We start from the raw sequence: 143,116 nt of genomic DNA on the forward strand, positions 1-143,116 counted from the left end.
GGCTGAGTGATTGGGAGGATGGGGGTATCAATGGCAACCAAGAAAAAGGGAAGAGGACAGGGCTTTGGGAGGGGAGATGAGGAGCCAACTGTGGATTTGGTTTGGTTTTTTTTAAGATGGGGGAGTCTGAGCTTGTATTGTGAGGTGAATGAAATTGGGTATGATGGAAGGTTTTTCTTACTAAGGAAGTGCAGTCAGTCTTCCTTTGGCAGCAATGGCAGATTTCACTTTGTTGGCAAACTGGATGGCATCTTTCCCCTCCTCCACAGGATACAAATTAAGTGCTTTACAACTAATGCATGTTATCCTTTTTTCATTTTAAGAGCTGCTGCTTGCTAGAGAATGTCTGATGACAGCCTCTTTAGACACACATGAAGGCTTTTATTATTTCCAGTGAAGGTCTATTCTGAAAAGTCAGTCTATAAAAACGTTTATGATCTCTCAGTGATTCCATATCAGATTTGCTCCATTTACAAGAAAGGATTGTTTTCCAGGATAGGTTTCTTCAGGCAAATGCATCATTACTACAAAGAGCAAAGTCTATAGAGCATATTCTGTCCCTAGTACAATTGCCTTATTTTCTTCAGATGATGTCTTTGGTTGCCTTTGTGCCACCTTGTTGCTTTTAGAGAATGCTCTCAACTACAATTGTGCCACCCATTGTCTTCAATAGGATTGCCTAGGTGTAAATAAGGGCCAAATTAAATCTTATATTTGGGGCCTGATTCTTATTTACATTAAGGTCCACTTACACTGCTGTAGCAATGTAAAGGGGCCTTAAAGTCAGGTGTGTATCTATGTTTCTCCCTTTCCCCAGGAATGTTGCATGCATGACTCTTCCTAGTAAATGTAGACTCTGTGGCCATACATTGAAAGACACATGTCCAATGCAAACTCAGACAAGAATAACTGGAATTAATGTAACAGAAAAAATAGAAGTAGAAAAACATTTTCTACTCCAGTGTTCAAAATATGTGTGATTGTGAGAAGGGTTTTTCATCAAATTATCAGTAACAATAAAAGCTTTCATCCAAAAGGAACAAGGGAACTTTAGGCATAAACCTGTGAGAAACGAAAGAAATGGCAGAAAGAGCACACTAGCAATCTATCACAGAATAAGGAACGGCTACCCATGACAAATGGACCGGGGGTACACCGTGCCCGCTCCACCCACCCCAAAGCCTGGTGATCCCTTATCCTGGGAACATTGTATTTACCTCTGACCAATACCAGAGCCATCCATCCCTCCTTCGCACTTGACAACACTCCCATGCCTTATGACAATGCATTATTGATGCAAATTTTATTTCTCCCGTTTCTCCACAAGACAGTGTGTGTTTCTCCTGCAAATAAGTGTGTTTGTGCACAGCAGAAGACTGTATCTTTCCTCGTGGGGGCAGAGAAGAGGGAGTTCCCAAGAAAGATCTGTAACCGCCTTTCATGACCAGCAGGGGGCATGTGTGTGTGCCCCCCCACACTTTCCCAAGCAGAATATATGTACCCCCTAATTTTTTTCTTCAGCTGTAGGAGGTGTGGGTGTGTGTTTCCCCATCCTCTTCCCCCAGTAGAGAGGGGTACGTTTCACGTATATATGATACATGGTAGGTTTCAGGTCAGGCTTCTGAACCATACATGGACCTACTACAGAGTTTCCTTCCCAGAGAGATACACCAGAGATGTGTTAACTATAAGATCCTTTTCAGGTACTGCCAGGTAGGGCTGAGGTTAGCTTAAAATTAAATAAGGGTATGTCTACATTACCCGCCAGATTGGCGGTCAGCAATCGATCCAGCGGGGACTGATTTATCGCATCTAGTCTAGACGCGATAAATCGAGCCCCGAGTGCTCTCCCATGGACTCCTGTACTCCAGTGCTGCGAGAGGCGCAGACAGAGTCGACGGGGGAGCGGCAGCAATTGACTCACTGCGGTGAAGACACCACGGTAAGTCTATCTAAGTACATCAACTTCAGTTACGTTATTCACATAAAGTTGCGTAACTTAGATCGATTCCCCCGCCCCGTGTAGACCAGGGCTAAGGTATGTTACACACCGTGCTAACTAGTAGCGGAATGGTATAATACAGTTTAGCATTCCCTACAGTACTTACAGTATATGTGTGAGGTGTGTGTGTCCCCACCCCACTTCCCCAGCAGTATGTGTATGCGTGCATGCGCAAGCACCCCCCACAGGGGGATTATGTGTGTGTGTGTGTGTGTGTGCGCGCCCCCGGAGGGCAGTATGTGGGTGTGCCCCCAGCAGAGAACTGGGGGTATGGTGTTTGGATATGTGGGGGGGTGCCCCCGGTACAGGTTTCTGTGTGTGTTTGGGGGTGTGCCCCCCCGCAAAGGGCTTGTGTGGAGGGGTGCCCCTAGCAGGGGGCTGCGTGCAAAAGTGTTAGAATTAGGGGTGCTGTGGGTGCTTGAAGTGGTTTCCATTATACACAGCGAGTGATTAGAGTTTGGTTCAATGGCTCTCAGCATCCACACTATACACATTGTTCCAAGGCCAATGGTTGTGTGTGGGGATGCCCAAGAGCTGTGCCTGTGTGTGTGTCTACATGTCCCCCAGCACGTCGGTATGTACATGTGCCCCCAGCAGAGCACTGTGTGTATCTGTGTGTACGTGTGCCCCTGGCAGAACGCGGTGTGGGTGTTTATGTGTGCCTCGGGCAGAGTGCTGTGTGTGTACGTGTGCCCCTGGCAGAACGCGGTGTGGGTGTTTATGTGTGCCTCGGGCAGAGTGCTGTGTGTGTGTACGTGTGCCCCTGGCAGAACGCGGTGTGGGTGTTTGTGTGCCTCGGGCAGAGGGCTCTGTGTGTGCGTGTGTACGTGTGCCCCTGGCAGAACGCGGTGTGGGTGTTTACGTGTGCCCCCGGCAGAGTGCTGTGTGTGTATGAGTGCCCCTGGCAGAACACGGACTGAGTGTGTATGTGTGCCCCCGGCAAAGCACTGTGTGTGTGTGTGTGTGTGTGTGTGTGTGTACATGTGCCGCTGGCAGAACACGGTGTGGGTATGGGTATGTATGTGTGCCCCTGGCAGAGCGCTCTGTGTGTGTGTGTGTGTGTACATGTGCCCCCAGCAGAGCACTGTGTGTGTGTGTACGTGTCCCCAGCAGAGTGCTGTATGTGTGTACGTGTGCCCCCAGCAGAGCGCTCTGTGTGTGTGTGTGTGTACGTATGTACCCCCAGCAGAGGGGTGTGTGTTTACATGTGCTCCCAGCAGAGCAGTGTGTGTGTGTACGTCTGTCCCCAGCAGAGCACTGTGTGTGTACGTATGTGCCCCCAGTAGAGCGCTGTGTGTACGTGTGCCCCCAGCAGAGCGGGGTGTGTGTGTGTACGTGTGTCCCCAGCAGAGCGCTGTGTGTACGTGTGCCCCCAGCAGAGCGCTCTCTGCGTGTGTATGCCCCCCTTTCCCCCCGCCAGCCCGCGGGTGCCATTTCCCCTCTGGGCACTAGGGGTCTCTCACGCGGCGGCCCAGCGCTGCCATTGTTGCTCCGGCCCGCGGCCACTCAGGCCCAGGCGGCAGGCGCCGCCGTGGGGAGCATGGAGGGGGAGAGCACCTCGGCCCTGCTCTCCGGCTTCGTCTTTGGCGCCCTCGCCTTCCAGCACCTCAACACCGACTCGGACACTGTGAGCCGCCAGCACCGCCCCGGCCCCCGCCGCCTCGGCCCGGCCGCGGCCCCCGCCCCAGCGGGGACAATGGCACATGGGGGTGGCCCGGGGGAGCGCCTGGGGCCCGGAGGAGAGGGGAGGCGGGGGCCGGGGTGGGATGGGGGGTCTGCCTCGGCGGGATTGGGTGGGAGATTATTTGAGGTTGAGAAGCGGGTTTTCATCCCCTCCCCTCACACACGCGGCTCCCGAGTTTCCCTTGGGCGGGGGAGCCGCCGCTGGGTGTCAGTGACTTCCCCTGGTTTCACTTTCACTACATGCTGCCTGGCTTACTCCAGCCCCTCTCTTGCTGGCTACAGTTTAACAGCCACAGCCCCCTCCCTATGGATGTAAATAACTGTGTGTAAAGTGTGTCTGTCCAGACCTACTGCCTCCCCCTGCTGGCCCCCCGGGGCAGGGGTCTGCGAGGGGGGCAGAAATCCTTTGGGGATTGATTTCAAGGCACAGTTTAAAATACAGTAAAGCACTTTGCTTTGTGAAAGGGAAGGGTTTTACTCCCTGTGTTTCAATGAGGTATTTACAACAGCCCTCTTTTTTTTAAAATCTCCCTCACTTCAGATGTCACCACAATTTGAAAGCAGCCCCTGCTTACGTAGGTAGTAGCAATGATGTGGTTATAATGATGATAGAGAGGTAGGCTTCCATCCTGTACATTGATCAGTATAGGCAGACTCTTGTGCCCATGCAGAAGGCTGAAGATCTAAGTACATGGATGTGATTGCAGGATCAGGGTTTAAGTTATTTCCAGAAGTGCAACATTCTGCCCCCCCCCCCCCAAAATTACACATTTGTGCTGAAATGTATTTTATTTCTGGGGAAAAAGACATGTGAAATGCTTTTCTGCCCAGGTTGTAGGAAATTTTCTGGGCTCTTAGTTTAGTGTTTGGATAAACTTGATTGATTTTTTTTTTAATATCAGAGTTTGAATTATCTTGGTCCTAAGTGAAGATAAGTGTATTTTACCTTGTTTAACAAAAAGTTTGGTCCTTGATCCTGCAAGCTCCTTCTTGCTGGCAGACCACTCTCCCCATATGGAGCTCCATTGATTTCCATGGGGCTCTACTCAAATGCAGGGATCTGGCCAGGCAGATCTAGTTTCAGATCAGGGCATTAGTTTGGAAATGAAATTATAGCTACTGGAAAATTGCTTACAGACCTGATGCAATTTATGATTTTCACTACATTTTAAACTAGAGTCATAGATATCAAGATCCACACCCCCTTTTATCTTGGCAATATACATTTGATCTAGTTTTTAACTTTTTTTTAGAAACAAAGAATCTTTTGTATTAAAACCTCTTTTATTACATTAGTGTTTAGAATTTAAGTACACTAATGTCAGGAAGTTTATGGCTTTCAGAACTGTAACTCAGCTACACTGTGGTGTGTGGTGTAAAAGTAGTATTTTCTACTTCTGTATAGTATGTTATGGAATAGTTGTTAAGAGCTGGCCAAACTTTTAGGTCCAAGTCTGACAGGTGGTCATTAAAACTAAGTCCGCATCCCATTCCAACTATTTAAAAAAGGAAGCATAACAAAAGTAAAAAGCAAGCAACAACGAATACATAGATCCCCCAATTTTTTTCTTTACTCATATTTGTGTATTTTAAAACAAAAGGCATCCATCCCACACCTTTATAGCTTTTTATTCTTGTGAAATGTTTCCTTTTTTGCTATTTTATCTTTTATTCCTGCTGTCTCTCCTTCCTATATGCTTTTGCTGAACTTAGGGAGAAGTAGCGTAAGCATTTTGGGAGAGTCATTTTGCTCCACCACTTGTGGTCTTTTCTGTTGTGCCTTGACTGCACTACTGTTTGTGTCAGTAAATCATATGGGGAAATGATTGCAGGCCACACAAAATAAAGGACAGTGCTAAAAGTTCAAGAGAGAGTTAACAAAGATGCTTGCTATGGTAAATTATTTTTGTAAATTTAAGAACTTCTGTCTCCCACAGCTCGTTGTCCAGATGATGGAGTGTAGATTTTTTTAAACATTGTCAATAAAAGCATTATTTCTAGGGCAGTCAAGCGATTAAAAAAATTAATTGTGATTAATCACACAATTTAAAAAATTGTGATTAATCACGTGATTAACAATACTAGAACACTATTTATTTAAATATTTGTGGATGTTTTCTACATTTTCATATATATTGATTTTAATTACAACACAGAATACAGAGTGTACAGTGCTCACTTTATATGTATTTTTGATTAAAAGTATTTGCACTATAAAAAAAACAAAAGAAATAGTATTTTTCAATTCACCTAATATAAGTACTGTAGTGCAATCTCTTTAACATGAAAGTTGAACTTACAAATCTAGAATTATGTACCAAAAAACTGCATTCAAAAATAAAACAATGGAAAACTTTAGAGTCTGCAAGTCCACTCAGTCCTACTTCTTGTTCAGCCAATCGCTCAGACAAACAAGTTTGTTTACATATGCCGGAGATAATGCTGCCCGCTTCTTGTTTATGTCATCTGAAAGTGAGAACAGACGTTCTGATGGCACTGTTGTAGCAGATGTCGCAAGATATTTACATGCCAGATGTGCTAAAGATTCATATGTCCCTTCATGCTTCAACCACCATTCCAGGGGACATGCGTCCATGCTGATGACGGGTTCTGCTCAATAACAATCCACAGCAATGCGGACCGATGCAAGTTCATTTTCATTATCTGAGTCAGATGCCACCAGCAGAAGGTTGATTTTCTTTTTTTGGTGGTTCGGGTTCTGTAGTTTCCGCAGCAGAGTGTTGCTCTTTTAAGCCTTCTGAAAGCATGCTCCACACCTCATCCATCTCAGATTTTGGAAGGCACTTTAGGTTCTTAAACCTTGGATCCAGTGCTGTGGCTATCTTTAGAAATCTCACATTGGTACCTTCTTTGCGTTTTGTGAATCTGCAGTGAAAGTGTTCTTAAAATGAACGACGTGTGCTGGGTCATCATCCGAGACTGCTATAACATGAAATAGATGGCAGAATGTGGGTAAAACAGAGCAGGGGATGTACAATTCTCCCTGAAGGAGTTCAGTCACAAATTTAATTAATGCACTGCTTTTTTAACGAGTGTCATCAGCATGGAAGCATATCCCCTGGAATGGTGGCTGAAGCATGAAGGGGCATACGAATGTTTAGCGTATCTGGCACGTAAATACCTTACAATGCCAGCTACAAAAGTGCCATGCAAATTCCTGTTCTCACGTTCTGGTGACATTGTAAATAAGAAGAGGGCAGCATTATCTCCTGTAAATGTAAACAAACTTGTTTGTTTTAGCAATTGGCTGAACAAGAAGTAGGACTGAGTGGACTTGTAGGCTCTGAAGTTTTACGTTGTTTTGTTTTTGAGTGCAGTTATGTAACAAAAAAACTACATTTGTAAATTGCACTTTCACGACAAAGAAATTGCACTACAGTACTTGTATGAGGTGAATTGAAAAATACTATTTTTTGTTTATCATTTTACAGTGCAAATATTTGTAATAAAAATAATATACACTGATTTCAATTACAACACAGAATACAATATATATGAAAATGTAGAAAAACATCCAAAATATTTAATACATTTTAATTGGTATTCTATTGTTTAACAGTGCAATTAAAACTGCGATTAATCGTGATTAATTTGTTTTAGTTAATCGTGTGCGTTGACTGCGATTAATCAAGAGCCCTAATTATTTCTAATATGTTTTTCCTCTGTTTGCTCCCCCTACAAAGGAAGGCTTCCTCCTTGGAGAAGTGAAAGGTGAAGCCAAGAACAGCATTACTGACTCTCAGATGGATGATGTTGAAGTTGTTTATACAATCGGTGAGTCTACGCTTGATTTCATTAGGACAGTGCATATGCTTAAGTACCTTACTGAATCTGAGCCCCAGACTGGCAACAAAGACCACTGAATCTTGTCATAATGCTGTATTTAAATGTGGTATTTATCATTTTGTAAGATAATCTTTCATATTTCATCTTCTTTAACTTTTTGAAAATTTTACAAAAATATTAATGTAACAAAATCTTTTATCTAATAGTTCTAGATATATGGAAACGAAAGTATGAGTTTATATTTTCTTGAATACATCTTCTATCCCAAGAAGTGACGTTAAAAACATTCTGCCTCTGACTCCTTCTGTTCCCTTGAGTAAGTCACCTAACCTCTTTTGGACCAAATTCAGTCCTGGTGATATCTGGCATGACTTTGAATTCCATGAAGTTCAGCTCATTTAGACCAGGTTGACTTTGGGCCCTTTTTTCCAATCTGTAAAATAGGTATGCTATTTGCTTTTCTCAGAAGGTGCTATGAGGATTAATTCATTAATATTTAGGTGCCTTGAAGATGAAAAGTGCTTACGTGTCAAAGACTGTTTTATTATCAGAGAGACCAGGTGGGTGAGATAATATCTTTTATTGGAGCAACTTCTGTTGGTGAGAGAGACAAGCTTTCGAGCTTACACAGAGCTCTTCTTCAGGTTTTATTATCAAGCAGGCTTTCAGATATTTCCAACTTGAAGTTTATTTAAAAACAAATTTCTGTAGAGGTATTACATGCTGGGAAGTCTTATATTTTATATGAACCTTTGAGAAGAAAAAATGAACATAATAGAAGCTAACCCTGTGAAAAACATCACTTGAACATAATGTTATAAAAGTGAGTGCTATTGTAAGACTTAATACTCCCCTCTGCAATGAGTATTACTGTGGGAGAATTTGGGCAAAGAAGAGGGTTTTGCATTTAGCTCTGAATGTTAAGAGGTTAGTTCTCCTTATTTCTTCTAGTAGTGAGTTCCATATTCTTGATCCCGCTCCTGTGCAAGGTTCTGCATCCTATAGTAATGAACCTACCCCAGTGGCCAACAGCTCTAGTGCTTCACTGGAACACAGTTCTTGTGTTAGGTTGTAGTCAGAGGGCATGGCTACACTCGAAACTTCAAAGCGCTGCCGCAGGAGTGCTCCCGTGGCAGCGCTTTGGAGTGCAAGTGTGGTCGCGCGCCAGCGCTGGGACAGAGCCCTCCCAGGTACTCCACCTCCGTGAGGGGATTAGCTGGGGCACTGTTTACACTGGCGCTTTACAGCGCTGTAACGTGCTGCGCTCAGGGGGGTGGTTTTTTTCACACCCCTTAGCGAGAAAGTTGCAGCGCTCTAAAGCGCCAGTGTAGCCATAGCCAGAGAGAGAGAGACTCTCTTACATAACCAGGATCAATTCCATGCAGGATGTTGAAAATCAGGAGAGTCACTTTGGGCTGAATTATATATTTGGAAAACATCTAGATTATTGTGAGCACTACAGTAATACAAACAATAACTTTTCGTTTATGAAACAACTATATTCTTGCATAAAAGTTTAACTGTAAGAATAATTCTGATGCTGAGTGCAAAACTAGAAAGAACATTACAATTAATTGGTATTAGGTACATATTCTTATGCCCTGATGGATCTGGGCCTTAACTGAAAAATACAAGGCAGTTTGATTAAGTGTATTTTTTATCTTTACTCTTGTTCTCAAAAAATGAAGAGAACAAAATGGGGAAAACCGGCCACGATTCTTGCTTGGCAAAGCACCAGGGGAAAAAAATAGTTTATTGAAAAAACACACCTAAACATGTAGATGGTTTCCCTTTACTCTTGAAAAACCATAGGATTATTTTTAAAAAGACTTATTATTTTATTTCCTGACCCAGTGTCAGTAGATATTGGAGTTTAGTGTTTGTTTTAAGTTTTAAAGGTCCCTTGATAACATTTTTACTTCTCAGGAGGGTATGGCTATGAATATAGTCGGCAGAAGAATGAGTGCTGAGTATGTGGAGCCAGAGTAATATGTTGTTTTTCTTTCAGATATACAAAAACATATTCCATGCTATCAGCTTTTCAGGTTAGTATCATTAACTAAACATGTACAAAATTAAATGACTGGTTTCTACATCAGTTAATCTCACGTCCTATGGGTGAAAAAATAACGTAGCTAGTGGTGAATGACATATCAGCTTCTCCGAATGACACAGATATGAAATCCCTATGTATCCATTTGATACAATATTGTATTAGTTTTAAGTACTTTTTATTAGCTGTATACTGTGTGCATATATCTGTGTGCATGTATAAATACATATACTATATACCACCCGTGTTATGAACTGTAGAACCATGGTCTGCACTGTGTGCACTTCGTAATCTTCCTGAGACTCACTCTAACATTAAAAATGGCTTCATTTAAAAAAAAAAAAAAAAATCTTCTTCCCATAGGTGTAGAATTTCCCCCCCAGAATTACACTGGCTCGAGGTAGTAACAGTTTTAAGGTTGGATATCTTATGACCCATCAGGGATAGAAGTGAAAGTATTAAAGCTTTATACCACAGGAAAGGGGAGAATGTCAACTTATCAATGAGCTACGCTTCACTTGCTTCTAGTTGTAGAAGATTCTTAGATAACTGGCATTAAATGTGATGTATATAAAAATCTATTTTAGGTCATTTTTAGAGGTTTTAAAAATAGTCATTTTTCTCGTTTCTCCATGGCATGTACAGTTGAACTCGCAGTAGCAAGGTTCACAGGCAAAAGGATATGAAAAATAGTCCCAATAAACAATTTTTATAACTCTCAAAACCTTAAAATGTTTTATAATAAAAATGATGTGGCCAATACAGAATACATCGCAATGTAGTATAAAGGTTTTATTGGCATTCATTTGGGATTACTACATATTCGTATACCACGATGGATGCTGTAGAAAAATGTAGACGACCCCACATCACTCAATACAGCCAGTCCAAACTGATGTTGCTAAAACCTACAAGCCATGCCACAACACATCATTACTGACTTTATGTGGCCATGGTTCAGGAAAGCCCTTAAGCATGTAATAAATCCATCCTTAGTCCATTAAAATATTTAAACTCGTGTGTCACATTCCAGGTGCAGTCCAGACCGGTGAGAGGTTGTGTCACCACCTACCCTGTAACGCTGGGTGCCTCACAATGCTTTGCTGTTGTAGCTCCCAACCCATGATGCTTACAAACAGCCTAATGGCATGCAGGTCACACCCTGAGCGTCTGTGTGTAGCTATAGCTCTGTTGCAGCAGCCTGTCAGGAACATTCAAGTCACACTCTGGCTTCCACCAACTGTGCTTACTACTTTTATGGTGACCTCAACACACTCCCAGGCCCAAACTTCCCCCAAAACATGTGTTCTGCACTATCCAGCCCTCTCCTGGGCAGTTCAGATATTAGAGGTCCATTGCCACTGTAAGGAGTCAATATGCAACAGTTTATTTTAACTGGAGTTACCAAAACAGTTCAGTTTAAACACAACCCTGGGTTAGTATTGATTAAAAAATAAAACAAGTTTATTTAACTACCAAGAGAGAGATTTTAAGTGAGTACAAGTATAAGTAGTCCGAAATGGTCACAAGAGAAATAAAGATAAAACATGTCCTAGTAGCTAAAGCTTAGTCAGCTAGCCTTGGTTCAAGGTAAAATCCTCACCACGTGTTCCCAGCAACATTGCTGACCAAATTCTCAGGTCAGGAACTCCCCCAAAGTCAAAGGACTGGTTCCTTTGTCTTCTTAGGTGAAAGAGAGAAAGGGAGAGAACCCTTTCTGTGTTTTTGCCTCTCTTATAGTCCACTCACCCTTTGAAATGCATTTCCCTGAGGGTTACCCCTAGATAAAGTTCATTCCAGCTGTAAGGATGGAGCTATGGGGTCTCATTGTGAAAGAGATTCCATGCTGCTGTTTGCTAAAATTCAGATCCATCTGTTCCCGCCCCCATTCTTTGCCACTTGACAGGTGATTGCCAATCAACTTTGATGATACCTGGCTAGAAGCATCAGCTTGTCCTTTGTCTTTGAGAAACTAGTTTACCCATTTCCCAGATTTGTCTGGTAAACACATTATAGTTCATAATTGTTAATACGCATTTCATATAAACATTACACAAGAATATTGATCAGTGTGGTGTTCGTTTTTAAATGATACCTCAATAAGGAATATTTTGCACTGGTGTGTGGGGTGAATATGGGGCACTTTTGGTCACACTGTTCTTAAATGCTTTGCTAAATCGGGGCCTATATCTGTATTGGAATGTGAATAACGGATGCCATTATTTCAATATCACTTTAAGACAGGCCTAATTTTTTGGATTATTGTTAAGTGTAAACAAGAAAATCAGGATGTACGGGCAAGGTGTTTCCCACTAGACCTTGTTTTAATAACATTTGATCAGATTGAAATGAGGTGGCTGCTAGATTATTTTAAGAAGTATTTACTTTGGAACTGTAACCTTTTATTCTCTGATCCTTCTAATGATCTCTTCTAGCTTTTATAACTCTGCGGGTGAACTGAATGAGCCTGAACTGAAGAAAATATTATCAGGTTGCAAAAAGGTATTTTATTTTTAAAAATAGTCCATACTCTGGGGTTTTATGCAGGACATTGTGCTGACTCTGTGTAATTGCTATGTTGATTCATATTTTAGTTATCTGTTTCATTCCATAATCTCACTTTAGGTGTTTATTCCCTTTTTTTGGTCTTTTCAGCCCATGACAAAAGTCCAAACTGTACTGAAATTTGGTCCTCACAAAGCAATCCTTTTTTTATTTATTTTTTATTTAGGGTTGGGGAATACTTATTCCCTCTTCTGTGCTGCTGTTGGATTTTTTTTTTCTCATTGCCCAAGTGAACCATTTAAACGCTGCAGTGAGATCATATGGCCTCTTCTGTATTTGGATCAGAGAAACGTTTTTCATTTCAAACAGTTCACTTGAAACACAGAGAGTTGGATTTCAGTTTATTGGAATTTTAGTATATGCATTGGAAGAGTTTGCCCTTTCATTTACTGAATCAGATTGGCATCCTCTTGTCTGACTTAAAATACAAATACTGTATATACTCATTCAGAAGCCGAATTTTTATAGTAAAAAAGGGAAGCATCAGAGAAGGGGGTCGGCTTATGAACGGGTATAGAGAGGGAGAGGTGGGAAAAGAGAGGCAGCAGAGCTGCTTCTGGCCATGCTGCTGTCCCCCCCAGTCTCTGAAGCAGCTGCAGCTCTGGGGCTGGCAGGCTGCCGCTGCACCACCTGCTGGAGCACACTGTGGCCACGCCGCCCGGTCATGCTGTCCGGAGCACGCTGCGGCCGTGCCGATCGGCCATGCTGTCTGGAGCACGCTGCGGCCGTGCCGATCGGCCATGCTGTCCGGAGCACGCTGCGGCCGTGCCGATCGGCCATGCTGTCCGGAGCACGCTGCGGCCGTGCCGATCGGCCATGCTGTCCGGAGCACGCTGCGGCCGTGCCGATCGGCCATGCTGTCCGGAGCACGCTGCGGCCGTGCCGATCGGCCATGCTGTCCGGAGCACGCTGCGGCCGTGCCGATCGGCCATGCTGTCCGGAGCACGCTGTGGCTGTGCCACCTGGCCCGCTGGAGCACGCTGCGGCCGCACTTCCCACCCTGCTGGAGCAGCTCCGTCCAGGCCGGAGACATCCTCCCCCAGCCCGCGCCAGCTAAGGTGGGAAGGGATGGGATGGGGAGACTGGGTTCCCGAGCTAGGGGTGGGGGATGGTCACAGGGGTTACTCCCTGACCCCCAGCTTCTTCCCCCCCCCCCCCCCAAATTTCCCCACCAGTTGCTGTCCCGGCCCATCAGGGTAAGCAGCTGGCGCACCGGGACACTTTGTTTACCTAGGTTTACCTCCGTGCCTGCGGACGCTCAAGGTAAACAAACCGTCTCAGCCCACCAGCAACTTATCCTGATGGCCCGGGAGCCAAAGTTTGCTTATGATAAACGAACCAGCTTACGAACGAGTATATATGCTAGTTTATTTTTCATCAAACACCCTTGCTTCAGAATATTTAAACAAGATGACACTGCAGTCTGATGGAGAGGTGTACTGGTACATGGCCAAGTTCGGAGTAAGCTTAATGGTTTGGGCACAAGCTTTGAAAGCGAACCAGTTTTGATAGATTTATATTCTCAGCACGTGAGGGGTATGAAATGTTTTCAGTAAGGCCTCAATTCAGTAGAATGTAATGGAACTACTTGTGTTGAAGTGATTTGCTGAATAGGGATGGTACTACTTGTGTGTTTAAAGTCAAGCCTGTACTTATATGTTTGCTGAATCAGGGTCTACGATCTTAAAGAATTCCAATTCAGTTCAGGGCTGACCTCTCTTCTGACTTTTTCACACATGTGTGTTTTGTTATGTGGTTGTGTAATGCTAGGGAATGGTAACACTGATTAGATAAATCTTTTTTTTTTCCTACCCAGAATGTGATAGGCTGGTACAAATTCAGACGTAATACAGACCAGACAATGACATTCCGAGAAAGACTTCTTCACAGGAATTTACAATCATACTTATCAAATCAGGGTCTTGTCTTTCTGTTACTAACTTCCAGTGTAACTACAGAAAGCTGTTCCACTTACAGATTGGAACATGCTTTGCATAGACCACAAGAGGGGTAAGTACCTCTCAGTTGTTGTTCTCTCTAATTCTAGTAGGACACAGGGATGTATGTATGATATGCTGGGACTTTCCTTATGTTGTTCATTTTTCTAGTACTGCTGACCAAAATTACTATTTTTAATGCCAACATTGACTGATTCACTTAGGAAACCTGTTGATTTTCTTCATGAAAACAATCTTCAAGTAAACTAGACAAAGTTAGCAAAACAGATTTAGAAATGATTCTTTATACTGGTAGATCCTCCCCTCTCCTTTGTAATTTGGATGGACATCTTTCTGTACATTTTTCTCTCTCTAGTTTCTTTCATTTAAACACTCTGCCCCCAACCCTTTGTTTTCTCAGCTTCAAGTTTTCCAAGCAGTATTTGCAGCCCAAGATATAATTAAGTGATCGTGCAATTCTTTATGTTCTGTCATCATGTGGGGTTTTTTTTGAGGAACCTTATAGCAGATGTAGAGAAATGTTTAGCAATGACCGTTCTTAGTCTCTGACAAAGTTCCCCTGCCACAGGCAAAGAACAATGTATGCAAGTTCCTGTATTAGATTTCATCACTCTTAATTTGTATCAAATTAACCACCAAGCTATTTAAATTATTGGCAATTCTTTTTAAACAATCTGGGAACTCAAGTCCTTGCAAGCAGCGAACCATCTATGTTAGAGTGGGTTATAAGTTTTCTGACAGAACATTTTTCCATTGGAAAATGCCAGTTAGTTGTTCTGTGGGAATACCCTTGTCCGTGTTTGTTGACCATCTCAAAGAATTCTAATATATGGGTGAGGCATGATTTCCCTTTTCAAGAGCCATATTGACTCTTCCCCCACCATTTTGTGTTCATCTCTGTGTCTGATAATTCTGTTCTTTACTGTAGTTTCAACCAATTCATCTTGTACTGAAGTTTATTCCTCTATGAGAATTAATAAAATGAAATTCTGTATCAGACATTTTTATGATAAAGAATATCTTTCACAGAGACACCACTACTTCTAAAACTTACAATGATAAATTTTTATGTTCTTGCATTTTTTAAAAAGTCTTTTCCAGAAAGTTCCTCTGGTAGTTGCCAACTTGGGTATGGCAGAACAGCAAGGTTACAGAACTGTGTCTGGCTCCTGTATTTCTGATGGCTTTGGCAGAGCAGTAATAAAACACAGGTAGGAATGATGCATTTTTTTCATATTGAGCTTGTTTCTTCTAACGATATTTTGTAGATTCCAAAAACTGACATACTGGGAAGGAACCAGCAGTTTGACACTTTCCAAACCATAAAGAGTGGGAAAAAATATTTATATTAAATTTTACCTACAGTATCTCATCTGATACACCCCACAGGTAACCTTCATAACTGAATGGTTTTGTATTAAATAATATGTGCCAAAGAAGATTTGTAGGGTAATTGAACTCTTCTTCTCTAAATGCAAATCAATGACCAGTTCATAATTTTGGGTCTGTGCTTCTTTGTATCCAGATGTAGAATGCTTCATAGGTAAAATTCTAACCCATTAAACCTCTTCAGCAAGTGATGCAACTCTAATTTGCTAGTCAGGTATAACAATCACCTCAACTTTTGTTTTGTAATTCATTGCTTTTCCAAGCTTTTGGCCAAGCTCAATTGTCATATCAAATTGAATGAACACTGTCAGCTTCAAAATAATGTTATATACAAAATGTCTTCACCTACATTACTAATAATATCTTAAATTATTTAAATTAAATCCAATTTACTTTTCTGTAATGCTGTTTGTTCTTTGCATTTCTATAGCTTGGTCAATGAAGTTGAGGTCACTTTTATTTAGTTGATTTTTCATATTCTTGGTGCTGCTGGATTTTTGTTTTAAGAACAGTTTATTTAAAAAATAAATCTATAAGCAATCAATTGAAACATTTCTAATGGAATTTTAAAAAGTCCATGAAAATAATTCTATTAGGTTTGTAACATCTTGCTTTTACAAAATCTAAATGTGGGGCCAGATAAGAGTTTTTCCTTAACTATAATATTACTTTGCCCTCTCTCACCTTCTGAGGATCTGACAATGATTATACTTAATAACAAATTAAGCATCTTGACACCCTGGAAAGATAGAGACTATCCCCATATCACCGTTGGGGAAACAGACACAGAAGTTAAATGACTTGCCCAAAGTCACTCAAGAGTCTTTAGAAGAGCTGGGAATACAACCCATAGGTCATGAGCCTGTGTTTTAATCGCTTGCTAGATTATTCTTTACTATGAAATATTCTGTAGTATGGAGATTACATCCTGCACTTAGAGGGACACTCAAATCTTTCTCTATAATGTTTGAGTCTGCAACTGGCTGGTGAGATGTTTCATACAACAACTTGGCATTGTGCTCCTGTACACCCTAATAGTTCCATCAATGGCTGTTAGCCAGGATGGACTGGGGTGGTGTCCCTAGGCTCTGTTTGCCAGAAGCTGGGAATGGGCAACGGGTGATGGATCACTTGGTGATTACCTGTTATGTTCATTCCCTCTGGGGCACCTGGCATTGGCCACTGTTGGAGACAGGATACTGGGCTAGATGGACCTTTGGTCTGACTCAGTATGGCCGTTTTTATGTTCTACCATGCCCCTATATAAGGGTCTCTCAGCAGCTTTCCTCTGGGCACTGTCCCCTACCCTGCTTTATCCCCACATCTGCCACTCTGCCCAGCTCCTTCCTGTGGGCTTTGATACCTGCTTGGCCTATTCTTCCAATAGGTTCAATTCTGCACTGCTCTCTCCTTCCCCAGGATGCTGTCCCTGACTTCTCCCGGCTCTCTCTCCAGAAGACTGTTTTTGTCTGGCTGCCTGAGACCCTGACCCTACCTAAGCAATGCAGTTGGCTGGAGAAGAGGGGCACACATTCTCTTGGCTTGCAGCCTCTTGCCCCCACACGTAGCTCACTGCTGCGTGAGAATGAAAGGAACAGATCCCTGTTGCTACCAAGCTGCCTCCAGTCCCCTATGCTACACCTGCCCACATAGAGTGCAGTATTCCTGCTCGGCCTATGAAGGGAGCAGCCTCTCTGCAGGAGTCAGTAGGCCCTGCAGCTGCTTCTGTTGTGGACACCCAGAACTGCAGTCCAATCCTAACAGCTAAGGTTACCATCAGTGGCAGCAGCAGCTATAGCTCAGCTAGAAGGCCTACGCTACCAGGAAAAAATGTGTAGAACCACTAGTATATTCCCTGCTGCATGCCTGTTTCCCTTACTCTGAGAACCTCTGCTATAGACCGCTGTACAGAGATGTATTTAGATTGACTTGTATATATGTTATCTAACCCTTTTACCACAGATTCTGGATCCGAGGAGAGGATAAAATCACAAAACATCTTATTTAATAAAAGTTTTAAGAAACAAGTATCTCCCAGTGCAAGGTGTACTGTTAATCAGCAGTTAATACTGGGATGGTACATACTAAGTAAAAACATACACCTGAATATCTGTAAAGTATGCAACCTCCCTCTTCCCCCCCCCCCATTGTATATTTACATGGGACTTTACAATACATAGTCAGAATCCTTGCATAAAGAGCTTACAATATAAGACTAGACTAAAACACTGGGAGGGGTTTAAATGGGAGTGAAGACTAATTATTATCTCCCTTTGAAGGCTGAACAACTGCATTATCCTGCTTATTTTTCACCCCACACCTGCTGGTATTTTTGCTTTCTGCTAACCATTTTAGTCTTGGAGTCCAGAGACCTACAGTTTATATTCTAACACAAAAGTAAAAGCCAAAAGTCCACTATTCCTCCTCTTTGAAAACCCGTTATGCTTAGGGAATTACTGCTGAGGTAGACATCTAAGTTAGACTTCAGTGAACAAAAGCATCACTCAGTACACAAGCATAGTTAAGTTTAATTCTACATTGGGCTTCTTTTTGTGTCTAAAGGTCAGAATTTTTTTATGAAGATGGATCACTAAAAGAGGTTCATAAGATTAATGAAATGTATGCCACCTTGCAGGAGGAATTGAAGGTAGGTCATTAACTTTCAGAAAAGCACAGCTTGTTAAATCGTAGATGTTTAAGGTAGCACTGCAAACAAGTCAGATAATCACACAGTAGGTCCTGACTCTCATTTACACGAAGGCAACCTAACATAACACAAAGAAGCCTTAAAGTGACTGTAAATATAATTTGCGCCCACTTCAAGGCCCTTTTGTACTGCCAACATGATGTAAAGTAGCATTACTGTACATAAGAATTAGAGACAAGGTATCTTGTGCAGAAATATGCAAATATAAAGGAGGTGGAAGAAAGACTTGGTACAGGACAGTAAATCATACAAAATCTAGCATTTCCATTAACTCCTTGGATGATTACAAATAATGACCCAAAACAAGAAGAACTTGAGTTATTTGCTGGGATCTCAAGGCAGGGCTTGAAAAATATACCTGATACAAAAGATGAAGAGCTGTTGCAGAAGGGACAACCCACTAAATACCAGCATAATACCAAAGAAGGCAAGTTCCTTCCCTCCATCTGCTGAAAAGGGGCAAGGTGCTGTTATTCCTAGTAGGATGCTCTGCCTGAGTCTGCTATATCGGTCAGTAATTCTTGTGAATAGCGGTCTCCCTCCCCAGACAGCTAGAAATTTAGATCTCTTCTACAAAACCCTCCTTTTTTGTGTGGGGAGAGGTTCACTGGTTCCTGTAAGAGATTGGAATGAGGCGAATGGTGCCCTCTGCTACTCTACTCCCAATCTTGTCTTTTAGTTTCTCTTCCCCATAAATATCTATGCCTTCCACACCTTTCTTTCCAAAAGGAAATCTGGATTAAGAAGTAAAACGGGTGAAAACATTAATCTGCCAGATTACATAAGTGTTAACATCTCTGAGGAAACTGAGCAGTGAATGAAATGCTTGGACTGAGATTGTGAACTCTTCAAGGGTGTGTCACCTTCAAACTAGCATATAGGTCTGCTCTTAAGTGCTGAAAATTCTATGTAGGAAACTTTCTGGCTGGCAGGGCATAAACTATGAATTTCAGTACAACATAACTTTCTTTTTTTTTTTTTAAGTTTCTAATCCCTGGGGTTGTGAAGATTACATCCAGTTCATATTTGAAAAGTTAACTGATAACTTATTGAATGATAGCTGTACTATCTTTGCTGCAGTTCATATATTTTCCAATGAGCAAAAAGAGTGATAGACAGACTAGTTATGATTTCATGTTACTGTCCAATGGAATTTTGAGGTTCAACAAGGACAAGTGCAGAGTCCTGCACTTAGGACAGAAGAATCCCATGCACTGCTACAGACTAGGGACCGAATGGCTAGGTAGCAGTTCTGCAGAAAAGGACCTAGGGGTCACAGTGGACGAGAAGCTGGATATGAGTCAACAGTGTGCTCTTGTTGCCAAAAAGGCTAACGGCATTTTGGGCTGTATAAGTAGGGGTATTGCCAGCAGATCAAGGAACGTGATCGTTCCCCTTTATTCGACATTGGTGAGGCCTCATCTGGAATACTGTGTCCAGTTTTGGGCCCCACACTACAAGAAGGATGTGGAAAAATTGGAGAGAGTCCAGTGGAGGGCAACAAAAATGATTAGGGGTCTGGAGCACATGACTTATGAGGAGAGGCTGAGGGAACTGGGATTGTTTAGTCTCCAGAAGAGAAGAATGAGGGGGGATTTGATAGCAGCCTTCAACTACCTCAAGGGGGGTTCCAAAGAGGATGGAGCTCGGCTGTTCTCAGTGGTGGCAGATGACAGAACAAGGAGCAATGGTCTCAAGTTGCAGTGGGGGAGGTCCAGGTTGGATATTAGGAAACACTATTTCACTAGGAGGGTGGTGAAGCACTGGAATGCATTACCTAGGGAGGTGGTGGAGTCTCCTTCCTTGGAGGTTTTTAAGGCCTGGCTTGACAAAGCCCTGCCTGGGATGATTTAGTTGGGAATTGGTCCTGCTTTGAGCAGGGGGTTGGACTAGATGACCTCTTGAGGTCCCTTCCAACCCTGATAGTCTATGATTCTATGAAGCTTACAGCAAAGTTTTCAGACTTTTCCCTAATTCAGGATACATTTAGATCGTGCTTGCTCAAAAAAGATCTTTCAGGCACTTAGTCCTAAGGGAAACCAGAGATATTTTAACAGTGCTTCGAAGTTCCATGAGGAAGCACAGCAGTTTTCCATTCCCCACAAGGGTGTGTTCCCAAGCACAGATCGCTGGACTGCAATGTAGACTATCAGTCCTTCCACAGAGTTTTATTAGTGACTGCTACTAGACCATATGGAAGACTTGGATTTTGGCTACTGTGTTAGAGAAATTATTAAGTTTTTTGTAGCACAACTAGCTTTAGTTAAACTTAGTGTGTTCAGTCTTCTAAGAGGAGTTCCGCACATGATTATGGTCATGGAAGTCTTGGATTTGTCCAATAAGACTTTTGCAAACATCAGGAAAGAAAGTTGGCTCCTTATCTGGTAATGAGCCTGCAATCACAGTTTTTAAAATTAATGAATTATTGCATTACTTTTTGAAAATTGGTCATAAGAAAAATAAGTAGGTAGTATGGCTATTTGGAAATAATAAGGATTGTAAATACTGTTTTTAAAAACAGGAGAAATTAAATGTGAATCATCCAGAGTTGCTAAGTAGTATGCAACTCAGAGTCCGATGGGAACAAGGTAGTTTACTAAGCTGCTGGAAATTTGAAAGTAGTATCATGATCTTAGACATCCGAATGGAAGGGGCTAGGGGAAGAATTTTCTTTTAAATACTGAGTAAAGACAACTTTACCATTACTAAGGTCGCATCCAGGAGATAGGTTCCGAGCACAAAGGAAACAGCTGAATCATAAGCACTATATACACAAGATTAGAGAGAAACTTGGCTGTCCTTTTAAATTAAGATGAAAAATAATGAAAGAAGGAACACCATTCATGTAACTTTTATAGACTTCAGTAAAGCACATGATACAGTACCTTACTTTCTTGAAATAGTTATTTGGATATGAGGAATACCTGTCAGCCTGAGGAGTGTCACAAATCAATTAGACTCATTTTTTTAAAACCAAGTGAATTCAGTTGTTAAAAGTGGTGGAAGTAGGAGTAGTAACATGAAATTAAACAAAGGAAAACGTGGGAAATTTCAAGTGGTATTTGGAATAACCCTGATGGGAGAATGTAAATTGGCCTCCAAAAGGAAAGAAATAAGTCTCATTTCTTGACTTTAAAAGGAGACTGCATAAAATACTAAAATATATTGTAGCAAGCCTTCTAGGAGTATAGGTAGAATGGATTAGAAGATTTTCTAAGTGTGTGCCAGTTAGTTGCTGATTCAGTAATCTTGCTGTTCACTATACCCTCAATGTTGCTTTGTATGCTTTGTTTAGTCGTATTGGATCTTGTTTTTAAAAGACATTGTACAATGTGTTAACTTTTTTTTTTAAGGATGCCTTGAAATTTATCTGGAACACTTAAATAAATAAATCCAATATAAGACTTAATGACTACAATTGAATGTTCAGTAGAATTGACTTCTCTTGCAGAAGATATGTTCTAAAGTAGAGGGCAGCGAACGATCAGTAGAGAAACTTCTAGCAGAAGTGGACCAACTAAAACAAGCAATAAAAAGAAAAAAGGAGCAGACACAAACTTCAGGTAATGTAGAAAGATTATCAAGCCTCTCCATGGAAATATGAGTTATGTGGCAAAACTGGACCTGTAAACAATACTTAATATAACTATTCAAGAATGACATTAAGGTAAACCTGATATTTCAGCTATACTTATCACACTAAGTTCAGTCTGGTCTAAAAACCCCACAGTATGGAATTAATTCTAGAGTCTACATTAGTGAGTAATCTCTACAGTTGCAATTTCAGAAGTTTGCCACTAGATATTAAACTACATATGAAACGCCACTCATTACTAGCACTCATCTTTATTCTCAGTGTATCAAAAAAATGATTTGCTAACCATTGAATTTTTTACAAATGGAGTCTGAAAACAGTTTGAATATTTGGGTTTAGCCAGCATCACTTTCTAACTACCAGTCAAAAGGGAAACTTAATACCTTTTCTTGAAAGAATAATAGTCATAGTACTAATCATAGTAAGGTAATTGATGTATATGAACATAATTCAGTAGAGAGGTCTACGTTGGTAATGTATAAAAATGAAAAGGACTATTCTGCACATTAAGCAACTACAAAACTTTAAAACAAAAAGGCTACTGAACACTAATGATGGGAATACTAGAAAATGCTATTTTGAAATTCTTATTTTTTCTATTATTCAGGAGAGAACACGTGTGTTTCAGATGAACCAAAGGAGAATGTTTTCCTTTGTCAAGCTTTACAAACATTTTTCCCAAATTCTGGACTTCAGACTTCCCTTATTTCCTTAAAAGGCAGGCACATTTCTAAACACTGCTGTAACACTGACCACAAAATAAATGTAATGGACAAACTGACTCTAATGCAAGAAGACAGTGACTTTTCTGAAGCTGGAACAAGGCAGATAACCAAGCGTAAAGCTAGTGTGACCACAGCTGGACGAAAACCATTCAAGAAATCACGCTCATTACAACTTCACCATAAGTTACTTAAAGGGGACCAAGACAACAGAGACCAAGAAGGAAAGCTTGCAATGAGTGGTACTGAAACAGATGAGGAAACTTTGGAGAAACTTAAGGACACTAATGAATATCCACAATCGCCAACTTTTTAATCCTTTTGGGCCAGGTGTAGGATTTTCCTCAGGGTGACCACTGCTGCACCAAAAAAATGCTGCCAACACATTTACTAAGTTCCATCAATTGACAGTAGGGCTAAACTAATGTATTTAAGTATCATTTTGTAAAAATTTTTAAATGTAAAACAGTTTTTTTTAAATGCAGGTATCTTATTTGGAAAATATAGAGAAGAGTCCAGATTACATTCCCTCACTCAGCATTCCCTTTCTTGCAGGGCTCACAGTAGGAATAGCAGTAGAGTACAGACATTGAAACTGAAGAGCTGCTGCAACTGTCAGAGTTGGGATGTACTGTACCTTGCCTTTTTAAGTGATGCTCTGTACTTATTGCTAAACTATTGTTAAAGGAGGCTACCACCACATTTAGGCTTTGCTCAGCAGCAGCTGACGTATACAGTGCCAAAGCAGCTTGGGATCTGGGTCTGCCACAATGTTAAGAGCAAAAGTTGCTGTCTTACTCTAATCACTTGCTCTCTTGCATTCTGACCATTTATATTTTGGGTTTTATTTGCAAATGGCTCCTATGATGAGCAAGTTTAATTCCATGTTTCCTGTACTTCAAACTCAGAAAGGTATGGAGGAGGGTCCTGCTGCATTTTAAGATCAGATGATAATGCAGGAAAACAGCACACAAGTGTTTTGAGAAGTTTCCTACAGGCTTTAAGTTTTCTCTATTGCAAACATGGAGAACTTTCTCTCCTTATGAGTGCTCAATTCTGTTATTTGTTATGGTGTGTAATATGTCATAACTTCTTTCAGGCAATTATGTAAAGGAATGCCAAGCATTTTGGGTAAGAGTATAACTGACCTGAGCATCCATTCTAAAATTGTTAGTATTGTGTTACAGAAGTAAAGGTTCTGGTAGTAATGAGCACAAACATTATAAATAACTTTATTGTTTTATGCACAATTTACATAATTTACTCCGGATGCCTGATATCACAAATTTTGGGGTCATTAAGAAATGTTGGATCCTTGTACATAACTGGCATAAATCCTGCAAGAAATTAATACTGGTAAGTGTTTAAATAAAAAATAATTTTGTCTACAAAAACTAGTTTACAGCTATGCTTACCAATTACATGAGCTCTTTTAATGGCTTTTGAAATCTCTTTCTGTTTCTTCCCACACAAACCTGTAAAGACAGTTTTTTAGCATCTTATTTCAGGTATCCAAACAATAGACTCAGTGATGAGGTCAGCTATTAGGGATTCCCTTGGGCCTTTTTTAAAGGCCTTTTTTCTTACTAGAAAATAGATAAATCAGATTACAGACACTATTAGTATGTAGAAAGTGTACAATTCAAATGTTTGAATTCCTAATCATGAAAATACCCAGTTATGTCATGTTACTCGGTGGTTTCACAATGGATAGTAATTGTTACCACTAAGATGGTTAAATACAAAATGCTAAATTTTAATATTAGCCCAAAGTAAACACTTGTAATAAGATAAACAAAGATTACTTGTTAAATTGACATTAGACTACAGCTTACATACCTGTTATATGTCTGCCATAAATGCGACCAGTATATGGAGAGACAAACTGGGACAGAAGCTATTGAAGAACCAAAAAGTTTAATAAATATTCTTGCAAACCAGTAACTTTAAACACTATTTTTTTTTAAAAAGTTGTATTCTGACACTAGTCTATGCTCCCTATGTTGTGGCACTTGGCATTATTTGCCTTAAAGAACTTACCACAAGAATAACCTGCTGGCTTTTAAACTAGAATTTAAAACCCCTGTATATTAATGTTCTAAATAGGATCACCTTTTCTGTGGCGCTCATCTTAGTTCTTTACAAATATTAAGAAATTAATTAGCCAGATAAATGAATACTAACTTCCCCTACAAGCTAGTACATTAAGCTCTTCACTCTTCTGAATGTCATGCCTCACCCACACAACCCTGTTGGGAATGTCTCCTCCAATAAGGCTAGAAGACCCAAACTAGTCTGTAAATAAGATTTCAGTCTTCTAGTCACTCAAAGCAAATGATAGTTCAACTGATTATTGTCCTAACCTCCTGCCCCTTGTGGAGAGCCCTACAGCATCAGTCTAGGTTTGCATGCCGTGCTCATCACCATAAAAATCATACCTGTGCCCCAAATACATCCCCCAGCAGTGCCATTAAAAGCCACAAAATGAAATTGACTGTCAATTTACCTCTGCTTCTGCAGTTGCAGCATTTCTTCCAGCTAGTACAAAGAGAACAAGCTAGTGGGGAGTATTGCTCACACTCTCCCCCAACTTCATACCCTTCATTTCTACAATTGAACCCCTCTAGTCCCATTTTTCCCTGGTTCCTCCTGCCTAAATAGCAACTACCCCATAAAGGCAATTGTTTGGTCAATTGTATAAGACAATCACTGCACAAATTCATATTGTAAAGAATCTCACCTGTACATTCTTGTAGTCTACATTTATTCCACACAAGACACATCTTTTAGGAGGATCCTTATAGGGGTTTTCCATTTCAACTGGCTGAAATAAGAAGTAGTTTTTGTCTTTTTTAATCCCCCCCCCAATGGGACAAAAAATAAAGTGGCTATACACAAAAGAGGATATTCTACTTCTTGATTTCATTGGAACACAAATAAAAACATTCCGTAAAATTGAAATGAAGGCTGATTTTAAGACTTAGCAATAGCACGTCATTAGAGGTGGTTTCATATGGCAAACCTGGACCTTTGCTTCCCAGGCTACCATAGGTTAAAAGTAGGGCTGTTGATTAATCAAAATTAACTCACGCTATTAACTCAAAAAAATTAATCGCAATTAAAAAAAACTGTGGTTAATTGCAGTTTTATTCACATTGTTAAACAATAGACTACCAATTTAAATTAATTAAATATTATTGGATGTTTTTCTACACTTTCAAATATATTGATTTCAATTACAACACAGAATACAAAGTGTACAGTGCTCACTTTATTTCTATTCCAAATATTTGCACTGTAAAAATGATAAATTCAACTCACCTCATTCAAGTACTATATTGCAATCTCTTTATCGTGAAAGGGCAACTGCACTCAAAATAAAACAATGTAAAACTTTAGAGCCTACAAGCCCACTCAGTCCTGCTTTTCGTTCAGCCAATCGCTAAGACAAACAAGTTTGTTTACATTTATGTGAGATGCTGCCCACTTCTTATTTACAACGTCACCAGAAAGTGAGAAGAGGCGTTCGTATGGGACATTTGTAGCTGGCATTGCAAGGTATTTACTTGCCAGATGCGCTAACCATTCGTATGCCCCTTCATGCTTCGGCCACCATTCCAGAGGACATGCTTCCATGCTGATGATGCTTGTTAAAAAAAATAATGCATTAATTAAATTTGTGACTGAACTCCTTGGGGGAGGAGAATTGTATGTCTCCAGCTCTATTTTACCTGCATTCTGCCATATGTTTCATATTATAGTAGTCTCGGATGATGACTCAGCACATGTTGTTCATTTTAAGAACACTTTTGCTGCAGATCTGACAAAATGCAAAGAAGGTACCAGTGTGAGATTTCTAAAGATAGCTACAGCACTCGACCCAAGGTTTAAGAATCTGAAGTGCCTTCCAAAATCTGAGAGGGATGAGGTGTGGAGCATATTTTCAGAAGTCTTAGAAGAGCAACACTCTGCTGCGGAATCTACAGAACCTGAACCACCAAAAAAGAAAATCAACCTTCTGCTGGTGGCATCTGACTCAGATGATGAAAATAAACATGCATCTGTCCACACTGCTTTAGATTGTGATCAAGTAGAACCTGTCATCAGCATGGACGCATGTCCCCTGGAATGGTGGTTGAAGCATGAAAGGACATAAATCTTTAGCACATCTAACATGTAAATATCTTACGAAGCTGGCTACAACAGTGCCATGAGAATGCCTGTTCTCACTTTCAGGTGACATTGTAAATAAGAAGTGGGCAGCATTATTTCCCATAAACGTAAACAAACTTGTTTGTCTTAGCAATTGGCTATTTTTGAATGCAGTAATTTTTTGTACATGATTTTACATTTGTAAGCTCAACTTCCATGATAAAGAGACTGCACTACAGTACTTGGATTAGGTTAATTGAAAAATACTATTTCTTTTATTATTTACAATGCAAATATTTGTAATCAAAATAAATATGAAGTGAGCACTGTTCACTTTGTATTCTGTGTTATAATTGAAATCAATATATTTGAAAATGTAGAAAACATCCAAAATATTTAAATAAATGGTATTCTATTATTAACAGCGCGATTAATTGTGATTAATATTTTGAATCGCTTAACAGCCCTAGTTAAATGTAGAGATACTGATCTTGTCTGTAAGGCACTTTTCTACTTGTATGTATAGAGGCCATCATCTTAGTATTGAGCAGTTAACTCTTCCCTCCTCCCCACGTTACAAAAGAAATGGCTTTTAGTTTGTTCTATGTAGCACCACCATGACAACTGCTGGAACTCAATAGGTGGAAGCAGTAGGTTTCCTGGTCCCCTTCCTTGCTTGAAGGATGCTCCTCTAGGAATAATTTAGGGATGAATGTGACTATATTAAGGCAAGAGGAGGAGGAGGGGTGGCTGAGTGGGGGATGCAGGGACACATGGGGACAGGGTCAGATGTGGGGTCTGCATGGCGGAGACTCCCTAACTATCGTCCCACCCCAAAAAAATACTGTTCCATACTTCTCACACCCACACCCAACAGCCCTCCAGGTTCACCTCCAGGATTCTTTGCAGCAATTACTTCCTTCTTCCTCAGCTCCTCCATTACCCCTGACTCCCCCAAGCCTTTCCACTCCTTCTGAGGGGTGCAGGAAATAAGTTTCTGTATTGTAGTTTAAATGCATTATTACTCAAATTTATATATTAATATGCCTACTAAGGAATCTATTTATCAAAAAACATTTCCTGAATCATTGTTTTTGTCTGTAACAATACAGACAAAAACATACTTGTTGACAGGTATTTTGAAATCAATTACTAAAATTGAAATTGGCATGATTATGTTATGTTGAAAATTAAAATATGCAGATTTTTTTATTTTTTGGCACAGAATTCCCCCATGAGTAAACTCATACTTTTAAGAGCTGTTTTTCGCAGCACTGTAAGCTTAGTTAACGACAAAATGTGTCAAATTAATGCCTCTTACCAGATCCACTTTGTGTTCCACCAGTTCCTGCTGTGAACTATATCCCCTTCTCCACAACACTGTTGCCAGAACAAAATAAAAGCGACTGTTAAATCTCTTTAAAAATACTGCCTCTAAACAACAACAACAAAAAACAATTTCCTGCCTAAACTGAAAGTTGTGCATCTTCCAAGGAGAGAAGTGGGTTGCTTGCATAAGGAGTTTTTCCATTAAGAGATTATGCACAGGGTCGGGAAGACCTTCTCTGAAAGCTCAACGTCTTCACCTGCTGTTTGTTTCCCTATTTTAAAATACTCTTACAGGTGCATTAATGTAACATTTCTGAAGTAGGCAGGAGACCTACTGGCAGCAGGGATCCTGCAAACACCAACCTCTGGCTCCATCCGTGGGCAGGGAACCCTCCCTCCCTATACTAGACCAGGGCAGGGGTGATGACAGCCCGGCGTGGCTCCCCGAGCTCTGGCGAGGCCATCCGCGCCTGCCTCCTGCGGGGGACAACCCCAGAGGCCCTCGTTTGTGGCGGTACCAACCCAGCCGGGTCGGTGCTCTGCGGCCCCGGCACGCTGAGGGTGGAAGCTGGAGGCGGGCGCTGCCGAGGCTGCGGCCCGGCCCTGCGGAGCCGCGGCTCCCAAGCCGCAGACAGAGCGCGGACACCGGCCAGGTATTGCACGTACAGTCCCTCCCGCCCCCGAGGCCTCTCACCCGCACAGAAGGCGCTGGCGCCTTTACCGGCTCCCAGGATCTGCTGGAGCCTCCCCCAGCCCCGGAATGAAACCACTCGGGTGGCGGTGACCGCCGCCATCTTCCTCCTGCTTGGCCCTTCGCGGCACCCGTCCGGCTGTTTCTACACTGTGCCGCGGCCAACGGGGCTTGGCGTCCTTGCCCCGCAAGTAAAAATGCTACCCAATCAGAGCGCAGCTAGCCACAAGGCAACCAATGGGAACACGAGCACCGCGTGACGACTTCGCTCTTCTGTCTTTTCTTTTTACTGGTTGGTTGAAGGACGGAAATGACGTTTGGGGCGGGGAGGGGCGTCCTGCTGGCTGACAGTTGGGAAGCGGGAGGCTGTTTCCTATAGGAGGCCCCGCTCGCGCGGGGCAGAGGGGAGCCCACCCGCCCCCGGAACCCGTCTAGCGATGGCGTCGCCGTTGCTCCCCGCGCCGCTGGAGGCATTTCCCTGCTCCAGAGGCCTGGCGGCCCCCGCCCGGATCTGACCGCCCCGGTCCGGGGCCCGAGGATGGAGGGGGGCGGTCCCGCGGTGCGCAGGAGGAGCCGGTCCGCCTCTGCCCGTAAGAGGAGCCGGGACCGAGCCCAGTCCCGCAGCGCCTGCTCCCCTCCAGCCCGGAAGAGACCGAGCTCTGGGGCCGGGGAGGAGCCGCAGCCCGCCCCCTCCAGCCCCGAGGTACGCGGGGAGCAGGCAGGACGCCTGGGTTCACTCCCCATCTCCCCCTAATGGGAGCGAATGAGGATAAGCGGTTGGGGACCGGTAAACCGGGCGGCCCTGCTCAGGGGAGGGGCCCTGCTGCTGCTTTCTCAAGCCAGTCGTTCCCGCCACGCAGTGTTGTGGGGAGCTGGGTCCCAGGCCACAGTGTGGGGCAGCTGCGGGGGGTCAGAGCATTGGTTCCTCTAGCTCAGCGTCCTGCCCGTGGCCAACGCTAGATATTTCAAAGGGAATGAGCAGGGCAACTCTCAAAAGGTCTCTTCTCATCCAGTCCTAGGGTGACCAGATGTCCCGATTTTAGGGTCTTTTTCTTATATAGGCTCCTATTACCCCCCACCCCCATCCCGATTTTTCACATTTGCTGTCTGGTCACCCTATCCAGTCCCATCCTTCAACAGTCAGAGGTTTAGGGACACCCAGAGCATCGGGTTGTGTCCCTGACCACCTTGACTAATAGCCAGTAATAGAGCTATCCTCCCTGATATTTCTGGCCTTTCAAGTTCCACAGGTTGATTGTGCGTTGTGTGAAGAAGTACTTTCTTATGTTTGTTTTAAATCATTATTAATTTCATTGGGTGATCCTGGTTCTTGTGTTAAGTGGAGGGATTAATAACACTTCACTATTCATTTCCTTCACACTATTAATGATTTTATAGACCTCTGTCATGTCCCCTCTTAACTGCTTATTTTCTAAGCTGACAAGTCCCAGCCTTTTTAATTTCTCCTCCTACGGAAGCTGTTCCATATGATTAATTGTTTTAGTTGCCCGTCTCTGCTCCTTTTCAAATTCTAATACATCTTTTTTGAGATGGGGCTACCAGAACTGCAAACAGAATTCAAGTTGTGGGCATATCATAGATTTATATACTGGTTATTATGGTATTTGTTGTTTTATTATCTATCTCATTTGTTTTCAGAGACCTGTCCACAATAAGGCCGATATCCCCTTTTTAAGTGGTAACAACTAATTTAGACCCATCATTTTGTACATGTGATTTTTTTTTTCAGTGCATGTTACTTTCCACCTGTCAGCATTAAATTTCATCTGCCATTTTGTCATCTAGTCACCCAATTTAGTGAGATCTCTTTGTAGACTCTTTGCAGTCAGCTTTGGACTTGACTATCTTGATTAATTTTGTATCATCTTCAAATTTTGCTACCTTCTTGTTCATCCCCTTATCCAGATCATTTATGAATATGTTGAACAGCCTTGTTCCCAGTACAGATTATTGGGGGACCCCACTATTTACCTTTATCCATTGTGAAAGCTGACCATTTATTCCTACCCTTTGTTTCCTGTCTTTTAACCACTCCACGAGAGGACTGTCCCTCTTATCCCATGTCTGCTTACTTTGCTTAAGAGCCTTTGGTGAGGGACTTTGTCAAAGACTTTCTGAAAGTCAAAGTACACCATATCCTCTGGATCACCCTTGTCCACATGTTTGTTTGACACCCTCAAAGAATTCTAATAGATTGGTGAGGCATGATTTCCCTTTACAAAAGCTGTGTTGACTCTTCCCCAACATAATGTGTTTATCTCTGTGTCTGATAATTCTGTTCTTTACTCTGGTTTCAACCAGTTTTCCTGATACTGAAGTGAGACTTACTGGCCTGTAATTGCTAGGATTGCTTCTGCAGTCTTTTTAAAAATTGGCACTACATTAGCTACCATCCAGTCATCTGGTACAGAGGCTGATTTACATGCCATGGTTAGTAGATTGGCAATTTCATGTTTGCATTCCTTCAGAACTTTTGGGTGAATACCATCTAGTCCTGGTGACTTAATTTATCAATTTGTTCCAAAACCTCTTGTATTGACATCTCAATCTGGGACAGATTTTTAGGTGACAGATCTAAAGAAAATGGCTCAGGTGTGGAAATCTCCCTCACATCCTCTGCAGTGAAGACTCATGCAAAGAATTCATGTAGCTTCTCCACAATGTGGAGACAATGCCTTATCTTCCTTGACTGCTCCTTTAGCACCTTGTTCATCCAGTGGACCCACTGACTGTTTGGCAGGCTTCCTGCTTCTGATGTACTGAAAAAAAAATCGCTGTAAGTTTGTATCTTTAGCTACTTGTTCTTCAAATTCTTTCTTGGTCTGCCTTATTATACTTTTATATTTGACTTACCAGAGCTTTTGACTTCCAGTTTTTAAAGGATGCCTTTTGCCTCTAACCACTTCTTCCACTCTGTTGTTTAGCTATGGTGGCATTTTTTTTTTTGGTACTCTTACTGTTTCATTTTGTTTTTTATTTAGGGGCATACATTTAATTTGAGCCTTATTATGGTGCAGCACTTTTCCAACCCCCTTACCTTTGTAGTCCAGGTTTATATGCACTTACCCCTGTCCCCAAACATATGACAACTCCCTGGTAGAAAGCATTAGTGATCCTGTGTTAATTCAAGTTAATTGGCTAATTTAATTGAGGTAACATGCATTTTTGTATGTGCTAATCTAGACTCTTTGCCAGGGTATGCAGATTTATGCTTCACCCTGGTCTGACCCTTACTCACTTCCCCTCCCAGCTTTGTTACTTACCCTTCACTCCATACCTCATTGCATCTATCTGTAAAGCATCTGTCTTTGTAAAGCACTTAAAGATCTTTTCATTTTAAGTTCTTTTGGAAAAAATGCCACCAAATGTGACTGAGGGCTTGTCTAAACACAAGAGTTGGCCCACTTCAACTATATTAGTATAGATAAAGCACCCCTTGAGTGAACAGTTGCACTGGTGAACAAGTGGCTGATATCAGTATAGTTTATTTCTGAATGGGAAGGGGGAGGGGGAATAAGGTATGCCAATATAAGGCATCTTTATGCAGCTTGTCGACGCTGTGTTGTACCAGTATAACTAGCACTGAAATAGTTGTACCAATATGAAATCTGAGTGTAGACCAAGTCTCAGTGATTTAGGACCACAAGTCACTTTAGTGCTTTTGAAAATCCCACCCATTATCTTTCACAAATAGAATGAAATGCACACTTAAATTACTCATGAAATTGAAATCTGGTTTAATTTTGGTTTTGAGTCAGGTGTTTCAGATATAAACCTGTCAGCATGTGAGTCAGCCTCCCATTTGCTGTTGAATATTCATAAATATACTTTTTCTTTTTTTTTTCCAGTATAATAATGACAGTGAAGAAGACATGTTTGGTGACTATGACAGCTTTTCTGGAAATGATTCTTTGTTAGCTCAAGTTGATAATATGGAGCAGGAATGTATTCAATCTATTGACTTGACTTCATGTACTAAAAACATGGAAGACAAAGCTACTGTAGAGCCTGCATTTGGGTATCTTCAATTACAAAATGCCAAAAGCAAGGAACTAATTTTTTCTGCTGCAGGAAACATTACTGGTTTCAGAACTGAAGAAGAGAATCATTTGAGGATCACAAGTGAACAAGAGAACAGGACTCTAGAACCTGGAGACTGTTTTTTAGATGACTTGCCATCTTCACAGCTTCTATGTTTTGAGGAAATGAATAAGACCTCAGTTGATTCTAGAAAATCATCAGGTACAAAAGAGAGTGCTAATGACATGAATTCTTGCCTTGATAAAATGTTGAATCAGTCGTCTTGTCACCATAATGCAGAGCACACCAAAATAAATAATGAATTGTCCCTAAGCACCTCGTCCAACTTGAGTAAAAGAAAGAGTCTCAAAGATCACCTCAAAAATACTATGACTGGAAATGCCAAGGCTCAGACTCCACAGGTTTCTAGAACTAAACAGCTCAAAGAAGCTGTTCTGTCTGAAGAAATTTGTGTTGCCAAGAAAACCATTGAAACTTCTTCTGTTGATATTGGCCCTTTTTATGGGTTACCCAGTAAAGTTAAAGATCTCTTAGTACAGTTCCGAGGGATTGAAAAACTTTATGGTAATATCCATTAAATTTTTGTTTAAAAAATCAGTTGTTTGCTTTTGTGTTACAGTGAGTATAATATTTCCAGCAGATTGATGCAACCTTTTCATCATGTATTTGTGGACAGTAAGTTTGTTGAGGTGGAATTAGTTAAAATTAAGTACCTATAAATTCTAAGGAAAAACCTTTCAAAGAATGCTGTAGCTCAAAAAGTGGAAAGCAAGGAAACTTAAGGTTACTCTTAACTTTTTTTTTAAACATTAAAATATGGAAACTGTAACTCTGTCCCCCATCCACACTAGGCATTCTTTGTGTAACCTAACTCTCTTTTGAGAACTTAAAAGCATGATAAGGTCGTCTTAAAACTGTAGCTGAGGCAGGGTGCAGGGAAGAGATGGTTGCTATTTACCACTTTTGCTAAGAAATTCTGAAAGTTTATTTTTTTCATTGTATTTGCCTATGTTTTGTAAATAGGCTGGAGTTACATTGTTGTAGCTACTTAAAGTAGTATGTTCCTGTGTTTACGTTTTATGGTAAGATTGAGTTACTGGATCAACAGAAAGAATAGTGGCTAAGAAGTTCTTATCCAAAGGCACCTCAACTTCTGTGGCCCCTAAAGGATAGAAACATTCTTAATTTCTCAGTTTATGGTAGAATGTCTTCTCTTGGAAAGCTGAGATAGGCTTTGCCAACTACTTTGGGGTTGTATTTGTGTCTAGATAATGTCACATTGAGTATTTCCATTGAGACGTTGTGCTGTTGGTTTTATGACTCCTATTTTTGAAGATACAGGAACTCCTCACTTAACGTTGTAGTTATGTTCCTAAAAAATGCGACTTAAAGCGAAATGATGTTAAGCGAATCCTATTTCCCCATAAGAATTAATGTAAATGAGGGGGTTAGGTTCCAGGGAAATTTTTTTCACCAGACAAAAGACTATATAATATATAAATACACACACACACAGAGTATAAGTTTTAAACAAACAATTTAATATTAGTACACAGTGATGATGATTGTGAAGCTTGGTTGAGGTGGAGGAGTCAGAGGGTGGGATATTTCCCAGGGAATGCCTTACTGCTAAATGAACTAGCAATTGACTGAGCCCTCAAGGGTTAACTCTCACACTCTACAAGGCAGCAAGAAAGGAGGGAGGGCAGACAGAGACACACCCTGTGTGTGAGAGAAAAAATGTGTATTTCCCCTTTAAGTAGCTGACCCCAGGCTTAAGTACACTGCCCTGTTAATTAAATCAGCTTGCTGAGACCGCAGCTACTGCCTAGAAGCCCCCTCCATTGTGTGTCCCCCCTGCTCTATGGAAGATGGGGTAAGCGGGGTGCAGAGGGGAGGGGGAGACACCCTGACATTAGCCCTCCTCTTACCCCTTCCCCCCGTACAGCAAGCAGGAGTCTCTGGGAGCAGCTCCAAGACAGAGGGCAGGAGCAGCACATGGCAGTGCGGGGAGGGACAGCTGCTGCACAGGGAATTTAGGGGAGTGGGGAGTTGATGGGGAGCTGGTCCACCCTGGTTCCAACCACCCACCAGCTAGCTGCAACCGGCTGCTCTTCCTGCAAGCAGTGGATAAAACAGGTGGCTGCCAAACCATGTTAGAAGGGAGCATTTCACAACTTTAAATGAGCATGTTCCCTAATTGATCAGCAATTTAACATTGAAACAAGTTAACTGGGAGGACTTTAAGTGAGGAATTCCTGTATACATAATTCAGGTGCAAGGTTGCCTGTTGGGTTTTAATAGTGTGCAGGTGATAATATGTGGGTGGAATTAAGGTTGTTGGGATGACCTAATCTGGTAATTTTTTGGTAATGTCAAAATGAAATGGTTCTTTTAGATATCACCAAAACATTACTTTTCACTGAACCAAAAAAATTGTATTTGGCAAACTGGACACTAATTCTCAAATAGTTTCAGGTCAACCAAAACAGTATATTTTGGCAAATAAAACTATTCACCGAAAATATTTTCTCCAGCTGTATCTGGTGGTCAATCCGTGAAGCTGTTTTTAATTTCTCCCTTCTGAAAGCTGTTTAAGTATCTGGGCAATCTGAATGGCAAGCTGTTGCTGTAGATGCTTTAATACCTATATGCAGGATGGAGCTATCTGTATGTAGTATATTAAAATATTTTGTTCTGTGGGCACTTACAAGAAGGAGGGTTGGAAGGCTGGATCATCAGAAATGTTCAGTACTTTATCAGTGAAAGCCATCTGAGACAATACCCATACCCTTTAGTTTTACAGAAAACTTGCATTTTGATCCTGAATCAGCATGCATGTGAGAGGAGAGGCGGCAAAATAATTTTTCTTTTAATTTTACAGAGTGGCAGCACACTTGCTTAACGTTAGAATCTCTGCAACAAAGAAAGAACTTAATATATTCATTGCCAACCAGTGGTGGAAAAACACTTGTAGCTGAAATTTTAATTCTTCAAGAATTACTCTGCAGGCAGAAAGATGTTTTAATGGTTCTGCCATATGTGGCTATTGTCCAAGAAAAGGTGTGAAAACCGTGTTTTGGTTTTTTGTTTTATTCTTAAATGAATATTACTTTTTATACATTTTTTTTTACCAGTGTTGGAAAATTAACTGTAAATATTTTAGGTCCTCTGTTAATCCATAGGAGATTTCTAGTGAATATATTCTTGTGTATCTTGAATAAATATCAGCCTGGAAATTAAAAGTATGTTTCTATTTTCTAGTTCAATTAAGAGGCTCTCAAACAACTCTTCGTGATGAAATGTACATTGTCTATAATTAAGGATATCCACGTTAATTGTGTTGTGAAAAATTGGATTTGCACTGAGCTTTTGGAATATTATTGCCTTGCTCTCAGTCCCTTCTAATTCAAGTCTACTCTAAAATCCACGTTGACATTTAAATAATCTTGCAAAAAAAAAATAGCTGTCTAGTGTAACTAAAGTGATTTATGGAGGACAAATGAAGTGTTTTTCACAGGTTTGAAAAATCTCAACACCTGAAAGACTTACATGCTAAAATATTTTTGTCGTTAATAAGCTTTGATTTCACTTTTCACAGTAGTCATTTGTTCAAGTAATAATTCTTCTTGTCAGCTGTATTGTTGCATAATGTATACGTGAAATAATGTCTTAATTTCAGGATTAAGGCCAGAAAATACATCAGCATGTAGTTAATTGCAGGATCAGAGTCATTAAGTGTGATAATTAATTTACTCTTCATCTAATTTGTTTTTGGTATTTTATTATATTGTAGGTTTGGGCCCTGTCAAGTTTTGGAATAGAGCTAGGCTTCTTGGTTGAAGAATATGCGGGAAGTAAAGGAAGATTCCCTCCAATCAAAAGGAGAATGAAGAAATCACTGTATATTGCTACTATAGAGAAAGGACACAGCCTAGTGAACTCCTTGATTGAAACAGGAAGAATTGGTGACCTGGGTCTAGTCGTAGTAGATGAGGTTTGTTATAAAACTTGCAACAGGTTACTAGTACATATGTTGTTATTTTATTTACAAAACTTTTACAAGAAAAATACACCATTTAAACCTGTATATATACTGTATAAATGGACATATTGTACAGATACTATATTAGAAAGCCATTGCTTAGAAAGTTGGAGAGTATCCAAGATTTGTCTTGAGTATTATTGCTCATTTGGGATAGGGTGGGGTTTGTTTGTTTGTTTGTTTATCTTAATAGAGCAGTGGGCTCAACATTTGTCTGAGAAGTCTTAAAGATAGTTGGCCAATGTTAACTACCTAAAACGCAGCCATTTGCAGAATAGGATACAAGGGGCATTCGTCCCAAACTAGTGTAAAACAAACTTTAAATTAAGCTTTAACTGGTTACATTGAATGTGTTCTACTGATCCCTTAATTATACACAAAACCATGTTCAGTCTAGTCTAAACCGTTTTTGATCACATGATTTTCTGAGAGTCCATTTGTGGCATGAACTAATCTAAAATGATAAAGGAACAGCACCATTCAGATTTGAGAGGATATGTCTGCTACACTACAACAGTGCAGCTAAGGTGCTGCAGGTTCCTATGTCGACAGAAGGGGTTCTTCTGTAGATGTAGTTAATCCACCTCTCCAAGAGGCGGTAGCTAGGTTGACGGAACTATTCTTCCGTCGATCTAGCTGCGACTGCTGCGTCTATCCTGGGGGGTTAGGATGACCTAATTACAGCGCTCAGGGCATGACCTTTTTCACAACCCTGAGTGATATAGCTAAGATAAAAATTAGACTAAGTATCAGAGAGGTAGCCGTGTTAGTCTGAATCTGTAAAAAGCAACAGAGGATCGTGTGGCACCTTTAAGACTAACAGAAGTATTGGGAGCATAAGCTTTTGTGAGTAAGAACCTCACTTCTTGCATCTGAAGAAGTGAGGTTCTTACCCACGAAAGCTTATGCTCCGAATACTTCTGTTAGTCTTAAAGGTGCCACAGGACCCTCTGTTGCTTTTTTCTAATTTTTAAGTGTAACTACAAACAAGATGACTCAAGTTGAAGGTGTTCCTTTAATAAAATGTTCTGTGAAGAAAACATTGAGAATTAAGTGCTGCTTTGCCAGTGATTGCTGTACTGTCACTAACTGTTAGGAAAAGGCCATCACTGTCTACTAAAGCAGGGGTTCCTAATCTTTTTCTTTCTGAGGCCCCCCACATATGGCCCAGCTGTGCCACAGCAGTTGTTTTTCTGCATATAAAAGCCAGGGCCGTCGTTAGTGGGAAGCAAGGAGGGCAATTGCCTGGGGCCCCATGCCTCAGAGGGCATCATGGAGGTAAGTTGCTCAGACTTCGTCTTCAGCCCTGGGTGGTGGTGCTCAAGGGCCCTGGATAGAGTCCCGCATGGCAGGGCTTCGGCTTTTTGTCCTGGGCCCTAGTGAGTCTAACGCCAGCCATGCTTGTCGGGCCCCCTGAAACTTGCTTGTGGCTCTCCAGGCGGCCCTAGACCTCTCGTTGCACACTTGGATCAAGATAAGAGACATTCAAAATAAATTCTAATTGGGTAATAATGAAGATCACTGCACTGAGTATTTTCTGCCAGGAAGTGCCATCCCTGTGACCATTGTTGTTTAATTTATTGGAAAGCAAACCTTGTTGTTAAACACATACGTATGGTTTTAGATCTACTTTTTTCACCATTCTTCTTAAAAAAATATATATTTTATAGTGAGATGACATTATTGGAGGGGGCGTTAGAGTCAAATACACCAAACTTAATCAGAGAGAAATCTGACAAAAGGTTTACCATATTAAAAATATTTAGGATTTGATTGGCATGCTGGTTTGTATTTAGCAATATTGCTAAGTCAGTAACTAATTTAACATGCCTCACTTATCTTTATTTTTCCCCGAAGTTGCACATGCTTGGTGAGGGGAGTCGTGGAGCTACACTGGAAATGATTCTTGCAAAAATTCTCTACACCAGCAGTAAGTAACTCCTACATCATGACTAGTTACCTTTAAAAATATCATGTTAAGTAACAACTTGTATAACTTGAGAGAGATTAATCCAATTTTCAATTTATTTTTTATTGTTTCACGGTTTCTAAAATTTCACAAATTCCACTGGGTAATAGTGTATTTCACCATGGATCACTGTGGTTATTTTTTACCCATTTGTAGTGCTTTGCTGGAGTTCATGAGGTGGCCATGTAGTAGTCCTCTTCCTTCATCTCTGAGAAATTCCAGTTTGGTGTGAACTCTTCCCTCGAGTGATTTCTGACCCTTCCTGTTAAATGTGTATATAAAGGCCTTAAGGGGTGAAACATTATCCATTGCATAGGATGCGTCTTCATGGCACAGTTGGCTTGAGTTATAACTAGTGTTACCCTTAACTTGACTTCCAGCCACACACACAAATCTGTAGCTTGAGTTAGGTGGTACTATAAGCTCAAGCTAGCTAGCCTTTCAGAGCATGTCTATAGTGTACCTGGGAATGTGCTTCCCAACATGGGTAGAGACACACGCCCTAGGTCTGCTGGATCTAGTATGCTAAATATAGTAGTGTGGCCACAGTGGCACGGGTGGCAGCTCAGGCTAGCCACCCAAGTACACACCCGGGCAGTCAGGTGGACTTGAACTCAGGTGGCTTGCACAAGCCACTGCCTATGCTGCTGCAGCCACACTGCTATTTTTAGCGTGCTAGCTGGAGCAGAACTAGTACATGTGTCTATTAGTGCTGGGAAGCACTGTCCCAGCTACAGTGTAGACATACTCTTAGGGCAGAGAGGGGTTGAAGCCTGAGTGCTGTTGAAGTTTGAGCTAGTACTTCAATTGGGATGCATCAGCTTGAGTTGCAACAACTCATCAGCAGCTAATCCAGTCACTTTGCAGCTCATTCTGTAACTCAAGTGTTGTTTTGAACTGTAGTTGCTCAAGTGCAGTTAACTGGTGTGCTAACTCAAGCTGACCATGCTGTGAAGACACTCCTATAGTCACCAGTGTGGGAACAACACTAAATTCTTTATTCCTTTTTCATCTAAGATGGTTTTCTGATGTGTTTGTGATTTCTCAGCTCCTGAGAAATGTTTTGACTTAAATGGAAGTGAAGTGTCTGCAACTGATCTGGGTAGGATGGATGCTGCTGTGTCCGGGGATTAATCTAGAACAGTGTTTCATAACTGGTAGGTCACAACTCCCAAGAGATTCACAAAAGGCAATCAGGGGAATTTGTAAAGTGTTGATTTATGTTGAAATAAAACTGCCAAATAAAATCTCTTCCCCCACTTCTTGCACGCCGTTACCCTTCAGTGTCAGCCTCTTGAAACAAACATACAAATAAATTACATAGTCTTTAAGGTCAGAAGGTACCATCATGATCATCTAGTCTGACCTCCTGCGCATTGCAGGCCACCCACTATGTAATAGACCCCTAACCCTGGCTGAGTTACTGAAATCCTCAAATCATGGTTTAAAGACTTCCAAGTTACAGAGAATCGATCATTTACACTAGTGTAAACCTGTAAGTGACCCAGATCCCAGGCTGCAAAGGAAGGCGAAAACCTCCAAGGTGTTTGCCAATCTGATCTGGGGGAAAAGTCCTTGCCAACCCCAAATATTACAATTAGTTAGACTCTCAGCATGTGGGCAAGACCCAGCAGCCAGATGCCTGGGAAAGAATTCTCGGTAGTAACTCGGAGCCCTCCCCATCTAGTGTCCCATCACTGGCCATTGGAGATGTAGCAGTTGCAGATCAGCTACATGTCATAGAAGGCAGTCTCATCATACCAACCCCTCCATAAACTTATTCAGCTCAGTCTTGAAGCCAATGGGCTTATTGTTGCATGCTTTACTCTTTTTATATAAATGGAAGGGGGTCACTGATCTAGAAGAATGGAGGTGGGGAGCACTGTCCTTTCACTGTGTGGTTTGTGGCCATGGGTTGTGTAAGATCTTCTTTTTCTGAATACACAGAAAAAGGCATTGTGAGATATTTCTGTTATCTGTCTGTGACTAGCCCAGAGACTTTCTTTTTTGGATGCAGACCTTGCTACAGTATTACCATGTGTTTTGTCACCTAATGCAATTGTACCCCGGTGGACCTCTGCAATCTTCAGATGATGCAGAATACAGTGACCTGCCTTGTCAGTGGGAAGGGTGGATGAGAACTCTCAGCATGTGCTCTTCAAGTGTGGCACTAACGGCTACTTAGGTGTTCTGAGTAAAATTAAAAAAATCTAAATATGCATTGTCTGGGACCCAGTTATTTAGAAGACACCACCTTCACTGCTATCTAATGAGGCCTTCTATATCATGACCATCAAGAGCTTCAGCCCCAGGCAAGGGGCCTGTAATCTGAGCTCTGCTGCCTAGGGCTGAAGCCTTCGGGCTTCGACTTCAGCCCTGGGCTCTGGGGCTCAGGCTTCGGCTTTGGCCCCAGGCTCTAGCAAGTCTAAGCCAGCCCTGGTGACCCCATTAAAATGGGGTCATGACCCACTTTGGGTCCCGACCCACAGTTTGAGAACCGCTGGTCTAACCCAATGACCACTGTGAGAGCTTTAATTCCTCCACAGATAGTAAAGCTTCTTGTTCCCTTAAGTTTTCTTTATTAACGGAGTTAGGTTGGGTTTACAACAGTTGGCTCTGGTATGGCGACTACTGTGTTAAAATATGTTCATTGTTAACTAGAACTTTGCTTGTGCTATGATAACTTTCACTGAAATAGGTACAAAAGTCTGGCCCCCTTTTCTTGGTCCTTTTTTTTTTTTTTTAAATGACATGATAAAACAGCTGCCTAGATACTGAATTCAGTTATTTTTATATGTGCTATATAAGGCTATAAATACATCTTGTGACACTTTTAACATTTTGTGGCTTCTAATTGTAATAAATATTTTTAGTTTCAAACTTGAAAATGTACTCAACATTTAATTTTCTATTTTATAGAAACTACTCAAATCATTGGAATGAGTGCAACTTTAAACAATGTTGGGGACCTGCAGCAGTTCCTGCAAGCGGAGTATTACACTAATAATTTTAGACCAGTACGTGTTCAAGACTAGGGAAAACTATTGCTTAACATTTTTAGAGTTAAAAGTCACTGCTAGTTTGATACTTTAAGCTTTCAACATACAGTTTTTGTACCACTTACACTGATTTAGAAACCAACACAGTTAAAGCAGTGTAACCCCCAAGTGCAAACATAGTTATACTGATATAAAGGTGCTTGTATCTGTTCAGCTTATTTCCATAAACGTCTGCACTTGGGGGTTGTACTGCTTTAACTGTGTTGGTTTCTAAATCAATTCAGTTAAGGTGGTACTAAATCTATAAGTAGTCCAGCCCTTCTTTGTGATTGAGAAGGCACTTGTATTCTGAGCTCCTTCAATCAGATGCTTCACTTACCTTTTTTTAAAAAAAAACAACCTTTGGGCTGAAATTTCTCATTTGTTTTCTCTACCTGGGCAGGGAAAAGAGGGTATACAGTTTGATGTTTAAAAAAGTGTTCCTTTGCTTTGAGAATTAAAAACGTATGTCTTTCATTGTTTGGATTGCCTAGATTTCCAGGGACAAATCACGTTTATTTTCTAAAAGATAGATGGCAGCAGTGGAAGTGGCACACAATACAAACTATATTTAACTTGTACTGTTGCAATTCAGAAAGATACTTAGCTTTACTGATTCCCTTCAAGGTAACTAACATTAGATGAAATAGCATGCAAAACTGAAAGTAAATTACCCTGAAGCTCACAGCATCAGCCAAGCTGTACTTTACCACTTGGTAGAAGAGGTGTGTATTTTCTTGAGGTAATGAATTCTTGGAGATAAGGGACAGGCAAGTAAATGCCTTATGCCAGCTCTGGGATGTGGAGATAAGAATGGTTCTTTATTTTTTTGAGTTTGGAAATGTATTTCCAAGAGATCTCGTAGTTTAAAAGTTGTAGTACTGCAGACAGTAATTTGACTAACATTAATATATCTTTTTTTTTTTTTTTAAACCAACCTAGGTAGAATTAAAGGAGTATGTTAAAATACAAGATAGTATCTATGAAGTTGACAACAAAGCAGAGAATGGCCTTACTTTTTCACGTCTTCTTAATTTCAAGGTAATGCAGATATATGTATGAAACTTTTCATTTCTTTAGGTATACAGTATTCAAAAATTAAGGTATTCTTAGGACACATTGGTTCATAAATATAAAGTATGATAAAGGGAAAGAATATCAATGGACAAGTGGTCTCTAGATGGCCAAATACTAACATGAGGGGTGTTTTTTATATTTTAATTTTATTCCCAGCTGTACAGGAGAGAAGAAGGGAGAGAACTTCTTTTCCCTTCTTACTGGGGGGAGCGAGGTGCTTGAAAATTTCAGACACCTAGCCAGAAGCTGATACAAAAAAGGTAGAGCCTATGAGCAAGGTCCAGGAAAACCACCTTGGTAGATATCCCAGCATCCTCTCTTCTCAACAGCTGGGAATGGTCACCATAATGTAAAAATCAGAACTCCTTGTTGTCTATACCTACTGTTTGCTGTGCCCCCACCCCCAAAAAGCCTTCTGATCTCTAGACCAGTACTCCTCTCCTTTGATAGAGTGACTACCAGTAGTATTGAACATGTAGCACCAGTGTTACCAATGAGCTCCGATGGTAGTAAAGAGGCAAAACATTCCATTCACACCTTTCTGTTCCCTCCAGTCAAATTCTGAGCATCCCTTAATGTTCTGCATTTTTAAAGCGAAAGGAGATTCAGAATTGATTTGCAGGGTCAGGACCTTAAGTTTAATTCATGTAGTAACTACAAGTAGAGTGTGTGGTGACTTTTTTTTCACTTTTGTTTCAGTATTCTAGTAATTTGCAGAAGATGGACCCTGACCACCTTATTGCCTTGGTGACAGAAGTCATTCCAAATTACTCCTGCCTAGTGTTTTGTCCCACTAAAAAGAACTGTGAAAATGTAGCTGAAATGATATGCAAGTACCTGAACAAGTATGTTTCTCTTATTACTATTTTAGAGTATACCTGAAATGCCAAATCGGCCTTGACTGTTTACCTCTTTTAGCACAAAAATTAATCACCTGCCTTTTCCCATGGTGATGGTGGTAATGATGATGAAAAAATATACTTGCCTGACCGAAAACAAACAAAAAAATAACTTGCCCTGGGCGAAAGGAATTATAGGGTAGCTTGAAGGGAACGCTCCTGTGTCAGAGTCCATTTTTGGTTTAAAACAAAAACAGGCACTAAAATACAATTTTTCAAGAATCAGTTTAAAAAATGTAAACACTGGGGAGCAAAAATAGCAAAGTTCCTTTAGAGACCATCTATGGAATTCACATCTTGTTCATGCTGTTCTGTGTAAATTACAGCACTTACTGTGTCCCATTCATGCTCTCAGTGGCTCTCTTCTTGGTCATGCCTAACAGTAGCCTGTTAAGCAGCTCTTTGTGTTTGGTTACATATGCTGTGAATGTGAGATGCAAACAAAAAGTTGGGTTTTATTTTAAAGTTGAATATCTTAACTTTTTATTTCATTATTTAATGAAACAACCAACATCTCAACCAATATGTTCAGATTCATGCAATAATAATTCAAAAAAATCTATAGAAATGATTTTTCTAGGAAGTTACAAGGCACTTACACTCATTTTCAGTTTGTATATCTGATTACTCTAACAAAATAGATACTGAAAATTGAAATCTCTAACTACTTGATATTCCCATCATTGTGATTGCTGCCTATGAGGAAAAGAATCTGTGCTATTACTAGACTTGTAAGCAGTTTGTATCATTCTCGTCACTCATTTCAGTACATTTGAAATAGAACATTTACCATAATCTTGATCCTTTCTGTTTTCTTGATTGAGAGTATAGGTTGATTTTTTTTTTTTTTTTTGCTGCTGACTAAAGTTGATTCTCATTTTGGTAAAAATAATAGAAACACTAGAAAATGTTTTCTGGACTTCAAAGGTTGAGGTGATCATATTTTTGCTGTAGGAATGGAGAATAGGCAGGAGCAAATTAGAAGTATCCTTTTCTTTTAACGTAGTTACTGAATTGTTAAAATGTAAATGTTAAGGGTGTTTGTTTGTTTATTTGCCCCCAACCGCTCAAGGGAATATAGAAATCACAGGGAAAACGAGAAACAAGATCTTATTAAGGACTTGAAGAATATTGGTAAGGGAAGTCTCTGTCCTGTTCTAAAGCGAACCATTCCATTTGGTATTGCCTACCATCACAGCGGCCTTACCAGTGATGAAAGGAAACGTATAGAGGAGGCTTATTCTGCAGGTGTCCTGTGCCTTCTTACTTGCACATCTACTCTAGCTGCTGGAGTCAACCTGCCAGCTCGAAGGTTAGTCATACAAAAAGTATTTGTGAGGATTCTTTTAAACCCTATATTGTCAAAACTCCTGCATTGTCTAAAATTGGAGATGTCAACATTATATTAATGAGGCTCCACTCTGAGTAGCGATTAAACATGGCACAATCTACTCAATAGTTCTCCTTGTGTGTTGTTAGTCATATCTGCTGACTTCAAAGATGAGTTTTTCTGCTTTTTGCTCCTGGGAACCTTGCTGAGCCAGTATCCTTCTGAACAATGAAACTGCGTTCTGTTTTGACTCAAGTAATTAAGAGAATTGTAACTAACTTCCAATTGCAGGACCAAATCAGATGATTGCACAGGCATAACTGAGGGCAGAATTTGGTTTGCAGAATCTGTTACTTACGATGGTGCATGAGACAGTAAGAACACATCTTGGCTTTCAGGTAGAATCTATAGAGCTGGCAGTTAAGAAAACCATCATTTTACTTATAAACTGAGAAAAAAATGTATTAAATCACTGAGATAGTAAATAAGGAAACAGATAGTGCTATTTAAGTGGAATTATACTGAAAATAGTCCTTCTATTGAAAAGTATAGACAACCCAAAAATGTACTAGCATAGAGCACATCTACTCAATCTGTATGTTTGAGGTCATGCTGGTGATTACAGCAGTGTGTCCAAATGACCTGTTGCTGTGGAAATGCTGATGCATTTATTGAAAACAAATATTGAATTAATGCATTCTTGAACTTCAGATGCTATGATTTATTATTCGTCATGGTCTTGTCTTACCATTCGAAAATGGAAGAACAGGAGGACTTGTGGCACCTTAGAGACTAACAAATTTATTAGAGCATAAGCTTTCGTGGACTACAGCCCACTTCTTCGGATGCATATAGAATGGAACATATATTGAGGAGATATATATACACACACAGACAGAGAGCATAAACAGGTGGGAGTTGTCTTACCACCTCTGAGAGGCCAATTAATTAAGAGAAAACAAACTTTTGAAGTGATAATCAAGCTAGCTCAGTACAGACAGTTAGATATATCCTGGACGCCCCATCATCTCAGGCATTGGCACCCTAACATCAGGCTTGTCTGGTTATGTAGACTCTCTCCTCAGACCCTACGCTACCAGCACTCCCAGCTATCTTCGAGACACCACTGACTTCCTGAGGAAACTACAATCCATCGGTGATCTTCCAGAAAACACCATCCTGGCCACTATGGACGTAGAAGCCCTCTACACCAATATTCCACACAAAGATGGACTACAAGCTATCAGGAACAGTATCCCTGATAATGTCACAGCTAACCTGGTGGCTGAACTTTGTGATTTTGTCCTCACCCACAACTATTTCACATTTGGGGACAATATATACCTTCAAGTCAGCGGCACTGCTATGGGTACCCGCATGGCCCCACAATATGCCAACATTTTTATGGCTGACTTAGAACAACGCTTCCTTAGCTCTCGTCCCCTAACGCCCCTACTCTACTTGCGCTACATTGATGACATCTTCATCATCTGGACCCATGGAAAAGAAGCCCTTGAGGAATTTCACCATGATTTCAATAATTTCCATCCCACCATCAACCTCAGCCTAGATCAATCCACACAAGCGGTCCATTTCCTGGACACTACTGTGCTAATAAGCGATGGTCACATAAATACCACCCTATATCGGAAACCTACTGACCGCTACACTTACCTACATGCCTCCAGCTTCCATCCAGGACACACCACACGATCCATTGTCTACAGCCAAGCCCTAAGATATAACCGCATTTGCTCCAATCCCTTGGATAGAGACAAGCACCTACAAGATCTCTATCAAGCATTCTTAAAACTACAATACCCACCTGCTGAAGTGAAAAAACAGATTGACAGAGCCAGACGAGTACCCAGAAGTCACCTCCTACAAGACAGGCCCAACAAAGAAAATAACAGAACACCACTAGCTGTCACCTTCAGCCCCCAACTAAAACCTCTCCAGCGCATCATCAGAGATCTACAACCTATCCTGAAAGATGATCCTTTACTCTCACAGATCTTGGGAGACAGACCTGTCCTCGCTTACAGACAACCCCCGAACCTAAAGCAAATACTCACCAGCAACCACACATCACTGAACAAAACCACTAACCCAGGAACCTATCCTTGTAACAAACCCCGATGCCAACTCTGTCCACATATCTATTCCAGTGACATCATCATAGGACCTAATCACATCAGCCATACCATCAGGGGCTCGTTCACCTGCACATCTACCAATGTGATATATGCCATCATGTGCCAGCAATGCCCCTCTGCCATGTACATTGGCCAAACCGGACAGTCTCTACGCAAAAGAATTAATGGACACAAATCTGACATCAGGAATCAAAATACTCAAAAACCAGTGGGAGAACACTTTAACCTGTCTGGTCATTCAGTGACAGACCTGCGGGTGGCTATATTACAACAGAAAAACTTCAAAAACAGACTCCAACGAGAAACTGCTGAGCTAGAATTGATATGCAAACTAGACACAATCAACTCCGGTTTGAATAAAGACTGGGAATGGCTGAGCCACTACAAACATTGAATCTATCTCCCCTTGTAAGTATTCTCACACTTGTTATCTAACTGTCTGTACTGAGCTAGCTTGATTATCACTTCAAAAGTTTGTTTTCTCTTAATTAATTGGCCTCTCAGAGGTGGTAAGACAACTCCCACCTGTTTATGCTCTCTGTCTGTGTGTGTATATATATCTCCTCAATATATGTTCCATTCTATATGCATCCGAAGAAGTGGGCTGTAGTCCACGAAAGCTTATGCTCTAATAAATTTGTTAGTCTCTAAGGTGCCACAAGTCCTCCTGTTCTTCTTTTTGCGGATACAGACTAACACGGCTGCTACTCTGAAACTTTTCATTCGAAAATGGTACACTTAAACACTCTGGCGGATATTGACATATTGTTTCTCAATGTGATCAGTTACCTTATGTATTCTGATTGGCTTGGAGAATGGCTTCTTGCCTGCTTCAGAAAAAAGGGCTTATCCAAAAGTAGCTTTTAAAATAAATTACAGTTTAATGAATAAATTGGTTATTGATAGCCTGCAGTCTTAACTCATCAATGTACAATAGTAAATTACCTATAACTGAAAGAGATTAGAGGATAAAAATGTAATTCCAATTTGTTCTCTTTGTGCATTTGTCAGCATTTAGTAGGAAATCTCTTTTCCCTACATGTGTGGGTTTTTCACACAGCAATCAGGGAAAAGAAAAACAATTTTTAAAAAAGGTAAATGTGATATAAAACCACAAAAATTGGCAGGGGGCTCACAGCATCTGATACCTGAAACTAATTTTAACTTACTTTTATAAGTTATTACATTCAAGTTGACTCAGCTTTTAAATTGCATGATTTAAACCGTAATGTTTGTGTTTTAGTAAATCTTAGGGGCACAATTTTTTGTAGGCTTGCTACTAAATAATCTGGCAGTATAAAACAGATTGGGTCCTTTTAATATTTTATATTAGAATTCTGTGATCTAGAGACAGAGTTTGTGTTTAATCTTGTTTGTTAAATTGAGATTTTTTTTTAATTCAATATAACTAGAATGTGACAAAATGCAATTTTGGCTTTATTTCTTTGTAGAATTCTTTAGAAATAGCCTTTCTAAATAGAGTTATTACTCAGGGAGATTTGAGGGTTTGGAAATAAACTCATTTTTGTTCTTTGTTTGACAGTTCATGGAATATGCATGTCTGTGTTTTTAAATAATTCTATTGCTCTACATTCTCAATTTAAATAAAACTTAAACTCTGTAGAGTGTAGACAGAAGTCCAAATTGTTTGTTGAGGTGAATCTCATATTGCATCAAATTAATATTTTAAAAATATATACGGTTGTAGGAGATGCTACAGTATAAAGATGCAGGTAAGGCAACTCATGGGTTGTCTGTAAAAGTCCTTGATGACATTGTGGTGCTGTTTATAATTTGTATTACTGTAGCACAGGGGTCAGCAACCTTTCAGAAGTGGTGTGCCGAGTCTTCGTTTATTCACTCTAATTTAAGGTTTTGCGTGCCAGTAATACATTTTAATGTTTTTAGAAGGTCTCTTTCTGTAAGTCTATAATATATAACTAAACTATTGTTGTATGTAAAGTAAATAAGGGTTTTAAAATATTTAAGAAGCTTCATTTAAAATTAAATTAAAATGCAGAGGCCCCCGGACCAGTGGCCAGGACCCTGGCAGTGTGAGTGCCACTGAAAATCAGCTCGCGTGCTGCCTTTGCCACGCGTGCCATAGGTTGTCTACCCTTGCTGTAGCACCTGGTCGTGCACCAGAACCCCATTGTGTTAGATGCTGTACAAATACATAACAAAAAGACTTCCCCTGCCCTAAGGCACTTATAGTCCAAGTATAGGATGAGACAACAGATGGATACAGACAGACAAGTGGGGGGATACAAGGAAACAATGAGACAGTATTAGTCACTGTGCAAGGCTGTGGTCTCAGCATACCAGCAGCCCTACCTATCGTCATTTTTTTTTTTGTTGACCTCTTGGAGAAACTGTGTTTTGAATGAGTGAGTTTTGCGGATGTTTATGGGGAGCTCCTCCAAAGTGTGAAGGGCAGCCTGGGAGAAAGCATAAAGGTGTTTGTTTGAAAATGTAATGACTGAGCAATGCAGGCTGGCATAGTTGCTTATTTGTGTTTTTTTTAATACTAATAAGGTGCTTACATACAGTTCCTAAGCTGATACAAAATTCAGTTTGGCACTTGTTCATATTTTATCAAAGATTCTTTCCATGTGCTCAGTATTGCTCTTGATTTTCAAATAGAAAATTTGGGGTATATTTTGTATTTGACAGGCATGCATAGTTCTTATTAACAATGAGTCTTGCATCATGAGGCAAATAGAAACTTTTCTTTTAGGGAGAGCTTTGTGTTTAATATAACTTTACTGATGTTTTACAGAACATAGCTTTTTCAAAGTCTCTTCTTTTTTTTCTTAGGGTTATTTTAAGAGCTCCCTATGTTGCTACAGAGTTCCTGAAGAAGAACCAGTATAAGCAGATGATTGGCAGAGCTGGTCGAGCTGGCATTGACAGTGCTGGTGAAAGTATTCTTATAGTGCAAGAAAAAGACAAACATCTGGTAACTTACTCAAAAAATGTGTTAGCTTGAGTCATCAGAAGAAGTTGATGGGGGGAGGAGGGGATTTGAATTGTTTGCCCCCAACTCTTCATTTGAAAGCAGCAGTAACTGTAACTATTTGACTCTCCTTGTAATAATTATTTTTGTGGGACCCTTTTCTGCAGTCATGAGGGCAGCCAGAGCCATTTTCCAATCTCTCTTTGGAGACCAGCTTTTTCTCTGCAGCATATGTAGTCTCTCACACAAGAACTTATCCTAAAACTTGGACATCTCCAGCAATTTTCTTATTTACTAGCTTGATTTTTAAAAAAAAAAACCTTCAAGATATTTTTTGAAAGTGGAATATTTTTCACCTGTGGAGACTTTATGAATGCATAGTGTAAATAACAATTGTTTTGTTTTTAGGTTCGGGATTTAGTAAACAGTCCTTTGGAGAACTGTTACAGCAACCTCTTCCTTGAATTCACTAAGGGAATCCAAAGCCTGCTCCTGTCTTTGGTTGGATTAAAGGTTACAATTTAACTCTTTTGTGAGCAACTAAAGAGATGCATTTTGATATTAAGAGTATGGATGCAGAATAACTGTACGTTTCACTAAGCTGGAGATCAGTTATATTAGTATTCACTAAAGCCTTGAGTTTAACCATGACTAGCTTGCACAATGCTGAGCATAACTTGCCCTTGTCTACACTAATGATGATGATGAGGTTGTCATTGTGTTAGCTAACTCAGTTGTTAAATCATGTTGAAACATGATTATAAAATTTACTAATGTAGACAAGTCCCAAGTGGTTTCTGCTCTGTTTCCTCATTGACTTTAAACATGTTTTATATTACTCGCTCCTTAAAGAGCCCTCTCCCCTTTCCCCCACCCACCCCAAAAAAAGTAATACACTAAAAGCTGGAATGTTAGAGCAGAATGCCATGTAGTGTTAATCAGAATGTAGTCAGAATGTCTGTAGTATAACTTAGAGGTATCGCACAGTTCTGTAGCAACATAAAATTAACAGTGTTGCCCTATGTCTTCAGTAAGCATAATGTTTTCAGCTAGACGAAGATTGTAGGTTGGCACTTATCTATCATGCTACGCATAACGATATTCAGATTGTTTAAAACATAATGTTGCAATCACATACTAAAATGTTGTAGATTGCAAGAAACCCTGAAGAGATCTACCACTTTATGTGTGGCACACTGTTTGGTGTTCAGCAACAGTTTCTGTCTAAAGAAAAGAGCCTCTCAGCTATAACTAGAGAAGCACTGGGATGTCTGATAGAAAAAGGACTACTAAAAGGAAAAATGACCTCTGAAAAGGAACAAAAATCCCAAAGTAATCTAGAGATAACACAGTTGGGTCAAGCTACCTACAAAGGTGAGAAAGTTTTCTTCATTTTCATCGTACTTTTTTCAGAATAACATTTAAAATCTGGACTTGTTTTTTTTTTCTTCACACTCACTTTCATCCAACCTCTTATCTCCTTTCTGAAACGATAATTTAAAATCAAAATAACAAAACACCTGGAAGATCATGATATAATCGGGTGTAACCAGCACCGTTGTAAAGGAAAATCATGTCTCACTAATGTCTCAGAATTCTTTGAACTTAGACTTCAAAAAGACCCTGCACAAAAGGCTGCTAAAGAAGCTATGTAGTCATGGGATGAGAGGCAAAGTATTATCATGGATCAAAAAGTGAGTAGGAGGACAGGAAAGCAAAGAGTAGGATTAAATGGTCAATTTTCATCTTGGCAAAAGGTTAACAGCAAGGTGTCTAGGGTTCTGTAGTAGTTCCCATGTTTGTTTAATGTATTAATTAAGCATACGGAAAGAGGGGTGAGTAGTGAAGTAGCAAGTTTTACAAATGACACGCAGTGATTTAGGTTAGTCAGGACCAGAAAGCTTTTGAGAAACTTCAAAGAACCCTAAATAAGCTAGATGAATGGGAAATAGTATGACAAACATAGGTTGTATAAATGCAAAGTAGTGTCCATTGGCAGGGGAAGCGTAAATTACTTGTGCACCTTTTCAGATTTCTACATTAACTATCAACTCAGGAAAGGGACTTGGCATCATTGTAGACAGCTCCGTGAAGATTAAGATTTCTGCTTGGTGTGTAGCTACTGATCAAAAAAGCGAACGATGTTAGGATTAATGAGAAATGTGGTGGAGAATATTATAATGCCTTTATATAAATCTGTGTGGCATCATGAGGAATACTGTGTGCAATGCACGTTTCCCCATCTCAAGAAGTATACTGCTAAACAAGAGAGAGTGAAAAGATTGGGATTGTTTACCTTAGAAAAGAAATGAAAAAGAGTGGACATAATGTACGTAAATGCAATTTTTGAGAAGTTAGATCAGGGACTTCTCTCAGAACTCAAGAGCACAGGGGCATTAAGTGAAATTAAAAATGGGAAGCTGAAAACTGATAAATATTTTTTCATACAACATGCAATTAGACTGTAGAACTTGTTGCTACAGGAAATTGTTGAGGCCAAGAACTTAGCAAGATTCAAAAAGGGATTGGACCTTTATATGGATATTGAGAATTTCCAGACTTGCTATAATCAATAACAAAAATTGTGGAAGTTATATTAAATCTCAAGCTTTGGGACTTAAGACAATCTCTAACTGTTGATGTCAGGATGTCATCTAATGGGGGAGACCGATTAGCTCACATTTGTCTACCTTCTTGCACCTTTTTCTGAAGCATCTGGTACTGAACTAGAAGGACCACTGATCTGATCCAGTATAGCAGTTCCTGTCTTGACTACTGAGTTCTAATATTCAAATATATCCCCATTAAAAATAGAGACCAAGCATCTTACATTCTTTCCCTTCATTTTAACTGCTTTTCCTTTTATACAAACGAGTTCTAAGTATATTTGGCCTCTGTTGTAGTAACACTCCCCAGGGTGTCATCCACATGAAGTATTGCTATTTTGGGGGTAGTAAAATGCATTTCTTATTGACTTACCAAATTAGATTTGGGAGTCCTTGGCACTGTGCTGGTTACTGAAATACAGGCTTTATTAAAGGTCCCTAAAGAAAGAACAGAGGGAGAATTACATATGATACAGTATATTATACTTAACTGTCACTGTTATATAAACTGGTATCTTTATACTAATTCATTTTAGGCTCTATAGACTTGGCCTATTGTGATGCTCTCTACAGAGACTTGAAGAAAGGTCTTGAGGGGCTGGTTCTTGAGAGCTGCCTTCACCTTCTCTATCTGACAACTCCATATGACATGACTTATCACTGTAGACCAGACTGGATGATCTATTTTAGACAGGTAAGACATGGCTTCAACCATATACCAAGTGCTGTCCTGCACAGCAAAATATAGGTTGAATTATATAGCTGTTTCCTCTGTTATCTGTTCACTTGTGTTTGTAACCTTTATTCCTGGGGGAATTCTGCGCCAAAAAAATTAACTCTGTGCACAATATTTTAAAATTTTGCAAATTGTATTTGTCAAAATAACACTATATAATCACACCGGTTTCAATTATTTTGGTAATATATTTCAAAATACCTGTCAGCAAGCACGTCTGTAACAATACAGACACACACAAAATTCCCCCAGGAGCAGAGTTAAAGAAACCCCTACAACAACCCAGTTCCTGCTTCTCTGCCCCCCCCCCCCCCCCCGTTCCCCCCAGAGCCCAGCAAGGGGCCAGAAACACACCCTTCCCCCCCCCAGAGCCCAGACACTCACCTTCCCCATCCCCCCAGAGCTCAGCTGCAGCACCCCCAGCCCAGGCACCCACAACCCGTCACCTCTAGAGCCCAGCCGTGGGGCCACCCTGGCCCAGACTCTCTCTCACTTTCTACCCCCCAAAGACCAGCGGCACCCCCGCACCTCCCGTCCCAGCCCAGACACTCACACCCTCTACTCCCTCTCTCTCCCCTCCCCCCAGCCCAGACACTTTCACCTTCTCCCACCCAGGGGCCAGCTGCAGGTCCCCTCTGGCCCAGACACTTTCACACACTAGCCTCCAGAGCCCAGCTGCACCTCCTCCCCCGGCCCAGAAACTCACACCTTCTACACCCCCCCCTTCCTCCCCGAGGCCAACTGCGGTCCCTCCTCCCCCACGCCATCCCAGACACTCACACCCTCTACCCCCCAGAGACCAACTACTCTCAGACCCTACCCTCCTAGAGCACAGGGATCCAGAGGGAGAAACAACCTGACGCTGGGTCCCAGGCTTGCACAGAGTTTCCTGTGTGCTGCTGCCTCCTTCCTTCAGGGCATGCTGGGAACTACAACTGCTGGGAACCCTCCAGTTCCCTCCCCCTCCCCCTGGCCTTGTCTTCTATTCGTGAGCTGCTGGGCTCTGCTGGGTCCTGCAGCCCCTAGAAGCAGCCAACATTTCTGCAGCCCATTTCTGTAGGGAAAAAAGGAAAGATTTAAAAATCTTATTAAAGTTAAGAAGGAAGGTACTGTACATCTGGGGTCAGGCTTGAGTTATGAGGGATTACAGGTATCGGTTACAAGGATCACGAGGTACATACATATCACATAACCAGCATAGACCCAGATTGGGGTGCGGGAGTTTTTAGAGCATCAGTGGATAAGTGGGCTCAGGTACGCCCCCCATGGAATGTATTAAGAGTCCAAGTCAGTATTGGTGTAGCGAATGAGTTCATGGGTGGGGTGCATCCCTTGGTTCGTCAGGGAAGGAAGTGGGTTATTTCCCTACATGCCCAACTTTAATTCTTGCAAAATTCTGCATTGTGCAGTGGTGCAGAATTCCTCCAGGAGTAAACCTTTTGAACTACTAGCCACCTAGGAGCTACAATTAATAAGTTAAAGAAAAGGGACAAGCTAATATACCCATGAACATTTATTGTAGAGAAACTAAGGGGAAACAATCATATTGATTCAAAATGTAACTGTAACCAGCACGGTAGCATTAAGAATCAAATGTAATGATATGCTAAATCAATTTATTATTTCACTCATTAGAACCATGTGATCCAATGAGCTCTTCACCAGGAGAATTGAGATATATAGCAGAGCTGCTTCTTAACACAGCACGAAACAGTAGTTTTGTTTTAAGTAGTTTTAAGATGTAGTTTTGCATCTTATGATTTTTAGTTGTACTTGGGTCTGGCTAGATGTCTGCACTGCAGCTGGGAGTGTGCTTCCGAGCATGGCTAGACCGATGAGTTACATCCACTCACGCTGGCACACTAAAAATAGCAGTGTGGCCAATGTAACACAGGCAGTGGCTCAGGCTAGCCAGCCGAGTATGTAGGCGGGGGGAGGGGGGAAGAGGGGGCCCGGACGTAATTGTACACCGGCAACTAGCCTGAGATCCTTCCTGTGCTACCCCAGCTACGCTGCTATTTTTAGTACTACTCTAGCTCAAGCAGAGCTAGTATGTTGTGTGTCTGTTGGCCTGTACTGGGATGTATACTCCCAGCTGCAGTGTAGACATACCTGACAGTGATCATAAAGTGTAATATGTCAGTGATAACATTAAAATCCCTAAAGCTTATGGTTTGCTTTATATAAATACCATTGTGATGTGAAAGTCAAGATACAACTGGATAGTCTGCAGTCAGAGGCAGTTCAAAGTGTGGCCAAGGAAACTGCTGAGTTCTGGGTAAAACCAAATAAATTGGTTGATGCTGAAGTGGTTAATAGAAGACTAAGAGATCACTTTTGTACTCTGATTACATTATAAAAAATACATTTTATTTCTAGAGCATCCTTCATAAAAAGTACTAAACATACTGTGGGGAAAAGTAAAATAAAGCATTCCGAAAACCTCTGCCTGGCTATTCTTATGCTGGCAGAAAGGGAAAATAGTCGCTGACTTCCAGTAACACAATATTTCCCATAGCTTGCTTCTGGGAATGATTACAGAGCCAGCCATCTGATAAGCACTTAATTTAAATTGGCTTTTTTGCTGTACTTCTTAGCATTGCTTATATTTTTATCAAAACTATATGCAAAGATACTAAAATTGAAGGAAAAATTATTTTGTCTGCTCAAAAAAGTTTTAGAATTTGATAGTGGTCAGCTTGAACATGAGTTCTCTCAAATTTTCACTGCCTTCTTGCATATCAGTGATAAATAAACAAAAGTACAAATATTGCAGCTCAAAAACTATCTTGTGTTAGATGCTTGTGCCCACTTAAATAGCTCTATTACAGATGAGGGGGAAGTGATTCCATGTGTGTTTGTGTTTGTACACGTGCAGGTGTGTTGCAGGAGGGGAGATAGGGTTCATCTGTATTAATGTATATATTTATGAAATTCTTAAAGGGATAAAATGTTATATATTTGAAGTTGTCTTTTAACCGTTCTATCTTTATTGGTGTTACAAGATATAATATTTTAAAGGTATTGTTTTGCATTTGATTAATATAGAAAATGTGTTTAGCTGCAGTGTTGGTTTTTTTAATTTTACTTTTTAGTTTAGCCAGCTAAATTCAGTAGAACAGAAAGTAGCAGCTATTGTGGGAGTCCCTGAAAGTTTTATTACGAAAAAGGCTTCTGGACAAGCCATCAAAAAGGTAGGCTGAAAATTATTTTTATTTAAAGAAAAAATAGTAGAATTGTGATCTTGTCAATTGAATTGTTTTTCATAGTGCAGCTAATAATTGGGGTTCTCTAATCTCTGTTATGATAATTTTAGGGGTGACTTGTAACTAGGAAATGCACAGTTTTTAGACAGAAATATGATTTTTCAAGTTAATGATGCCCTGTTAATTATTTTTTCTCATATAAAGTTATTAAAGTGCATTATATTGTATAGCCATGGAAACAATAGGATCCAGGATTCTCATGCTGGCCCTGGCAAACATACAGCTTAATTATTGTAGTTTTCAGAAACGCAAATCAGATTCAGGTATACAGAGTCAGAGTGGGCTGAACTAATCTTTGTTTCACCAAAATGCTTCCCATATTTCCTCCCTTACCTCACAAATTCTTGAATGCAACACTACTACATCTGACTGTTTCATAGGATTAGAGACATTTAGAGAAGGAAAAGCTCTATTCTGATGATAGTCTGTCCCCCTAGTACTGCAGAGTTCTTCTCTATGATATTCTTTGTTTTATCTATTGGATCCTAGCTCACACTTCTAACTGAACATGTGCATCTGTCTTTCTAGGATGTGGACAACTGTGTCATAAATAGGCTGTATCTGTCCTTTGTTCTTTATGCCCTACTGAAAGAGACCAATATATGGAACGTTTCAGAAAAATTTAACATGTCTCGAGGATATGTGCAAAATCTCCTGAACTCTGCTGCCTCATTCTCCTCCTGTATGCTGCACTTCTGTGAGGTAATATATGTTAAATGGACATTTTTGCTTTTACATGATGTAAAGTATAAAAATGTCTTTATCAGAGTCGGAGGAAAAGGGTGATTTTCTGCTATAGAATTTTAGAACTTACTACTGTACATTAAAATGGTGTCACCTTTTAGAGGTCATCTAATTGCATGGCAGCTTCTTGGAAACATGGCTGCATTGGCAGCTCCAACTGCTACTTCAACTTTCCAAATTCAGAAAGTCCAAAATGACTTCCAAAGAACATCTTATCTCTAAAGTATCGGCTCATCCTTCAAAAGGGCCCGATTTTGGGATGACTACTTGAGGAATGCTGGACTCAACTCTTGGAACTGGCTAGAAGGATTACTAGAAATGGCATAAGCCCTCTTCCAAAGGCTACACATATGCTGCCTTGGCAATGCTCCAACCAGAATACTAGCCCAGAGTACAGGAATTTAACTAGAATTGTAAAATTACTTTACAGACTTTAATATCCTTTGTTTCTGCAGGAGTTGGAGGAATTTTGGGTTTATAAAGCCCTGCTGACAGAACTTACCAAGCGACTGACCTATTGTGTTAAGGCAGAACTCATCCCTCTTATGGAGGTGGCAGGGGTTTTAGAGGTTAGTGTACGTACTTTGGGAGTCCAGATAACCCTAAATCCAAGCTTTTATACTAACCTCAACCATGATGTCCCCAAGTGCCTATGGAAAAAAACAAAAACCATTTTTATTAAGAACCTAGCATTTTGCTAAAATCTTGTTAAATCTTTCTGGGGTGCAAGCTCTATGATGAAAAGAATGTTATTCTGCTAAATGTGGAGGGCCATGTTTGTGTTTCAATGGTTTTCATAGTTCATCTGTTTAGTTTATAAATATATAAACCAATATATGCTGGCTACATATATTCCCCATATTAATAAAATATATGATCTGTGCCAGATATATATTTTTGTGCATTAAGCACAAACATTATAGCAGTTATATAGCCTAAAATGGACTATACCTTTACTATAATACTTGTCACTATGCTAAGTATCCCATAACATCATGCATTTGCTGAAGTAAGCTTTAGCTTAAGTAGATAGAGAAACTGTCAGGATCGAGGCATATGAATGTGGTACCCTAATACAAACTTAGAAGGTGCCTTCATGCCCTGGGTACCTGGAATCCATGTGTTCAGAATAAAGAGATAAGGGGTATGCCATGGTACCAGAAAAACAAAGTAGAAAGCTGATTGGTTAAATCTAGTTTCAGATGATATACACAATACCTTTTATAATGCTGCACAAGATGGCTTCCCATCGACTGGTATTGTATTGAACCTTTTTCCTGTACTATATTATTTTTTGCTTATAGCAATAAACCTGACTGATACTGGTTATTTGGTCTCTTGAGTATGTTTCATAACAAACCAAAGTGTTGTCAAGCAGTTGACTGTACGAATTATCAACAAACTGTTTCCCTATAAGCAATATAAGCTCAAACTCAAATTTTGCATTCAGGTTGCTTTTTCCTTCTGACTGCTACAATAGCAACAATACAAATGTCACAATAGTACACTGGTTACCAATTCTGCTGGTGCTCAAGCTAAAATAGAATCCTAGGTGCTCTTTTGTTGTACTGGTTGCTCTGTGGGGTTAATAGGAGTAAAAAATGGTATAGTAATTTAATTTATCGCTATAGTCAAGAGATAAGTGCACAAAGTAGACTATCTTGAGTTGGAAGCTACCACTTTTTTACAGTGACTTTTCTGATGAAGTCCACACTTTAAGGAGAAAATCATGTTGGTCTCTAATCTGAAGGAGATGTTCAAATATCAAATGAATCTGTTTGGTAAATACAGCCCTCAGTGCTATTTCATGTGCATTCTCTGACCTCATTTCAAAGTTAAATGACTCCACAATTAGAGCGTATTGTGGACAAATGTTGCTACTGTTATCAGGTTCAGCAGTAGTGGTGCTTTACGCCAGGAAGGGAAACTAGCTAGTAGCCTAATCAGTTTCCCTCTGCTGGCCAACCCTTTCTCGGTAAAGGATTCTGAACTTGATGCAAAGGGGAAACTGGGTCTGTTTACCTCTTCGGTTGCTCTTTAAATGGAGTCATCTGCAGAGGGAAGTAGAGTAGAATTGTACAGTTCTTTCAAAGTTTTGTTTTACAGCTGTCAGCGTAAAATATGACTGCTACCTTCTAGTAGCTCCTTACTGGTATCAAAACTGATTTGGAAGGTGTTGAATGTAGTGTGTGGCCAACAATGCATTTCAGGCTGGATTCCTATGAAATTTTGTGAATGAAACACTACTAAAACCAATGTTACACACAAGTGCTTGATGGACAAACATTGCGGTCTGTATCGATTCTCTAAAATAATATTTTCAAATTAATGAAATAAAACAGCTCCTGTAGGACTGAACTCACTGTCCTGGGGGTATTCTGGACTCAATAAACTGTAATTATCAAGCACATAAAACAACTGGACAATACAGTCTTTCCTACATGGAAGGTAGTTACAGGTAGCTACCAAGCTACTCTTCTACGAAGTCAGCATGCCCTGTAATCCTGTGGCTAAATGTTTCTAGTCCATGACTACTCTAGAGGACATTGTAAAGTCTCTAGATCTTTTAAGGCTGGTTTCTTTATCAAGAGGAAAATTTTAAGCAGATAGAACCAAATAAATAGAAGAAAATGCATGGAATTAAGCAAGAGAAGAGAGAGGGGGAAAAAAAGCTGGAAGGTAGTTCAGTGAAGTCTGGGGATAGCATTTGTGCATTAAAGTTCAGTTGTTTATATATTTCAAGTTACAGAACAATCTTTGTTAACCTTGTTTTGTTTGAAAAACATAACATCCATGGTCAAACTGAAGATGGTCTTCATTTAAACTGTGTAAGACCTAGCACAAGTAATTTTGCAACAAAGATCTTTCTCATAAGTGTCTCTTTTTGGCTGCTTTTGTTTCTTTTCATCATAACAGTATGAGCCCTAATAAAATGCCTAAGAAAAGGGAACCAAACAAATAATAAAAATAATAATCCTATTCCTTAAGTACGATACCTCTCCTTTCATTATATAAGAGTCCACAGTCACAGCTTTTCACCCAATACAAAAGTAAACAAGGGTAGTATTACTGTTAGAAGAAAAATAAAACATTTTGTGAGCTATAAAGTTAAAATAGATTTTCTGTTCTGAGCTTATTGTCCAAGGCTGTGTGGCTATTAAGCATCTGATTTCATGGCAGTGACAGTCGTCGGAGGTTCAAAAATTAATGGCCAGATTTTCAAAAGAACTCTGCTGCTTCCATTTAGGCACCTAAATTAAGTGGCCAGATTTTTCAGATGTGCTCAGCTCCCCTAGAGGACAATGAATGCTGAGAGAGAGAGATGACAATAAGAGGAAAGTCAGGTCTATACAGAACCATTTCTTGAGAGGAAATAATGTGGAAGAGGCAGAAAGGTTACTAAGAGCTGAACAAGGATGTAGAAAGGAAATAATGGCTTTTCAGGAACAAATTTAATTATTAGGTAAACTTTTGTAACAGTGACTGGACTTCATATACCTACAGTATCAGTCTGCCGAGATTAGCTGATAGATGAATGACTTGTGAGGTCAGAGTAGAGTTTTGGATTTACTGACAAGTTCCTTACATTTCTTATTTACTAATCTAATTTCTAACATTGCTTTATTTTTGGCTTAAAGTCTCGAGCAAAACAGCTGTATGATTCAGGATACAAAACTCTAGCACATCTAGCTAATGCAGATCCAGAAACACTGGTGAAGATGATCGAGCATTTGTCACGACATCAAGCCAGACAAATAGTTTCATCCGCAAAGGTGAGCAAAACTTGACTATTTGAGCTGTCAAAGGGATATTGGCAAAGATGGAACTCTGAGTGAAAACTTGGAGGAAACTAAATATTTTTCCATTTAGTAATCTTTCCCAAGAGAAAGGCAGCACACGAGCTGATTTTCAGTGGCACTCACACTGCCCAGGTCCTGTCCACCGGTCCGGGGGGCTCTGCGTTTTAATTTAATTTTAAATTAAGCTTCTTAAACATTTTTAAAACCTTATTTACTTTACATACAACAACAGTTGAGTTATATATTATAGACTTATAGAAAGAGACCTTCTAAAAACGTTAAAATGTATTACTGGCGCGCGAAACCTTAAATTAGAGTGAATAAATGAAGACTCGGCACACCACTTCTGAAAGGTTGCCGACCCCTGAGCTAGGATCAACATGCAAAATTTACTAGTGGGAGTTTCCCACTTAAATCTCCCATGTATTAAGTAGAGTGTGTGTATGTATATCTCATTCATTCCTTTTATAGCAATATGAAGGAAATACCCCTGAAGGATTATGAATATAGATAGAATAAGGAATATGAAGGATATCCTATTTGCCTGTAATTTTCATTAAAGATGAAGCTTTTCTGTAAGGTCCCTAATCATACTCTTAACCCCACATCCCTCAGTCATATTTCCTTCATATTGCTATAAAAGGAATGAAGGAGAACCTTGCTGACCATCATGCCTCAACAACGGCTAAGTGCTATGCAAGTGCAAAGTATTGCTTCCATCCAGTGATCTAAAAGGATTTTGCAAGATGGTGGAGGAGTATTATTCCCATTTTACAATTGGAAAAACTGAGGCAAATAAGTTGCACGACGTGCCTGAGGTCATGCAGGGAATTAGTGACCTGACTCCTAGTCCCAATGCAATAATCACAATTGCACATGCACCACTCTGGTGAGGCAGTTTAGTGCCTCAAAATTTAACAGCTAGAAATTGTAGCAGTGATCATGGCTGGGGAGAATAGATTTCTGAGGTCTATATATTATAGCCTGCCCACTCACCCCAACTCCCTAAAAAATTGCCAATTTACTATAGAAGATGTGCATGAAAAATCTATTCACAAATTGTGGAACTAATAAGATGTGTGCTTAACTTCACATTGGTGGTCATATTGCTTTTAGTCGTACCGCCTCCCTATTCCTCTCTTTACTTCGTATGTCATCCATTTAGAACACATGCTCCTTAGGGCAAAGACCTTGGCTTTGTATGGGTTTGTAAAGCATGGTGGATGCTATACAGATAAATAATTCAAGAACAGAGATTATAATAAATGTGACTAATCTCAGAACAAAAATTACAGGCAGTGTTTGCTTTTTCTTCCTACTCAACAGCATTTTCCTCTCCCACTATTAGTTTGTGTCCTTGTTTGTGTTGAAGCATCAACAATGTCAGAATGACTGGAAGTAGTTCTACTTTTACAACCAAGTCAGCAGAGGGAGCTCATTTATTGAGCCTGTTGAGACAGCAGCACTTTATAATATGAGGGAAGACCTTAGAATCAGTATAAATTAGGGCTGGTTTACAGAGTTTTAGCACCAATTTAACAAAGTGCTACTGTGGACACTCTTATGCTGATTTAAAACTGCTTATATCAGTTTAGCTTGCATCAGGCATTTTTCTCTAAGCTATGTCTATGCCAGGGACTCCAAGTACAGCCCCAAGAAATAAGAACAATATACACCACACTGGATATTGTTATATTATTACCACTTGATGCTTAAACACTTCTGAAATCTGAAGAACAAAATAACTGCGATGCCACAAAACATTCATGAGTTGCTGTCATTCTCCATAATATGTTTAAGGTTTTAATATTAGGCATACAACTGTTGCTTAATGCAAGGAATCAGTCATCTGCTGTTTTTACTTTTATGGTCAACATATTAATGTTAACTTTCTTTCAGAGTGTTTGTTTTTACAATTTAAAAAGTGTGGCTATTGTTGGAAGTGCTCTTCTTAACAAAAACACTTCAAAGCCTTGTGAACCTATAATGTTTAAATGGCCTAAATTTGGCTGTTTATATAGCTGTATTAATAGAACAAGAAGAAATTCTGGTCATTTCTTAGAACTTCAGAATAAAAATTTTAATCTGTACATGCTGTCACATTTTTTCTAGTCTTCTAGATTTGACATATCAAGCTTAAACCGAAGTAGGATGGATAGGCTTCTATACAGAAGATTTCTCTGAGCAGTAAAGCCATATTGATATATTAAATGTGAAAATCCTCCTAGTGACTTGCAGTTCTTGAGCCAAGAATATAGTAATTTTGTTCCTAATAACCTAATTTCTGCTTCTTAGTTTGTGTTTGAATGACTAGGTGTGTTTCGTCTTACCACTAATTGAAGAAATGCACTGGCATCTGTTTGTGATCTGTCTCCTAATAATTTAATTTGTGGCTGCAGATGCTGCTGAGGGAAAAAGCTGAGGCTCTACAAGAAGAGGTTGAAGAACTGTTGAAGGTTCCTACAGATACACCTGAGGGCCTCCTAACAACTTTGCCATAAAAAAAACATGATGCAGTGGAATGAATTCTCAGCTCTTAAAATTATTTTAATTCTTTTTAATGTACATATGTGTAACTTAAGCTTCTGTTCTCATAATAAATATTCAAAACACCTTTTTTATATACCTCAGTTTTTGTAAATTTTGAAATCAGAATGTTCTTGTAACTCTGGATGTCATTTGAATGGTCTGATTGTTGGATCTTTTGGATGACTGAGGAGGAAGAATCAAAAAGTGGCACTAGCTATACAGTTCTGTAAATGCAAGTAGCCTTGTTCCAATTCTATGGAATTGTGGGTAGAATGTTAGTTGACTGTTCAGTGCATAGCCTTCCATCTCTAGAGACCTAGGGTAAAAGTTTAATTTGGACACAAGTGAAAATTAGTTTATTCGCATTATTAGTCCCCTTGGAGATATTTATCTGTATGACTAAACTACCTCACAATTTTGGTATGTATTCAGTCTGTTTTCAAGTAGGAGCTACTATAATATGATACAGAAGCCGTGTGGGAAATCCTGCACAGTACCTGTACAAACACTAATTTAAGCACTACTTCTATCTAACTGTCATGAGGTCGGCATCAAATTCACACTGTCTGTGCTAATGTATACTTTGCCTGGGAAGGTTTTGAGACCTTTTTGGTTGTTTCTATAATTTCTCCCTAATAGTCTGTTGTTGCTAAATGCAGATCCCATTTGCTGCAGATATAGTGTTCATGCATAGACTAACACAAAGGTTCTCCAGAACTTACCTGTCAGTATCTTTAAGGTGATTTTGAAATTGGAAGGTGAAAGGTTTTAGGCAAGGATCTAACTTTCCAGTAACGGCATCAACATCCCACAACTCCATAGACAAACACGACTCATTAGGATGCTAATAAAGGTATCTGTACCAAGACTGCTCTGGCAAAGAGGTAGCCGTAAGTTAAGATCGCTGTTTCTGTTCAGCTGTTATAGGTTAGACTTGTCTGTATTGGAAAGGTAGATAATAGCTTGTATTGGACAACACAAATTATACACAAGCCTCAGAACAATTCAAAAGCCATGGATCAAATCACTAAGCATTGTGGGAGGTATTCAGCACAGGGTGAAGCTTAAGCATAACTTTAAAAACGAAAAAGTTTCTCTGCAGAATCCGCTGGCACTTCCTGTTCCTTACAGACATCCCAAGATGCATTCTTCTGTGACATTACTGCTACTGTTAATCCATTCCACTCAGCATTAATCGTGTCATGGTCTTGGATGGACATACTCTCCTTTAGTCCATAAGGGACAATTTTATATTGCATCAAGGTGGTGTTTAATGCACATTGTAATAGAATTAGTAATGTCTTGATATGTTTGAACGTGTTCTTAACCTGGAAGGTGGGGAGAGGCTGATCAGTTCTGGTCAAAGCTGTTAATGGTTGAGTGACGGAGTTTTATTTACTGTTGGACTGCTGAATGGAGGAAATCCAAGTCAGCCATGGAATAAAGTGCCTGTAACAGGGCTTCATTTAAATCAACCAAGGTGCTAGTGCTACAACTCTGGTAAGTATTTTTGCTGCTATTGTATAAGGTTCTTAAGTAAGCGCTCCTTCAGTTTTATACGCTCACTATTAAAGCCTGATCATGAACTTCAGAGCTTCATACTTCAGAAATACCATAGAAGGCTCAACTCCTGGAAGCTCCATTTACACAAAGGAAGCATTGCTAGACATTTCACCGTCTAGCAAACTGCCCGTTTTTGGATGCATCAGGACACATTGCCATGTTAAATTTAAAAATAATAAATATGTAGTCCTCCTAGCCATTGCCAAAGTACTAAAGTAATATTTACAATACCTTAAGTATTCAGAGCTGTCTCGTGTGCCCAGAGTAGAAATCCCTAGTGCTTTCTATTGGTAAAGAGACTGCTGAAAATGGTTCTTGCTCACTGAGGTCTCTCCAAAGTAGGGCTGATATGAAAAAAAAAAATCTACTAGTTGCAAATAGAGAATTAATTTGTTTCTTTGGAGTTTTTATTTATGATGATAAATATTTCAAACAATCACTAGAACGTGAAGAGCAATTTGCAGGGGTGGGGTGGGATAGGGTGGCGGGGAGGGGGAATCACACGGTTAAGTACCTCAGGAGAAATCTCCAACAGAGAACAATAGAGAACCTTCATAGGGGACCTTTTTAGTCATGTCTTCAGTCTTTGTCAGGACTGGTGGATCTAAATGTTGTTAGGTTTGTTTGGCTCTTCCTGGTTTTGTTCAAATCTTGAGGGGCAAAAGGCTGTATAGGACTGTTGTGAGTCTCATAACACTCACAAGGACTGTGAGAAAGCTAATAGACCACTGTTTTGGGTTCAGCATTGGTGCCTCACTACTGTAATTAATGTTCTAGGACAACTTATATAAGTAACTAAGCTATGCAAAAATTTATTATGGTAATCATATGATCTGTTAACCGCTATTTTGTATTGATTGTAAACACTTAATTAAAAAAATAATGTAAACTTTTGATATGATCTTCCCTACGTGGCAAAACTAAACAGCAGAGAAATGGTCTTCAACAGCAGTATTTGGGTTGCTTACTCCCCTATGTGCACACTGCTTTGTTGGCTTTGTGGTGTACAAAGTGGTGTGGTAGTGTTGCTGCCAGAGAAGATGGGGTTTAATCATGATGATAGATGTAGAGATTATATGAAGGGTCCCCCAAAAGGCCACAAAACCTGGGCCTCCTCAAAAGACATAACAAAGGGTTATATGTATTAGAAACAAACAGATAAATTTAATTCCTCAAATCCCAGTCTGGGTGAAATTTAGGTTGGCATTTGTCATTTCTGCTACTGTTTCTGCAAGCTGGGCAGTGCCAGATGGATGATCATGTTTCCCACAGGCATTCTTTGATATGACCTTTGATTTGCTGTCTTTAGAATTGAAGTGGTTGAGAAGTCAGCAGTTGAAATGAACACTACACCACAGCCAGCCTGGACTTTATTGTCTTTCATTAAAAAAGCCAGTCTGTTCAAGCTGTAAAACTGGGTGTTTATTACCCACTGATGATAAATGGCCTGTTATGGTATGTCTTGCTGTCTAAAAGCTTACCCCAGGATGGCTTCATAAACTTTGGGGGGAGTAAAAACTGGTCTAATACAAAAGCTACTTCTAAAGGGGAGTCCAGGCTAAATTGCTGTTTTGATCATAGCCACTATGTAAGTGAGATGTGTTTTCTATGGCCTTGTAAGCCAGTTCCATGTGAATTAGTTCTGAGAAGGCCTTTCTAGTGCATGCACACTCATATTGTAAAGCTTCATTTTGCCTTAAGTGTTGCCTCAGCTTTGGATTTCCCCTAGAATATAAGCCACCTACTTTGAGTTAAATGTGTTGCCTTTTGTGACTCGATTTCTAAGAAGGTGACCATTTAGTTCTTATTCTCGAGCTGTGTAATGGTCCCAAATTATCTACAGTTGCCAGTTGTTGTGTATTCCTTGGAGAGTATTTACATTCCACTGAATGGCAACAAAGTCATACCCTTTGGCAGCATGACAAACGTAATGATCCTGCACAGCAATGAAATGTTTCCTGTTTGATCTTATTGTTTTTTACCCTTGCATTTCCCTGTATTGCAAACTCCACTCATTCGTCACAATGAATAGCTGAATTATTTTTAAAACCACAAGTTGCCTTTATTTTTAATTGGAAGCTTTTAAAAGTAGCTATTCTTCAAGCCTGTGGCTTCTGATGACTTTTCTGCAGCTTCTCTTTATGAAGCCATGTGAAACACTGGGAATCAAAGAATAGCGTCAGTAAATGTTCCTCTCTTGTCCATAATCATGAATAAAATAAACACTGAAGAAAGTTTAAAAATCAGAGAAGGAAGAGAGAAATTGGGTTAAAGCAAATGAAGCAAGTTCAGTGAAGGGTTGTCTTACTCAACCCGCTAGCTTCAGGGGGCTATGTGGTAAGTCTAGGCAGGAATTGTCTGTGTGTGCATGACCAGATCAGCTTGCTGGTTTAGAATCAGGCTTGGAAGGATTTGCCTTTCTTTGGAATTTCAGCTGTTTTTGAGCTTATTTGTGTTGAATTTTTCTCTAACAAATGAAACTACCGAAACCACTCATTTAATCAAAATATGGCTGTGGAAATCAAGACTCAGAAATCATACATTTTGTCATTGTTCAGCTTTCCAAGATGCTTAAGTCTTTGCTAGAGCCACTAACATGCTTATTGGCCTTCCAGCAGCATTTTAATTACAAATGTTTAACTTGATCTCCAAAGTAGGAAGTTTTTTTTGGATGGAAGGGAGAACGGATTACCACCATTTGTCTATTTAATGCAGAAGTTTTGAGCTGTATTAAATGCAGAGTGGTTAATCTAAACAGGTTAGATTAGATGGTTTAAAGGTTCACTATAAGCAGAGAGCACCTCCTGCTGCTGGAGGTTGAGGAGAGTAGGTTTTTGTTTTTTGTTTTTGGTGGGTTTTTTTTGTTTGTTTGTTTTTTCTTTGTCTACCCATAATTATTATGAATAGGTCTGGGTCAGTCAGTACAGTTAAAATAAGAGTTCCTTCCTTGAATTTTTGAAAAATGGGGGTGTTTCCTCCTTTTTGACCCCCCTAACTGCTTCTGGTATTCACAGAGGTAGACGTTGTTCTAAACTGCACCAGTTAGTTGTGCAGTCCAGAAGTCCTCTCTGTCATGGACAGGCAAGAATAGATTAATGGATTTTAAGGCCAGAAGGGAATACTGTTATGAACTAGTCTGACCTGCCTGCATAACACAGGTCACACAACCTCACCCAATAACTTCTGCATCAAGTGTTTCAGTTACAGCATATCTTTTAGAGAGACCTTTAGTTTTGACTTAGAAGTGCACGTGATGGAGAATTCACCATGTCCCTAAGAAAGTGCATAGCTGCAAAATTTCAGTGGGTGGGGATGGGAGAGGAGAAGGTTACACCAGGACCTTCCCTGGCAATTCAAGTTTGCAGCCTGAGCACAGAAAACAAACCACCAAGTCTGTTTCACTTCTCCATTTGTTCTTACTCTGTCGTACAGAAGCTTATGAGCTGAATCTGGAGTGACTCCCATTTGATGCTGAGCTACAAATTTGGGGAGAAAGGTTCAAAAAGAAATATCAGCCTTGCAAAATTGTCATGATAGATGGCTAACCTAGGCCCAAACCCTCCCCCCTTACCCACGACAGTGCTGATATACTTGATAGTCGACTCACCCAGGGTGAGTTGAATTTTGCGAGGGCGCTGCAGGGTAGAAGATAGTTATGTAAACTGCAACTGTAGGGATGTTTTGGTTGTGGGCTTCCATGGTCACAGCTGGTATGTGTTTTGTGCAAGCCAGAGGGTCACTCGGTACTTTCTGCCTGAGGAGAACTGTTTTAAAAATAATAAAATAGAATGTTGTGCTGGTGGTTAGAGGATCTTATCCATCTCAGAGTCTGAAGTATCAGTGATGACACAAACTCCAATGCTTTAACCAGAACCATGTAGTGACCATGCTGCTTTTACTTAATTATTTGCATTATAGTAGCATGTACATATTTTCTACCAAATCCTGGGACCCATTGTGCTAAGCATTAAAAAATATGTCTGACCCCAATTGCTTACAGTCTAGACAGACAATGGGTGGTAAGGGAAACCAAAGCACAGAGAAGTGAAATAACCTGCCCAAGTTCACATGGCAGGGTAGTGGCAGCACTGGGAATAGAACTTGGGTCTCCCAGTCCTGGTTCAGTGCTCTTTCTACTACACTTGTTTCCCCAATGGTGGGTTGTGGGAAGAGTCTAGATGTGGGTCACCTCACTCCTTACCCTGCACTCTCTACCTTCCACTGGGCTTGGGCATCAGGCAGAGGGAGCAGTGTATCCATAAAAACATTACAGTTTTGATGAAGATAATACAAAATCAATATTGCCATTGCAGTTACTGGATTTAAAACATAGAAAATACTAGTTAGATACACACAGTACATATGTAATAGTGGTCCCCATAAAAGATTAAATGCAGCTGGTAGGTCACATTAGTAAAAAGTTCGGGAACCCCTGAAGCTGATCACGCTGTCCTTCTGCCTAATGATCAGACAAATAACCGTGTGAATAATCATTCCCTGCTCTTCATTAAGGGCCCAGTCCTATGAGGTGTTGAAGGATCTTCAGATCTTATGATTACATATGCCAGCAAATTATCTGTCATTCAAATGTATAGACCCCCCCAAATGCTCAAATTGTGAAGTTGGAGCATTCATATGCAACTTGTAAAGCTTATTTGGTGTTAACAAAACATTGGTTTTCTAACTAATTTAATTCACACATTGTCGTGCACATGTTCAATACCCTGTAGATGAAGGGACGATGGCCAGCTGGCATCTGGGGCAGTGTTCAGGTAATTTAGGGGTCTCTTTTGAAAAGTGCAACCTTGACTGTTTCTGACTTTCTAATTCTTGTTTGGGGGAAAAAACAAAAAACTAATAAATCCGAGTTATAGTTCTGTGCCTGCAATCTGAGTTTCACCTTACCAAAGCTTTCTGTGCAGGAATACACTATAGTACATGGTCAGCCACTGAACTGTCAAATAGGGCAGTATGTTGTAATACAGTTCAGTGTGACTCAGCTAATACTGTGTGGGAAATGTCGCTGGAATTTCCTGACTTTCATGGGTTGAAAATCTTTACTTGATTAAGTTCCTTAATAAACAGGCGTTTTTCTGGCTTTGCGTGATACTTTTTCAGTTTACAAGAAACAGAACTAGCTGTGGTCAGAATGGTCCACCTTGTTTCCCTGGATAAGTCTGCACTTCCTCTTGGCGCTATTTAATTTCCTATAATGTTTTATCTTTACCTCACACTAGTTTTAAGAAATAGAGTTGATTGTAACGGCCACATGACCAATAGCGTGAAATGCTTAGACTATGCAATACCGTGAGTACCCCTCCAAGAAATTAAATATCTCTCATACAGTCATGGGTTCCTCTGCGGAAATGAGAAGAGGAGAACTGAGAATGGGACTGGGCTGAAGGCACGCCGAGGTCTAATCCTGGTTGACCGTGATGCCTGTAAGCTTGGGCAAAACACATATTCTCTGCGTTCCTTTTTTTCATCTAGAAAAAGGGGCTAGTGCCACCAGACCTGTCTCCCAGTTTTGAACATTAAGAAGTTTGCAAAGCGAGTTGAAAATGACAAGTACAGTAAATTGTTATAATGAGCCCTATCACTGGAGTCGGGCAGCCTTTTCACTTATCTTCAGCATTAAGATTTTGTGGGCTACTAAAGGTACAATAGAGCATCGGACTTGCATAGCCAAAGTCCACAACGTTTGGATTCAATGTGCAATCTGACAATCGCTCAGCTGGAAGGTAAATAGTGTGACTGAATGAGGTAGGGAAATATAGAGAACCATGCTGGCAAGAGTACAAAGAATCTAAGAGTTTTGTGAGCACTTCCACAGCAACCCAAAGGGTAGATCTGGAAACAAACACTGACAAGCCATAACTAAACTCAAATAGTAGCCTCTTCTGTACCTGTACTAATGACTTTAATTTTGTGTTTGATGTAATAATTGTCATGGACTCCATTGAATCCTTAAGCAGTTGATTCATTTAGAAGGTTAGGTGAGGCTTACCACATTCCAATCAACTGACTAGAATGTGAATTACGCTGGCAGATATTCAGCACGGGGCGTCCATACAAAATTAATGGGCTCCCTGAAGTTGAAGCCATGGTATTAACTTAACTACCAGGGAAGACAGGAGAGCCATTAAGGATCATCTTGTGCTGGGAGAGCAATGGGTTTGACACAGGCTGTCCCAACACGTGGGTTAGTTTGCTCTGCAGGGTCTTGCTCTCTTGCTGAACTGCAGCGGGGAGGTGGCTGACTAGGAACAGGTGAAGGCTTGTGCCAGCCGGCGGCCTGCAGGTTCCCTGCCTTTGCTCCAAGACGTGTTGAATTCCTGCAGGCCAGGAGCAGGTGCGAACTGCGGCTTATTTCAAAAGGTCTCTGGCCCAAGCACTTCCTTTGGAGATGGAAAACGGGAAGCAGCCTGGCTTCCCCAGGGCAGCGCATCTTAGGAGCCGGCGAGGGGCAGGTGGGCTACGCACAATGGTGCCGGGCGGGCAGGTTCCTAACAGCTGTGGAGAAACAGGAGCCCGGATCAGTCCCGTTTGCCATGCACAAGCGCGCGGCTGCCGGGGGGACGGGACCCAGCGCGGCCAGAGAGCGCCACGTGGGGGCTACCTGCCCAGCCCAGCCCAGCCTTCTCCGGGCAGGGGCAGGGCTCGGCTCCGCCCGGCGGGTAGTGGGAGGGCCGTGGGTGGGGCGCTGGGCGCTGCGCCGGGCGGCGGAGGCAGTGGCTGGAGGAGCCGGTGGGGCGAGGATGCTGCGGCGGTTGCTGCTCTGGGGGGTGCTGCTGGCCGGGGCGGCGGCGGCGGGCTCGGCGGTGGCGGTGCTGAGCGCGGAGCTGCGCGGCCAGCCGGCGCGGGAGGTGAGCCCGGCTTTCCTCTCCCTCACCATCGATGCCAACCTGGCCGCGGACCCCAGGTTCATCCCCATCCTGGGGTAAGTGACCGGCCCGCCCTGCGCCCCCCCATCCCCGGGTCACCCCGCGGCTGCCTCCCAGAGGGGAGCAGCGATTTCCTGCCCCTCCGTTAAAAGACGGGGCCAGCTGGGTATGTGTGTGTGTGTGTGTGTGTGTGTGACCCTCCCCTTAAGTTCTGCAGCCGCCAGCCCGGCGCAGTCAGAGGGTAGCTAGAGTCGTCCCCGACCCCGGGGCCAAACAGCCTCCCAAGTCCTGCCAGTCCCGTATTCCCCCCCCGCCCCACACACACACACACTCCAGGGAGTCCCAGCCAGGTGTCCAGGGGACCCTGCCCCGCTCTCTGCCGCCAGAGACTTACAGGCTGCCCAGCTCCCTGCCTTCCCCTGTGGTAGCCCCAGTCTGCCCAATGGCCAGTGCCTGTGCTTTGCTTTCTCTCCCAGGGCTAGGAACAGTGGGGTGTCAGCAGTCCCCAGCTACCACCCACCTCCCTCTAAGCAAGCGCCTTTATTCCTCATGTAATAACATTTCAGAGGAAACATGTAAAAAACAACAGAGGTTCCTACCTACCTGCTAAAAGCTTAGCAGAGGTCACCTGGGGGGCCCTACTAGCTAAAGTCTTTCCAATCCTTCCGCAAGGCTTGGGGTACCCTGGGACAGGAAATCCTCTCCACTTGCTGAATGAAAAAGAAGGACGAAGGCCCTATCTATGTCAGTTCAGGGGGCGCTCTTTATACTAAGCTTTTTATACCAAGACCCTTATGGGGTCTTCTGAGCCAGGACATCTATCCTGCAATTTTATAGCCTCCCAGCCTGAGCCCCATGAGCCCCAGTCAGCTGACACGGGCCAATCATGGGTGTGTTGTTGCAGTGTAGACATACCCTTTGGCAGGAACACAGGGTGGAGGGAGTTCACAGGACAGCTGCCCACGCTGTACTTGTTTTGAGGATAAGCAAGGTGCTTTGTTCTGCAGGGCTGTAACTGCAATAGCTTTCATCAGCACAAAATCCACAGGATTTTTTTTAACTGAACTAAAGAGAGCATGAGAACTCAGCAGAGAAAAAGGTAGGGCTGAGGTGCACTGACAGGCGCACAGGTGTAATCCCAGGAGAGGAGCTACGAAGGGTCAGATGGGGGCCAAACACCACAACACAGAGGAAGCAGAGTCTTCCAATGATCGAGGGACTCCTGAACTCACAGCCTTCTAGCTCCTCCACTGAGCAGGGTCACAAAGTGAGCTGATCTCCCAATCCTGGTACAGCTTTGGACTCTCCTCCCACTTATGTCTTTTGCTTAAAGTGGAGTGAAACAAGTGGAGGAGGTTCTGTCATTGCCCGAGGCTGAATCTGCACCTGCTGGAAAATGCAGTCCTCCCTCAGCCACGCAGCCCTTCTTAAGGAAATACAGCGAATAAACCAACCCATGTTTAATCTTCACCAGAGTTTTTCCTCTCTCCTGTTTCCTTTCTGTTTTGATTCTCCATGTCTCTCCTGCCCGCCCCCGACTTCTCCTGTGTCCACAAATCTTTTCTTTTTTACCACCTGCTTTCTATCCCTTTTATCTCTTTCCTCATCTTTTGACTTCCTCTTTCCTGCAGCTGCTTTCATCCTGCTTGTCTCACTTCTGTTCTCTACATCCCCTAACTCTTAGTCCCCATTCCTGTGTTTCCCTTTTTCTCCCCTCACCCTGCCTCACTCATCTTTCTTTTTCTTATCTTTTTTCATTTGCATTTTCATTTGCCAGGTCTCACTTTTACCTTCATCTCACAGGGGTGTTGAGGATTAATGTGTTAATGTTTGACTTGTTAAACACTTTCTTCTCTCTCAGCTTGGGCCTTCCCATTTTTGGGGATCCCTCCTGTTGCTTGGCTATTGGAGATGGTCTCCCATCATGTGGGAGTCTTCCTTCTAGCTAGCCGCAAAGAAAATCTGCCCTTCTCTTCCACTGCCTGAGCTCTGGGAATAAGACCCTGGAGCAGGGATGGGCAAACTTTTTGGCCCGAGGGCCACATCTGGGTATGGAAATTGTATGGCAGGCCATGAACGCTCATGAAATTGGGGTTGGAGTGCAGGAGCGGGTGAGGGCTCTGGGGTGGGGCTGGAGATGAGGAGTTTGGGCATAGGAGGGTGCTCTGGGCTAGGACTGAGGGGTTTGGAAGGTGGGAGGGGGATTAGGGCTGGGACAGGGGATTGGGGTGTGGGAAGGGGTGCAGACTCCGGCTGGGGCTGTGGGCTCTGGGATGGGGCTGAGGGGCTTGGGGTGCCGGAGGGTGCTCTGGGTTGGGATCAAGGGGTTCGGTGAGCGGGAGCAGGATCAAGGCTGGGGCAGGGGGTTGGGGCACGGGGGAGGCTCAGGGGTGCAGGCTCCGGGCGGAACTTAAGTCAAGCAGCTCCCGGAAGCAGTGGCATGTCCCCACTCCAGCTCCTACATGGAGCCGTGGCCAGGCAGCTCTGTGCGCTGCCCCGTCTGCAGGCACTGCCCCTGCAGCTCCCATTGGCTGCAGTTTCCAGCCAATGGGAGCTGTGGGGGTAGAGTGCAGAGCGGAGACCCCTGGCTGCCCATAAGGGCTGTCCCTAGACATTGTAGTGCCCTACGCAGCCCCCCGTAGGGGAGGAGGCTGACCCCAGGCCTCCATGGGGTGGTGGCGTCACCAGGCCTTCGGGGGGGCCTGCACCCAAGGTCTGTGGGGGGCAGGAGCAGGCTTGGGGGGCAGTGGGGAAACTGCCCCCCAGCACGAGCCGGCAAAGCGGAGTGGGTTGGGGCCAGGTTGCTCCACTTCCTGCTGCCCGGTGATTGCAGGGTGGGCCCAATCCCGCATTCACCAGGCGGCGGGAAGTGGAGTGACCCAGACCCAGCCCACTCTGCTCTGCTTCCCTGGCTCCCAGCCTTGGGGGGCCAGGGGGAACCGCCCCCAGCACTCAATGGTGGCGTGGCTAGGAGTTGGTGGAGCGGGCTGGGGCCAGGTCGCTCCACCTCCCGCTGTCCGGTGATTGCAGGGCGCGCCCAACCCCTGCTGCAGTCCCCCGGGACGTAGCTCAGGGGAAGGGGTGGAGTGGGGGCGGGGCTGGGACAGAGCAGGGGTGGAGTGGGGGTGGGGCGGGGCTTTGGGGAAGAGGTGGGGTGGGGGTGGAGCAGGGGCGGGGGCTATGGGGAAGAGGTGGAGTGGGCGGGAGCGGGGGCAGCTTTCCTGGCCGGCTCAGCTGGCCAGGGGACTGGGCTGGTGGCTGGAGCAGCAGGCAGCTGCATAGGGCACCAGGAAATTTAGGGCAATTTGGTGCCCCAAATTTCCTGGTGCCCTACACAGCTGCATAGTTTGCATATGGGTAAGGATGGCCCTGCTGCCAGGGCCAGCTCCAGGCACCAGCTTACCAAGCAGGTGCTTGGGGCGGCCACTTCCGAGAGGGGCGGCACGTCCAGCTGTTCGGCGGCAATTCGGCGGACGGTCCCTCACTCCTGCTCGGAGCGAAGGACCCTCCCCACCGAATTGCCGCCGCAGATCGTGATCACAGCTTTTTGTTTTGTTTTGTTTGGCTGCTTGGGGCGGCCAAAACCCTGGAGCTGGCCCTGCCGCTGCCCTACACATAGAAGCCGGAGTGGGGACCATGCCACTGCTTCTGGGAGCTGCATGGAGCGGCCCCTGGCCCTGCTCCGCAGCTGGAGCGGGGCAAGCCCCAGACCCTGCTCCCCAGCGGGAGCTCGAGGGCTGGCTTAAAATGGCTGGCGGGTCAGATCCAGCCTGCGGATCCATAGTTTGCCCACCCCTGGCCTGGAGCCACTTGCTCCAGTCACCCTATTTCTACTGACAATGCACCCAGCAGCAAGTGGGTGAGGGGGGGAAGGTAAGGTAAGGTATCTTCAACCTGCCTAGTGCACATCTAACCTCTCTGACATTCAATAGCAAAGTGAAAGTGGAATGAAAAACATCTAATCAGAGTTCATGTTTCAGGCTCTGCCACAAAGAGGAAGTAATTGGTGGCTGATAATCTCCTGCACAGTTGTTCCATAACAGAGATAACATCGGTGAAGTACAACTTTGTTGTCTCTGCCGCAAGGTCAGACTGAAAAGGGGCAGTCTTGTCTCTTCCTTTGCAGTGGCTGGGCTCACGGAGCATGTTCCCTGCACATTACTCCAGCTGAGAACTTGCGCAATCTCTGTGTGTAGACCAGTTTAATTTAAATAGGTTTTTTAATCTGTTAAGTTAAATTGATGCTAGCCCCTATGTGGACTCTGTTTTTGGTTTAAGAGTGACTGGATTCAGTGTTCCTTAGGTCAATTAGGAATCAAAATTTAAAACCAATTTTAAGTTAAACCAGTGCAACTTTCTTATGTAGGTAAGGCCCTGGTGTACTCCAAACTGCTGGTTACAATGTTTCCTCATTTCAGAAAGAGAGAAGCAGGGGCAGAACAAATTAAATATGGGTACATCTATCCCCCCAGCATTCAAACATGACATTAAAGTTCTGTCATCACTTCCAGTGGTTGGAATTTTTGGAGAGGGAAGGTGGGGAAAACCACAACAAAACATAAAAAACCCCTTCATTTGCAAAGGATACTCCCAGTCGTATCATTGACCATTTTCATCAGAAGTGAGGACTTTCCCTGGAGAGCAGCTGCCTGACCTACAAAATCATTGATAACTTAGTCAGAAATCTGCCAATCCTATGATCTAGTGGCAGCCCTGCTATATGATGCAGGGGATTGAAGTATGGATTTGGGAGTACTGGAGGTAACACACTCAGCCCCTGGGTGTAATAGGAGGCAAAGAGTGACATGGTTAAGGGGAGGTATAAAGAGAGGAAAGGGAGGGGGGAATTCCTGCAATCTCCACACCCTCTGAGGCCACATTCTGCAAAATTTGCATCTGGATTTGAATGTTTATGATCAGACCCATCTCTGCAACTAATTATGGTCAGCTTGACTGTGATGAAGATGTTTGTTCCATTTCTCAATACTCTCTTCCCCAGCTCTCCCAAACTGCGCACTTTAGCAAGAGCTTTGTCTCCAGGCTTCTTGAGATTTGGTGGCACCAGAACTGACTTCCTGATCTTCAGTCCAGAGAAGGATTCAACTTTAGAAGAGAGAGACTTTTGGGAATCACAGGTGAATCAAGGTAAAACAGATGGCAACATGTTAACCATGAACATGTCTTTGATTTAAGTTAATTAAAATGTGCTTTAAAGCATGCTGCAGATACAGTAAATACAGGGCAAAGCATTCTAGTCAATGCTTACATGTCAGTAGACTCGCCTGAGGTTGACAGGCATGTCCCATGTCCTGCAGGACTAGCTCCTAGCTGCTGGGAGAGGAAAGCACAGGTGAGTGGAGCCTGCCCTAAAGGTACCACTAAGTGAAACCTCCAACTTAGTGGCCCAGGGCTGTCTAGAGGATTCTTCTCTGCATGGGTCTTTAGAAGCATCTTCCATCCTATCCCTTCCATTCTGCTCTGTCTCTTCTCTTACCACTGCCCCAGTACTTCAGTCTGCCGATCTCCCTTTCCCCATCAGCTGGCTCTTTGTGTTTCTTTACATTATGAGCTCTGGCAGGGCCTGTTTGTGTGATCAGAGCCTAGTGCATTCTGACTGGTACCAGAGTACAAAAAACAAATGATGACAATTGAGATGCAGGGTGGAAAACCGGTCACTTTACAGGCAGAATCCCCACCTAACAATTGGGAAATCTACCTTTCTACTGGGTTGCTGTTCCATATGCTGTCATCAGAACAGCGTTCCTAGCCTCTGCTTTCACCAATAGGAGCTGGGAAATTGCAGCTACATCCTAAAAATAAAGCACTGACAAAAATAATTAGGTGGAAGGCAGGAGATTATTCTGCTTTACCCCCTTGCAGGGGATTTGCCAAAGCACTCAGTTTTGGCTTATTCCCACTCTCATTGAAGACAATGGTTTTCTTCTTTCTTAGGGCAACTTGAAAAGCAACTTTAAAGATCAGTGTCCAGGTTTGTCATCCACTCTGTCAGCTTCCAGTGACATGGAATGAACCAAGGCTGTCCCTCTGGAGAAGGATCTTAGGGGGCAGTGACTCACTATATGTTCCATGGTTTACTCCCACTAACTTTAAGGGGAGCAGAGTAAGGACAACATTGAATGCTCTAGAAAATCCCACCCTTATATTTAAATAGCGTGGATATGTTTTTTTTTTTTTAAATCCCACACTTTGCTTCTAGACAGATGGCTTGTGTATGCCAAGTTTTAGCATCTGATGAATTTCACTGAGAATTTATACCCTTCTAAAGTTGGGTTCACTGATGAAAAGCCTTGACAAAGCAATTTGTCCAGTGGTACTAGTGGGTGGTGTTAAATTGAAATATTTCCTGTACTTTGTCCTGCTCTCTTGCAGTGCTTATGAACGTACATCCTCCTCGGTTTAATGTCCGACAGTGTTGGTGTGTGGTTTATGGGTTCAGTCTTTTTTTTTTTTTTTAAATATTGCCTGAAGAACAAACTTAACATTTCCAGAACTTCTGCCAAGATCTTTTTCTCACCACTCTTGTAATGAGATCAGCAGTTCTCACTGCATCAACCAGGAAATGGGCTTTTCCTGTTTTGTACAATGAGAGCTGCTGACCTTGCCATCTTCCTGCACTGTGGTTCTTTACTCAAATGGTACATTGTCTGTCTAGTTGCTTTGCATACAAGATTTAAAGACATTAGCATGATAACTCAGAACTGCCTCCAGTAATAACCAAACAATGTACCAAATTATAGCCACCCATAATCCAATCTCACCATATTACAACACAGTCAGTCGGTCCCCACTCTAAATGTTTTAAAGAAAAGATGTGCTTTGCACATATTTAAGTGCATTCCTGTAATGGGAATACTTTCGTTAGAACTGGCAAAAATCTTAAAACCCATAGAAACACGGTGAGTGCCGTCACTGTAAATGCTAAATATTTTTAGATGTTGAAAAGACACCTGGCTGTATTTGATTTTAGAAGGTGGAAATATCAACCCAATCATTCTCCTTTCTAACGTTTAATGTATTGAACTCAGCAGGAGGATTCAGCCTACAGAAATGCATGGATGAGCAGCTCTGTACAATCGTAACTGTTTCTTTATGTGGAATACAATCCTCCATTTATTGTAACCTAAGCATAATACTATGAAAAGTTTATTATTATGACATGTTGTGGGTTTTTTTGGCCTACAGGTATTTGTGGAGTAAAATCTATTCCTACTGCTGTGGAGGAGCTACTGCTATCTCAGTGGCCCATCCAGGAGAAGATACTCCTTAAGGAACAATACTGGAAAAAATACAAAAACACCACCATTACAAGTAAGATGTTTGTGACAATACCTGTTAATTAGAAGGTCACTCTTGTGCTGTGACTTGCAACTGGGAGGTTGCAAACCTATTTGAGTTCTAGGGCAAAATTTTCAAAAGCACATAAGTCCCATTTTCAAAAGAGACTTTGACCATTGGGCTCCTAAATGCCTTTAAAAGTTTAAATAGACAAGGTGGATGAGGTAATATCTTTTATTGGACCAACTTCTGTTGGTGAGAGAGACAAGCTTTCGAGCCACACAGAGCTCTCCTTCAGGTCTGGAGCTCTATGTAAGCTTGAAAGTTTCTCTCTTTCACCAACAGAGGTGGTCCAATAAAAGGTATTTCCTAACCCACCTTATCTCTCTAGTATCCAGGGCCCAACGTGGCTACAACAAATTTGAAAGTTTGCCACTGAGGTGTGACTGAAAATGTTGCCCCTAGTGTCTGTTTTCTGATTTAATATTTTGTCAGTTGCAATGGGAGTTGAGAGGATGCTCAGAATCTTACAGGATAAGGCCTTGAGAATGTAAAATCAGTGGGGCTGTATATGCTACATACATCTTCAGCACTAATAAAACAAATCATCACAATGAGTAGTCCGTATATTTGTTCTAAGTCAATTGGCACTTCAGAACTTTGAAGAAAATAATTCATTTCCCCCCCTTCTTTCTTCTTACAGAAAGTACAGTGGACATTCTGTATAGCTTTGCAAAGTGTTCAAAGCTGGATCTGATCTTTGGCCTTAATGCCTTACTTCGAAAACGTGGCTTGCAGTGGGATAGTTCAAATGCTCAGTTGCTCTTGGATTATTGTGCTTCCCAACATTACAACATGTCTTGGGAACTTGGGAATGGTAAGTGCAGAGTGTGAGAGGTGGTGTGTGTGTTAGTGTGTATTAGTGTTAGGGTAGTCACAGTAGATATTGTTCTGCTGAGAGGTACTGGTGACTACATCGATCACAAATCTCTGAGATTGGATGTGAGCTCACCCGGCATTTAACACAAGGAAGAGTTAATCAGAAGCCCCCTTCACCTGAGACACAGAGGTTGTGAACCTGCCTGAGAGTTTGGACTGAGGCCATGTCTACATTACAAAATTAAGTCAACCTAGCTTACATTGGCAGACAGCCACTGCAGTAATTACATTGCTTGTGCGTGTCTGTGCTTTGCTCCTTGTGTCAGAGGTGCATGTCCTCACCAGGAGCACTTGTATCGATTGTACTGTCAGCGTGGGGCACTGTGCAATGACTCCTGAAAGCCAGTAACAGTCGACATAAGCAATGCAGTGTCTACACTGACGCAGTGTCTACACTCAGACTTGCATCTGAAGAAGTGAGGTTCTTACCCACGAAAGCTTATGCTCCCAATACTTTTGTTAGTCTTAAAGGTGCCCCAGGACCCTCTGTTGCTTTTTACAGTGCCTACACTGACACTGTGTCGACCTAACTACATTGACATTGACTGTATGTTGCTCTTGAAGGTAGAGTGAAGTTGGCGTAGCAGAGCAGTTACGGCGGCAGGAGCAAAATTTTAAGTGTAGACGCTTCCATAGTTAGGTCGACCCAAGACATCTTATGTCGACCTAACTCTGTAGTGTAGACCAGACCCGAGTGCTTTTGGGTAGGGGTGTGTGTTCGAGGGAAGGGGGAATTCACAGAAACTGAGGACAGAACAGAGAGGGAGGCAGAGGCAAAAAGCAAGAAAACCAAGCTGTAGCCGGTGAGCACAGTGTGACCCTAGCGAAAGCTAGAGAGAAGGTTTTTGAGTCTGTTGGGTAAAGAGGCCTGGGGCTGTAAGTGAAGACACTGCTCCTTTTGTTCTTGGTTCCTCCTGCATTCGGAGAAGCAGGACTTTGTATGTTCCTTGTAAACAAACAAGATTGCATCAAAGAAAATACCCCACTCACCAATTTCTGCTCACAACTGGAACATCCCCAGGACCCTGAACCTTGAGTAGCTGCTTGGATCGAAAAGAGGCCACAGTATTTTGTACATTCCACTGCTGCAATACTGCAGAAAACTCTTGGCTGCAGAAACCCTGTCAAACAATGGCAGATTTTTGTGCCTGCATCTCACGCTGTTTTCTGAACTGATCCATAAAGCTGGACTATTAATAGTTGTCAGATTGTTCCACAACTAGAGATGGGATGAATCACAATTTTGGGATATTCAGGTAACACTTTTTGTGGCAGTTGGAGCCATATAGATCCATAATGGTACTGGCCATTGTTGGAGACAGGATAGACCATTGGTCTGACCCGGGATAGCAGCTCTTATGTTCTTATCCTGAACATCAATACCTGCAATCCATTAGGGAGCCACAGTGGGAGAAAGCAAATTACAGGGAGCAGTGCTGGAGTCAGGAAAAGCAGGGTGTCAGCGACAGTGACCAGGGGGCACTGGCTAAGTGGGAGGGGATTTCTGGTAATGCAGTAGAGAGAAAAAGCGTTTGTATACCAGGTTTGGGAATGGGTTGACTAGCAGTAGGCTATACTAGGAAGGAACAGGAGAAGAGACTCTGGATTCAGGTGACAAGAGGGAGACAAGTAGTGATACACAGCAAAAGAAGTCTCTAATAACAGAAGTTGTGGGGAGGGTCTCTGGGGCTGAGAAGAGAGGCGTAGCAGGCCAGGAAATGGGAGAGAGCAAGGTAAGACTGGAAATATTTACTACCACATGGCAATGGCCATTAATTTCTACAATGAAAAATTTTCAGGAACGTCTCTGTTTGATAAAAATCCAAATGAGGGCGTGGTTTATGGGGGAAAGGGTGAGATCTTAATCATGTCTAAGAGAAGCAGTGGAAGACCTACTGCTTGAATTGTTTTAAATCAATTCACTGTTTGTAAAGTGCTTTGGCATCCTCAGATGAAAGGTGCTACAGAGATGCAGAATATCATCATCATCATTACTTATTCAAACTAATTTGGATAGAGGTCTGGAAAACATACTATATGGAACAATCCTTTCCTGGGAGGCCACGCCCTCCCGTAGATGTAATAGTCTCTCCCGTCTCTTATTTCATAGCTTATTTACTGCCCAACTGTGTAGTTAACTTTCTGTAAGTTGGTTGGTTATTACTGCTATGCACATTTTGAATGAGTCATATGTTTGTTCTGGAACATTACTGAGGAACAGTCTGTGTGTATATGTTTGTTTCTTTCAGAGCCAAACAGTTTCAGGAAGAAGTCTGGCATCTATATTGATGGTTCCCAACTTGGGCAAGACTTTATTCATCTGTATCACCTTCTGAGAAACTACAGCAGTTTCAAGAATTCAAAACTTTATGGCCCTGATGTTGGTCAACCACGGAAAAACACTCAGAAGTTGTTGAAGAGGTAACCAAGCAGAAACCTGCCATCACAGGCTTGATAAGAGAAAGCAGTACGCTGAGCATAGAATGCAGATGTGTATGGGAGAGAGGATTGAGAATTTAAGGGGTCTGATGATTCCATAGTTGGAACATGCCTAAGGTGTTAGGATACTGAAACATTAGATTTGATTGAGAACTAATTCTGTTTTAGTTTTATGGAAAACTGGAGCCAACAACTGTCTGCCTGTCGGAGTCTGATTAAAATCATAACTGCATTGCCAGCGAGTAAGGGCTAAATCCCAGCTGGTGTAAATTTGGTTCAGTTCTACTAATGTAAACAGAGCTACTCTGATTTATAGCAGAAGCTCTGGCCCTTAAGGGTGACAGAAACTCACTAATCCACACACTTTTCAGTCAGCACCAGAAAAGTGAGTTCCCACCTTTCAGCAATGATTTAATAACAAATGGTGTGTCAGTCTCTTACCGCTTTATTATTCATTATTTTTGCAAAATATTTTTCAGTACATCTAATGTACTGTAAAATATTACCAGAAATAAGTGGCATAAATTGAGTATAATACATACAACAAATTTTAGAAACAAACTCAAGGGAAGGAGGAAGGTAGGGCAGGGTATTCTGAATATTTTTTAAATGTAGGTTAGGGTGTCTAAAACGCATGACGCATCAGTGAGATTGCAGCATTTGATATAATGGAAAGCTTGTGCTTTAGGTTTTTATACATCTGTCTGATACCAGTCAAAAAGCCCCAAATCCACTTCTGCTGTAGTCGCTAAATCTTGTTTAAATAAAAGTTTTAACTAGTGTCTTGCATGTGAGAATCTCTAAGTACTGCACAAACATTAAATAACCCTCAACAGTCCACTGGTGTAGGTAAATGCTACTAATCCCATTTTATAGATGAGGTAAACTGAGGCTCAGAAAGGTTGAGTGACTTGCTCAAGATCACTCAGCTAGTCATTCTCAGAGGCAGGATTAGTTTTGTGCTCATAGCCTCACAAAATAATGGAGTTCTTTTTGTTTGTTGACAGCTTCCTGAAATCAGGAGGGAAAGTAATTGATTCTGTTACCTGGCATCAGTAAGTATTAAGTATCTATTTAATTGCTATAGTATTAATAGACACAGATTTTTGTGAAACATTATTGATTTTAAATAGCGTGATGGCGAAAGTAGAAAAACATCAGTTGAAACAGCTGTTCACACACACAACCACTCATTGTGGAACTCTGTCCCCGTAGAGTGGTGGGTAGGCCACAGAGAGAGGTGGATGAATTTGCATACAAAGTGGGGTCTTACCTCATGCAGTAGAGCTACAAGCTCCTAGAAACAAAAGACCCAGGTTCAGTCCCCACTCCCAGTGACTTCCTGGCAGCATGATGTTACACCAACTCTGAGTTAACAATACCCTACTTTTAATAAAAAGAACAACAAAAGAAATCCTGTAGGGCCCTACCTTGCAACCCAACCGAACGTGGGGGGTTATCATGGTAGTAAGCAGGTTTTTCAGGATCAGACCTTAAAGACTGACTAATCTAAAGGTTCTCATATTTCAAAATGATTCAGCAATGCAGCTTATTGCAACAATGTTATTCTGCAAGTCTCTTGGCTTTGCATGTGAAAAGGGAGGGTGGCATGTAGTTGGAGGTGAATTATTAGTGCTAAAATATCAGTGAAGGATTTAATTGGCAGCATTTGTAAACACAGATTGTGACTTTTTTTCTTATTTTTTATTAGGTTTGTTTGTTAGGTGTTGATGAGGATTCTGTATGGTACTAGACTTTTGACAATTCCTGCATGGAAGTTTTGTGTCTCTTTCCACAGTCTATTTCTTCTCCTTCCCACCATGCTGATGTATCCCAGGACTCCTCCAATGCCATGCATGGAGTTTCCCCCATGATTTTACCTCTCCTTTCCCTGTTCTGAATAAACAGTATACATGAAGAAAAGAGATTTTTAAAATGTTAGGATTATCTAACAGGCCTCTTAGCGCACCAGTTTTACCATCCTTTCCAGGTCCCCATATCACTGACGATCAGTGGCTATGCAGCTCCAATAAAGGTGGAAAGATGTAGTGGCATTCCTGATCATTTTATAATGTAAGGATAGCCAAGAGTCTATTTCCTGTGGCTGTGTACAGGGCTCCGTGTGATTACTAAGCCTATGTGAGCAATGATCACAAAAGAGATACTTCCATCGTGTTAAGATGGAGCAAAGAAGTCCTAGCAGGTACATTTTTGAAGGCAATGCAGGGAGTTAAGCAGTTTTTCTGACCAGGAAAGGGTGTTGTTCCAACAGACAAGTTCTGGTGGGCTTTTACATATGTAGCATTTGGACAGGCACAGCCGCTGACATATGCAGACTGAGCAGCAGCCCAGGTTATCTCAAAGCTCCACAAATGCTACAGAACTTGTAACCGAATAGACTTTCCTACTGGGAGGTGAGCGGGGCTTGGTTGGCATAAAGGAGAAGGAGAGAGTCTTACTCTTGATTAGTAATTTGCACTTTCTAGCTAATAGTTCACTCTAAACAGCACAAGGAACTGTCCCAGATGAAACAGCCATGTCAGAAATGAGAGTAATGCTACAGGGTAACTAATTATGCAAATCACTTAACAATTGAGAGAGGAGTGTTAGAGATGGATGCTGTTCCTTGCAAAAACACCATTTGCAATTCAAGGAAGGTTATCTGTTGCCCAAGTGGAAGCATGATCCAGCTGCCCCTTGGCTGCCACACAGGCTTTGGCTAGTAGAGACAATCAGTCTGAAAGAGAGAGGAAGGGGGAGAGCCATATCCCTGAGGATAAGACCCATGTCAATACTGTTGTGGCCTATAAGTTGGAGTCCCCTGGGGTGCTGAAGGATGCTCCTGTCCAGCTGTTGCTGAGGCTCTGGAGAGACTTGGGGGTTGAGTTCTCTCAGAGACTATCACGCACAATAGCTGGGAGGTCTGTCATTAGAGACAGTGAGACCTAGTGACCAAGTCAAATTGGCCTGCCCTCCCTTGCCACAAAAGGAGCACATATTAGCTTATCGCTTCACTGTCCTCATGGTCATCAGCCATTTTACACACCCCAGTAGATAGGAGATCTGTGCTGGAACTGAGCCATATTCTCTGTTGCACCAGTTTGCCTCATTGAAGTCAGTGGTGCTGTGTGAGTGCGACTGAGAATTCAGCCCACTCAGAGAAACTAGTCTAGAGAAAATTCCAGAAACCATCACCAAGAGCACAAACTATTGGTAACAGGAGCCTTAGGCAACATGGGTTGGTGCTTTACATTCTGCATTTTTCTTCGTTCCTTATGCCTGTTCAAGTTTAGTGTAAACAAAACCCCTTCAGGTTAAAGACTCACTTTTTCCACTCTGAGAATTACCCATGCAATTATCAGTAATACAGCTTCAGCTGCACGCTGAAATTCCCATTCATGTTTGACAATGTGCCTCTGATAGTCTTAACTCTCCTTGGGACCCAACCCAGTGTGTAAATCAAAGAAATATTATCTGAATTGCCAGTTTTAGTGATGTTGTCTTTAAGTGTTGATATATGGGCAAAGCTTTATAAAATAGGATCCTAATTTAGGAAAGCACTTAAGAACATGTATAACTTTAAGCATGTTCTTAGGTCTCCTTGTCACCAATGGGACGTAAATACATGCTTAAGTGTTTTCCTTAATAGAGGTGTTTTCCTGACTTTGAATTTATATTGTTCAAGATCCCAGGTCATTATCACATAATATTATACAGCTGTAATGTAATTTTAAAAATACACTTTTTGATTAAGGTTTGTAAAATAAAGAAACTAATTAATACAACTCTACATAAATGAACCCACTAAGTTAATTAGACAAATAATATTTCACTATATGCAGCAAGTCTACCTTAATAATAGAGCCAGCAACTAATGTAGAAAAGTGAATTTGATACAGAACTCATCTACAGTTGGGAGTGTTGCTGGAATATTTTAGGACATTCAGGTTCTGTGTGAATGGGGAGACGCCATTTGTAAGAGAGGCAGTGTTAGTTTTGTGATCTCAGGTTAAAAATCAATTTCTTTACTTCCAAATCTTGAGTTTGAGTTTCTGTTTTGCTGTAGCAGTGATGTCCTCAAAACACTTGTAGCACTCTGCACGCTTCCAGCTGGTTCTGATGTCAGCTTTTTTAGATCAAACACAGTTATGCTGAATTTAGGATTGGCAGCTAAGTGAAGTAGGGGACAGATTTATGCATTTTTTTACATATACTTCCAAAGGTGAACCACAAAGCAAGAAGAAAAGCATGTCCATATAAATGTATAAAGAAGATCTCAAAGTTCTTTCTATTCCACTCCCTCCACTTGCACACAGATATACTTTCTTTTCCAATTCTCCATTACAATTGGGCTTTGACTATCGTTTGTGGGTGGATGGCCGTAGCAATTTTGGGGAGGACTGAAATGGTAACACCATAACAGGTTGAAACCTGAGATGTTGATTTTCCCAACCTATAAGACAAGTCTGACTTAACATCCCTCGCCCCCTTCAGCTGATGACAGGGAAAGCTGTAGTCTTTGGGGATGTTACCGCCAAAGTCCTCTAGCTAAAACCAGGAAGTTGGAACATGACAGACCTAATGTAAATAACAACCTCAGTATTTTTTCTGTTTATCTTTGTACATCCGTGGTTTTCAACCTGTGGCCCGTGGATCCCTGGGGGTCTACGGACTATGTCTAAGATTTCCAAAGGGGTCCACAGCTCCATTCAAAAATGTTTAGGGGGTCTGCAAATGAAAAAAGTTTGAAAACCACTGTTATATATCATAGATTCATAGATTCTAGGACTGGAAGTGACCTCGAGAGGTCATCGAGTCCAGTCCCCTGCCCGCATGGCAGGACCAAATACTGTCTAGATCATCCCTGATAGACATTTATCTAACCTACTCTTAAATATCTCCAGAGACGGAGATTCCACAACCTCCCAAGGCAATTTGTTCCAGTGTTTAACCACCCTGACAGTTAGGAACTTTTTCCTAATGTCCAACCTAGACCTCCCTTGCTGCAGTTTAAACCCATTGTTTCTGGTTCTATCCTTAGAGGCTAAGGTGAACAAGTTCTCTCCCTCCTCCTTATGACACCCTTTTAGATACCTGAAAACTGCTATCATGTCCCCTCTCAGTCTTCTCTTTTCCAAACTAAACAAACCCAATTCTTTCAGCCTTCCTTCCTAGGTCATGTTCTCAAGACCTTTAATCATTCTTGTTGCTCTTCTTTGGACCCTTTCCAATTTCTCCACATCTTTTTTAAAATGCAGCGCCCAGAACTGGACACAATACTCCAGCTGAGGCCTAACCAGAGCAGAGTAGAGCGGAAGAATGACTTCTCGTGTCTTGCTCACAACACACCTGTTAATACATCCCAGAATCATGTTTGCTTTTTTTGCAACAGCATCACACTGTTGACTCATATTTAGCTTGTGGTCCACTATAACCCCTAGATCCCTTTCTGCCGTACTCCTTCCTAGACAGTCTTTTCCCATTCTGTATGTGTGAAATTGATTTTTCCTTCCTAAGTGGAGCACTTTGCATTTGTCTTTGTTAAACTTCATCCTGTTTAGCTCAGACCATTTCTCCAATTTGTCCAGATCATTTTGAATTATGACCCTGTCCTCCAAAGTAGTTGCAATCCCTCCCAGTTTGGTATCCTCCGCAAACTTAATAAGCGCACTTTCTATGCCAATATCTAAGTCGTTGATGAAGATATTGAACAGAGCCGGTCCCAAAACAGACCCCTGCGGTACCCCACTCGTTACGCCTTTCCAGCAGGATTGGGAACCATTAATAACAACTCTCTGAGTACGGTTATCCAGCCAGTTATGCACCCACCTTATAGTAGCCCCATCTAAATTGTATTTGCCTAGTTTATCGATAAGAATATCATGCGAGACCGTATCAAATGCCTTACTAAAGTCTAGGTATACCACATCCACCGCTTCACCCTTATCCACAAGGCTCGTTATCCTATCAAAGAAAGCTATCAGATTGGATTGCTCCATCGTAAAGGAGCAATAAAGGTCCCATACATGTCTATTTATCAGTAAACATTTAATCTTGATTTGAAAAAGTTGGGCTGTTCACAATTTTATGATTTATACTGATTTAGTCGATGGTGGCCAGCAACTCGCATATGTGCCCAGGCAAGAGAAGGTAAAGCGGTTTTTTACTGGCTGAGCTTATCCCTGCTTGAAATCATGTGTAAGAATAGCAGGAGCAAAATATTGATGTTAAAGCTGTAAGAACAGACAGCAGTGAGATGAATAATTATATCAGGAAACAAAGTTCTTTAAATCATGTTTTGTAACCTTGGCTCTGTCATTTATTTTTGCTTGGTTGGGATGTCTCTTAACTTTTCAGTTACTACGTAAATGGACGACACGCTACCAGAGAGGATTTCTTGAGCCCTGAAGTGCTGGAAACCTTTATTACAGCAGTAAAAGATGTTCTTCAGGTACAATGTTATGTTAAATTGTCTGTGCACTCAGCTACCATGATGCTGGGTGTATAAGAACCAGAATAGAAATTGTTGGCTAGCAATACATCTAAAGAATCTCAATATTTAGATGCCGTACTCATTGTAAATAATATAACAAATATCAATGCTAACAACATTTGATCTCAAGTTATTTCAATATGAGGCCTTTGTATCTACTAAGCATAAGGTTTAACATATTATAAACCATGAAAATGAATTTATAGTTATTTGTTCATGCCATCATAGCCCCAGAGATTAAATTTATGGCCAGATTCTGCCCCTTTACTCACACTAAGTAGTACCTTATTCCCAGAGTACTCCTGCTGATTTCAACAGGACTACCTACATAGTAAGATACTGTGTGTGAGTAAGGGTTGCAGAGTCTGGTCCTGATTAATTTAGATTTGGGAATCTATTATTTAATATATGTGAGTTTAAAAAAAAAATTTTTTTTCTTTCCCCTACTCCTGTTCATCAGAACTCTTATGGAGCCTTGCCTCATTAAATATGGTCCTATTAGAAGGCCCTGAAAGTCGTATGATTTCTCTAGAGATCTGTTCTAAAGCGCATAATTTGTGACTATTTAGGCAGATCTATATATGTACTTACTTTCCTCTCTTTATCCTAATGACACAACATTCTCTAGATTGTTGATGGAACTGTACCTGGTAAAAAGGTGTGGCTAGGAGAAACAAGTTCAGCCTATGGAGGTGGAGCTCCCAGACTGTCTAATACATATGTTGCCGGTTTTATGTAAGTAGAACAGCATGTCTTTAAAGTTACTCTTTTTTTCTGTAGGGCTCTGGGTTTTTCAGGAACTCCTCCAGTTAAACAACCACCATTAAATGCCCAGCATGTCAGCAACATTCCCCTGTCTGAGTAGGACTGGCTTTCTTTGGAGCCCCATAACACTTCTGCATGCAGACCTGAGGTGGTCACTCTCATGCCGGTTAGTCCCCAGGAACAGAGAACATTGATCCCAAAACATTCCCTGTGTGAGGGATCTAGCCAAAGACATGGTATTTTATGTTAAGTGCTGGCCAGGAAAATGTTTGCTTGACTTTAACACTGTATAGAAAGGATGGCCAAAATAAGTGTGGCCTATAGACTGCAGTGCAACCATTGTAGCATTCTATAGGGTCACTGCTTCATGTGTAAGTTTGGAAGTGTGGTCCAGCGAAACTACAGGTCTTAGCATGCTAACAGCAATCATACTGGGGGGAAAAAGTTCTGGTACTGTCCCTAGCTTCATCCATAGCTGGCGCACCCTCCACTTGTGATGCCAAAATGAGATGCAACTGACTGAGCAGATCTTCACCATATGTTTGTCTGTATTTCTTTCTTTTGGCCGACAGTGAAGTAACTCACCACACTGATGTTTAAATTGTTGCCACTGGATTTCAATGTTAACGCTTCACTGAAATGAAATGACCGTGTTTATGCTTTTCTCGGAAGTTAATTTCAGTCAGTCTGCAGACTCAGGCAGACATAACTGCATTGGTTCACGTCTGGTTCATGTTTTAGCAACCAAAAAATCTAGAGAATTATTTTTACAAATGAAAGTCAAAAAGCTAGAGCACAAAATGACCTCTTCATGTGAGGCTCCATCTGAACCTTATTGCTTCTGTTCAGGACAAAATCACATGCTGAGCCTTTTCATCTCCATAGGTTGCCGCTCTTTACTCAAGACGAAGATGGTGACAAGAGAGTTTAAGGAAACAGCACAGTAGACTCAGACAGCTAGTCAGATGGAATGTGAAATGGATTTTCAGAGATGCTCCTGCCATTTCTGTATTTTGATTTAGTTTCAGGGGTTTTTTGTGCTTAGGATTATCATTTGATTTTAATTCTTGTTTCGTGTACAAGGCAGCTGAGATGGCATGTAACATAGTTTAGATGAGCAGTTTTTTCCCCTGTTTATTTTGGCGACATTTGCATTTGCGTTTTTTTTCTTTTTTTGTCTCCTGTTCTCTGGCAGGTGGTTGGACAAATTAGGACTGTCAGCCAGAATGGGTATTGATGTGGTGATGCGACAAGTGTTCTATGGAGCAGGAACCTATCACCTGGTGGATGCAAATTTTGAACCTTTGCCTGTGCGTATACAATAGCATTGCCTTAATAATATCATACATATTGTATCGATTTGTATTCTTGTTAAAGCTGATGTGGAGAGAGATGCGAGCTATTTTTACCTCCCTAAAGAGACTCTCATATACGTGCCTGTGACATACCAGGGTACAATCTAGACTAATGAGCAGGTGTGTCACCCCTGCCCTGCAGCCTTGGGTGCCTTACGATGCCTTGCTGAAGTAGCTCTCACTTGGGCCGCTCACAATCAGCCTTCCAGCATGCAAGCCACACCCTGAGTGTCCATATGTAACTGCAGCCTGCCAGCCACACTTGGGTTACACTCTGGCTCTCACTAGCCTTGGTTATACTGTAGGGTGACCCCAACACATCCCCAGCCTCAGATTTCCCCCCAGAAATGTAAGTTCTGCACTGCCCAGCCCCCTCCTCGACAGTACAAATTATATTAAGTTGGTTGTTCCTTTAAGAGAATAATATGCACGCAACTTGTCACCCCAAATGGAGTTACTCAGCCACTTCAATTTAAACACACTGGATTAGATAAACCAATAAAACAAGTTTATTAACTACAAAGAGAGAAATTTTAAGTGAATACAAGTAATAAGGCATAAAAGTCAGAAATGGTTACAAGAAAAATAAAGATAAGACTAACACCTAATTTAACAAACTATATCCGATTCAAGCAATGTTTCTTACCGCATGCTTACCGCAGTCTGACTGACCAAACTGTGGGACGGGAACCCTCCCCCAGAGACCAACGATTACTTCCTTTGTCCATTCAGGTACAGTGAATGTGATAAGCAGGGAAAGAGAGAGGGGTACCTTGGGGTGTTTGTCCCTCCTTTTTATAGCTTCAGTCCCTCTCTTGAAAAACATTTCCAGCTGAGCATGGGAGACGAAATGTCAATGTGGAAGGGTGTTCTCTGCTGGCTTTTTCTCACCTGTTTGAGCTTCCTTTGTTTCCCTTCCTGCCTGATGACTCTGTTTACTATTTAAATGCAAATTAAGCAGAGCGTACATTCCTTTGTTTAGGACAGACCTGTTTGCCAAGCTGTGCTTGAGCAGCAGAGACGGACCTAAGCCACAATGTTCTGATCTAGATACAAACTTTCCCAAGTCTTCTGAGGAGTCCATGCTTTGGTTTGGGGGTTTCTCTGAGTGGTAAATGATTTTCAAATGTTAATGATTTGAGATGTTTCAACTTAATTATTTATGTTATGAGCTAATAGCATAAGAATGTTATTTTTAAGAACAAAGCTGTTAGTCAAAAAAGCAACAGAAACCAATACACTTTTTCATTTCTTTATAACATAGGGAGCCAGATTTATTTGGATTAACTATAAAGGTTCTGCTCTTTCTATGAGTGTAGAGCTCTCATTAGTGCTAATGGCAATTATACATGGATATGGGGAGGAGTAACAGTTCCCACCCTTCTTTCCTACCTTCCCCACACTTGATCTGCTTCCAAGTTGTGGCTGCTACAAATTTCTGAAAAGAGGGCTCATAATAGAAACTGGTGTATGTAACTATGATGCTGTTTTATGTATCCTGCTCATTGTAAGATGTCCCCCGGAGGCAGGGCTGTGGGGGGATTTAAGAGTTAGTATTTGTTCTTTCTTGTTTTCCTTAATCTAGAGTAGATAGTGGGAAATGTATATGACTATAATTAAAGCCAGTTTTCTGGGTTTGCTGGTGAATCACTCATCTGAAAATTTAGATATTTTTCTATACAACAGCCTTCGTTCTACAGGGCAAATATCTTTCATGATCCAGAGGAAATTTATAAATAACAGGCTTATTTTGGAACCAGTCAGCCTTCACATGGTCCTCATACATATGGTTATGGGGAAAGAAACAAATCTGCTAAAATGGAACTTGTCTTTTCCCCATGTGTTTTCCAAGCCATATCTACCAAGCTTATCTAAAGTCTGTGTTTTCCCTGGCGTTAGAACTACAGAGCTAATCTAGCAGAAAGCGAGTTGCGGTGTATGCTGTCTCCTCTTAAAAAAACCAAACCCAGTTAGACAAAGGAACAGTGCAGCAATATAAAGACATGGGGCCCTGATCCTGATCTCACAGCATTTTTGCATTAGGATAATTAGTGACTTCAGTGGCGTTACTCCTGACTCTCAGTTGTAAGAGTTTGGAATCGATCTCCTGATATTTATAAAACCGCTTTATTGGAAAAGAGTGAGCTGTTCAAAGCAGGCACGGTTAGCGCTAATTGAGGGTCCATCCCCGGGAAGTACTGAGGGTAGCTCAACTCCTGTTGATTTCAGTTGAAGGTTAGGCCGCTCAGCACTCTGCAGAAGGTACTTACCATTGTGCAGGATCAAGACCTGCATCTCCCACTTGAAGGACTCCTATATCCACCGATGAAGAGAGGAGAGCAAAATAGCTCTAACTGTACCTTCTACACTCAGCAAATCGATAACAGGATTTTTCTTTGTCACATTATTTGTTGTGAATTTGAACAAATTTGATATGAAGGACATCGCAAAAGAGAAACTAAAAGGAAAAGCACCAAGATAGCAGAAAAGGGACTCTCTTAATTCAACAAAAAAGTGCCTTGCCATATACTGCATTAGCTCTAAGCTGCACTAGCAGATGCAGTTATCGGGTTTTTAGTCATTCTATATCTGCATTTGAGAGTATTCACACTCCCAACAACTTGATGGTGGCAGCAGAGCGAATGTACAATCCGAACATACAGTGTATGTGACTTGCCAAGTTCTGCGATTTAATGGAGGGTGGGAGGTGCAGCCACCGGAGACTGTGAGCCCAGCGTGGCTCAATATCCATCACTGGATGGTGGATCTAGTGGTTTCAGGAGTCTGCACTTAGGTATTAAAAATGAGAGGCTGCAGCCTGCCCTGGTACATGTATATTGAATGTAGTCCTCAAGCTCCTGGCTAGTTATCATTGGGACCTTGTTAGGGTAACCTTTTGGACACCCCTGACACAGAGCATGGTGATATTGTAGTCTAGTGTCTGAGTGTTCCCTCTTATGTAAAATACCTTGTTTGCCATATGGAAAAATGTTTTGTTTTTATATGCAACACAGGATTATTGGCTTTCTCTGCTGTACAAAAAACTGGTCGGCACCAAGGTACTGAAAGTTGGCCTGAAGGGAGCAGATCCGAAGAAGCTTCGAGTGTACCTTCATTGCACGAATAACCACAAGTAAGCATTTAAACCCAACATCCAGGAACAACTGAATACAGTGAAAACAGAGGCCTTAATGCACAATGAGCCCCTTGTAACCAATGGAAACATTCTGACAGGCTAAACGGGGCTTTGGATCAGGCCCCGCAATTGATCTGCAATTCCACAGTGTAACACGTAGAATGGGGAGGGGAGTTCTAGAAAAACATTCAGGGGTCTCTTATGAAACTTTCAACAACTAGATCCATAGGAATTGCTATAGTGAATTATGTGAGAAGGTATAGATGGTATTGTGGTTAAAGTCCTGGGCTGGGACTCAGGAAATCTGAGTTTTATTCTTTGCTCTGCTTCAGACATCCTGAGTGACTTTGGGAAGTCACCAAATTTCACTGTGCCTCAGTTCCCCATCTGTAAAATAGGGATATTTCTTTTTTCTCCCCACTACCCCTTTGGTCTAACTCTCTGGGGCGGGGACTGCTTCTCACTGTGTGTGTGTAAGTGCATAGCACAATGGGGCCCTTATCTCAGCTGGTACTTTTGGGTGCTACTGTACTACAAAAAATACCACCACCATTGGGTCCATCTAGTCCAATATCCTGCCTCTTGTGAGGGGATCTGGAAGGAGTCTTCTTACCCTCCATAGAACTAATTCTAAGGAAATGAGAACAGTGTACTTGCAGGTGCAACCTTTTACCTCATCTCCTTGCCATCCATGTTGCTCCCTTAGTGGCTAAGGCACTGAGGCTGGTGGTGTAGTCATAGCTGCAGATCCAGCAGCCCATCCCGTGTCTCCCTGTATTCTGGGATGTTGTTCATCGCTCTTGGTGCGCTGGGGGCACAGACACAAATGGAGTTTTGCCATTCACCCTCTCCCGGGGCAGAGGAACCACAATTGTTCTGGTGAAGAGGGAATGCGATCTGCCCAATTGTGGATACAGCTCCTTTCAAATACTATAATTTGTTTTTAGTATGTGATTGTTAATGTGCCTCTCTCTTCCCTTTCAGCCCAATGTACAAAGAAGGGGATGTTACTCTGTTTCTTTTAAACCTCTATAATGTTACCAAACATGTGCAGTTGCCCCATAACTTATATAATAAGCATATAGATGAATACCTTTTATTACCTCATGGGGAACAGCACATACTTTCCAGGTGAGAATCTATTTTCTTTTATTGTAAATTGTACCCTCACTATCATGTAGATGAGCTATAAAAACAGGTCTCTTTTTTCAATTTTTTAGGATAAAAACTAATTACTTTGATTTAGTTTTTGTAAGTGCTTGTTTATAACATTTGGTCTCCTAAAACCAGGCACTGTTTATAAATGCTATTGATATGGTAGCTCTGCAGACATGTAATGACTATTATTGATGTTCTGTTTCTGCATCTAATATGGAACATGGGAGTGATGGAACATCACAAAAACGTATTGATCAAAAGGCTGCCTGTATCCAGGTTCAGTATTTTGGGCTTGATTCTAATCTGATAGGTTTTGAACACAGGTGTAACTGCAGTGATTTCAATGGAGTTACTCTTAATTTACGCTGGTTTTATTAAGATTAGAATCAGGCCCTCTGTGTTTAACACCTACTATTAATATCGCTAACACATAAAATGGTAAGGATCTGCATCCTTCGATTCTAAGGTCAGAAAGGACCACTGTGATCATCTGGTCTGAGTGCACCTCTTTGGGTGTCAGTGGTGCATTAACAGTTTCAAGAGAAACAGAAGCTTATCTGTGTTTTTCAGAGTACATTCTCCACCCAACTTGTGATTGTGAACAGTTTAACAACAACAAAAACTTCTACTTTTCAGTTTTCCTTAAAGTTACCCCACATAAATGTGTATCTATCATGTACATAAATACATGGAGCTTGCAGGCAGCTTCATAGATCTAGTAGACATGCTGCCAGTATCCTGTACACTTGTAAGTCTGTAAGGATGGGGCTGGAAAGTGGTTTAGCTACCTTAAAGCAACATAAATCTGCCTTAATGTTAGTGCTTTCCTTCTTTCTTCCAGTCACACCAAGTGAGCTTTGTGTTAGTTATGTGTTGTGTGCACCACCTAACCCAACAACCTCTCTCCATGCAGGTCTGTCCAGTTGAATGGTCATGTCTTAAGGATGGTGGATAACAAAACACTGCCAGCACTTACTAAGAAACCCCTCTCTCCCGGGAGTACTCTTGGCCTTCCAGCTTTTTCATATGGATTTTATGTAATAAAAAATGCAAAAGCTATTGCTTGCATTTAAACATTGAACACATCCTCACAGGACGGTTGCAGGCACATTGTAGCTAAAACTCAAGTTTGATACTAGAGGGTCACTTTTTTGCAATAAGCATTAACTCTGGCAAACTTGCTGCAAATCTGCTGGAGTGGCAGCAAAAGCTGGGAGAGGAGAGGGCATAAATGCTATTGTGTACTGTGTACATGAACCATATTGATGTAAACCTGCAAGAACATTTTCCCCAGGTTTTGGGGAGTTGCTTCCTTCCTCTCTTGGGCCCCCAGTGGTCCACTTAACAGCAAGTCCTTCTCTATTCCGCACACTCCTGTCACGGGAGCTGATTACACTGTGTCTGCAGATCTGCCAGCCAAAGACTTAGATATTCCCTCATGGTCTAGGTTCTATAAATTTAAGCACAATTGTTATAGCAGCCTTTTTTTCTGAGAGCAGATGAGGTTCATGAGGGCTTTTAAAAAAAATATATCCCACCCCCCCTGCTTTTACTCGCACTGTTCCTGTAATGCTCACACAATATGGGAGAGCAGGAGACAATCATGGGAAAGCTACCACTAGTTACTGCAGGTAATGAGTTTCTGATTTTTTTTTTTTTTTTTTTGTGCATTAAGGGATGTTCAAAGCCCAGCTGCACTCTGTTAGTTATGTTGGGGGCGAGGGATGGAGAAAACAAGCGAAAGGAAGATGAATAAAGGAAGGATTATCTAAATGGAAGGAGGGAAACAGTGAGGAAAAACGCCAAAACTTAGGGCTTGTCTACACTTACAAGTGCAGCTATGCCACTGTTGTGCTTAGTGAAGACACTACCTATGTCAACAAGCGAGCTTCTCCCATTGAGGTAGGTACTCCACCTCCCCCAGAAGCACGCCTGTAGACATAGTGCTGTCTCCAGTGGGAGTTAGGTCAGTATAACTGCATCACTCAGGGGTGTGGCTTTTCACTCTGCTTTACTGATTTTTCAGGATAACTATGATCTCCTTTTAACCTGCTTCCCTGGCTAACAAATGTTATCAGTTTTGGGAAGAAGTTACCTCTAAACAACTCCATGAGGAACTGTGAATATGCTCAGTGAAGTCCCCTCGTGTCACTACCAAGGGCCTGAATTCTGATCAGGCTGGATAGTTTCACTAATTGTAGAGAAGGCCCAGAGGGTCTGACTTAAAGCCCATTGAAGTCGGAGATAAAACTTCACTGGGCTTTGGATCATGCTCAGAATAACTAACATGGCTGTAGGAGACAGCTGATTTCTCCCAGTCAGAACTGTGAGTCCTCTCCATCTTTTCTTTAGGCCAGCAGGGGTAAATGTCAGCTGGAGCCTTCTTCTCTTGGCAACCTTTCAAAGCCAATTTTCCTTCTCCCTTAAACTTACTGCATTCTTCCTATACTTTGACTCAGGAACTATTTATTCTCTCCTAAATAAATCTCAAAACACCAAATAGCAATATAACTTAAAGCACAGCTATTGCCTTTGATATTTGTTTGTACCTAATTTCTTAAAACCTACAACCTGCTACAATGCAAACTGTGAATGCTTATTTTGAGATATATCAGGAAAAGGTTTCACATGACTGTATTTTTCCTATTCAGGATTTAAGAGAGACAATTGGGTAAATAAGGAACCAAATTTAGATTGTTTTTTAAAAACCCAACTACTTTAAAAACATACAAATCACTGAAATATAGTTATGACATCTTGTTTAAAAATTACAATGAAAACAGATAATTTGTGTTCAACTTAAAATATTTCATTGCAGTATTTGCAACCCAAAAAGTGCACCATTGTGCTAATACATACGTGCCCAAAAGTGAAATGGGCTATAAACAAACGCAAGACCGACAAGTCTCTTTTCATTCTCCAAATTCAAATGGAAGAAGTAAACAGACAGCATAAATTATGGAAAAAAAATAGGTTTATAAAGTTCTTAGTTGTAACAGTCTAAAGTTTTGAAAAACAAGTAATAAATTTTTTTTTTAGCCTGACAACATACTTTACAGAACTGTTCTTAAAAACCAGCAACACAGCCTGTTTGTAGTGACTTTTTAATATTTGCATATTTTAATAAAATGTATATTACAGTTTGGTAATTGTGGTTTTCTTCAAACTATCAGTTTAAAAACTGGAAACACAGCTCACTGTTTGTTTTAATGTGAAATTTTTATATTTGCACATTTTTAATAAAGTAATTTATATCACATTTTAGTAATTGTGGTTTTCTTTAGAAGGTTCATTTTTAGCTTATTCATATTCTGTGAAAGGTACATCCCTACAGTCAGATTTTTTTCTTTTAATCAAACTTCCTCCAGCTATCTTTCTATGATTTCTCATGAGTGCAAGAGATAAAAAATAAAAGAACCTCACCTGAAGCACACAACCTTTTATTGTGATTTATATTTTTTGTGGAACACCAGCTGACAAATACTGGTTTTACAGTTTCAACCAGATAAATATAGAACAAGGGATAAATAACAGTACAAATGCAAGGGAGCATGGAGACAAGGCTTGTGATGTCAACAAGTAAATCGTTGTGATAGTTTCATTTTTAAACACATGGCCTCTTTCTTTAATAGATAATTATCATTATGGCGGTAACAATTAGTGATATTTAGAACTTGGATAGTGCTTTTCCATCTCAAAACACTTTACCAATGTCATTAATCTTTATAACACCCTCTGAAGAGTACTATATAACGAATAGGAAAGCACTATTAGCCCCATTGTACAGGTGAAGACATTGAGACACCAAAGTTAAATGATGTGTCCAAGGTTACAAAGGGTTCAATGTCAGAGCCTGAATTAGAATCCCAGGTTCTCAGCACTGTGCTCATGTACCTTGACCATGCCAATCTCCCTCCCACTACAGTCGTTGCCTTAGCATCTTGTTTTATGGTTTTTCCATTGCATTATAATAAACCATAGGAATTTAATCCAGGCTAAGGAATTGGTACATACATGAAATCATAGCTCATGAACTTTTCCTATCCCCATTATAAGTATTTTTAAAGAAATTACTTCGTTGTTTTAATACTCGTGGCATTTTTCAGAAGTATATAAGAGAGAACAGCATTTGTGTACAGCAGGAAAGATTAACAGCTTTGGCATGTCCCTCTTCTCCATCATCCCCAGAATTGGGAGGAAGGGGAATTCAGGTTCACACATCTGACATGGTTCAGTTAAGCAAACGTAACATAATCATCATAAAGTTCTGTGTTGTAAAGTAGTATTTTCCAGAATATAGTTATCTCCCATGAATTCCCAAGAACTTGCCTAGTCCAGCTACTTAAAGCCCACCCTTAAGCGTGAAGCAGAGACCGAGACTGGCTCTCCTTACATTGTATTGGGGCGGGGGGGAAAAGGAAGTCAAAGTGTATCTAAGAAGTTTCGAATGTGAAGACGCTGAAATTTGGGGTCCTGTTAATCACAATGCAGCAGGTTGGTATATGTCAATGTTCAAGGTACTTGTGAAGGAAAATGATGCGGGGACATAAATAACCAGAAAAAAATTAATGGAGCTAGTCTCTGACTGCAAGGGAACCATTTAGCAACCAACTGCCTTATGTGATCACCCTCCTCCCTGTTTAGGGACGGTCTTACAACATTTCTGCTCTTGAAAAGATAGCAAAATTCTGAGTTGGGCTCGTTAGAGTGAGAGATTTTTAAAATGATGGCTCCTTTTTCTATGGTTTATTCATGTGAAGTGGAGAAATGATATATAGAGATGGGTGCAAATCCAAAGTGTAGAACCAAATGGCTGGGAACTTTGGGGAAGCATGACTCTGAAGCTGGAAGCAGTGGGCCATGTGATGAAAGCTTCCAGAAGAATTCCCTATTTGTGAATACCAAAGTCTTTGGGTGGAGATAGTAAAACAGAACAGCAAAAGTTCTTATTGTACCTTATAAAATGATAGTCAAATTAAAATTATTTGCATCTACAATTTTTGTACTTACTGTTACAAATAAATTCTAAGATTACTATAACATTTTTTTCCTCTTTTTTGCAATTTGTTTACTTTGTGCTGATGGTGCATGCTTTTTTTGTAAGACCTTAAAGAGGGCATTTACCAATCACAGCAGAAGAGCTGAAAATGAACAAATACCAAGCAGCATCTACCTGTAGGTGTCACAGTTCAGGGCAACTGCACCTCTACTCCACTTCTGTGATCCAGCGAAAGCATCCACTCTAGACTTCTGGCTTGCCTCGCCATCATCTCTCTTGAACAGAGACGGTCTCACTTCCTCCTGACTGGGGTATTTCCAGGCTGCACAGTCCGCTGACTGTATTCTCATATCTCCTGCAAAAGACCGACTACCTAAACAGGACTCAGAGTAGCAGCTATGTTAGTCTGTATCTGCAAAAAGAACAGGAGTACTTGTGGCACCTTAGAGACTAACAAATTTATTAGAGCATAAGCTTTCGTGGGCTATAGCCCACTTCTTCGGATGCATATGGAGTGGAACATATATTGAGGAGATATATATACACACACATACAGACAGCATGAACAGGTGGGAGTTGTCTTACCAACTCTGGGAGGCCAATTAAGTAAGAGGAAAAAAAACTTTTGAAGTGATAATCAAGCTAGCCCAGTACAGACAGTTTGATAAGAAGTGTGAGAATACTTACAAGGGGAGATAGATTCACTGTTTGTAATGGCTCAGCCATTCCCAGTCCTTATTCAATCCTGAGTTGATTGTATCTAGTTTGCATATCAATTCCAGCTCATCAGTCTCTCGTTGGAGTCTGTTTTTGAAGTTTTTCTGTTGTAATATAGCCACCCGCAGGTCTGTCATTGAATGGCCAGACAGGTTAAAGTGTTCTCCCACTGGTTTTTGAGTATTATGATTCCTGATCTCAGATTTGTGTCCATTAATTCTTTTGTGTAGAGACTGTCCGGTTTGGCCAATGTACATGGCAGAGGGGCATTGCTGACACATGATGGCACATATCACATTGGTAGATGTGCAGGTGAACATGATACAGTTCTGCGGTGACCTAGAATCCTACTTTTGACGTCTCCGACTCAAAGAATATTTCCAACATACCTCTGAACACTATACTAACCCACAGAATCCCCCCTACCAGCACTACAAAAAAAAAGGATTCTACATGGACTCCTCCGGACGGTCGAAACAACAGACTGGATTTCTACATAGATTGCTTCCGTCAACGTGCAAAGGCTGAAATTGTGGAAAAGCAACATCACTTGCCCCATAACCTCAGCCATGCTGAACACAACGCCATCTACAGCCTCAGAAACAACCCTGACATCATAATCAAAAAGGCTGACAAAGGAGGTGCTGTCGTCATCATAAATAAACTGGAATATGACCAAGAGGCTGCTAGACAGCTCTCTAACACCACATTCTACAGGCCATTATCCTCTGATCCCACTGAGGATTACCTAAAGAAACTAAACAATCTGCTAAAAAAACTCCCTGACAAAGCACAGGAACAAATCTGTACAGACACATGCCTAGAACCCCGACCAGGGGTATTCTATTTGCTACCCAAGATCCATAAACCTGGAAATCCTGGATGCCCCATCATCTCAGGCATTGGCACCCTAACATCAGGCTTGTCTGGTTATGTGGACTCTCTCCTCAGACCTTAGGCTACCAGCACTCCCCGCTATCTTTGAGACACCACTGACTTCCTGAGGAAACTACAATCCATTGGTGATCTTCCAGAAAACACCATCCTGGCCACTATGGACATAGAAGCCCTCTACACCAATATTCCACACAAAGATGGACTACAAGCTATCGGGAACAGTATCCCCGATAATGTCACAGCTAACCTGGTGGCTGAACTTTGTGACTTTGTCCTCACCCACAACTATTTCACATTTGGGGACAATATATACCTTCAAGTCAGCAGCACTGCTATGGGTACCCGCATGGCCCCACAGTATGCCAACATTTTTATGGCTGACTTAGGGGACGAGAGCTAAGGAAGCGTTGTTCTAACGCCCCTGCTCTACTTGCGCTACATTGATGACATCTTCATCATCTGGACCCATGGAAAAGAAGCCCTTGAGGAATTCCACCATGATTTCAATAATTTCCATCCCACCATCAACCTCAGCCTAGATCAATCCACACAAGCGGTCCATTTCCTGGACACTACTGTGCTAATAAGCGATGGTCACATAAATACCACCCTATACCAGAAACCTACTGACTGCTACACTTACCTATATGCCTCCAGCTTCCATCCAGGACACACCACACGATCCATTGTCTACAGCCAAGCTCTAAGATATAACCGCATTTGCTCCAATCCCTCAGAGACAAGCACCTACAAGATCTCGATCAAGCATTCTTAAAACTAAAATACCCACCTGCTGAAGTGAAAAAACAGATTGACAGAGCCAGAAGTCACCTCCTACAAGACAGGCCCAACAAAGAAAATAACAGAACACCACTAGCTGTCACCTTCAGCCCCCAACTAAAGCCTCTCCAGCGCATCATCAGAGATCTACAACCTATCCTGAAAGATGATCCTTTATTCTCACAGATCTTGGGAGACAGACCTGTCCTCGCTTACAGACAGCCCCCCAACCTAAAGCAAATACTCACCAGCAACCACACATCACTGAACAAGAACACTGACCCAGGGACCTATCCTTGTAACAAAGCCCAATGTCAACTCTGTCCACATATCTATTCAAGTGACATCATCATAGGACCTAATCACATCAGCCATACCATCAGGGGCTCGTTCACCTGCACATCTACCAATGTGATATATGCTATCATGTGCCAGCAGTACCCCTCTGCCATGTACATTGGCCAAACCGGACAGTCTCTACACAAAAGAATTAATGGACACAAATCTGACATCAGGAATCATAATACTCAAAAACCAGTGGGAGAACACTTTAACCTGTCTGGTCATTCAGTGACAGACCTGCGGGTGGCTATATTACAACAGAAAAACTTCAAAAACAGACTCCAACGAGAGACTGCTGAGCTGGAATTGATATGCAAACTAGATACAATCAACTCAGGATTGAATAAGGACTGGGAATGGCTGAGCCATTACAAACAGTGAATCTATCTCCCCTTGTAAGTATTCTCACACTTCTTATCAAACTGTCTGTACTGGGCTAGCTTGATTATCACTTCAAAAGTTTTTTTTTCTCTTACTTAATTGGCCTCTCAGAGTTGGTAAGACAACTCCCACCTGTTCATGCTGTCTGTATGTGTGTGTGTATATATATCTCCTCAATATATGTTCCACTCTATATGCATCCGAAGAAGTGGGCTGTAGCCCCCGAAAGCTTATGCTCTAATAAATTTGTTAGTCTCTAAGGTGCCACAAGTACTCCTGTTCTTTTTTCTAAACAGGACTGCTTACTTTCTCTTCAGAGGCTAACAACAAAGTAATTGCCCACAGTTGTAAGGTACCACATACCACTTCCTGTGCAAACCTATTTTATTCTTAAGTTGAAAACATATTCAAAACTACAAAGGAACCTACATACATGCCAATAAGCTTACCAGAGATCACAGGAGCTGACTTTCCAATGTGCTGGGGTGTGCTCGACCCCCAGCTCTGCCTCAGGCCTCATCCTGCCCCTTTCCACCCCCTCCCCCGAGCACCCTGTGTCCTCACTCCTTCCCAGAGACTCCTGCATGCTATGAAAACTGATCGCAGCAGGTGGAAGGGAGGGAGAGGTGCTGGGCGAAAAGGGGGGCTGCTGGTAGGTGCTCAGCACCCACCATTTTTCCCCGTGGGTGCTCCAGTGCCAAAGCACCCCAGAGTCGGCGCCTGTGCTAGAGATCACTCCAACCCTATTGTGGGCTTTGGCAGGAGCAGTCCTTCAAAACACCACCCAAGGAGTTTCATTGTAGTTTCAAGTTTGTCAGTTTCAGCTCAGAACAAGCATTCAGTCTTTTGGGGCCTCAGTAGGCCAACTCCTTCTACCCCTCCCTAAGGATTGGGACCCTCCACGAACTAGGGAGTCCAGTTCGTTTGCCGCAACAGGAAGAAGGTCCTAAACCTGTTTAAAATCAGGCTATTTATCCAAAAATCCTTTCTTTTTCTGTTGGTCCCCAGAGAATCCAGTCTGAACTAGTATATGCTCATCTCTCCAGAGGGTGGCGTCAAAGGGCTGATAACGGCAGAAATGTGATTAGCGTCCCTCACCTCCTAGAGGAGTTATATACAATTCCAATAACATACGCAACTGATAATTAATACAACAGGCTACAAGGATATTAAACATAATTCAATATGTTATAACTTAATTCAGTAAATTTAACTTACTTCCATAAAGTTTGGCCAGACTATTATCAATCTGTCATAGTATGAGCAGAGAGAAAAAAGTGAACTGGAGTATTTTTGGTTTTGCTCTCTGGACTCTCCAAAAGGCCCATCTAAACATTAAAAGGGAAGCAGGAAAAAACCCTTAACTGTTAAAGGGATTTTTTTGAAATGCATGTTATTTAAATGGTACTCTATCTGAAATAATGCTTTAAGTAAATTGTTAATCTAAAAAAATTTAATTGGACAATTAATTTAATGTGTGTTAATTTAGGTTCCAAACCCGCAAACATTTTAGTATGTGTTTGCAGGATTAGGACCATAGGATAAACAAAGTGCTAATCTTTTGGCTTTTTTAAAAATCATTTCCGCAGTTTCAAATAATAAATCTTCAGACATATTCTGAAACTCAAGGATATACACAAATCAAAATGTACAGCACAAACAAAACTGCACTACAAGAACAGTCAATGATTATTGCCGGAAATATGACTAGGAATTAGGAAGGGAGAAAGGATGACAAACAGAAAATCTAAAGCACCTGTACACAAACTCCTTGTGCAATTATTTTATGGAGACTAATTATAGCGATTGTGAGTGTCTGCCTCCACCCTATCATTGCGTTGATATGTAATCCATTTGAGGGTGTAGAGCTCTAAGTGTACTTGTGACTAATATCCATCCTTGAGGAAATTTTCATATTTGTGAAATCTCTTTGTGAGAAGTTGCATTCTGTGACAAAGTAGAACTTTGATTATTGAGCCCAGATTTACTGCAGCTTTGTTTCTGAAGATTAGCTATCTTGGAGCATAAAAATTTATGCACTGCAATATTTTATGCACATAAACACACACATGGTCTACTACTGCTATCACTGAAATCAATAGGAGTTTGACCATTGATTTAAATTGGAGCAAAGCAGGTTTTTGTCATATAAATGCTGCTTCTCTGATTATGAAAAGGATTCAGCAGGCCTGTAACATCTAATGTACATGTTGACTGGATGCAGTAATAATAACTCCACATGATTAATAGTGGATCATTAGAGATATCAATCCTTTTTAAAAATATCCATTATACCTACATACTGGATAACAATGGAACTCATAGTACCATCTTTTTTACCATAGAATTACACTGTAACTAGGCTTGTGATTGAAGACTTTCATTTCACTTTGCTATAAATGGATGTTCGTTCCACCAGTGGTCAGCAACTGTGGGTTCCCCTGTGAATCACTGTGTTCTTTACAAGATGTTACTATTCTAAAGCTGAACAATGAATGGAATAAACTGGGTGACACCCTGAACTGTACTGTTTTTCTATGTTTCCAGTTCTTCCTCTTGGATAATTTCAATGGATTTAAAGTTAAGTTTGTAGAGCTTCTGTCAGGTCTGTCACACTGAAAGGGAGGGAGGCTGTGGCATGAGACACCACTTAGCCTCCTGGGGAAATACAGAGGTCACAGAGTCATGATGATTGGATTCCCGATACTGCACAGTCACCTGAAGCTTCTTTTGTAAGAGGCCTCCTGTCATAAATGACACTAGCTAAATCAGCATATAAACCTCTTGCATAGTACGCGAATGGACTCAACCCATTTGTTTGGGGGTAAGAAGACAATGTCTACAAAAACAGGTGTCCAGAATAGCTGCAGAGGCAATGGGTAGTAATGGCAAGATAGCAATTGTCTAGTGGCTTTGTCACCACAATGGCCGTCGAGACCTGAGTTCTGTTCTTGCTTCTGCCACTCACTGTGTAGCCTTGAACAATTTACTTAACCTTTCTGTGGTCAGCCTCTCTCTTTGCAGAAGAAAATAAATATTTCGATACTTTTGTAAAAACAATGAGTACTTGGGTGAAAGGAGCTCTCCATGTGTAATATATTCATAGTACAACTTTTGCAGTGAAAACGCACCCATGACAAAAATGTTAACTGTAAAGTGCTTTCGTATCCAAATCAGGCAGGCACCTTGCTCAATGAGCTACACAGAGATTTTGGTTAAAAAACAAATCTATAAATTTATAGTGTGACATTAGCCACCAGAGGGAGCAATTACTTAAACTATGCTACAAAGTTCATCTCAATTCATAACAAGTGCTCTCTGTATTTCTAGTGCAGTACTGTCAAGCCCAAACATTCAAGAATCAGGAGTAAGGCCTCAAAAATCATGAGATTTTTTTTTTATTTTGCCTTCCGGTTATTGAGCCTTTAGAGTGCACACAGGTGATTTATTCAGGCTTTTCTCCTCCACCAGGGAAGTTGAAACTTACTTTTTTAAAGGAAACTGAGATCCTCACATAATTAGTTGCCTCCAGGAGCTGGGACTTTAAAATATGTGAAATATCACAAGATCTGGTAATGCTGATGATGTTCTTTGTAATCTGAATGCAGATTGTAATGGGAGATCGTAAATTGTAAATGGAGATTAGTAAAATACCAAGATAGTGCTGTGACAGCCCACATCCAAATCATACATGTGAAAAATGTTTATCACATATAATCTGTAAAATAAGATTTAAATCTATTAGGCATCAAAGCCAGCATATATAAAAATTTCATAAACAATATCAGGTAGTATTAGTACTACTAAATTAAGCAGTAAGAAGAGAATTTGATAAATAGCTGAAGTGAAGTACTGTAATTAAAGAACTTAAAGTTCTTTACATTTTAATTTATAAATCCAATTATTTTTAATTTATGTTGCCAAATGCACTTAGCAGAAAAGTTGAAATGAGATTTTATCTTTGGTGGGAGTTGGTAGATAAACAGCAAAGGCACAAAGATCCACACACAAAAAGCATGGATTTTTTGTAAGAGAAAATGTATTGGGAGTAGATGTAAACTTAAATATTAGTTCATAGAAATTAGAGATGGAAAAGACCTATTAGGTTGTTTAGTCCATCCTCCAGTTAATACATGATTGTTCTCTACACTGTATACCCTGTTGTTTTGTTCAATCTTTGGGGCACTATTCCACAGTCCAACAGATCTCAGAGTCAGGAAGTTTTTCTTAATATTCAGCTAAATTTTCATTTTCTTAAGTTCCTTTAACTACCTTTGGGTTATTTTGTTTCTTGCCCTTAAAGGTTTCCTCTTTTACTGACTTTTTACTCATATCAATTATAGATAACTATCATGTCCACCCTCTTAGTCAACACTTATAACTAACTTTTCCTTATACTCAATCTTTCCAGTTCCCTAATTAATTGCTCTTTGCTGAACTCACTGCAATTTGCTTAAGTGTTTCTGGTGCTGAGTAGCCCAGAACTGAACACAATATACTAGGTGTGGTCTCAGAAGTTCTATCTGAAACACAATGTAAAAATAGCACTACTTTGTACAACAAAAATGCAGTTCTTTCTGTGTAGACAGTCATATCTGCTGACTTTAAGTACATTTGTATTGCTTTTTACTCCCTCTCATCCTGCAGGGGCCAACAGCTCTGAGATATTATGCCTTGATGAACAGTTCCAATCAGTTACACCTGTGCAAATTCAAAGACAATACCAGAGTTGAAGAGATGTCAGAAGACCATTTGGCCTGCAGAAACCTCCATGACAGAGGTGAGCAAGAAGGAAAGAACCCAGCTTAACTATTTTCAGGGTTTGCATTTAGTTAGAAAGAAATAGTCTACAAAAACAAAGGCTGAGTCTATCTTATGTGGAAATTGAGACATCATGAACAGCAACATCGTCTCCCCCCCATGCCATTTTTAGACTTACTTCTAAAAAAAATGCAATTTAGAGATTTGTAATATGTGAAAATATTACAGTGGATATAGAAACTGAAATTAAAGTCCAGGCCTACAGAGGAAAATAATATGAACTAAAGTTAAAATCAAAATATTAAAATGTCAAGTCATTAATTCAGAGAAACACCATCAGGCTAATTTAGGACCTGAAAAATATTCATGGCCTTTTCTTTTTAGCTAGAAGAAACTTTAAAACACATGGAGTCTAAGTTTTGTTGTTAAAATATCTGTCGCTGTTTGATGCCCCTAGCTCTGCAGTGGGGAACATATATGACATTCTGGGGTGCAATCCAGACCAGTAAGGAGCTGAGTCACTCCTGCAACACAACCTTGGGTGCTTCACAATTATAGCTTACAACTTGGGTTGCTCACAATCAGCTTGCCAGCATACAGGTCACACCCTGAGTGCTGTGTAAAGCCACAGCGCTGGCCCAGCAGCTCTGACCCCAGCTACCTGTCAGCAGGCACCAGCCGCACACTGTCTTCCATCAGCGTTGGTTACTATTTTCAACATGACCCCAACGCACTCCCCATCCTGAATTCCCCTCCCCCCCATATGTGTTTTGCAGTGTCCAGACCTCTCCTGGATAATCCAGATATACTAGCTCCGTTGCCCCCTCTAAAGGGTAAGTACCCAACAATGCTACCTTAAATTAAGTTACCCAAACAATTCACAACACTGGATTAGTTTTAATTAAAGAATAAATCAGATTTATGTAACTATAAGAGATGGATTTCAAGTGAGTACAAGTGATGAGGCATTAAAGTCAGAAATGGTTACAAGAAAAATAAAGATACAGCACGTTAGCACTTCAGCGTAGACACTACCTATGCTGACAGGAGGGGTCTCCATCGGCATAGGTAATCCATCTCCTTGAGAGGTGTTAGCTAGGTCAACAGAAGAATTTGTCCATTCACTTAGCGCTGTTTCCACCGGGTCTTAGGTCAGTTTAACTATGCTGCTCAGGGGTGTGGATTTTTCACACCCCTGTGTGACAACGCAGTTATGCTGACCTAATTTTCTAGTGTAGACTAGGCCTAAATTTGTTTTTCCACTGATTTAGTCCTTATACCAATTTAACTGTTTGTACTTTGTTAGAGAGATCACTCCTTGGATCTCTGTATTTTCTCCTAATAAGAAAATAGGCCAGCCTACAACAACTGCTCTTGATGGAGATGTGAGGAAGGCAATACTTAGTGAAATCTGCTTAGGGATGGGAAGAGAAAGAGCTTCATCTTCCAATATATACCTTGGGTCAGGGGAATTATTTAAGGATTGGGGAGGGGGGTTGGTGAAGGGCTTTAGGCACAAATGGTTGGGGGTGAGCAGCTTTCTGGGGCTGTAGAAGACTACACAATACCCTACCCCACCCTCTTTTTTTTAATTGCTGTGTTTCAAACTTCAAGAGAAGTTTCTAAGATTAAATGACCTAAACCCCCAGGTGGGTACCCTACCCACTGGGCTACAGTCAGTCATTCCCCTGCCTCTTGGGCCACATGACTGTTTAAGTATTTACAACAGTGGAATAGTTAGAGGCCAGAGGGAGAGGAGGAATGACTCCGTGGGTAGGGCACCCACCTGGAAGAGGGGAGACCCTGAATCCAGTCCATCTGCTCCAATCACTCTTTCATTATTTAATCCACAGTGGATTAAATCTCTTCAGCAGGAGAGATTGAGGGTGCCCCACATCATAATATCCCACAGCTCAGCAGTTAGAGCTCTCCTATGAGGGGTGGGAGACCCCTATTCAAATCCTTTCTCCCCCACTGGCACAGAGGGGGAACTTGAAACTGGGTTTCCCACATCCCAGGTGAGTACTCCAACCACTGGGCTAAAAGTAATAAGGTGAGCACTACCACATCCTCCTCTGGCTGTTTTGTGTGAAGCAAAGCAGATCCCACAAGAGGTGCCTAACCTGCCTGACTCCAGGCAGCTATTTCCTGTTTGTGGTTTGCTAAATAGAGGGAGATGCCTCTTTAAAGCCAGGATTTAGCCATCTATCTCCAACACCACTCAGGTTGACATCTCCCATTGGCTAGTTTAGCAGCTCCCCACATAGCATGCTGGCTTCTGTGAATTGCATCCTTAGGCATCTACCTCTCCCTATTCATTCTATAAGGAGCTTAGGCACCTAAGTCTTCATGGGGGACTGCAGTGTTGTTCCTGGGACTTTCTAGGCAACATGACACTCAGTGTTGCAACACCTAAGTACCATTGTGAATCCCAGCCTTAATCTGTGCTTCTATTTCCCCATCTATAAACTGTGATAATGATGTATAATTACCCAGCAGGGTTGGTGTGAGCCTTACTCACTGTTTGTGAAGTACTTCTAGTCCTTCAGGTGAAAAGTTCTTTCCAAGTGTTGGCAGTTGTTATTCCATAAGTAATGATGTGTTATATTAGTAACAGGGTTGCTACCTAGCCAGTTTCCGACTGGCTTGGATGGTTTTTCTATTGCCTTGCTGGTTGCCATGTTTTTGTTTTGTTTTGTTTTTTCTCTCATCTGTCAGCTATTCACACATGCAGCAGCACAACTGGCTGTGCTGCAAACTTCTAACTACCACATACGTCACATGGATGGGAGTGCCGCATCCAAGTCCTGCTCTGTGCGCTGGTCCCTCAGTATGCCCAAACCGTGGTGGCTGAGGCTCCTGCTCCTCCTGGCACTGGGAAGTGAGAAAGATGGGATTGTGAAGCAGGACAGATGGACCCAAGGCTTGCTATTACGGAGCAGGAAACAGTGGGGACCAGGGTGGGGGAGGCAGGGGCTCCTGGGAAGGCATGGATGTGGGGGCTTATGGGCTGGGGGTCAGTCTGGGGGTGGGCACCTAAGAAGGGGAAAGGAAGATTAGGCTGGTGCGTGTTCATGAATGCCAGAGAGGGGAAAGGAGGTCTGGCCGGTGATAGGCAGGGCAGTGGCCAGTTTCTCTGCATCTCAGAGGTGGTGACCCTAATTAGTAAGAGGAAAGGAGATGGTTAAGAAGCGACCGTTGGTTTGAAAAGATTAATCGTAGCCAGAAGGCTTTTGGGAATCAAACTTGTAACAGAAGGAAGGGGGGCTTAAGAACTGAGAGAAGTTTGTTGTCCTGCCCTAGAGAAATGGAAATGAGTGGTGGGCGCAGCCATAGGCTTTGCCAGCGACAGAGGGTTTCACTCCTGTAAGTTCATAGGATGAGACACCAAGAATTCAGGGCAATGGCAGGGGAAAATCCAGATCAGAGATGAAGGAAACAAACAGCATTGTGCATAGCAGGGAGATAAAGGTTCAGCTTCCCCTCAGGGAGCAGGAATTCAGTGCTGCCCACTGGTGACCTTACTGCCCTGTTACTGATTGCTGGGGATCTCCATTCAGGGCCAGCTCTTGCAATCCAGGCAACGCGCAGGCACCCCAGCTCTCAGGGCACACGCTAGGATTACCATACGTCCTCTTTTTCCCGGACATGTCCGGCTTTTCGGCACTCAAACCCCCGTCCGGGGGGAATTACCAAAAAGCCGAACATGTCCGGGAAAATGGCGGCTCTGCTCCTCCCCGACTCTTCGGCTCTGTTTAAGAGCCGGGCTGCCCGAGCGCTACCGGCTTCGGGTCCGGAGGCACGGGGGCTGCCCAAAGCCGGTAGTGCTCGGGCAGCTCGGCTCTGTTTAAGAGCCGGGCTGCCCGAGCGCTACCGGCTTCGGGCAGCCCCCGTGCCTCCGGACCCTGCGCCGCCGGAGCCCGGGAGGGGAAGTGCCCGGCTAGGGGCGCAGGGTCCGGAGGCATAGGGCCTGCCCAAAGCCCGAGCGCTACCGGCTTCACAGTTTGCCGGGCAGCCTCCAGACCCTGCGCCCCCGGCTGGGCGCTTCCCCTCCCGGGCTCCAGCTGTGCTGGGGAAGCGCCGGCCGGGGGCGCAGGGTCTGGGGGCTGCCCGGCAAACCGTGAAGCCGGTAGCGCTGGGGCAGCCCTTTCCCCCTGGCTGGGAGTGGGAGGGAGGAGGGGGCGGAGTTAGGGCGGGGAAGGGACGGAGTTGGGGCGGGGCTATGGGTGGGGAAATGGGCGGGGCCAGGGACTGTGGAGGGTCCTCTTTTTTTATTTATTAGATATGGTAACCCTAGTGGCACACGCCAGGTCCTGGCTTGGAGGGGTGTGGGGAGAAAATGGCCAAGGGGCCGAGGGCTCCGCCATCAGAAGGTGCGAAGTCCCCACGCATTGTTGAAGGCGGGTATTTCCTGTAGGCCAGGCCGGGGCTGGGGGCTCTAGGGGCTTCCCCCAGCACTGTGGAGGAGACACTGAGAACAGCTGGCAGCCTGGGCAAGCCTGGCTCGGAGGGCGGGGCGGGAGGGATGCGGCATCGCGTGGCCAGTGCTTTGTGCCCACCACCCGCGCGAGCCACCCACAACGTGCGGGGGGCCATGGCCACGGTGAGAGGCATCGCTGTAGCCGTGGGGCCCCCCCACCCCACGAGCCCCGCGGGGGTGGCTCAGGAGCCTGAGGCGAAGTGACTGAACTTCTTCGCGCCCTGCGGGAGGGGGAGACACGGGCAGCAGCGAGGGAAAGGGCTGCGCACGCGCAGAACTTCCCGGCGGGACGGAAACCGAGAGGGAGCGCCTCGACACCTGACGTCATCAGGCTGCGCGCGCCCTGCCGCCGGAAGTGGGCAGCATGGCGGCTCTGGTAGCGCGGCTCTGCCGGGCCCCCGGAACTGCCGCCGGGCTCCGCTGCCTCCTCCGAGCCGGCTGCGCCCGCCCCGCCGCCGCGCTCGCTGTCCCGACCCACGGCGCCCCCGGATCGCCGCTGGGCCTTGGGGGGGAGGCGGGGAGCGGGAGGCGGTCGCTGAGCTTCTCCGCGGCGGGGCTGGTGAGCTCGGCCCCCGGCCCCCTGCAGCCCTACCTGCGGCTCATGAGGCTGGACAAGCCCATCGGTGAGTCGCTGCGGGGCTGGAGGCCTGGGCTGGCGCCGTCGGGCGTGCCGGGGCGGGGCAGAGAGCCGCCCCCGCGTGCGGGCTGGGCAGAGCGGGGGCTGGGACCCCGGGTTCAGCCCCTTACCCCGCGTTAGCCTGCGGGCCCGGCCCTCCAAGGTGCTGAACAGCCAAGCGCAAGCGCTGTCCGCAGCTGTGGCAAGTCCCCGATTGCCAGGAGCCGGCCCTGGACAACACGGGTGGCTCAGTGGATGATTGCTGCTCATTCATGCCCTCTGAAGCACCTGGCATTGGCCATGATCGGGCCACAGGATGTTGGGCTAGATGGAGAATTGGTCTGTCCCAGTGTGGCCGTTCCTATGTTCTACAGCAGGCCCTGGTTCCCTCTCCTGGGGGAGTGATGTGCCTCTGATTCATGGGGATGTTGTGAGGATAAACTCCATGAAGGCTGCTGCAATTACTGGGGCCTTCAGGGGGGAGAGGTCATAGAAATGCAAAGGGTTGCTATAAAAATGGATTTCAGCAGCATTCACCTGCCAAGAGACTGTTGGATTGTCTGTCTGCCGCAAAGTTAAACTATCTACAGTAATACCTGTGTCTAGTCTGTACAGTCCCTGATCATTTTTTTTAGTGTACAGCTTTCAAAACCATCATTCATCCTACCACAATCTAAAACTCCTTGTTCTTTTGAGCCACAAAAGAGCCACAAAAAAGATATTAAGTACAAACTGCCTTTTGAGTTTGAGAGCACTTTTCTTTACAAAAGAAATTCCAGTGTTTGTTTTACAAAAATCATGTTATAATAATATTTCACGCAAGGGAAATCGAGTAATATAAAACACTTAAGGATCATTCAGGACAAAAGGATTGATTAACTGGGTTACAGGTGATCTAGTACAGCACCACTCAAAGGATCAGGTGCTGACAGTTTGGTGCCCACCAACACTGTACAATTATGGGAGAGGAAAATGTTTATCAAGGACAGTAAGGCAAATCTCTACACTTGTATATAGTGCCCTGGGATGTTTTATGTCTACGATTGTCATGTGGAAGCCTCTCCTGTCGGGGTAGTTAATCCACCTCCCCAAGAGGTGGTAGCTATGTTGACGGGAGAAGCTCTCTTGTTGACATACTGCTATCTACACGGGTGATTAGGTGGATTTTTTCACACACCTGAGCAATATAGTTATAACAATATAGGTCTGTAATGTAGACCTGCCCTTACACAGAGCTCTTCTTCAGGTCTGGGAAACTTGCTCACAAGTTTAGACTAAGGCTATGTCTACACTGGCACTTGTGTCAGTCAGGGGTGTGAAAAAACACCCCTGATAGATGCAAGTTTCACCAACAAAAGCGCTGGTGTGAACAGCGCTATGTCAGCGGGAGACACTCTCCTGCCAACATAGCTACTGCAGCTTGTTAGGGGTGACTTAATTTTGCTGGCAGGAGAATGGCTACACGGGAGACCGTACAGCTGTGTCGCTGTAAGGTCCGTAGTGTAGACATAGCCTAAGACGTTAACACATGTTTCAAGGGACCTTTTAAGGTGAAATGGCCTGTTAACACCCCTCCAGTCATAGGGGGAAAGAAAGAGGGATGGATGGCGGCAGGGGGAGAGGGGTTGTTTTATAGATTGTTGTAATAAGGCAGAAATCCAGTATCCTCTATTCTTGATAGAAGGATTGCAATTTGCTTATTCAGGTTAGACAGTCAATTAGTCAGCAGGTCATGTGACATCTGGAACATAAAATATTTTACAGATTGGCTAGACAATTCATATAAACTCAGGAGACCAATCCATTTTGGAATATGTCCGTGTGAATAATTGTAAAGGTAGTTAAATATTTGGTTTGGATAGAGATCACCTTTGAACAAGGTGGCTTACCAAACTAATATGTGTCGCATCTTATGTTCTCTGTAATGGCAGATTTTATAGCTACTGTTCAAACACTGCATTCCCTCCATGGTTCAGTTTTCTGTTTTTATTGGGAAAATAGACAAAGTGTCTTTATATTCAACATTTCAATCAAGAAGAAGAAGAAAAAGAAAAGTAAAGGAGCAGAATCAAATTGTGGAACTGCAGCACCTTGCACAGATAACCATCTTAGCTGTCTCTCAGCTTTGGTGTTGCAGTTTTAGAAGTTTTTAATTACTAATTCAACACTTACTTACCTTTTATGGCGTGCTAAAGAGTAATTCCATTTATAATTTCTCTTTTTCTAATCTCTTTCAAATTCACTTTTCTAGGAACGTGGCTGTTGTATTTGCCATGCACATGGAGTATAGGCTTGGCAGCAGAGCCAGGCTGTTTTCCAGACTGGTATATGCTGTCACTCTTTGGTACTGGAGCGGTCCTGATGCGTGGAGCAGGCTGTACAATTAATGACATGTGGGATCGGGACTATGACAAAAAGGTAGAGAAAGCCCCATGGACTTGAAAAGAACAGACAGGCTCCTCTTAATGTTTGATGAGTAAGTAAATTGCTGGCCTTTTATTGAAGTAAGCCCTCTTCTGTCTTTCACCAAGACAAACTGGTTGTTTGTCTGGTAGAAATACTGGCTTGTCTAATGAAGACTACTACCAAGTAATCTCTTTTTTTTTTTTCCCCTCCTGGTTCAGAAGGCATATACTAAGTAATATGATGTTTACCATTCATCTTTGAATGGTAAAAGTGCTTTCTTTTTTGCATAACAGAGAACCACAAGTAGCAATGCAGTAGTGGTTCTTTGTTTTCTAGATAATTTGTATGTAGGATAAGGTACATCAGATAGTTGCAATGTAATCAGAGCTTAATCAACATAAATCCACTTCTTGTAATATTTTCCTAAAAACTGAGCAAAACCAACTGACATGCTTCTTTTAACCTTGTTAGCCGTTATCTATCCAAGAATTATCAGGGATTTCTTTAGCTGCATTTTGTACCTTTCAGGTATAAATTTTTGCCAAAGGTGAATTTTATACTCTTTCTTAATTAAACTGGTGGCTATAGTAATGTACCCCAGATAAGAATGAGCTTTTTGTAATGTCAACTTGCGGTTTCCTCAGTAATTTTACACTAAGGGCACGTCTTCACTGGCAACACTAAAGCGCTGCTGCAACAGTGCTTTAACATGGCTTGTATGGTCATGGCATAGTGCTGGGGGAGAGGTCTCCCAGCGCTCTAAAAAACCCACCTCCGCGAGGGGAGTAGCTACCAGCACTGTTGCACTGTCTACACTATAGCACTGAAACTTGCAGTGCTCAGGGGAGTGTTTTTTCACATCCCTGAGGGGGAAAGTTGCAGCGTTGTAAAGTGCCAGTGTAGACAAGCCCTAGGAGAAGATTGGATAATTTGACACTGTTGTGTTCTTGGTGTGTGGTAATAAAAGCTGCTTCCCTTATGGAGTCACTTGCATAATTGGGATCTAAATACAACAAAATAATGAACTTAAATGAAATTGACAAGAATGTAACAGTAAGGAGTTTAAAATTCATATAGGAAATTATTTTACAAATAAAACCTCAGACAACTGTCTGTGAGAGTGGGTTGGGGGTGTTTTAATGGTGGTATGTCTAGTTAGTGGTCATTTTGTTGATTTCCTGACTAAAACATCCCTTGCTTGGTCTTACCCACAGCTGAATTTTTCTTGAATGTTAGAGTTAAATTAGTGCAGCCATTTTTGAGTTGCACGAAGGTGAAGATGATACTTTCTATGGCCCCAAAAATATTTTTTATTGTGTCTCACTTAAACTGCAGATGTATAAACTTCTAACTTGGCATAATTGTAGTCTTAACTGAGAGAGGAAAATCGAGCCAAACTTAAAGGAAAATACCTTAGTATTGTTAAAGTGTGCACAAACAACACTTTGGTTAAATTTTTAGAGCGCTGTAAGCAGGTGGCATTCTTACCTGGCTCTGAGCGTACAGCTGTTCTGTATAAAGTCTAAAACTTACACCTTCCCTAGGGTTTGGTTTTATTAATTTAGATAATGTAAATTCAGCCTAAACTTTCTTCCCAAACTTGGTTGCTCGTAGAGTTTTCCCTGCTGACCTCTCTGCCCCTGAAAGAGGTTCCGTTGCCTTCTATATCCTGCTTGGAACTAATTGAATCTATCTGCTAGTATGATCAGGAATGACTATACAGCATCCTTATGTAGGGTTCAAGCATTTTATGCAGGATGAGTCAACAGAAGGAGCCCTGTAACTCTATTTATAATCCTAGAATCTTCCCCCCATTACAGACATCTTAGTTCAGAAACTCTTAGAATGTTTGAACAAAATTGCTCTTAAAATAGGGATATTCAGTGCAAAAAGTTAATTTCTCAATATTGCACTGAGCACACAAATAATAAAATTCAAATCTAAACTTTTTATAGTAGCTCTAATTCATCCTCATTACACATAATCCTGCTTTCATTTTTAAAATGCTCCATATTTTAGTAGTAGATGTTAATGTTTATTCATAAATATGTACCATATACAGGATGTGAAATGTTGTAGAGGTACTATTGGTGTAGGAACTTTAACTTTTGAATTCCCTGACTCGTGGGCTTAATTTTCCCACCTTACTTTGCATTAAGATATGAGTTTTGCCTATAATGTGTAGTTTAACTCAGTGTATTGGATTTAGTATTGAAACTATTCTTTCTTTAGGTTTTAAGAACAGCAAGTCGACCAATAGCTGTTGGAGATATCTCAACTTTTCAGTCCTTCGTTTTTCTTGGGGGACAGCTTAGCTTGGCTTTGTGTGTCCTTCTGTGTCTAAATTACTATAGGTAATGTATGTATGATCTTTTATTCTTGTACTGTTTCGCTACCAGGCTAAAGCTAAGCATGATGAATTTCAACAGACAAGGCAGTTTTTTGAGACAGCAACCAAATCCATGATTTTAGAACAAAATAATACTTTCAGTCTTAACTACAGCATCATTCCTTTGATGCTACAGTATTGTTTCTTAGGCCTTGGCTACACTTACCCGCTAGTTCGACGGCTGGAAATCGAACTTCTGGGTTCGACTTATCGCGTCTAGTCTGGACGCGATAAGTCGAACCCGGAAGTGCTCGCCGTCGACTGCGGTACTCCAGCTCGGCGAGAGGAGTACCGCGGAGTCGACGGGGGAGCCTGCCTGCCGAGTGTGGACCAAGGTAAGTTCGAACTAATTCGAACTAAGGTACTTCGAACTTCAGCTACGTTATTCACGTAGCTGAAGTTGCGTACCTTAGTTCGAATTAGGGGGGTAGTGTAGACCAAGCCTTAGACTAGGGAATAATGAGAGTGCAATAGAATTATTTAAAGTAAACCATATAAAGTCTCATAATGAACTTCTTTCATTACAGTATTGCCCTAGGAGCAGCCTCTCTGTCTCTTGTGATCACTTATCCCCTGATGAAGAGAATCACGTACTGGCCACAGCTGGTTTTGGGTGAGCTTCAAAATTGCTAGTTTCCCTTCTTTCAGACATAATTTTATTTTTTTATTTTTTAGTTTTCTGGCAAAATCTTAATAGTTGAACTTCAATATCAAATGAAGTTGCCTGAAACTACAAATAAAGTCATTGGTGTGTCCTACATTTCTTAAACATATAGTAAAACACATGGAGTTTCTTTCCCTCATGTAGTTCCTCCTTTCCCCACGCTCTGGTGTTGAGAAATAATTGGTTTGTCACCTGAGTACCGAGTGGGAGATGTGGGACATTTTTCTCCCAGTCTCTGGAAATCTTTCTTAAATTGTATTTCACCCTGTATTACACTCTTAAACATTTAAATTAACTGGGGTAAAAAGATGCATTGCACTGTATTCCAGCTTGACCCAGTTTGGTATCCTACCTTTACATTTTGTTTCACATATTTTTTCCACTTTTAGTAACCGCTTTTAATATCTACCACCTTTATTAACCACCACTATTGTGTCTACTCTGTTCTCCTTCCATTTCCCTTCTTTAACAGTTTTCTAGAGCTAACAAATATTAAGCTTAAGGCCCGACATTTAAGAACATGCTTAACTTGAGATATATGGGTATTCCTGCTGACTTTATTAGGACTAGTCACATGTACAGCTGTTTGCAAGATGGGTGTGTGTGTCTGTTAGTTAAATCAAATATATTTTAGAGAATGTGTTGCTATTTATACTGTGTAATATATAGGTACTTAGATTTATTGCTACTCAGTTAAAAAATTGTAGATAAATGTTACAAACCCAATGTGATATATTATTGGGCTTGTTTTTCTTCTTGTTTGAACACTCCACTCTTTTGAAATTTTAAAAAAGAAGAAAAAAAAAAAGAAAAAAAAGAAAACATTGCACAGTGCAATGTACTGATAACAACTCAGCTGTCTGCTCTTCAGATACCATATGGTTTCTCTGTTACTGTCCCTAATAGTAGCAGTTAGCCAGCATCCTCATCAGTGCATTCTCAACAAATATTTCAGAGACTGGAATGTTAGTCACTTTCCTTCTGCTGCAGGTGCAAGAAGAGCATGGAAACCCAGGGATTGGTAGAAGGGAGACGAGTGGTGTTTCCTACTATGATCAGCACTCCTGTTTTCTCATATAACTCCTTTCTTTTCCCATGAGAAAATAATCCTCCCTTTTCCCCCTTCCGCATGTATGAGTTCAGTGTTTCTGGGTTCATAGATTCCAAGACCAGAATGGACCATTGTTATAATCTAGTCTGACCTTGTGTATAACATAGGCCATACAACTTCCCCAAAATAATTTCTAGGGCTCGTCTTCTGGAAAAATATCCAATCTTGATTTAAAAATTGCCAGTGAGGGAGAATCCACCATGACCCTTGATTGGTTAAATCCACCATGACCCGTTACAAATTTACACCATTATTTCCAATCTGAATTTGTCTAGCATCAGCTTCCAGCCATTGAATAGATATACCTTTTTCTGATAGATTGAAGAGCCTGTTATCAAAATCTTGTTCCCCATATTGGTACTTATAAACTGTAATCAATGTTGTTATAGCTGTGTTGGTCCCAGGAGATTAGAGAGACAAGGTGGGTGAGGTGATGGCTTTTACTGGAGCAGCTTTTATTGGTGGGAGAGACAATGTGTGATGTTTAGTTGTGATGCGCTGAGTAAGTTTCCCAGACCTGAAGAAGAGCTCTTTGTAAGCTAGGAAGCTTGTCTCTCTCACCAACAGAAGTTGGTCCAATAAAAGATATTACCTTATGTCTCTAAACCAGTGGTTCTTAACCTTTACTGCAGCCTGCACCCCTTTGGTTCTCAAAATATGTTCTCGCACCCCTTATCAAAAATCATTGAAGTAGGTCAGTTCTTTAAACCTAGATATATTTTTGTTTGTATATTACAGTAATTGTTAAAAAATGTATAATGTTAATAAATACATAGGGTTGATGAAACAAAGTAGTTATACTTACATGCCTGTGCTTAATTTGTGTTTTTGATTTACCTTCTAAAAAAATCTGGCACGTCTCAAACCCCCAGAAAGGGCCTCTCGCACCCCAGGTTAAGAACCACTGCTCTAGACTGTAAGCAAGTCGCCCCTTCTCTTTGTTAAGCTCAAGGAGCCCAATCTATTTAGCTTGTCATTGTAAGGCAGGTTTTCTAATTCTTTAATCATTCTTGTGGCTCTTCTTTGAACCCCTTCTCCAATTTATCAACATCCTTTATGAACTGTGGGCACCACAACTGGACACAGTACTCTAGCAGTGGTCGCACCAGAGCCAAATACAAAGGTAAAATAACCACCCCAGTCCTGTTCAAATTTCCCCTGTTTATGCATCCAGAGATTACACTAGACCTTTGGGCCACAGTGTTGCACTGGGATCTCATGTTCAGCTGATTATCCCCACAACTCCCAAATCTTTTTCAGAGTCCCTGCTTCCCAGGAGAGAGTCCCCCATCCTGTAAGTGTGTAGGGATTAAAAATCAAAAAAACACACAGATGCTTGAGTGTCAAATGTTGATAAAAAAATATAATTTAGATTGTTCCTGACTCTTACATTTTTAGAAGCCTATAATTCTGTATATTTTTCTTATTTCTGTTACTTACAGGACTTACATTTAATTGGGGAGCCTTACTTGGGTGGTCTGCCATCAAAGGTTCATGTGATTGGTCGGTGTGTTTGCCTCTGTACTTCTCTGGAGTTATGTGGACATTGATATATGACACCATCTATGCACATCAGGTGAAGTAATAACATTAACTGTTAACTTCCTCATTGTTAGTTATGTGTGTATTTATGTATAAAACTCACTACTTTGGACTGGCATAGCACTACTAATCTTCCCACTGCAATCAGAAGATTTAAAACCTAGAAATGCTTTTAAGAGATTTTTCTCGTATCCACTGGTTTTCACCCCTCTAATTACCCTATTATCGCATGTTTTTCTGCTCACTGTACTATCTGTGTAAATTAGTTTATGAACGTCTCTGAGTAGAGCCCTTACTGTTAAAGTGCCGTGTATATCTAGGTATGTCACAGTCAATAGCACCAGTCAAGTGCTCAGCAGTTTTGAGAACCAGGCTGCTTATTTCAGTGCCTAAAAATGGGTTTAGGAGCCTAACATTAGACACCTGTTCTTAAAAACCTTGGCCTTAAGGCAAAGCCTTTTCTATTACATCCCTAAAACTACTTTCTCCACCCACGACTTCTCAACTTGTGAATTGCTAGGGGTATTCTGTTTTTTTTAATAACCTTCTTTATTCCAGGATAAAAGAGATGACCTGGTCATTGGTGTGAAATCAACAGCACTACGGTTCAATGAAAACACAAAGCAGTGGCTCAGTGGCTTCAGTGTTGCAATGCTCGCGGGTCTGAGTGTGGCAGGAATAAACTGTGATCAGACTTTCCTCTATTACACAGCTGTGGCTGCCATCGGTGCTCACTTAGCTCACCAGGTTTGATCTGATTTTTGTACTTCTTTTCTAAGTGGAAGCTCTAGATTCCAAATCCTGTATCAGTTTACGTAAAATATTCAGCCATCTTGTCTCAAACTGCTGCAGCAAAAAGAAGGCTTTTCAATAATAGCTGCAGGCAGGTCTTGTCTTTATACACCTAAGCACACAGCAGCCTTTTCTCATCTCCTAGTGTGTTTATTGTAGCCATCACCATGGCATTTGGAGGCATAACTTACAGTACAATAGGTACATAATAGAGTAGAACCTCAGAGTTTCAAACACCTTGGGAATGGAGGTTGTTTGTTACTCCGAAATGTTTGTAACTCTGAACAAAATGTTATGGTTGTTCTTTCAAAAGTTTACAACTGAACATTGACTTAATACAGCTTTAAAACTTTTATGCAGAAAAAAAATGCAGCTTCCCCTTTATTTTTTTAGTAGTTTGCATTTAATACTGTACTGTATTTGCTTTTTTCTTTTCCTCTGCTGCTGCTGCTGCCTGATTGTGTACTTCTGGTTCCAAATGAGGTGTGTGGTTGGCTGGTCAATTTGTAACTCTGGTGTTGGTTACTCTGAGGTTCTACTATACATTAGGATTATTCGCTTAAATTAAAGGTGTATAAAGGTTAGGGGGGTGGGGGGCTAAATGGCCCAGTGGCTTGGCAATGGATGCAGAATCTTTAAGTGGGGTTACGCTCTGAAAAACAGCAATGGAAAAAAATGTTGGTTTTGTCTCCCAGTAACTCAGTGAAATTGGCACCGCTTACAAATGAATACATATTTTCTAACTGCAAGCCCTGCAAACTCATTCTGGGATCTGAAAGGCAGTCTGGGTTCCCTTTGTCTCGTACTTTATCACCAACCGCCAATATCCTACAATTGTCATTTAGTTAACAATTCTGTGTAAGTGCCAGGAAACAATCCAGTTCACTGTCTCATACCTATATTGGTTTTAGTGATCTGATGTGTAAAATGTAGTAAAAATCCAACTTACTTTAATCAATAGAATGAGCAGCTAGGACTCATTTTTATATACTCACATTTCTGATTTTTAAATTCAATCATCCGTTCATATCCAGACCTAGTTTGTAGTGATGGTAAGTAGTCTGTAGAAAATGAACCGGTGGTCTCAGTAGTAGACTGGAGGTAGTAGAAGTGTAGAGGTAGTTCCTGGTAATAGAGAAGTGTCCATATCCCAGCTTGCAGCCTTGTTAGTAGTTAAGAATATAATTGGCATGGAGTCTGATCTATGATCTTTCCCACATCAGGGTTCTGAGGTGCATTGGGGTGATTTGGGGAAGCTCGCACATCTGATACAGGTGCTGTCCTCTATGGATAGATTTCATTGTCTCTGACTGCTGGCCTGGCATCTTTCATGAGCACTAAATTCCCTCTTTCTTATCATGCAAATATTGAATGGCCAGAATTCCCTTACATGGGAGTCGGCACAGCATGAGAACTTCTGTTCTCCAGACCAGGTAGGCTTGGATATTTGAGAATGAAAACATAAGACTCTGGGGAGGGGAGTATAGAACAGTTATCAAGAGCAACATAACCGAACATTCATCCCTGTGCCCATGAAAATGCATACACAGAAGTGATATTCAGAAGGTAATTAGGAATTCAGCTGTCTTTAGTTTGGTAGCTGTTATGACCTTTTTCAGAAAGTTAATTGCAGTCGTCTTTTGCTATTCATTTAATCCCGTCTCATCTCTTTTCCCACATGCCCCCGTCTTGCACTTGCTTCTCTGTTGCTTGGTCGTCATCCTGTTTTGTACCCTGAACATCCCACTGCAGCTCGTTTTAAGTAGCAGTGGCCCCCAGTGGAGGCAGCTAGGCTGGCTAATCCTTATTTCCAGCTGCTATTGCAGGTCTCCTGTGAGTTTTCTGTGGATGACAATTTGAGAACCCCTTTCCTGCGAACTCTCGTGTGTGTTTGTATTGAATCTTTGAGACAGATTTTTTAAGGTACAGATAATACACTATGCATCTGTTGTCTGTATCTTTTGGTGCTTAAATACCTTTAAAAATCTGGTCCTTAATATCCATACATGTTACTCATTCTCTGTACCTTTCTGGTATATCTTCATCCATTTGTTAAGCACATTTAGGCAGACCTCTGTGTCTATATCTAATCCAGTGCAGGCACGGAAGTTAGCCTGTGTGGAGCTCATTGAGTGTCCCTTGAGGTAGGGACCTATGTCTTCTCTGAAGTGTCTGGCATGCTTGTGGTACTATAGATAATAACAGAACATTATATTGTACTTCCACAGATTTACACTTTGGACATACACAAACCTGAAGACTGTTGGAAGAAATTTACCTCTAACCGCACAATCGGACTTCTACTTTTCATAGGGATTATAACTGGAAATTTATGGAAAAGAAAAAATCCCAAAGAAATGAATGCAATCAGCACTGATATTTAGTCTTTATTTTAATTAAAAAAAAAACTATATTCAAAAGTAAAAGCATCTTATCTGCAACGGCTACTAGTTTTGCTTAATTCAAATACTTGGCCAAAGAGTCTGTTTTTAAGAAGATACTTTAGCAAACAGAATTATTGTTAGTGTGTGCCTTGTAAATACACTTTAAAGACTGAACTAGCAGTGGTCTTGACAACTAAGCTTCTCAGCTGCTTGTGGTGATCTTTTCTTGTAAAATCCCTGTCCTCCCTCTTGCAAGGAATCTTTTGTAAAAGGTTGACTACTGCCCTGGTAGTCTGTAAAACTCTCAGTAGGTTTCTTAGAGTCATGGTTCGTGTGAAAATGTAGTCATTTTGTAATGTAAAATAAAACCTGCTGTGTGAAGTTTTCATGGTTTGATTTTTGCAGTAGTTTTTTGCATGAAATATTTAGCTCCAGTAAATCGTTTTGTATCCTGCCAAGTTTAGAAGCATTTATATTTTGGTTCTGGGTAATAAGTAGAAGAATGACTTGCCTGTCTGATTGGCCGGCTATGATTCCAAGCCAGGTGGAAATGCTTTGCTGGAATTTATTCATGGGCCTCAATTTTTTGCCTTTTTTAAATCCCTTTTGAAAACAAACTTCTGCAGCATTGCTTACAAAAAGTGAGCTGATCTGCCAAGAATTAGTGATTGGAATATGGGCTATATATAACAACAAACCCAAAATAGCCCAGAACTATTAAAAAGGATACGTAGCCGTTCCAGTTGTTTGATGTTGCAAATCTAATCATGTCTTACTTTCACTCCTTTGTGTTTATTACCCTTCAAGATTGTAAGATTTCCAGAGGAAGGACTTGTCTTTCTCTGTGTTCTGTAAAGCCTCTAACATGCTCTTGGGCACAGTAAAAGTAATAATGGGATGACAAATACGTAGGTGAGAACTACTTAGTATTTTTATTTGTTTCTATTATGAATTGCATCATTTAGTAGGTGGTCCAACAGTTCTTTTATTGGCCCTTAATACAGGGCTGTCTCCTGCAAGGTTCTGGGTGCTTTAATATTCTATTGAAGTCAAAGGGTTGAGGGTGGTCAGCCTCTCACAGGAGTAAGTTCATGGATTGTGACTTTCAGTAATGTCCTTGATAGTGTGTGATTTACAAGTGAAGTTGCTCAGCCAACCTGTCATTCCCTCACTAATGAAACTCTGTAAAGAGAATGTACTGTGTAACTTTTGGAGTTAGTTTCTATATAAGGAACAGCAGACACACCTATGGCTGAGTTGCTTCCTTGGCATTTCTTTTAGATGAGGCAGATGTAATTTCCTGTAGTAATGAGCTCTGACAGTTCTTGTAAGTAAGGCACCACACCCTCAACCAAGTTCTTGTGGGCAAATCACTGCCCCCACATAGAGTCCCACTGAAACCACTAGCCCATGGATACACGGATCTGTTTGCACTGAGTTTATTGCAGGATTAGGCCTGACTGTCGTTTTTTATAAGGCTTCCATCTTGCTTTTATAATTCTTTTGTTAATTATTTTTTCTCAAAACAAAATAATTTTCTCTTACTCTTTGAACAAACAAAATATTTTAAGCAAAAAGTGAACAAATTAAGAATCTTATTCACTAAGGATGCATTTTTCAATTTAGTCCTACATACACGTCTCCAAGTATTTCAATATATTTTAGCAACTCATGATAGTTTTGTTTTTCCTGTTAGATGTTTGGGCCAAGTTTTTTCTAAAACTAGGTAAATTCTCTCTTGTCCTCTATTCTGTGTTTTTTTTTAAATGTTAAATGGCGTGTGCTCTAGATATCAGGGACTTTGAGACTTTAGATCTGCCTTTAAATTAACTGCTTCTAATTAAGGTATTGTGCGGTTTTAGGTTTTAAGCCATCTACTCAAAACTGTGGTGTTGTCATTAGTGATTCTGGGTCACCAATAAGGAGAGAGAGAAAGCCATGTTAACTTTTAGCTTCCTTAGAACTATTGGTTCCCTCTTGCTCCCATGTTGTCAAAAGAGGTGGGGGACAAAACTATTAAAAGAATATAATTAAGGTAATAGCACGGTGAGAGTGGCTCCGTTGGTTTGTTCTTTCCTTAAAATACAAACAAACCCCCCCTCGTATTCTCGAAGTGGGTGGAGAATTTCATGTCATCCTCATCTTGGAGAAAAGCACAGAACAAAATACACAACCCCAGTTTATTTATCAGTACCAGTTTAAACTATTGGCTTACTAGCCAAATCTAGACCAGTGCTTTCTGGAAGCCTCTATTCTATTGAGGATTCTGGCCTTTTAAAAATAGTTTCCCATGTTCCAGATTCTCAGTTATGAACATGTTGCATCTGTCTCTCCAAATCATTAGTAATTATCAGTATAACTTGTCCATAGGTGTATGCATTTGCCTATTTGACTTGTGTTGGCTCTCTGAGAAGAAAAGAAAGATGCTGCACCTGTCACACTTCATTCCGATCCATTTCACTCACACCAATGCCACACTGAACAAGGAAACTCCGAACAGGAGAGTGACCTGAATCCTTAAGGAAAACAAAACCAAATCTGAATAGTGCCTTAAGAAGACAGACCGCACCCTGTCACATACGAAGAATGGTAGGCAAACGCAAAATGAAGTCTTTGACCATGTCCATGTAGTCTCAGGATTGTTTTAAATACAACAGTCTACTCTGGATGGGTGGCTTGAAGGTGTTCAAGATCCTTGAAATTGCATCTTCAAACCAGCTGGATAGGGTTTTTTAAGTGGACAGATCCATCCAAAATGTTCTCTCTTTTCCTAAAATTGGATTTTTGTGTATTAACTTCTCCCTGTAGTATGTATAATCCCCACCCTCAGTTTGGAGTTCTGAAGTAGTATCTTCAGCTATATTTGGTATGAGAGCTTGACATTACTGCATGATTTCAATCCTGTAACTTTTGCCCGTAATGAGAGATGCAGCTTAGGTAGTTAAGGTACACCGTGGTGTGTGAGTAGCCTCACAAACCCGAAAGGCCAGCACTGGCACGGATAACCAGTGATCTCTAGGGAAGAGCTGTGATAGCTCTCAGCCCTGCTGATTGATTTAAAATTTTAAATAGATTTACATTTTCAAAGCAATCTTCAAAAGGAGAAGGCTTGGGGGTGGGGAAAGAGTTAATGAAAAGTATGGAAGAGAACATATGTATACATTTTTGCAAACCAGATCCCAGTTACCCTAAAGATCAACTTCAACTATTCTGTCCCCATCTATTCTCTATGTAATGGTGCGGGGGGGAAGGGGCAAGAATCTCAAGTTCCTTGAAGTTTATGGTTTTGCTTCTACAAATCTTGATCTCCCAGGGGTAGATCTACCTGCAGGGGTAGAATGTAGATACCCTGGTATAAAGAGCACCAGTGTGCTGAACTGCCGGAAATTCATCCTTGGTATGGAGGCTATTGAAGGCCCTCCTAGACCACATAAACCTTGTACAGCCAGAGATTGTAGATGTCTTAGGTCTCAGTAGGCTAGTATATAAGGTATTCAAGGATTAGGAATACTAGATCTGTGATTGTGTGTGTGTGTAGTGGCCCAGAAATCTTCCAAAGGGGCTGAATTAATGCCCCAGAGCTTCTTTCTGAGATGGGAGATGAATTCCATCCCCTTCGTAAACCACCCATGGAGTTCCCCAGATACAATCAGGTTACTTAGGTTGGGATTTTCAAAAGTAGCTAGAGGATTTAGGAGCACAAGTTCCATTGACTTTCAGTTGGACTGGTGCTCCTGTAAGTCATGTAGGAGCATTGGAAAATCCCAATCTTGGTCTTCCACGGCAGAATTTCAAATTACACAGCGTAGCATCTCTGGAGCTAGACCTGTTAAATCAGTAAACAAACATTTTGAAGTGCACTGATCTTTATTTTTTGAACTGCAACAATTATTACAGAAATCTCAATTTTTGTTTTAGTCACAAATGTGTACTTAATGTAAGCATTATGGCCCCCATTCTCAATTGACTTATACTAGTGTAAATTGTGCTGTAGAGTCAAACCAGTGTAAAACTGATGGTATAAAGAATCAGTCCACTTATGTCAAAATTTTTACCCATTATCATTTTATGTTTACGCGCTCATTTCTTCTGTTCTCCCTTTCTTTCTCCCATTCATTTTCTTTCGTTCTTTCTCTGTTGGAACTTTTTTTTTTTTACCCCTTGCTTACTTATTTTTTTAATTTAAAAAGCCAATTTTCACAATGGTTTTAATCATACCAAACTCAGGACATTTTAAATTTCGTTTTCTATAACTAACTCAACCACATTGCTTGTGTACAGACACCGGGGTGGCCAACCTGAGCCTGAGAAGAAGCCAGAATTTACCAATGTACATTGCCAAAGAGCCACAGCAGCCCCTCATCAGCTCCCTCACCCAGCTCCCAGCGCCTCCCACCCACCGGCAGCCCTCCTTCAGCTCCCTCACCCAGCTCCCAGCGCCTCCCACCCACCAGCAGTCCCACCAATTAGCGCCTCCCCTTCCCTTCCCGCACCTCCCAATCAGCTGTTTCGTGGCATGCAGGAGGATCTGGGGGGGAGGGAGGAGCAAGGGCAGGCTCGGGGAGGGGGCAGAAAGGGGTGGAGTTGGGGCAGGGGTTGAGCAGTGAGCACCCCCCAGGCACATTGGAAAGTTGGCGCCTGTAGCTGCAGCCCCGGAGTCGGTGCCTACACAAGGAGCCGCATATTAACTTCTGAAGAGCCGCATGTGGCTCCGGAGCCACAGGTTGGCCACCCTGATATACAAATTGACAGCCTATATTCAAAATGTAACAAGGGACTTGAGTTACTATGTGAACAAAGATTTAAGTTCTGAGTTTTGCAAGATTAAATCTCACCCTTGGTATTGCATAATGTATTTCTTTTGTATCTAACATACGTCATTTTGTGATGCAAAAACAGATGACTGTTCTTACAAAATATATTTTCAGGTCAATTTGTGATTATCCTATAATTAAATTCCTTGATGACAAATAGCCAATAGCAGTTTTGGAAAGCCGCCTAGTTAATTTACATGTTGCAATTTGTGTTGCATATGGATATATAAGGGACTTGGTTGAAGTTGGACCAAGAAAAGCGATTTCTTGATCTCTCTCTCCAAGCCTGCTCTGCAAGTGGTATGTGCATATTTCTTTGTTTAGTTTGACAGATTATTTGGCAAAGTTCAATGTATTCAACTTGCAAAAGCTGTTAGCTGCTGAGTTGGTTATTTATGGGAAGGGAAGTTAGTAAAAAGTGAAAATGTTTAGTTTTCTGCTCAACAAACCAATTAAGGTAAAATGAAATATGCTGTAAATCCTATTAGTGGGCATTTGACAAAATTATGCACCTAAACTGAAAAGCAGAAACTCATTTTTGTTTGTTTTTTTTGCCTGACACTGTTCAGATTGTAGTTGGGAATTGGTCCTGCTTTGAGCAGGGGATTGGACTAGATGACCTCCTGAGGTCCCTTCCAACCCTGATATTCTATGATTCTATGAAATATATTGAAATTGATATCTCCCAGAAAGTTCGAGGCTGTTTTTACTGAAAAATGAACTTTGCTACAGCTTAAATTTGGCTGCCTATATTTCAAAATGACCAGTGGAGACAAAGTACATTTTACTAATGGTATTGGGGTTGTGAAACAGATTTCAGAAGAATTCAAGGAAACTTCTATCCTATGTGCTTTGGGATTATCCATGTTTTAAGAGAAGGCATATGTTGCTTGCTGTTTTCAGGATGCTCTATCCGCCTTTCACCTATTTTCTTCCCTCTTGAAAGAGGCAATGATCTCGTCATCTGCAGTCCCCGAGATCAGGGCCGGCTCCAGACACCAGCAAAGAAAGCAGGTGCTTGGGGCAGTCGATGGAAAGGGGAGGCACGTCCGGGTCTTCGGCGGCAATTCAACGGCGAGTCCCTCACTCCCTTTCGGAGGGAAGGACCTGCCGCCAAATTGCCGCCAAAGAATGAAAAAAAAGAATGGCGGAGCTGCCGCCGATGGCTGCTTTTTTTTTTTTTTTTTTCCCCTTCGCCACTTGGGGCGGCAAAAACGCTGGAGCCGGCCCTGACCGAGATGTGTGTAGTATTAGTGATGGCAGAGTACCAGAGGCTCAGGTGCTACAAAGAGCCAGAGCTGAGCATACAGGCTGCTCGTGCTGTTTGCAATGGTCTCTGCTGTAGGTGTACCCAGTCCCTAGTGTAAGTGAAAAGTTTCTCCGGTAAACTCAAGCAGAGCCACCCAGGGGGGGGGGGGGAAAGTGGGGCAATTTGCCTCAGGCCCCCATAAGAATTCTATAGTATTGCAACTTTTTTTTATGGAAGAGGCCCCCAAAATTGCTTTGCCCCAGGCCCCCTGAATCCTCTGGGTGGCCCTGAACTCAAGGTGTGTGAGTTTAAGTACAGATACACAGTGCTGTCAAAGAAAGAGTGCCAAAATACACGTTTGTCTAGGGCACCATTTTCCCTAAGGCTGGGCCTGGAGGCAATAGCTCCATTGCTGGCAAGCTTCCAGAGGACTCTGGAGAGCAATTCTTGTCTCTAGTCTCTGAGGGATGCCTCACATCTCAATCCGCTCTGCAGGTTTGTTTAGACATGGCAGATTCTGCAGCCAGGGCCATGACGACAGCAGTGACTACGCACAGATCATCCTGGGTACAGTCCTCGGGGATTCCTGGGGCAGTGCAACAATTGAGGACCTGCCTTCTGAGGCATGTGCTCTATTTGCATCGAAAATAGAGGAGGTGTTACACACGCTAAAAGATTCAAGAGTGGTGTCGAAGTCTCTCAGCCTTTATACGCCAGCAATGAAGAGGACAAAACATCACCCTCAATGTTAGTCCAGGGAGCAATACTACCCCTTCTGCCAGCCTGATCTGTCCAAGAGAAGATAAAGGCCCATCAGGAGGAAGCCAATGCCTTCTACTTCCTCACTTTCTTCATCCCAGCAGCCACAGACCTCAGAGCAGTCATTTTGACTCTTACGTTGAGGACAGCGCACTATCCAACCCAGATCTCACCTGGCTTTTTCCACCTTTCTGGGACAGATTGTCCCATTTTCTACACTGAACAAGTGGGTGCTCGTCTTGGTGGAATTGGGATATACTCTCCAGACTCCTCTCTATCCCACCCTCGTGCTCCTACCCACTCCCTCTTCAGGGCAGACATGCCAAACCCACGAAAAAAACGCAGAAATTGGGCTTGTTTTTGGCTTAATTGGCTTGTGAGTTGCTTTTTGGCTTGTTACTTGTTTGGCTTGTAGCTTGTTGCTTCTTTTGTTTGATTGGCTTCTGGCAAGCAGGGGCAAGGGGGGAAAGAGTCGGGTGCACAGCGGGCCCACCACAGTCCCAGACTGTATGCCGGGGGGATCTAGTCACATAGAGTGTTGGGGTTCTTAGGGATTGGCTTGTTTTGAAATGGGATTAGCTTGATTTTAGGCTTTATTGTGAAAGTCGGGGTGCTTATTTACCGCCTGAAAGTTGGCAACTGTGCTTCAGAGACCCCTCTCATGAGTCCGTGCTGAGGTAAGAGGTGCAGACTATACGTTCTTTGGGAGTGAGAGAAGCGGTGCCCCTTCTTCATCAGTGCAGGGGAGTTTGTTTCTGATATTTCCTAATACTCAAAGCCAAAGGAGCGCTCAGGCCCATACTGGATGTTTGGAACCTGAACAAATATACCAAGAAGGTAAAGTTCCATGTGAGATCCCTGACTATGATGATCCCTTCCCTGGATCTGGGAGACTGGTATGCTGCCCTTGACTTACAGGATACGTATTTTGATGTAGTGATCCATCCTGGCCACAGGAGATTTCTGAGGTACATCATAGAAGACAGCCATTACCATTTCACCGTTCTGCCCTTCAGTCTATCTTCAGCACCTACAGTTTTTACCAAGTGCATGGCTGTAGTGGCAGCCTACCTTCACAAAGGAGACAGCCACATCTATCCTCACCTGGACGACTGGTTGGTTCATAGTTGCTACATACGCCAAGTATGGGCCACTGTACACCAAACGCTGTCTGTTCAACATCTGGGGCCTAAAACTGAACAAAGAAAAATCGACCTTAAGGGCTCTGCAAGGGATGGAATCAACTGGGGTCATCCTGGATTCAGCCTTGGCCAGGGCTTCCGTGCGTCTTTCCAGATTTCACACACTAGGATATCTCTGTGCATCCCCGCTCATGAGCCATTCCCAGAACACTGTGAGGAGTTCTCTCAGACTTGGGTCATATGACAGCATGTAAATGTGTCAGTCCTCATGCCAGGTTGCACCTCAGAGCTTTGCAGCTATGGCTCAAGTCAGTTTATGACCCTCATATTCATCACCTAGAGAAGCTGGTGCACATCCGGGACATGGTACTGTCATCTCTGACGTGGTGGGTAAGACAAGAACATCTGTGCAGGGGAGTCCCACTTTCTCCCCCTCTCCCTATCATGACTGGTAAATGGATGCCTCAGCTATGGGGTGGGGAGTACATCTGGTGATCTTCAGGCTCAAGAACTGTGGACAACCCATAAGGCCACATCGCACATAAATGTTCTTGAATTACGTGAAACATTTTGTGCATGTCGGCAGTTCTTGCCTCACGTTCACGTATCCAGGTGCTCACCGATAGTCCCACAGCCCTGGTTTATGTGAACAAAAAATGGGATGCCAGGTTGGACAGAAGAATGTCAAGCTGTGGAGTGGGTGCATTTGGAGCTCACTCACTCTCAAGCCATCACACCTGCTGGGGCTTCAAAATGGCCTGGCGGATCGTCAGAGCAAGTCTTTCAGTTTGGACTATAAGTGGTCTCTCAACATGAATGATCTAGCTTGGCTGTTCGATATGGGGGGGGATGGTTCCCATCCGTAGATCTGTTTACGATGTGACAGAACAGGAAGGGTCCCTGTTTCTGTTCCAAGGCAAGTCACAGCCTATAATCAATATCAGACGCTGTCCTGTTTCAGTGGAACAAAGAGCTTCTATGTACACACCCACCAGTGTCCCTGACTCCGAGGTCCTTTTCAAGCTCAAGCAAGATCAGGATAGAATGTTCCTTACAGCTCCAGCCTGGCCAAGACAGACATGGTATTCAGCTTGGGTCACATTCGGACCTTTGCAAACTGTTCACTCACGAGCCTTTACTATTACCAGTAACCAGAGCCCTACTGTTACAGAATCATGGCCAGGTGCTGCACCTGGATCTGCAAGCACTGCACCTTACGGCATGGTTCATCAGTGGTTGAATACAGAGGAGGCACATTGCTCTGCGGCAGTCCAGAGTGTGCTTCTTAATATCAGGAAGCCATCTGCATGAGCTACTTAGCTTAGTAAAACTGGAAATGTTTTTCCATGTGGGCAGCTTCCCACAGTGCATCCCCAACTCAGACCAAGATTCAATCAAGTCTCGACTGTCCTTAAGGAGTCAGGTCTAGCCCTCAGTTCTGTTTGGTACATCTGGCAGCCATCTTGGCATTTCATCTTTGTGTAAATGGTAAGACTGTTTTCAATCACCCAGTCATGACCTGGTTTCTGATCAGCAGAAACCATCTATCAGAGACCAGTGTCTTCCTGGGATTTGAATCTGGTGTTGTCTGCACTAATGGACCTCCTTTTAAACTCTTAACATCGTGCTGGTTTCTATACCTGTCAGCAAAGATAGATTCCTAGTGGCCATCACCTCCGCCTTGAGGGTGGGAGAAGCGAACGCATTGGTCACAGATCCACCCAATACAGTGTTCTACAAAGACAAGGCTCAGCTGAGACAACACGGCAGGTTTCTCTTAATGGTGGTATCTGATTTCTGCTTGAAACAGTCCATCTACTTGCCAGTTTTCTTTCTGAAGCTGCATATGCACAAGGACAAGTGGAGGCTCCACACCTGGGATGTTTAGCAAGTTTGGACATTTTACCTGGATAGAACAAAGTCTTTTCAGGTTACTTCTGAGCTCTTGTCTCTTATGCAGAACATATGAGAGGCCATCAGATTACGATTCAAAGGTTCTAGAAATGGATCACCAGCTGCATTACAATCTTCTGATGCCAAAGGAGTTGCACCGCCTGCAACACTCACAGTGCACTCGATCAGAGCTCATTTGACCTCAGCAGCATTCCGGGTACATGTCCCAATTATGGACCTTTGTAGCACAGCAATGTGGGGTCTTCCATTCATACTTTCACCAGACATCACGCACTGCCTGTTGCATCAAGAGAGGACACAAACACTCAAAGGCGGCCCTGCAGTCCATCTTCTGTTGAGACTCCATGCCCCATGTCCTGGGGTAATAGTTTGAGAGTCACCTGATGTAATGGACACATGCAAGCACTCAAAGAAGAAAAAATGATTACTCGCCTTCTCATATCTCGAAGAACAAGAGTTGTGTTGCATGTGTCCATTACACGACCCATCCTCCTTCCCTGGCACTGGAGTTTACCACTGGCATTCTGGTGCAAAGGAACTGGGGGGAAGAGGGAGGGGCGGAGTGGCTCTGCCCTATATACCCTCACTTTGAAGCACCGGGAGGGAGCTTGGTTGTGGGTGGGACCTCCCCTATAAGTACGAGCAGGGAAAACTCTCCAGCACCAGTGCACATGACATGCACACACCTATGGTGTAATGGACATACAATGTAATGGACATATGCAACACCTCTTGAAGAACAGCAGTTATGAGAAGGAGAGTAACCGTTTTTTCCTTTATGAAAACACCGTAATAAATGCCATTCAAACATACTAAGAAAATATGTATTTTGATATGGTGTCAAATAAAATCCAGCTGTACTAAAGGGACACCAACTATAAAACTAGTTGATTTACAAAATTAATTGAACGTAGTTTCTGATCCAGTGCCTGTTTCGGAGCCCTCGCTACTTTTTGTTGTTTTACAATCAATCGCTTTTTCTTATTGCTTAAACGTGTGCTCCTCCCCCATGTTACTGAGTGAAAGACACACACAAAAACCAAGGGAAAGCGAGTCACTGACTGTACAGGGGAAACATTTAAACCAACCACAGTTAAATGTACAAAGTAAGCAAACTAAAAAATCAGAAAAATGTTTTGTTTAATCTTTCATTGATAATAATCTTAGGTGTTACATGTCACAATAGTAGCTGAGTAACTGTCACCATGTAGTAGCTGCAACATTTTCAGACTTAGGTGATTTGTTAAGTGGGTGTGCCTTTACTATGTACATTTATAATGGGTACAATACATATTCTACATGTGTACAGTACTATACGCTGTTGTCTGAAAATGTATGAAAACGGTTTATGATTGCCAGAATCATTCCTGATTTAGGCAAACCATCACTGAAGTCAAAGGGAATTTGCCAGAGTAAAGGACTGTGTGAAATCTGAATGTTTGGCTAAGTGTCAGCAGCAGCAAGAAAATCCTGATTTGAGGGCTAATCTCTGTCTTTGAGAACAGCAGCAAGAGAGATTTCTGTTTCTGCAATGATGTCTGTAGTATTTTGCGTTGTGATGGTCTCAGATCACACATGCCAAGTAGGATCAGCATAGGTCTGATGTCACCTGGAGATGGCCAAGGAACTGTTAGATGTTGCCAGAAAATATGTTGGCCATTTAGTTAGTGGTACCCTTTCCTTTGAATCAGGAATCCCCAATGTGATGTTAGGGGAAAATATGCTGTTAGATTGAAACCTCACCCATTAATAACCTGGTCTGAAGAAACTGGTCTAATCCCATTGACTACAATTTGGCCTAAGATGTCCACCAAAACTATCCAGGCTTTATAGCATTGCTTCTAACAAAGTGAGAAACATAGTGCCATTTCACAAAGCGATGTAAGTAACATTCCCCTAATTGCATCCCCACAATGACGAGATGCCCTGACACTGCAGCCCTGCTAATCACTAACAGAGCTTTTTAACATGTTCCTTTTATTTTTCCTTCCAGGCTGTACACTTCTAAACTGATTTAGTGAAACTAGAAATGTCCTCGGCCCCTGTTACGAGTCAGCCCCAGTTTGGTGTTGCTTCTATTGCACGTAATTCCTGGCAGACCGGGACATTCGACTGCTGCAGTGACTGTAAAGTCTGTAAGTGAATGTGAATATCTGACTTTTGTTTTGGCTTGTGGTGTCTTGGGTTTTGGATTAATGTTATATCTCTGTTCATTAATGGGAGTGACTTTTAAATGAGGGTGGGGGAATAGTTGTCTATTATTTAAATTAAAAAAGAATGGCTTGTAGTGAATGGTCCCACATGCATAGTGTGAGCCAGCCACTAGATGGCAAGATCACTCACCCATTCATTCACATACACAGAACGAGTCCTGGTACATTCTGCCCCAGTCAGACAACTGAGGGTCACAGATTTGATGGGCTGGTACCACCTGGTAATAAATCTATACCGTGCAGACAACAGACACAGCTACTCAATATAAAACACAGGTGGGACTAAAACTTTAGTATTTCAATTCCAAACTATAGACCTCTACTACTTATGTTAAAGAAGAACTCCACACCAGGTATTCTTGTTTTAAAGAGAGACCTTCACACTAAACCTTCAGCCCTCAGACCACATGACATCTATATTTTTTAATTTATGATTACATTTACTTGCTACCACTGTTCTGAAATGATTCTTTTGTTCTTCTGAGGAACAGTCCTACACACAGATCATGGTTTATTGTTGAATCAAAATATTTACCAAAGATCTACATGAACTAAACACAAACCAAGTCTGCACTATATACTAACAAAACCAGCTAGTGTTCCAGTCAAACATAATGGTGTGAAACTAAAATATCGGCTATTTGTTTTGCTCTCCAAAGTTCATTATGAGCTATCAGATTATTAGAGCCTGTCTTTCCATTCTTTGGGGGACCTGAATAGTGATGTCATGTATGGCTGTCACCTGCTACTTAATTGGTTATGGGGGAGAGAGCTGCAGCTGAGATAACAGCTTTATGTGACATCATTGCTGAGGTCTTTCAAAGATCCCACCTTCCTTTCCGCAGGCTCTGGCCCATTGGCACATGCCTAACTTTCTCCTTCTCTTTGTCTAGGCACTTCTATGTCTCTCCTAAAAATGGTGGTAAAAGTTAACTGACTGCATAAATGGTGGGGAGAATATCCATTTGTTGTTTTGTCTTTATGCAGGTGCATGTGGAACATTCGGTTTCTGTTGTCTTGGATGTAAAGTTGCCAAAGATATGGGTGAATGCTGCTGTTGTGGCACAAGCGTTGCCATGAGGACTCTCTACCGGTCAAGATACAGAATCCCTGTTAGTTACTATCTAATCCTTTGTTTATCTCATGCTCAAAAGAACATGTGATCACCAATGAGGGGAGGAATAACATGAAGGGACCTGGGAAGGATAGAATTATGGCCATAACATTAGTGTCACAGTTCATGGCAACTGCACCTGTATTCCCCCTCTGTGGCCATCAAGGGCACCAACTCTTAAGCTTCCCACTCCCTAGCTGTCATCTCTCTTAGGCAGAGACATGTGTCTCTTCCTTCCTGACTGGGGTATTTCCAGGCTGCATAGTCTCCTGCCTACATTGCGACATCCCTAGCAATCCAGACTACCTAATCGGCCTGCGTCTGCACTTCACTTTCTCTCTAGGGACTATGAACAGCTGTAATTGCCCACTGTGTAAGTTACTACACAGCTCCTTCTAAGCAAGCACACTTATTCTTAGGTTTTCTCTGCAATGATTTTATCCTATTAAAACAGGAGAACATCATACAAGCATGCTAATAAGCCTACCAGAGATCACCCCCCACTCTAACAAAGGCTCTGGTAGGAGCCAGTCTTTCAAACCTCACAAAGGGGCTTTTCTGTGATCACAAGTTCATAACAGCCTAAGCTCAGAACTAGCACAAACCATGAATAGTTCAGATTTTCCTTTATATAGCTTCAGACTCTGGGAATAGATAGTCAGCAAACCATGGGCTTCTCTGTAGCTTTAATAGGTTGGATCTTTGCCTAACCAGAGGTGGGAATTTACATTCACCTCCTCTCAGGTATTCCCCGGGAAACCCACTTAACTCTGTTTGTATGAAAAGTTCTTCCTTGCTGGGCACATTGTTCAGTCTAGTCTTCTGAAGCTCCCAGCACTTCCCAAAGTTTGCATTGGTCATGTCTCTCCCCTAAAAAGTAAAATACAATAATACATAAACTTTGCATTTGCAATACAGTAGACTCTAAAGACACTTAAACTTAATCATGTTTTTAAAGGATATTGAAAAATGAGATTCAGCTTAATGTCCCTAGGGAAGAATAATCCAAAACTCAGATACTCTATTGGTGGAAATACATGGAAAGGAATAACACCAAAATGTACTTTGGGGTTGAAACTGATCAGTAAATTAGATATAAGCTTACAAATATAATATAGCAACAACAAAAGGCCAATGACATTTTGGAATCTATAGAAATATACTGTAGATTGGGTTTTTCAAAAAAGCTCAGCTCCTATTTAGGCATCTAAATGAATTAACCAGCTTTTCAGAGGCGCTCACAATAGCTTCTGGGTGATGAGCACTATTCATAATATACTTAGGAACCAAGGTCTTTTTAAAACCTGTCCCTTTGTCACACAGCAGGAAGGCCAGAGTAGTTCTGTGTGATCCTAGTGAGCCCACACCTACAATATTTTGTTCACTGGTGGGATCTTCAATACCAGAAGAATGTAGATACACTGGAAGGAAACTGGAGAACAGCAGTGAAAATAATTAGGAGCCTAGTGGTACTGACTTTTAGGAAAAATTAAGAGCTAATATCTATAGTTTGGCCAAGCAATAATACAGGGGATTATAACTACAAAGTCTGAAAGGTGTAGAGCGATATTTTAAGGTGTGGTATAAGAAATATTAATAGGATGAAGGTAAGAAAAGGAAAACCTAGGGTGAGTATCTGAAAATACTTCCTAATGTGAAAAGAAAGTAGGCTGTAGAGAAGTGTCCCAATTTATGGGCTGAAAACCCATTACTGGAGACATTAAAATGGAAACTGAAAAACCCCCGCAGAACATTCTGTAAGGCACAATCCTGCATAGGTAGGGAGGTGGACTAGCTTGACCTCGCAGGGCTTCCAATCTCTAGTCTCATTTGATATCCAGCTGCTAAAACGTGTTTGTTATTGCGTAAATCCCACTCATTATTTAAATCCGCTGCCTAATTTGAGTAAATAGCTTCTTTAGTGCCTAAACCAGCCCTCTTCAGAGGCAACTTGGTACCAGCAGCCCAATCTCTTTCCTCCTACAGCAGGCAACTGGTTGCCAGCTGTGGGCACACTTCTTTTTTTCTGCTTGTAATAGCAGGGACATGGACTAGATAACCAAGTAAGGCTTGGCCTCTTTTTTTTTTTTATCTGTGATTGTGGCAAAAATCATTTGGTAAAAGTTGTTTAACTAATTTTTTTTCCATAATGCTCCTGTCACTCAAAGGCAGCATTGAAAGCCCATGTGGACCTGATTTTAGGTCCATTCAATGTACTAAAGTCACTGAAAAGTTAAATGTACATCTTCTGAAGTCTACAGCCGGTAATATTTTAATTCTTTTTAACTAGGGAACCCTCCTCTGTGATTGCTGCACTGCTGTGTGTTGTGCTCCATGTTCTCTTTGTCAGCTGAAGAGAGATATTAACATAAGGAAAGAGATGGGGATATTCTAGCAAGGTTTGTCACTTACTTAATATGTATTTGTAAGCGTGTTTGATAAATCAAGAGACTTCTATAATGCAATGTCTTGTTTAAAGTTAGTTGTAGAACAAATGGTTCATGTGATTAAAAAAAAGTTGGTATACAATTAAAATGATATCCAATTAGTGGACAGGTCTGATTAGGATAGAGAGGGAATATTCTGCTGTGCTCAGCCTGTGTATATTTAACTGAAGTTTTCCTGGGCCCAAGCTGGCCATCCGTCTGTAATATGGCTTTTGGAAATCAGCAGGTACTTGATATGTGATAGACACACCACGGCAACAAGGATTGAGTGTTACCTTAGTGACTCAAGCCAATTTGAAAAGAAAAGTGTATTGTTTCTATGAACAAAATGCCTGGCAGGGGAATGCAAGGCCACTTGGGGACAGCCTTGTTGGTTAACCAAAGGTGCAGAGTATTCCACACTAGGTGGCATCTGCATTGGGACTCCACAAAGGAATACGGCATGTCAGACACACGAAGGAATGGGGCCAATGGGTGTGTTCCACCGAGAACCTATGTAGCTCAACTGTTGAGTGTGTTGCAGAAGGAAGCAACTGCCACGTTTCTACTGTGCTTCATTCCAAGAAGCAGACACACCCGCTCGAGCAGTGCCCACACCCGCTCGAGCAGCAGCCGTTCCCTCAGCTCTGCCCTTGCATAGCAATGTGTGGAGTGAGCAGCCATTCTCTCAGCTCCACTCCGTTGCAGTGTTGTCCGCAAGTAAAAGCGGTTTGTTTAGGAGGACTTCACTCGTTCAGGATTAGCACCTAGTAATTTTACCATCTAACCAAACTTCAGCTCTGTGTAAAACAAGAATCACAGTCATGTCAATAATGTGAGCGTTCTATTCACCTCCTAGTCAAGGTGTAGCTCACAAGTGGGATTTTCAAATCTCTCAGCACTGAGCTAACTGCTCCTCCTGATGTCGATGGGAAAATTCATTAACTTCAGTGAAAAGTTCAGCAAATGCCGAGAGCTTTTAAAAACCTCACCCAAAATGTAGACAAAGATTTGTTCACCTTGCATTGAAAAAACAAAACGGCACCACAGAGGGTCTGATTTTCAGGCACACTGAAGATCTTCGTGTAAACCGAGGAAAAGGCTAAGCTCTTGTATTCATTCATTTTTTCAATAATATCCATTGAGTCACATCCTGTTCTTGCATCCTTGCTTTGAGGCATATGTATACAGTAAGCATTCAAGCAATGTAAAACTTAATACACTACCCTGTAATTTACTTAACAACACCAATAATATTATGAATCTCAGCCTTGTGTATAATTGTCTTTTCTCATCTATTTCAGGTATTCCTGTATTCATTTGTGTGTCCTAGAGTTCCATATGCAAAAGTCTTCCCATCTCCTGCTGTATTTACTGTTCACCAAAGCGCTGTTGTAGGCATTTTAATGTAATTGCTACCAAGCACTATTTGTAGGAAAACATCAATAAAGGAAACAACCTCAAAATTTGTCTTTGCTTCACTTATTGTGAACAGATGTGTGTTAATTTTATCATTACTACAGCTTCTTGAGTTTTACCATACAAAACTGTCTTGGAAAGAGTAATCTGTTCCCAATATCTTGCTAATACGAGCCTACTCTAGGTCTATTGAATACTCTCCCCACAATATTTCTGCTCCCATCCTACAAGAACATAAGGCACAATAAGCTCTGATAGTTAACTTATTTTCCTGCTACCTGACTTGTAAGAGAAGGATGTTTCTTTTCCTGGATGTTCTAGATATTTAAATTGCAAATCCAACATTGGAAACTTGGAAGGTTACAATTATATTACAGTTTTCATACATTGAAACTCAAACTGTCAGAGCAAAGTATTACAAGTGACTGTTTAAAAAAAAAAGGCAACACAGGCTATGTTGATCTAATTGGCTCATTCCTTACTTTATTGGAATAACCACAATTAACAGAAACATGATACTTACGTTTGCAAATGGAAAGGGACCAGATCACAAAGCAGTTTAGTAAACAGTAAGTGCTATTACAAAATAAGAATTTTTGCTGCAGAGATTTTACTTCTCCCTGTTACTGTTAAACCTCAGCTTTCAAAGCAGCAAAGCATCTTTCTGAGGCAGCAATACCAGAGTGGGTACACTGAATCAACTTCATGAGTTTTAAATAAAATACTGTATACTCCCTATGACTTGTATCAATCAGGCTGTGTCTACACTACCCGCCTGAATCGGCGGGTAGAAATGACCTCTCGAGGATTGAGACAATCGACCTCCCGACAGAACGCGACAATCGATCCCCGAATCGACGCTCTTACTCCACCAGCGGAGGTGGGAGTAAGCGCCGTCGATGGGAAGCCGC

The 143,116-nt window shown here is 41.8% G+C and overlaps 5 protein-coding genes and 1 long non-coding RNA gene across 19 annotated transcripts; 4 read left to right on the forward strand and 2 right to left on the reverse strand.

The window, feature by feature from the left end:
* The first annotated feature begins 3,439 nt into the window (after positions 1-3,439).
* On the forward strand, positions 3,440-23,875 carry ABRAXAS1 (abraxas 1, BRCA1 A complex subunit). Of its 2 annotated transcripts, none has more exons than XM_005292061.4 (9): positions 3,440-3,629; positions 7,390-7,480; positions 9,501-9,537; positions 11,981-12,047; positions 13,927-14,120; positions 15,160-15,279; positions 18,020-18,104; positions 21,616-21,727; positions 22,367-23,875. In XM_005292061.4, the coding sequence occupies exons 1-9, from the start codon at positions 3,543-3,545 to the stop codon at positions 22,795-22,797; spliced, it is 1,224 nt and encodes a 407-aa protein (XP_005292118.1). In that variant the 5' UTR covers positions 3,440-3,542; the 3' UTR covers positions 22,798-23,875. The 2 variants fall into 2 exon arrangements, with proteins under 2 accessions (XP_005292118.1, XP_008163869.1); XM_008165647.4 differs by having other exon boundaries at positions 3,497-3,629; positions 7,394-7,480.
* MRPS18C (mitochondrial ribosomal protein S18C) lies at positions 23,698-28,834 on the reverse strand. The gene is made up of 6 exons (XM_008165643.4): positions 28,657-28,834; positions 27,955-28,013; positions 25,222-25,305; positions 24,321-24,378; positions 23,897-23,956; positions 23,698-23,818 (listed from the first exon to the last, which is right to left on the reverse strand). Exons 1-6 carry the CDS (start codon positions 28,754-28,756, stop codon positions 23,742-23,744), a joined length of 438 nt encoding a protein of 145 aa, XP_008163865.2. The 5' UTR covers positions 28,757-28,834; the 3' UTR covers positions 23,698-23,741.
* Positions 28,835-28,944: 110 nt separating this feature from the next.
* On the forward strand, positions 28,945-63,951 carry HELQ (helicase, POLQ like). 12 transcript variants are annotated; one of them, XM_008165649.4, is made up of 18 exons: positions 28,945-29,356; positions 32,523-33,279; positions 35,600-35,778; positions 36,512-36,712; positions 38,618-38,690; positions 41,649-41,746; positions 42,710-42,808; positions 43,544-43,689; positions 44,816-45,055; positions 50,047-50,188; positions 50,594-50,698; positions 51,337-51,559; positions 53,328-53,485; positions 56,623-56,721; positions 57,322-57,495; positions 57,993-58,106; positions 61,176-61,310; positions 63,737-63,951. In XM_008165649.4, the coding sequence occupies exons 1-18, from the start codon at positions 29,192-29,194 to the stop codon at positions 63,836-63,838; spliced, it is 3,210 nt and encodes a 1,069-aa protein (XP_008163871.2). In that variant the 5' UTR covers positions 28,945-29,191; the 3' UTR covers positions 63,839-63,951. The 12 variants fall into 12 exon arrangements, with proteins under 12 accessions (XP_008163871.2, XP_065453669.1, XP_065453672.1 ...); XM_065597597.1 differs by having other exon boundaries at positions 28,970-29,356; positions 32,523-32,916; XM_065597600.1 differs by lacking the exon at positions 35,600-35,778 and adding an exon at positions 31,232-31,450 and having other exon boundaries at positions 28,978-29,356; positions 32,523-32,916.
* Positions 63,952-72,092: 8,141 nt separating this feature from the next.
* Positions 72,093-99,153, forward strand: HPSE (heparanase). The gene is made up of 12 exons (XM_005292067.4): positions 72,093-72,369; positions 77,313-77,458; positions 79,517-79,642; positions 80,313-80,486; positions 82,798-82,969; positions 83,995-84,042; positions 89,345-89,438; positions 90,109-90,215; positions 91,441-91,555; positions 94,615-94,733; positions 95,721-95,867; positions 96,808-99,153. The coding sequence occupies exons 1-12, from the start codon at positions 72,188-72,190 to the stop codon at positions 96,965-96,967; spliced, it is 1,590 nt and encodes a 529-aa protein (XP_005292124.2). The 5' UTR covers positions 72,093-72,187; the 3' UTR covers positions 96,968-99,153.
* Positions 99,154-113,577: 14,424 nt separating this feature from the next.
* COQ2 (coenzyme Q2, polyprenyltransferase) lies at positions 113,578-138,358 on the forward strand. Of its 2 annotated transcripts, XM_024103105.3 has the most exons (8): positions 113,578-113,874; positions 116,119-116,285; positions 118,506-118,627; positions 119,190-119,275; positions 121,880-122,013; positions 122,538-122,726; positions 137,027-137,168; positions 138,234-138,358. In XM_024103105.3, exons 1-7 carry the CDS (start codon positions 113,616-113,618, stop codon positions 137,039-137,041), a joined length of 972 nt encoding a protein of 323 aa, XP_023958873.1. In that variant the 5' UTR covers positions 113,578-113,615; the 3' UTR covers positions 137,042-137,168; positions 138,234-138,358. The 2 variants fall into 2 exon arrangements, with proteins under 2 accessions (XP_023958873.1, XP_005292160.1); XM_005292103.4 differs by lacking the exons at positions 137,027-137,168; positions 138,234-138,358 and adding an exon at positions 125,000-125,541.
* On the reverse strand, positions 118,584-119,438 carry LOC135983564 (uncharacterized). The gene is made up of 2 exons (XR_010601251.1): positions 119,113-119,438; positions 118,584-118,813 (listed from the first exon to the last, which is right to left on the reverse strand). It is a non-coding gene; the product is annotated as an uncharacterized LOC135983564 (long non-coding RNA).
* Positions 138,359-143,116: the final 4,758 nt, after the last annotated feature.

Source organism: Chrysemys picta, chromosome 5 (genome assembly GCF_011386835.1).
Source record: "Chrysemys picta bellii isolate R12L10 chromosome 5, ASM1138683v2, whole genome shotgun sequence".
Classification (NCBI taxonomy): domain Eukaryota; kingdom Metazoa; phylum Chordata; order Testudines; family Emydidae; genus Chrysemys; species Chrysemys picta.

Bases quoted from the DNA above. Each gene is read 5' to 3' on its own strand.
- HELQ (XM_042856448.2), top strand. From the start codon at position 29,192: ATGGAGGGGGGCGGTCCCGCGGTGCGCAGGAGGAGCCGGTCCGCCTCT. The intron at 29,357-32,522 runs GTACGCGGGGAG...TTTTTTTTCCAG, and splicing joins CCGCCCCCTCCAGCCCCGAG to TATAATAATGACAGTGAAGA. The intron at 57,496-57,992 runs GTAATATATGTT...TTGTTTCTGCAG, and splicing joins GTATGCTGCACTTCTGTGAG to GAGTTGGAGGAATTTTGGGT.
- COQ2 (XM_005292103.4), top strand. From the start codon at position 113,616: ATGGCGGCTCTGGTAGCGCGGCTCTGCCGGGCCCCCGGAACTGCCGCC. The intron at 118,628-119,189 runs GTAATGTATGTA...CTTTCATTACAG, and splicing joins CTGTGTCTAAATTACTATAG to TATTGCCCTAGGAGCAGCCT. The intron at 122,014-122,537 runs GTGAAGTAATAA...TCTTTATTCCAG, and splicing joins ACACCATCTATGCACATCAG to GATAAAAGAGATGACCTGGT.
- MRPS18C (XM_008165643.4), bottom strand. From the start codon at position 28,756: ATGGCGGCGGTCACCGCCACCCGAGTGGTTTCATTCCGGGGCTGGGGG. The intron at 25,306-27,954 runs GTAAGAGGCATT...TTCTTATTTCAG, and splicing joins TGGAACACAAAGTGGATCTG to CCAGTTGAAATGGAAAACCC. The intron at 24,379-25,221 runs GTGAGATTCTTT...GTTCTTCAATAG, and splicing joins TAGACTACAAGAATGTACAG to CTTCTGTCCCAGTTTGTCTC.
- HPSE (XM_005292067.4), top strand. From the start codon at position 72,188: ATGCTGCGGCGGTTGCTGCTCTGGGGGGTGCTGCTGGCCGGGGCGGCG. The intron at 90,216-91,440 runs GTAAGTAGAACA...GTTCTCTGGCAG, and splicing joins ACATATGTTGCCGGTTTTAT to GTGGTTGGACAAATTAGGAC. The intron at 94,734-95,720 runs GTAAGCATTTAA...CTTCCCTTTCAG, and splicing joins CATTGCACGAATAACCACAA to CCCAATGTACAAAGAAGGGG.
- ABRAXAS1 (XM_005292061.4), top strand. From the start codon at position 3,543: ATGGAGGGGGAGAGCACCTCGGCCCTGCTCTCCGGCTTCGTCTTTGGC. The intron at 3,630-7,389 runs GTGAGCCGCCAG...CCCCCTACAAAG, and splicing joins TCAACACCGACTCGGACACT to GAAGGCTTCCTCCTTGGAGA. The intron at 18,105-21,615 runs GTAGGTCATTAA...CTTCTCTTGCAG, and splicing joins CCTTGCAGGAGGAATTGAAG to AAGATATGTTCTAAAGTAGA.